The sequence below is a fragment of the Salvelinus namaycush genome, chromosome 15 (assembly GCF_016432855.1).
Source record: "Salvelinus namaycush isolate Seneca chromosome 15, SaNama_1.0, whole genome shotgun sequence".
Classification (NCBI taxonomy): Eukaryota; Metazoa; Chordata; class Actinopteri; order Salmoniformes; family Salmonidae; genus Salvelinus; species Salvelinus namaycush.
Window position 1 is genome coordinate 18,147,881 of NC_052321.1, and position 144,179 is coordinate 18,292,059.

Sequence of the window (144,179 nt, forward strand, 5' to 3'; positions counted from 1 at the left end):
GTGGGTAGTGTATGGGGCTTTGGTGACAAAACGGATGGCACTGTGATAGACTGCATCCAATTTGTTGAGTAGAGTGTTGGAGGGTATTTTATAGATGACATCACCGAAGTCGAGGATCGGTAGGATGGTCAGTTTTATGAAGGTATGTTTGGCAGCATGAGTGAAGGATGCTTTGTTGCGATATAGGAAGCCGATTCTAGATTTAATTTTGGATTGGAGATGCTTAATGTGAGTCTGGAAGGAGAGTTTACAATCTAACCAGATACCTAGGTATTTGTAGTTGTCCACGTATTCTAAGTCAGAGCCGTCCAGAGTAGTGATGCTGGACGGGCGAGCAGGTACGGGCAGTGATCGGTTGAATAGCATGCATTTAGTTTTACTTGCATTTAAGAGCAGTTGGAGGCCACGGAAGGAGAGTTGTATGGCATTGAAGCTCGTCTGAAGATTAGTTAACATAGTGTCCAGAGAGGGGCCAGAAGTATACAGAATGGTGTCGTCTGCGTAGAGGTGTATCAGAGAATCACCGGCAGCAAGAGCAACATCATTGATGTATACAGAGAAGAGAGTCGGCCCAATGATTGAACCCTGTGGCATCCCCAAAGAGACTGCCAGAGGTCCGGACAACAGGCCCTCCGATTTGACACACTGAACTCTATCTGAGAAGTAGTTGGTAAACCAGGCGAGGCGATCATTTGAGAAACCAAGGCTGTCGAGTCTGCCAATAAGAATGTGGTGATTGACAGAGTCGAAAGCCTTGGCCAGGTCGATGAATACGGCAGCCGTAGAAAAATGCTTATTGAAATTCTCAATTATAGTGGATTTATCGGTGGTGACAGTGTTTCCTAGCCTCAGAGCAGTGGGCAGCTGGGAGGAGGTGCTCTTATTCTCCATGGACTTTACAGTGTCCCAGAACTGTTTTGATATCATGAGGAAAGCGCGTGACCAGGAACTGGCAATCTGCCAGACCACTGACTCATTCCCCTCTCATCCGGCCCCACAACACAGCAGAGGTTTCATTCCACGTTCTACAGACTGTTGACATCTAGTGGAAGGCGTAGGAAGTGCAAACAGATCCATATCTTACAGGGAATTGAATAGGCGATGAGTTGAACGTTGACCAGTCTCAGAATTCTCACTTCCTGTTTGGATTCTTTCTCAGGTTTTTGCCTGCCATATGAGTTCTGTTATACTCACAGACATCATTCAAACAGTTTTAGAAACTTCAGAGTGTTTTATATCCAATAGTAATAATAGTATGCATATATTAGCATCTGGGACAGAGTAGGAGGCAGTTCACTATGGGCACGCAATTCATCCAAAAGTGAAAATGCTGCCCCCTATATCAAAGAAGCTAAAGGAATCAAATCAAATTGTATTTGTCAGTTCACATAAACACAACAGGTGTAGACATTACATTGAAATCCTTACTTACAAGCCTTTAACCAACAATGCAGTTTTCAGAAAAACGTGTAAGTAAAAAATAGATAAGTAAAAAAATAATAAATAAAAGTAACAAGTAATTAAAGAGCAGCAGTAAAATAACTGTAGTGAGGCTATATACAGGGGGTACCGGTACAGAGTCAATCAATGTGCGGGGGCACCGTTTAGTCGAGGCTATTAAGTCAAAGCTAGTAATAATGGGATTTTTTGTCTGTGCAAATACTCAAATAATTTCTAATCCATATCATTATTCACTGTCTGCCTATTATCTTCAATATGTTTCACAATATCATTCAGCATGTGCCATTTTACTGGTATTCTAAGCATATAAACTGTAAAAACATTAATTTACATGCATTCTAATATTCATATTTTGCCAGGAAAATGTATAATATATTATTCAAATTTGACATCAGTCCTCATTTAACTAGGCTTGTCTTACATTAAAAGTAAATTAAGCAGAAATAATGTAAATTAATTTATACTGTTTTAGATGATTTATAACGCCTATGGAAATTCAAATCCAAAATTAGTTTACTCTAATTGTGTAACTCCACCAGCTGGTTGAGATGTTTGCAATGCATTTATTATTTTCTAAATTCTTCAAGCTCTGTGAAGTTGGTTGTTGATCATTGCTAGACATTTTCAAGTCTTGACATATATTTTCAAGCAGATTCAAGTCAAAACTGTAACTACGCCACTCAGGAACATTCACTGTCTTCTTGGTCATACCATGGATCATTTAGCTATTTGATTTTGAACTTTAGGATCCCTGTAGGAATAAAGAAATATATTAAAAAAAATATTTGATAAAATATTGAATTTGGCCTCTACTACAATAGCTCATAGAAATTAATTGAATAACACATTCATAAATAGCAAAACATAAGGAATAAGGTTTTGAAGTTTCTGTCCTATATCTAGGAGATATAAGAAAACTCAAGAAATATATATATTTTTTGGGACACGTACTGTACTTCACCCCTTTTTTTTGTTGGCACAAAACTACTTCCATACTTCATCACTTTTAAAACCAGTACCAGGTTACCTTCAGACGAGTCCGGTGACTCCCATAGGGGACGTAGAGCAAAAAGGAGAACACCATCTTTCCATGGAACATTACTCAAGTTTTCTTGTGGTTTTCATGGAAAGTTTTCTTAATGTTTTGAGAACAGGACTTTTTAAATAGAACCATGAGGAAACCTGAAAAACTCAAATTCCCACAGAAGAACGTTTTCTTAACGTTCTCGTAACAATGAGAACATGACCTTAAATAGCACCATGATGAAACCTGTAGAAAACGTTATGCTGAATTTCGACGATTTAGTTACAGTTCACATAAGGAAATCAGTCAATTGAAATAAATGAATTAGGCCCTAATCTATGGATTTCACATGACTAGGCAGGGGCGCAGCCATGGGTTGGCCTGGGAGGGCATAGGCCCACCCACTTGGGAACCAGGCCCACCGACTGAGGAGCCAGGCCCAGGTAATCAGAATTTGTTTTTCCCAACAAAAGGGCTTTATGACAGACAGAAATACTCCTCAGTTTCATCAGCTGTCCGGGTAGCTGGTATCAGACGATCCCGCAGGTGAAGAAGCCAGATGTTGAGGTCCTGGGCTGGCGTGGTTACACGTGCCCTGTGGTTGTGAGGCCGGTTGGACGTACTGCTAAATTCTCTAAAACGACATTGGAGACGGCTTGTGATAGAGAAATGAACATTACTTTCTCTGGCAACAGCTCTGGTGGACATTTCTGCAGTCTGCATGCTAATTGCACGCTCGCTCAAAACTTGAGAAGTCTATATCATTGTATTGTGTGACAAAACTGCACACTTTAGAGTGGCCTTTCATTGTCCCCAGCACAAGGTGCACCTGTGTAATGATCATGCTGTTTAATCATTTTCTTGATATGCCAGACCTGTGAGGTGGATGGATTATCTTGGCAAATGAGAAATGCTCACTAACAGGGATGTAAACAAATTTGTGCACAAGTTTTGAGAGAAATAAGCTTTTTGTGAGAATGTCACATTTCTGGGATCTTTATTTCAGCAAATGGAACATGGGACTAACACTTTACATGTTGCGTTTATATTTTTGTTCAGTATAGAACCATGAGGAAACCTAAAGAGGAACGTTGTTTCTTAATGTTCTCTGAACAATTTCAGAAATTATTTTAACTAGAACCATGAGGAAACTTGTAGGAAACGTTATGCTGAAGTACTGAAATTCCAACCTAAGAAACATGGTTCTCAGAACATTATGTGCTAGCTGGGTATCCTGCACCATTCCCAGAACATTGTGTATGTAAAATAACCATAGGACAACCACGCTCTCACCAAGCTCTAAGAAACATATGGTTCTCAGAACGTTATGTGCTAGCTGGGTCTCTAAAGCTTTGCAAACCTGTATTGTGCAATATTTGCCCATTATCTCTTTCAAAATTATTCAAGCTCTGTCATGTTGGTTGTTGATCATTGCTAGACAGACATTTTCAAGTCTTGACATGTATTTTCAAGCAGATTCAAGTCAAAACTGTATAACTAACCCATTCAGGAACATTCTGTGTTCTTGGTCATACCATAGATCATTTAGCTATTTGATTTTGAACTTTAGGAACGCTGTAGGTATAAAAAGTATATTTTAAATGATTTGATAAAATATTGAATTTGGCCTTTACTACTACAGCCCATAGAAATGCATTGAATAACATATTAATTAATGGCAAAACAGACAGTCAAAAAATTTATCAGAACCAATAAGGTTTTGAAGTGTCTGTCCTATATCTAGGAGATATGACACGCATAGGCCCCGTGTGGCTCAGTTGGTAGAGCATGGCGCTTGCAACGCCAGGGTTGTGGGTTCGATTCCCACGGGGGGCCAGTACAAAAAACAAAACAAAAAAAAGTATGAGTGTATGTACTTGTAAGTCGCTCTGGATAAGAGCGTCTGCTAAATGACTTAAATGTAAATGTAATTTAACCCCTTTTTTTGGGGGGGGGGGGGGGGGGGGGGGGACAAAACCACTTCCATAAAATATTTTTATTTTGTTGTTACATGTACACTACCGTTCAATAGTTTGGGGTCACTTAGAAATCTCCTTGTTTTTTAAGAAAAGCACATTTTTGTCCATTAAAATAACATCAAATTTATCAGAAATACAGTGTAGATAGTCATTGTTAATGTTGTCAATGACTATTGTAGCTGGAAACAGCAGATTTTTTATGGAATATCTACAGTTGAAGTCGGAAGTTGACATACACTTAGATTGGAGTCATTAAAACTCGTTTTTCAACTACTCCACAAACTTCTTGTTAACAAACTATAGTTTTGGCAAGTCGGTTAGGACATCTACTTTGTGCCTGACAAGTAATTTTTCCAACAATTGTTTACAGACATATTATTTCAGTTATAATTTGCTGTATCACAATTCACGTGGGTCAGAAGTTTACATAAATTAAATTGACTGTGCCTTTAAACAGCTTGGAAAATTCCAGAAAATTATGTCATGGCTTTAGAAGCTTCTGATAGGCTAATTGACATCATTTGAGTCAATTGGAGGTGTACCTGTGGATGTATTTCAAGGCCTACCTTCAAACTCAGTGCCTCTTTGCTTGATATCATGAGAAAATCAAAAGAAATCAGCCAAGACCTCAGAAAAGAAATGGTAGACCTCCACAAGTCTGGTTCATCCTTGGGAGCAGTTTCCAAACGCCTGAAGGTACCACGTTAATCCGTACAAACAATAGTACGCAAGTATAAACACCATGGGACCACGCAGCCGTCATACTGCTCAGGAAGGAGACGCGTTCAGTCTCCTAGAGATGAACGTACTTTGGTGCGAAAAGTGCAAATCAATCCCAGAACAACAGCAAAGGACCTTGTGAAGATGCTGGAGGAAACGGGTACAAAAGTATCTATATCCACAGTAAAACGAGTCCTATATCAACATAACCTGAAAGGCCACTCAGCAAGGAAGAAGCCACTGCTCCAAAACCGCCATAAAAAAGCCAGACTACGGTTTGCAACTGCACACAGGGACAAACATCGTACTTTTTGGAGAAATGTCCTCTGGTCTGATGAAACAAAAATAGAACTGTTTGGTCATAATGACCATCGTTATGTTTGGAGGAAAAAGGGGGAGGCTTGCAAGCTGAAGAACATCATCCCAACCGTGAAGCACGAGGGTGGCAGCATCATGTTGTGGGGTGCTTTGCTGCAGGAGGGACTTCACAAAATAGATGGCATCATGAGGCAGGAACATTATGTGGATATATTGAAGCAACATCTCAAGACATCAGTCAGGAAGTTAAAGCTTGGTCACAAATGGGTCTTCCAAATGGACAACGACCCCAAGCATACTTCCAAAGTTGTGGCAAAATGGCCTAAGGACAACAAAGTCAAGGTATTGGAGTGGCCATCACAAAGCCCTGACCTCACTCCCATAGAAAATGTGTGGGCAGAACTGAAAAAGCGTGTGTGAGCAAGGAGGCCTACAAACCTGACTGTTAGATCAGCTCTGTCAGGAGGGATGGGCCAAAATTCACCGAACTTATTGTGGGAAGCTTGTGGAAGGCTACCCGAAACGTTTGACCCAGTTAAACAATTTAAAGGCAATGCTACCAAATACTAATAGAGTGTATGTAAATTTCTGACCCACTGGGAATGTGATGAAAGAAATAAAAGCTGAAATAAATCATTCTCTCTACTATTATTCTGACATTTCCCATTCTTAAAATAAAGTGGTGATCCTAACTGACCTAAGACAGGGAATTTTTACTAGGATTAAATGTCAGGAATTGTGAAAAACGGAGTTTAAATGTATTTGGCGAAGGTGTATGTAAACCTCCGACTTCAACTGTACATAGGCGTACAGAGGCCCATTATCAGCAACCATCACTCCTGCAACCATCACTCCAGTTTGAGAAACAGACACCTCACAAGTTCTCAATTGGCAGCTTCATTAAATAGTACCTGCAAAACACCAGTCTCGACGTCTCAAACTAGACACTCTAATGTACTTGTCTTCTTGCTCAGTTGTGCACCGGGCCTCCCTCTCCTATTTCTATTCTGGTTAGAGACAGTTTGTGCTGTTCTGTGAAGGGAGTAGTATACAGCATTGTATGAGATCTTCAATTTCTTGGCAATTTCTCGCAAGGAATAGCCTTAATTTCTCAGAACAAGAACAGACTGAGGAGTTTCAGAAGAAATGTCTTTGTTTCTGGCCATTTTGAGCCTGTAATCAAACCCACAAATGCTGATGCCACAGATACTCAACTAGTCTAAAGAAGGCCAGTTTTATTGCTTCTTTAATCAGAACAGCAGTTTTAAGGTGTGCTAACATAATTGTAAAATAGTTTTCTAATGATCAATTAGCCTTTTAAAATGATAAACTTGAATTAGCTAACACAATGTGCCATTGGAACACAGGAGTGATGGTTGCTGCTAATGGGCCTCTGACATTCGCTGTCAACTGTGGGACCTTATATAGACAGGTGTGTGCCTTTCCAAATCATGTCCATCAATTGAATTTACCACAAGTGGACTCCAATCAAGTTGTATAAACATCTCAAGGATGATCAATATAAACACGATGCACCTGAGCTCAATTTCAAGCCTTATAGCAAAGGGTCTGAATACTTATGTAAATTAGATATTTATTTTATTTATTTTTAATACATTTGCAAAGAATTCTAAAAACCTTTTTTCTCCTTGTCATTATGGGTTATTGTGTGTAGATTGATTCGGATTTTTATATATTTAATCAATTTTAGAATAAGGCTGTAAAGTAACATGTGAAAAAAGTCAACGGGTCTGAATACTTTCCGAATGCACCGTAAATTCTGAACCTGTTTAATCGCATAGTGTCTACAGATTGTAAATTAAAGAAATATTTTACTTAAAGTATTATTATATTGTTGATTGATTGACAGTGCTGTTTGAAGGGTTAATTTTTGAGAAATGTTGATTCTTAACGTTCTCTGAACAATTTGAGAACATGACCTTAAATAGAACCATGAGGAAGCCTTTAGAAAATGTTATGCTGAAGTACTGAAATTCCAACCTAAGAAACATATGGCTCTCAGAACGTTATGTGCTAGCTGGGTATCCTGCTCCATTCCCAGAATATTGTGGGCAGGTTGTATGCAAAATAACCTTAGGACAACCACTCTCTCACTAAGTTCTAATAAACATATGGTTCTCTGAACGTTATGTGCTAGCTGGGTCTCTAGAGATTTGCAAACCTGTATTGTGCAATATGCTTCAAGCTCTGTCATGTTGGTTGTTGATCATTGCTAGACAGACATTTTCAAGTCTTGACATATATTTTCAAGCAGATTCAAGTCCAAACTGTACCGAGGCCTCTAAGGAACATTCATTGTATTCTTTGTCATACCATAGATCATTTAGCTATTTGATTTTGAGATTTTGGACCTCTTTAGGTACACAAAAAAAGATTTAACAATTATTTGATAAAATATAGAATTTGTCCTTTACTACTATAACCCATAGACATGCATTAAATAACACATTCATAAATGGCAAAACAAAAAGTAAAAAAATGTATCATAAAGAACAAGGTTTTGAAGTGTCTGTCCTATAACTATGATATAAAAAAGCTCAAGAACTATATATGTATTTTTTGGGACAGATATTTAACCCCTTTTTTGGGCGGGCGGCACAATTCTACTTCCTTACTTCCAGAATTTTTTAAAGCCGATACCAGGTTACCTTCAGATAAGTCCCGTGACACTCATGGGGGTCGTAGAGCAAAATGTAGAACACCATTGTGGGAGTGTCCCCTTTCCATAGTGGGGTCATATTAGTTTGTAGCCCAAACGGTTCGCACATCGATGGTACCGGGCTTGTGGGGGTCCTAGAGCAAAACGGAAAACACCATCGTGAGAGTCTCATCTTTCCATAGAACGTTACTAATATTTTTCTTGTGGTTTTTGTGGTTTTTATTTCTTATTGTTCTGAGAACATAACTTTTCATAGAACCATGAGGAAACCTGCAGAAAACGTTATGCTGAAGTACTGAAATTCCCACAGAAGAACGTTTATTTATTTATTCTTTGGGGGCCCATCCACCTCTTCGGAGGACCAAAATAAACTTTGTTTTTACAGCTTTTTCTTTTGTTGTTGCATGTAAATTGTTTTTTTTATTACACAACAAGAATTCATGAATTTGATATCCATTACATCTAGATATATAGTACATTGTTTTCAATCACAACTATTATAGAACATTAGCTTTTAAACCCACCCCTCAGCTACTCTCAGTCCATCCCACCTACAGTATCTCTGTAAACTGCCCTCTTATGATTTTCATGTGCCATCCATTTTTCAGCTGTGCTGTGATGTTTCACATACATACGCTCTCACCACGTTCTAAGACACATATGATTCTCAGAAGGTTATGTGCTAACTGGGTAAACTCTTTACTCTTTGACATGATTGGCAGTTGTCAATTCATACACTAGTTAAATAAAGGTTAAAAAAAAATTATATAAAAATATATAGATTTTTTATGAGGAAGTTGTTGATCATGGATTCACAAAATTGCTGAAACATCAGCTGCTCTTTACATTTCTATTAAATCAACCTACTAGTTTTACACCTCAAGTCATTTCATTTTTTAAAGAGTTTTAAAGCTATTTCTGTATTTCTGTTGGAACAAGGTTTGATGTTTGCTCTCAGGTTGCAAATTGCCTAAGGCCAGGGCGTCTCACCCATAACTCTATCCACCTCACCACTGAGAAATGTAAATAATTTCTCTCTCTCCTTCACTGCTTCTTTGGTGAGTAATCACGCTCTTCTCATCTCAAGAGAACATTGCCTGGCTGATACCAAACTCCAAGTCCTCCTTAAATTGATAGTATAGGCCTATACTCCAAATATTCTGTATATCAAATCAAAATCTGGTATTTATATGGCAGCAGCTACTCTTCCTGGGGTCCGACAAAATTAAGGCAGTTATACAATTTTAAAAACATTACAATACATTCATTACAGAATTCACAACACTCAGTGTGTGCCCTCAGGCCCATACTCCACCACCACATATCTGCAACACAAAATTCATGTGTACATGTTATCATGTGTGTGTATGCATGTGGCTGTGCCTATGTTTGTGTTACTTCACAGTCCCTGCTTTTCCAGAGGTGTATTTAATATATATATATATCTGATTCTACTGCTTGCACCATTTACCTGATGTGGAATAGAGTTCCATGTAGTCATGGCTCTATGTAGTACTGATCACCTCCAATAGTCTGTTCTGGCCTTGGGGACTTTGAAGAGACCTCTGGGGGCATGTCTTGTGGAGTATGCATGGGTGTCTGAGCTGTGTGCTAGTCATTTAAACAGACAGCTCGGCGCTTTCAACATGTCAATACCTCTCACAAATACAAGTAGTGATGAAGTCAACCTCTCCTCTACTTTGAGCCAGGAGAGATTGATGATGCATATTATTAACGTTTGCTCTCTGTGTACATCCAAGGGCCAGCCGTGTTGCCCTGTTCTGAGCCAATTGCAATTTTCTTAAGTCCCTTTTTGTGGCACCTGACCACACGACTGACCAGTAGTCCAGGTGCAACAAAACTAGGGCCTGTAGGACCTGCTTTGTTGATAGTGCTGTTAACAAGGTAGAGAAGCGATTTATTATGGACAGACTTCTCCCCATCTTAGCTACTGTTACAGCAATATGTTTTGAACATGACAGTTTACAATCCATGGTTACTCCAAGCAGTTTAGGCACCTCACCTTTTACAAGATTTAGTGTTTAGTGAATGATTTGTCCCAAATACAATGCTTTTAGTTTTAGAAATATTTAGGACTAACTTATTCCTTGCCACCCATTCTGAAACTAACTGCAACTCTTCGTTAAGTGTTGCAGTCATTTCAGTTGCTGTAGTAGCTGATGTGTATAATGTTGAGTTATCCGCATACATAGACACACTGGCTTTACTCAAAGCCTGTAGCATTGTTACGAATCCCTTTGGCCCGACAGTCTAGGGGGGATGGTAATGGGACCCGTAACACAACTCATGCAAATTATAGTAGTGAAAACGTAACAGTGAGAACAAATAACACAGACAACTTAATTACCGTCAAACACTAAATGTTTATTTATAAACACACGGTAAATGGGGGGGGAGCAGGAAAAGGGGCTGAGCGGGACCCAAGGAATGAAAGAATAATAATTCAAAAACACCCCTAAGCTAGACTAGCCTACTTCACAAACAGCTAACTAACCAAAAATACAGGGGGTGGTCCGCCCAGTTCTAACTAGTGTTTTTAATAATGTTTAACTACGGGTAGTGTAGCCCAAGGGCGACTTGTCTGGTTACCCCCTTTTCCCACCATTAAACAAACACTCAAACACCATAACCAAAACAATACTCACAGGTGGGGACAAAGTGACATGTAGCTGCAAAACACACAAGCGATCTACAGACAGAAGGCATGTTACAAAGAGATTGAGCTGGGGAGACAACAACTGACAGGGGTTTTAAACCAAGGGAAAGGGACTGTGATTGGGTAAGGGAAAAGGAGCAGGTGTCTTCCGATTAGCGACTGATTGATGACTGATTGGGGAATGATTATTGTCACCTGTGAGTAGGGGAGAAGGAGAGAAAAGAAATACACACAGGATACACACAGAACACTTGTATCCGTAACAAGCATGTTGTTAATAAAGATTGAAAAAAGTAAGGAGCTTATCAGGGCAATTCTGTTGAATGTCATCTGTTACGAGCAAGTTATTCATTTCATGGACCTTGTTTCTTAAGCTACATATGTTAACGAGGGCTATTACATATGTTAACGAGGGCTATTTTGAGCACTTTTCTGGGATGCTTGCTTGTTTTCATTGCTTTACATTTACATTTTTTACATTTTAGTCATTTAGCAGACGCTCTTATCCAGAGCGACTTACAGTAGAGTGCATACATTTTATTACATTTTACATACTGAGACAAGGATATCCCTACCGGCCAAACCCTCCCTAACCCGGACGACGCTATGCCAATTGTGCGTCGCCCCACGGACCTCCCGGTTGCGGCCGGCTGCGACAGAGCCTGGGCGCGAACCCAGCCCAGCCTGGGCGCGAACCCAGAGACTCTGGTGGCGCAGCTAGCACTGCGATGCAGTGCCCTAGACCACTGCGCCACCCGGGAGATAACCCGGGCTTTACTGGGAAGCTTAGCAGAAGTATATATTCTAGTATATATATGTTATTTATGTTAGTTGGACTTCCTACTAGGGCACACCGCCTCAGTGCTGACAGCATAAATCTGGTTCATAGACACATGATTGCTGCATACAATAGCTGTAGGATCACCAGAGGCATTTAAGGCAATTAGAGGGACATAAAATAGGTTACTTACATTGTGTCTACCAATGCCCCTGGTATAATGTACATTTGCTAAAGCATTATGATGACTCAGTGACACAATGGTAGGGATTAACTGAGACGGGCTTGGGCTATTGGTACCTTCTTATCCTTGTGAATATCAAAGTTAGTTTCTGCATATACAGTGCATATCATAAGTATTCACCCCCCTTGAACTTTTCACATTTTGTTGAATCAAAGTGAGATTTAAATGGATACAATTTAAAAATGTTGTCACTGATCCACACAAAATACCTCATGTCAAAGTGAAAAGAAAATTCATTTTTTTTAAACAAATGAATACAAAATAAACTACTAAAATGTCTTGGTTACCACCTTTGTTATGGCTAGCCTAAATAGGTTCAGGAGTGAAATAGTGCTTAAGAAATCATATAAGTTGCATGGACTCACCCTTGTTTTTTAATGACTACCCCATATCTGTACCCCACACAATTATCTGCAAGGTCCCTCAGTTCAGTAATGTATTTCAAGCACAGATTCAACCACAAAGACCAGGGGACTTTTCCAATGCTGTGCAAAGAAGGGCACCTATTGGTAGATGGGTAAAAAAAATAGGCAGACACTATCATGCTCAAAGGGATATTCAAAGTTATTAATTAGACTTTAGATTGTGTATCAATACACCCAGTTACTGCAAAGATACAGTCGTCCTTCCTTACTGATTTGCCAGCAGTGGAAGGAAACCACTCAGGGATTTGAGGCAAAAGGTGATTTTAAAACAGTAACAGAGTTTAACGGCTGTGATTGGAGAAAACTGAGGACGGATCAAAAACATTTGAGTTACTCCACAATACTAACCTAAATTAAAAGGATGCCTGTACAGAATAAAAAAATACTCCAAAAACATGCATCCCGTTTGCAACAAGGCACTAAACATGTAATGCTGCAGAAATGTGCCAAAGGAATTAACTTTTTGTACTGAATAGAAAGTGTTATGTTTGGGGCAAATCCAACGCAACATATCACTTAGTACTACTCTCCAGATTTTTAAGCATGGTCGTGGCTGCATCATGTTATGGGTATACTTGGCATCAGCAAAGACTAGGGAGTTTTCAGGATACAAAAAAAACAGAATGGAGTTAACCACAGACAAAATCCTAGAGGAAAACCTGGAGCAGTCTGCTTTCAACCAGACACTGGGAGACAAATTAACCTTTCAGCAGGACAATAACCAAAAACACAAGGCCAAATATACACTGCAGCTGCTTACCAAGGAGACAGTGAATGTTCTTGAGTGGCCTAGTTACTGTTTTGACTTAAAGCTGCTTGAAAATACACATGACCAAAAGTATATGGACACCTGTTCGTCAAACATCTCATTCCAAAATCATGGGCATTAATATGGAGCCGGTCCCCCTTTGCTCCTATAACAGCCCCCACTCTTCTGGGAAGGCTTTCCACGAGATGTTGGAACATTGCTGCGGGGACTTGCTTCCATTCAGCCACAAGAGCATTACTGAAGTTGGGCATGATGTTGGGCGGTTAGGACTGGCTCGCAGCCAGCATTCCTATTCATCCCAAAGGTGTTCGGTGGGGTTGAGGTCAGGGCTCTGTGCAGGCCAGTCAAGTTCTTGCACACCAATCTCAACAAACCATTTCTGTATGGACCTCGCTTTGTGCACAGGGGCATTGTCATGCTGAAACAGGAAAGGGCCTTCCCCAAACTGTTGCCACAAAGTTGGAAGCACAGAATCGTCTAGAAAGTCATTGTACGCTTAGAATTAAGATTTACTTTCACTGGAACTAAGGAGCCTGAACCATGAAAAACAGCCCTAGACCATTATTCCTCCTCCACCAAACTTTACAGTTGGCACTATGCATTGGGGCAGGTAGCGTTCTCCTGGCATCCGCCAAACCCAGATTTGTCCGTCAGACTGCCAGATAGTGAAGTGTGATTCATTACCCCAGAGAACACGTTTCCACTGCTCCAGAGTCCAATGGTGGCGAGTTTCACACCACTCCAGCCGACGCTTGGCATTGCGCACGGTGATCTTAGGCTTGTGTGTGGCTGCTCGGCCATAGAAAACGAATTTCATGAAGCTCCCGACAAACAGTTCTTATGTTGATGTTGCTTCCAAAGGCAGTAGTGAGTGTTGCAATCGAGGACAGACGATTTTTACAGGCTACACGCTTCAGCACTCTGCGGTCCCGTTCTGTAAACTTGTGTGGCCTACCACTTTGTGGCTGAGCGGTTGTTGCTCCAAGACTTTTCCACTTCACAATAACAGCACTTACAGTTGACCTGGGCAGCTCTAGCAGGGCAGATATTTGACAAACTGACTAGTTGGAAAGGTGACAGTGCCATGTTGAAAGTCACTGAGCTCTTCAGTACAGGCCATTCTACAGCCAATGTCAATGGAGATTGCATTGCTGTGTGCTCGATTTTATACACCTGTCAGCAAAGGGTGTGGCTGAAATAGCAGAATCCACTCATTTGAAGGCGTGTCCACATACTTCTGGCCATGTAGCGTATCAAGATTTTTTTTTTTTTGTCAAGTTCCTTAAATGTGCTAAGAATGACATAAAAACAAACAGCTATCCTGCACCATTCCCAGAAGATTGTGGGAAGGTTGTATGGAAAAGAATCATAGGAAAACCACACTCTCACCAAGCTCTATGAAACAAAGCTGGGTAGATTGCTACTTTCATCATCAATCTTCAGGTTTGACATAATTATGATGTCCTTGTTTTGTCTTTGTTTTTAACCGCCTCGTTTTTAACTGTCAGTATCATTATCATGCCAATATTTTGGGTCACCTATCATCTCATTTCTCCGCCCTGCTTTTTCTGTCCGACTACAAACACCTTTCCACCTATAATTAAAAAGACTGGGTGTGGTTTTTACATACTCTACACTCTCTTATAAATACAGACTGAAAATACAGTTTATGTACAGTCCTTCAACCTCCAGTACCAGGTGAGGCTTGCTTTAATGTGTAAATGGATGGGTTCTTATGCAATTCTTGTTTATATGACGAAAGTAACTTTGATATTTACATGGATAAGAAAATACCGGATTTTAATTTGATATACTGATTATTTTGGAAATATACTATTCATTTGTCCAACAGTGTGATTTCAGTGCCAACTCTTGTTTGAGAAAATGAATGATCCAGGTAAGTGTTGAAGTTGTTCACTTCATTTACTGTATTATGTGCACTGAGGTTTTAAATTACTATGTAGTTATGTAGTTTCACAACTCAACCCTGAAGTTGAGAATATATTGCACTGACATTGCATTTACGATTTCAAGGAGTGAGTAGACTAGTATGGCCTATACATGCTTTCTCGATGCTTACTGGGAAATAATGACAATGCATTCCTCTATTATTTGAATAACTTCAAAATATTCTTTACTTTTTATCCACAGCAAAGAAACCGGTAAGTCAGTTAACTTACTTTTCAAATACAGAAAATACCTTCAGACTTGTGTGCTATGTGTTTGACATAATGTGTTGTTGTTCCAGGAGGATCCCACACCTGGGACTGATGATGTAAGATATCTGCATTATTTGTCTATCTCTGCTTCTTTACTTCAGTCAACTCAGTCTTAAAAAACTTTTCAAATCAAGCGAAGTAAAGAACAAAAGTATTTTCTAGCTTGCTATATCTTAGATCCCAGTGTTGTCCTGGTGGATGTAAACAGAATACTGTCTGTTTCACAGGGCTCCGGAGGAGAGGGCAAAGGAGAGTTAGGAGGCTTACAAAATAATAGTTAATACACATTAACGTAATAACATTAATATTGTTTCGGAAACCCCTCAAAAAATGGAATTTAGATTTTCACATGTCAGGGTAATGGGTGTAATCATTGAGACAATTGAAGGGAAAACATTTCCATCAGAAAGGTTTTCCTAAACCAATAGGTGAGTCTAGTAATGTTATTTTTGTCATTTCCAGGGGAAGAAGGGAAAAGGTGGAAAAGGGGGACACGGCCATGGGAAAGCCGGCGAGCATGGAGGAGATCATGGAGGCGACCATAAAGGAAAAGGAGGCGAGCATAAAGGAAAAGGAGGCGAGCATAAAGGAAAAGGAGGCGAGCACGGAGATCATGGAGGCGAGCATAAAGGAAAAGGAGGCGAGCATAAAGGAAAAGGAGGCGAGCATGGAGATCATGGAGGTGACCAAAAAGGAAAAGGAGGCGACCACGGAGGAAAAGGAGGTCGTGGAGGACATTAAAGATTTAATCATGTACCATTTGCATCTGTTTAATCACGGTAATTATTACGGGAAAAACATGAGCGATTTATTAAAGTTTACAAATCTCTAATAAAACCTACTTATAAAACAGAGTCATATGTTTGTATAACTTCTTAATGCATAATAATCATGCAATACAATGAACATTTTACATTGTAGAAACACAAAATTACAGCAAAATAAGTCATTTTTTGCCATCTAAACAAGTCACTATATGTCAGAGGCGTCGAGATACTATCATACTACACCATTCCTGTGTAGCCCATACCAGACCAACATATCAAACATTCAGTGAAGGACAGCTCAACGTCATTTTTATAATTTTACTCACATACAGAACATTAACCAACGGGGTAGTAATAAACCCGGAACAATGACCAGGTATGTCCCTGAGTCTTGGAAATATAATCCTGTTTCTTGTGGATATTTGTCTCCCCTTGCACCACTATTTTTAACCGTTGTTATCAATAATTTCCATGTGAACGTCCACACAACATTCAGGACAAAAATCCCAAATGTTTTATTAACCATTCAACATTTTTTAAGCGCGTAAAGTAGTTGACGGATAAAAACATGTCACAATAGGCCTGATGGAAAGCAAATGTCGGTAAACGTTACAAATGTCGTCAAAACAAAATATGACAAGGTGTGATCTTTTTGTTTCGGTAAAATTACGGTGGAAACGCTTTTATGCGCAAATATTGATATAATAACCATCATATCAAGTAAAGTCACGACATGACATGTTGCGTGATCCTCCCACTACGACTCAAGAAGACAGACATTTTATTAGGCTACAACAAATTAAATATATAAACTTCACAGGGTGGTGAAAGGTGATGAGCTTGATGGTCCTTCCCAATAAATATCGAGGGTATTATTCTGGTGACATGATGATCGATTCTTGGCTGCCGTTTGACAAATTAAAATGATCTCGCTTTTGTTCATAATAATTTCATTACGTATTATGTATCTGCAAACTGTTGGCTAGACAGCAGGTGCCAATACCAGAGTGAGCACATTCGCTATATAATGCACAAAAAAATCTGAGTTGAAAATTCGATGGAAACAATTTACTTGTATTTGACTGCAAAATATACTTTTTGTGCACTACGTCATCACGCACAGACTTTTATCAGCAGCAAATCAATTTGATGGAAACAGATCTGTGGTGGGAAAATGCTTATATTTTATGTAAACGGCTTTAAAAATATTCGCATACAAATCTGTCGCCAATTGGATAGAAACATAACTAGTTTTCAACATAAAGCCCACAAAATAGGCTACTATTCCAGCCTGAATCGATAAATGATGGTCGGCTAATGCCGCGTTCAAAACAACTGGGAACTCGGAAATCTCAGACTTCCAACCTTAGTGACATGACGTCAGTGAGCTTCAGGTCGGAAAGTCAGATCTCTAGAAAAAGGCCAGAGTTCCCGAGTTGGATTACCGTTCAAACCGATTTTTCCCATTCAGCGCTTGTTTTTGTTGTTGTTGATGAGTTCCCAGTTAAAAGCACTGAAATCGAGGATTTCCAAGTTCCCAGTTGTCTCGAAACCACCATAAGGCAAGGCAATAATAATTGCGTGCTCCGTCTTCGACTTTGTCATCGATTGACAAATTGCTATAACGTATGTGGTTAGCCGATATTTAAAATACCTATCCACGCGTTGTAAGATTTGTTAGGCATAAACAACGTCTAAGCGTAGGATCGCAGCCACAGTAAAAGGGCCAATTTCCTCTCATTTAATTGTACTTGCAGTTGACTCTTACCACCAAAGGAATACATCAAAAATGTGTTCAAAATATAATACATTAGAGGTCTGTGCTACAGATATGTAAAATGCAGTTATGTATACAGCAATGGAATGTTTGTACACAGATAACATGTATATATTTTAATTCAGTTGAACAAAACATGACAAACGTGTCTTGCGCATGTCTATGTAAAAGTACAGTATAAAAACCTGACTCACATTTTCAAGTGTCTCATTGCTATGGATACAAGTCTCCACAATCTGGGATGTTGCGTCACACAAACAATATGACAGAAAAAAAGAAAAAAAAGCTGATCAAATATTATCCATCCATGATATCATAATATTTATAAAACATTCACAAAGATCAAAGCTCATCACTAAGCTAAGGACCCTGGGACAAAACACCTCCCTCTGCAACTGGATCCTGGACTTCCTGACGGGCTGCCCCCAGGTGGTAAGGGTAGGTAACAACACATCTGCCACGCTGATCCTCAACACAGGGGCCCCTCCTGTACTCCCTGTTCACTCATGACTGCATTGCCAGGCACGACTCCAACACCATCAGTATGTTTGCAGATGACAACAGTTATAGGCCTGATCACCGACAATGACGAGACAGCCTATAGGGAGGCGGTCAGAGACCTGGCCGTGTAGTGCCAGGACAACAACCTCTCCCTCAACGTGATTAAGACAAAGGAGATGATTGTGGACTACAGGAAAAGGAGGACCGAGCACGCCCCCATTCTCATCAACGGGGCTGTAGTGGAGCAGGTTGAGAGCTTCAAGTTCCTTGGTGTCCACATAACCAACAAACTAACATGGTCCAAGCACACCAAGACAGTTGTGAAGAGGCTATGACAAAACCTATTCCCCCTCAGGAGACTGAAAAGATTTGGCATGGGTCCTCAGATCCTCAAAAGGTTTTACAGCTGCACCATCGAGAGCATCCTGACAGGTTGCGTCACTGCCTGGTATGGCAACTGCTCGCCTCCGACCACATGGCACTACAAAGGGTAGTGTGTATGGCCCCGTACCTCACTCGGGCCAAGCTTCCTGCCATCCAGGACCTTTATACCAGGCAGTGTCAGAGGAAGGCCCTAAAAATTGTCAAAGACTCCAGCAACCCTAGTCAGACTGTTCTCTCTGCTACCGCACGGCAAGCGGTACCGGAGCGCCAATTCTAGGTCCAAGAGGCTTCTAAACAGCTTCTATCCCCAAGCCATAAGACTCCTGAACTTCTAATCTAATGGCTACCCAGACTATTTGCAAAGGTCATGGTACTTCTGAATGAGAGTTGTTGGATCTTGGACTTTGCACCGGAAAATTCAGCACTCTTTCTTGGTTCAGTGTGGTAACTTAGTTCACTCGCAAATTGCATTTGAGTGAATGTGTTTGACAATAACCTTTAATACGATGTCCTGCACTAAAGATCCCCTGGGGGATCCATGGTTGAGGCAACACATTCACCTGAATGTTTCTGCACCTCCTCTTCCTCTGAGAAAGGATTCACCCCACCATTCCTGGGACCACTATAGGTCTCTATGGGATATTGGTTTACCAGCATCTCATCCACCTGCTTCAGTCAATGTTCAGGAGATTTATTCGGTTCCATTTGATCAGTTATAGGGGCAGGGTGTTTCGTAAGCCTTGGTTTCTTTACTTGTTTCTATGGTATCTCCGACCTCACTGTTCTCTGACTTCATGGCTCTCAGTCACATCCACACTCACTGTTAATGACTCAGAGCAATGCCCCTTGACCTCCCTGACAACATAATATAATCTACACACAATACCCCATAATGACAAAGCAAAAACGGAAAGATCACATTTACATAAGTATTCAGACTCTTTACTCAGTACTTTGTTGAAGCACCTTTGGTGCAGTCTCGAGTCTTCTTGGGTATGACGCTACAAGCTTGGCATACCTTTCCGCTAGGTGACCTAAACTGTGACATGCTTAACACCCCGGCCATCCTACAATCTAAGCTTGATGCCCTCAATCTCACACAAATTATCAATGAACCCACCAGGTACAACCCCAAATCTGTAAACACGGGCACCCTCACAGATATCATCCTAACCAACTTGCCCTCCAAAAACACCTCTGCTGTTTTCAACCAAGATCTCAGCGATCACTGCCTGCACCCGTAATGGGTCTGCGGTCAAATGACCACCCCTCATCACTGTCAAACGCTCCCCAAAACACTTTCACTGCCTTTCTAATCGACCTGGCCCGGGTATCCTGGAAGGATCTTGACCTCATCCCGTCAGTAGAGGATGCCTGGTTATTCTTTAAAAGAGCCTTCCTCACCATCTTAAATAAGCATGCCCCATTCAAAAAAAAATTGAACCAGGAACAGATATAGCTCTTGGTTCTCTCCAGACCTGACTGCCCTTGACCAGCACAAAAACATACTGTAGCGTTCTGCATTAGCATCGAACATCCCGGTGATATGCAACTTTTCTGGGAAGTTAGGAAAGCTAAGGCTAGCTTTTTTTTTGCATCCTGTAGCACAAACTGCAAAAAGTTCTGGGACACTGTAAAGTCCATGGAGAATAAGAGCACCTCCTCCCAGCTGCCCACTGCACTGAGGCTAGGAAACACTGTCACCATCGATAAATCCACTATAATTGAGAATTTCAATAAGCATTTTTCTACGGCTGGCCATGCTTTCCACCTGGCTTACCTCCACCCCCCACAGCAACTCACCCAAGCCTCCCCCACTTCTCCTTCACCCAAATCCAGATAGCTGATATTCTGAAAGAGATGCAAAATCTGGACCCCTACAAATCAGCCAGGCTAGACAATCTGGACCCTCTCTTTCTAAAATGATCTGCCGAAATTGTTGCAACCCCTATTACTTGCCTGTTCAACCTATCTTTCGTATCGTCTGAGATTCCCATAGATTGGAAAGCTGCCGCGGTCATCCCCCTCTTCAAAGGGATAGACACTCTAGACCCAAACTGCTACAGACCTATATCTATCCTACCCTGTCTTTCTAAGGTCTTCGAAAGCCAAGTTAACAAACAGATTACCGACCATTTCGAATCCCACCGTACCTTCTCCGCTATGCAATCTGGTTTCAGAGCTGGTCATGGGTGCACCTCAGCCACGCTCAAGGTCCTAAACGATATCATAACCGCCATCGATAAGAGACATTACTGTGCAGCCGTATTCATCGACCTGGCTAAGGCTTTCGACTCTGTCAATCACAACATTCTTATTGGCAGACTCAACAGCCTTGGTTTCTCAAATGATTGCCTCGCCTGGTTCACCAACAACTTCTCAGATAGAGTTCAGTGTGTCAAATTGGAGGGCCTGTTGTCCGGACCTCTGGCAGTCTCTATGGGGGTGCCACAGGGTTCAATTCTCGGGCCGACTCTCTTCTCTGTATACATCAATGATATCGCTCTTGCTGCTGGTGATTCTTTGATCCACCTCTACACAGACGACACCATTCTGTATACCTCTGGCCCTTCTCTGGACACTGTGTTAACTAACCTCCAGACGAGCTTCAATGCCATACAACTCTCCTTCCGTGGCCTCTAACTACTCTTAAATGCAAGTAAAACTAAATGCATGCTCTTCAACCGATTGCTGCCCGCACCTGCCCGCCCGTCCAGCATCACTACTCTGGACGGTTCTGACTTAGAATATGTGGACAACTACAAATACCTAGGTGCCTGGTTAGACTGTAAACTCTCCTTCCAGACTCACATTAAAACATCTCCAATCCAAAATTAAATCTAGAATCGGCTTCCTATTTCACAACAAAGCCTCCTTCACTTATGCTCCCAAACATACCCTCGTAAAACTGACCATCCTACCGAACCTCGACGATGTCATTTACAAAATAGCCTCCAACACTCTACTCAACAAATTGGATGCAGTCTATCACAGTGCCATCCGTTTTGTCACCAAAGCCCCATATACTACCCACCACTGCGACCTGTACGCTCTCGTTGGCTGGCCCTCGCTTCATACTCGTCGCTAAACCCACTGGCTCCAGGTCATCTATAAGTCTCTGCTAGGAAAGCCCCGCCTTATCTCAGCTCACTGGTCACCATAGCAGCACCCACCCGTAGCACACGCTCCAGCAGGTATATCTCACTGGTCACCCCCAAAGCCAATTCTTCCTTTGGCCGCCTCTCCTTCCTTGCCAATGACTGGAAAGAACTGCAAAACTCACTAAAGCTGGAGACTCTTACCTCCCTCACTAGCTTTAAGCACCAGCTGTCAGTGCAGCTCACAGATCACTGCACCTGTACATAGCCCATCTGTAAACAGCCCATCCAATCTACCTCATCCCCATACTGTATTTATTTATTTATCTTACTCCTTTGCACCCCAGTATCTCTACTTGCACATTCATCTTCTGCACATTCTACCATTCCAGTGTTTAATTGCTATATTGTAATTACTTTGCCACCATTGCCTATGTATTGCCTTACCACCCTTATCCAACCTCATTTGCACATGCTGTATATAGACTTTTGTACTGTATTATTGGTTGTATGTTTGTTTATTCCATGTGTCTGTGTTGTTGTATGTGTCGAACTTCTTTGCTTTATCTTGGCCAGGTCACAGTTGCAAATGAGAACTTGTTCTCAACTAGCCTACCTGATTAAATAAAGGTGAAATAAAAAAAATAAACAGCTGGATTTAAGGAGTTTCTCCCATTCTTCTCAGCAGATCATCTCAAACTCTGGCAGGTTGGATGAGGAGCGTCGCTGCACAGCTATTTTCAAGTCTCTCCAGAGATGTTCGATCGGGTTCAAGTCTGGGCTCTGGATGGGCCACTCAAGGACATTGAGACTTGTCCCAAAGCCACTCCTACGTTGTCTTGGCTGTGTGCTTAGGATCGTTGTCCTGTTGGACGGTGAACCTTCACCCCAGTCTTAGGTCCTGAGCGCTCTGGAGCAGGTTTTCATTAAGGATCTCTGTACTTTGCTCTGTTCATCTTTCCCTCGATCCTGACTAGTCTCCCAGTCCCTGCCGCTGAAAAACATCCACACAGCATGATGCTGCCACCACAATGCTTCATCGTAGGGATGGTGCCAGGTTTCCTCCAGATGTGACGCTTGGCATTCAGGCCAAAGAGTTCAATCTTGGTTTCATCAGGCCAGAGAATCTTGTATGTCATGGTCTGAGAGCGGGCTGTGTGCCATTTACTGAGGAGTGGCTTCCGTCTGGCCACTCTACCTTAAAGGCCTGATTGGTGGAGTGCTGCAGAAATGGTTGTCCTTCTGGAAGGTTCTCCCATCATCAGAGGAACTCTGGCTCTGTCAGAGTGACCATTGAGTTCTTGGTCACCTCCCTGACCAAGCCTTTTCTCCCCGATTGCTCAGTTTGGCCGGGCGGCCAGCTCTAAGAGTCTTGGTGGTTCCAAACTTCTTCCATACAAGGCCACTGTGTTCTTGGGGACCTTCAATGATGCAGAAATGTTTTGGTACCCTTCCCCAGAGCTGTGCCTCGACACAATACTGTCTCGGAGTGCTATGGACAATTCCGTCGACCTCACGGCTTGGTTTTTGCTGACATGCACTGTCAACTCTAGAACCTTATATAGACAGGTGTGGGCCTTTCCAAATCATGTATAATCAATTGAATACCACAGGTGGACTCCAATCAAGTTGTAGAAACATCAAGGATGATCAATGGAAACACGATGCACCGGAGCTCAATTTCGAGTCTCATAGTAAAGGGTCTGAATACCTATGAAAATAAGGTTTGTTTTTTATCTTTAATACATTTGCAAAGAAATTCTAAAAACCTGTTTTCGATTTGTCATTATGGACATTTAAAAATACCTTATCCATTGAAATCATTTTCTGATATAAAAGTCAGTCATTGATTAAGTAACATGCTCAAATTACAGAATCAATTGGTGTACAGTACTTTAACAGTATTAGTCATTCTATATTAGAATACCAAACAAAGAATGGCAACAAGAACACGTTTGAAGAGACACTATTAGGACCAATCTTTAAACCACAAGGATAGTCAGTGTCACAGAACTTTTTATAAAGGCAGCAATGTCAGAATTTGCTCTGCCTAATTTTCAACATTGTTTTGAATCCAAAACAAACTGTCCTTTACCAGCCCATGGCAGTAGACAGTCTAATTTACACACAAATCACACTGATAACCACCTGATTCATGATCTGAGGCCTCCCTCTCCCCAGTGTCTCCTTACCATGTACAGTATTATCAGACAACGCTGCACTTCTGAAGGGTCTGATACAGTAGCTCCTGGGAAGGTTTGTTTATGTTCAGAGGTGATTATTAAAAACATGCTCCGGTACTTTGGTAATTAAGAATTTTTATTTTTATTTTTTTAAACCTCCCACTTTGGGCTGTATGTCTCAAGGTGTAGTTCATAGATGAATGATCTAAGAGCAAAATTAATATTTTAACTCAATTAGCCACGAAATCCCTAGTTTGAAAGCAACTTTTCTGGAAGCTGTGCCGTGCCATTTTCCCTACACGTGGGCCAGCACCCTAGCAATTCGAGTTCTAGCCAATTAGCTTCAGCCCCTCACATTTGAGCAACAGCTAGCAAGAGGCCTGCCCAGCGTTATCAGATGAGTTTGCAGGGTGGGCCCAATGGCTCAGTGGACACGAGAGAGCAATGACGTGGTGCACATATGTGACAGTACACATTTTTCAGGAACCACTTTTGTCTCGTGAGTGCTACTTTCAGAGCTACTGGCAAAAAAGTATACAAAAAGGTACCGGAGAATCTTTTTAAATGAATGTAAACAGGCAATTTCCCCCCCATTCTGGAATTTAATACAGAATAATATCAGAGGACAAACTGTTTCTTAATTAAGTTTCTTTATTTTACCCTTCAGTGACCATGGGCAGAGAAAATGTACTATTGACAGATGTCAGCGACAGTGAAAAATACAGGACATTATTGACGAGGGAGGGAAGCGCTTCCAGTTACTACTCCATCACATTTCATTAGGCCTTGTTTTGGGGGCTGCAGACCACAGATCACCTCTGTTAATGGTAAGATAAAGATAGAGCAACAGAGAGAAAAATAACAAGAATCATTACAGACATCAACCATATCTGTATGCTTGTATGGGTTGTTGCATCATTTGTATAGCTGTAATGTAGCGGATTCCTTACCGTTAAACAGGGTGGAGCCCTTCTTAGAAGAGTCCATTGACCTGCTCAGTCTCAGGGTCTAGGTCAATGTCATAGAAACAGGGCCTTGTGGGCAGCCCTGGAATTGTGGGCATCTAGGATGGGGCCAAAAAAGGAATAAACTGTACTAGTACTTTGTGTCCTCTGATCAAGAGATTGATTTGACTCTTCATTGATTCAGTTGATTTTCTGTTGAGATCATGGATATTTTAAATACAGTTATTCTCCAGGCCAGTGCTTTCTTACCGTGCCAACAAGAGGGTAGAGGAACCCAGCACCCACACTGGCACGGATGTCTCTGATGGGCAGGACGAAACCTGTGGGCACGCCCTTCTTATCCGCCTCGTGGGACAGGGACAGGTGGGTCTTTGCCATGCAGATGGGCAGATTCCCAAAGCCCTGACCAAAACAAATATGGCGTTCATTGAAAGGAGAGTAAAACCTCAAATAGAAATGTGAACCCTCCAGACTGTTTTCTTGAACCTTCAAAGTAAAGGTTGAAAATGTGCTCCAGAAATCAATGAGTAGTGTGCTACAAACAAATAGGTTCTATACAAAGCATGTAAACAAAGAACCGTCTCCATTAAACACCTTAGTCTCATAGCTATTGTACCTGTTTGGTGTAGAGCTCCACCTTGTGCTGGGCATCTGGCAGCAGCTCTATATCATCAGCCCCATAGATCTTCTGAGCAATGATCCGGATCTTATCCGCAATGGGCAGCTACAAGCAATTCAGACAGACAAAAATACACATACGTACAACATATGAGTACCATAGAACTGGTTCAGGTCATCAACACTGATTCTCCAACATGTTTAAATGTAATGCAAGCATTTGCAACAGTACCAGCAGTACATGAGGAGAAAGATTAAGTTATACTATTCTGGGAAATCACTTGATGTATAAATATTATAATCAAAACAGTCATCTAAGTCTCAGAAGTAAATCAGTGATTTATTTCATCTACAGACATGACAAGAATGATGAGATGAATGGAAGAAAAATAATAGATTTCCTGAGCAGGATGAAATCAATGCATCCATGTCATATAGTGAAAAACAAGGTCTTTGACTGAGGCCGACGCTCGCTTTACCTCCACATCATAGAGGAACTTGAAGTCACTGGGGGCCTCAGAAGCCCTCTGCACAGCCTGTCCCAGGGCCACGGCACCAGCACCCCCTTCAGCCCAGTGAGAGCAGCGCACCGCATCAAAGGCCCCCACTTCCTTGGCCAGGGTGCAGATCAGGTCCAGCTCTGATTCAGTGTCCGTCCTGCAGTCAGGGAGACACAGGTCAGAGGTCAAAACACTGGACAAGAGGGGTAAAATAGTTTCAGATGCTCACCATGAATAGGACTTACTTGAAAGCGTTGACGGCCACTACCACTGGCACTCCAAAATGCCTGGCATTCTCCACTTGTTTCCTCATGTTACTGCAGCCCTTCTCCAGCAGCTCAAGGTTCTACACAGAAACACACAAAAGTTTTAGAATTTTTTATATACAGCTATTATATAATATACTGCGTACAGTCTGGCTTTGTAGAGACACCCGAGAGGGAGTTGAGTGGAGCTATTTTATACTCACATCAATGATCACATGTAGCCAGTAGGTATTGGGCAATGGTCCATGTAAAATCACGAGAGCATGTGAACTGGACCTAATTGCACTGCATAATGGATGAGCCTGTGTAGTTCAGCTCAACTAATTGCATCAGATGAGAATTGTGTCACAAGACACAAAGCAAATACAACGCACATGCTCTTGATGCCTTCTAATGAAGTCTTACGACTAGGGCGCTTACGGTGACCGTATTACAGCCACATGATAATGGTCCATTCTAAATCAAAACAAATTTCACACAAACTAAATAATATATGTAAAGACAAGATTAAATCAAGAATAGTGTGATGGTTGAAAATATTAGCCTATCACTTGTAAATGATGCCCATCTTAAGGAAGACAGCACATGCTTTTTGTCTCCTACTTTTTCAAATCATAGTCGCACACCTCATATAGCCTAGCCCATAGGCCTATGTTTTGGTAAGGTTATCACAACTAAAGTGACCAAATAACTTCTTAAAATGAAGCACATTAATCCGCTTTACAACGGGTGTAGAGCCTAACTGATATACATACGCAGCGCGTGAGTTTCAAGTTTGGGGAAGTTCATTTTCAATGTAAAAATGCACCTTAATAATAAAAGCATTACATGCATAATCGCATTTGTGGTCACTTTTGAGAATGGTGTTTTCCTGCTAATGGAACATTCCCGCTTATAGCCTACTGCAGTGTGTGCATTGCTGCACTTATGTGAAGAAATAACCAAATAGTTAACATTTTAAGCTAAACCTGCTCATCTATTGAGTCAGGCTCATTGCTTAAAACAGTTTTTTTGATGCTAGTGGTTGTATTAATTCGGGATCTATCACATCCCACAACTGCCCTAAAATATGTTTGGAATATTTATTTATCGCACAGAATAAATAAACTTTTGTACAATGGGGGATAGTAGATTGACATGGGCTATGGCTTTTGCTGTTCGCTAGGCCTACTCATCTTGTTGGCTAACGAAAAGTAAATGTGGACAGTTCTTCCAATATGCACCTCGGAATTGGATGACGTGCGCAGTTGCATCCCGGATGTGTCTGTCTTTACTTGTAGCCTGTGAGAAAGGCCTGATCATGTGAATGAGAGCCATGTGAGTGAGAGGTGCTTCGGCATGCAGCTGGGAGAATGGAATTATTATATTCAGCCCAAGCGCACAACGGCCACAAAAGGCATGGATTTTTTAAGGGGGCATTAGGGCCACACAAAGGGGATGCAGCCGGGAAATTCGAGGCATTATCAAGTGCTTGTCAAATTGTGAATGAGAGACTGATGAAGTGTGAACAGCCTGAACAGCCAAAAAAACAAAGCAGAGCTCATGCCTTGCATGCAAATTTTTTCAAATCATTAGTCACATCATGCAGCCTAAGAATTAATTAAAAATCTAGCCCATAACTAAAGTTACATAAATAACTCTAAATTAAGCATATAGGAGTACCTGTTTCTTTGTTAACCGCGCAACACAAAATTGCCGCGTGTGCGGACTCCCTCAAATTGTTCGGAGAAAATATCCTTCCTATTTTATTCAGCTATGTTCAATTGTATTCTGATTACTATAAATAATGCCATTGAATTCTAAGCAAATCTTGTCTGCTAAATGAACTAGCGTAGCCCTCAGAATTATGGCATAGCCAGATCACGGCCTAACATAAGGACAACTCATGCTATACTGTTCTTCTGGTGTAGGCTATATTACATGGATTTATTATACTTTTTAAAATGTAGATGTTCCAAAAGGTCTGCATCAGTGGCTTGTAGGTTATGTGTGGAAGCAAGCAGATGCTAAATGTGTTTATGTTAATTAACGGTCAATTACTATGACCGGCTGACAATTTCATGACCGCCACAGCTCTACTTAAAACCAACTTGTGCAGAGGATGAGCAATATGCCATTAACAGAACATTATCATAAAAGGTAAGTGGTACATTTAGGATGGCTGCTCTTTCCCTGATGTGATGCGGTGTAAAAGGGGTGGGGCTGAAGTGAGAGTGAGGGTGAGGCGCAGAGAAGTGTCTTACCTCTTCCACATATTCTTTGGGCAGGGCCATCCCAGCAGTAACCTGGATCAAAGGAGAAAGATCAGTCAAAAAGCTATCAAATTACTAACCTAGAACAAACAATAATGGGCTGTATCCCTATTTCCTGTCCAAGGACATGAAACATACTAGTGTTCGTGGGGATAGAGCTAAAGCAGCAGAATGACAGGTCTTCCTGTGTGACCTCCAAGCAGGAAATTGAATTACATTCTTAGCAGTGCACCTGCATTGATTGAAGCGGGATAGGACATTCTATAGGAGAGAATATATACACTACCGTTCAAAAGTTTGGGGTCACTTAGAAATGTCCTTGTTTTTGAAAGAAAAGCAAATAACATCAAATTGATCAGAAATACAGTGTAGACATTGTTAATGTTGCAAATGACTATTGTAGCTAGAAACGGCAGATTTTTTTATGGAATATCTACATAGGCGTACAGAGGCCTATTATCAGCAACCATCACTCCTGTGTTCCAATGGCACGTTGTGTTAGCTAATCCAAGTTTTATAATTTTAGAAGGCTAATTGATCCTTAGAAAACCCTTTTGCAATGATGTTAGCACAGCTGAAAACTGTTGTTCTGATTAAAGAAGCAATAAAACTGGCCTTCTTTAGACTAGTTAAGTATCTGTGAGCATCAGCATTTGTGGGTTCGATTACAGGCTCAAAATGGCCAGAAACAAGGACCTTTCTTCTGAAACTCGTCAATCCATTTTTGTTCTGAGAAATTAAGGCTATTCCATGCGAGAAATTGCCAAGAAACTGAAGATCTTGTACAACGGTGTACTACTCCCTTCACAGAATAGCGCAAACTGGCTCTAACCAGAATAGAAAGAGGAGTGGGAGGCCCGGTGCACAACTGAGCAAGAGGACAAGTACATTAGAGTGTCTAGTTTGAGAAAAGTCCTCAACTGGCAGCTTCATTGAATAGTACCCGCAACACTCCAGTCTCAACGTCAACAGTGAAGAGGCAACTCCGGGATGCTGGCCTTCTTTGCAAAATGGAATATTTCCAGCTACAATAGTAATTTACAACATCTACACTGTATTTCTGATCAATATGATGTTATTTTAAAAATGGACAAAAAAAGTGTGCTTTTCTTTTTAAAAAAACAAGGAACTTTTGAACGGTATATATGACATTAATACGTGAACATTCTCTAGGTTGATCTGATGATTATAATTGACTACACTGAGCAACCGCTACTCTTCTTTTGAGGGGGCAAAACCTGCCCTTTAATTGTTTTTTTCTGAAGCAGTCTTTCTGAAAGCTGCCCATTGGCACCACCATTAGAACAAGAGTAGAAAGATTTCAAAGACCTCCAGTAAACTATGCAGTCACTCACCGTTGGCCCACCTCCATGCATCTTCAGAGCTCGGACGGTGGCCACCAGCACCACCACGTGAGGCCGCAGGCCGGAGTAGCGGCATTTGATGTTGAAGAATTTCTCCATGCCGATGTCAGCGCCGAACCCAGCCTCAGTCACTGTCCCATGAGAGAAACAACCAACACTCACATTACAAGAGGTGTTCATAGTTTTGTTTCTTGTCAAGGGAGAGGCTGTGTGTTTCAGCTCCACTTACCCACAAATCCCTCCGGGCCGACCAGCTTCAGGGCTATCTTATCAGCCAGGACGGAAGAGTTGCCGTGGGCGATGTTGGCGAAAGGTCCGGCGTGGACGAACACGGGGGTTCCCTGTAGAGAAACTCCTCTCAATCATCCAGCAGCAGAACACACACTCAGCCAGTAGCAATGTCACCACTCTGACTCAAAGAAGTCAAGTCTACCACATCAAACACCATAGACTCAGAATCACATATCTGCAGTCAACAAACTTAGTTCTAGGCTTTGGAATATCTGTTGATTTGATGCAAATAGATTAGCTACTTTGTACCCAATCCTGCCTCAGAACTTCTCAAAGAGAAACAGGGGATTAGTAACTAAACTAAAAACAGCCACAAGCACACGCTATCTGTCTTCTCCAGACTGTGTCGTCACTGCTCCGTGAGAACATAGGAAGCTTCACATCCACACTACCCTAACCAATTAAAGAATCTGAAACCCATTTTCCCACATGGCTTTGCTTCCCTCTCCTCTCCTCCAGTTGCCAGGGCTGTACAGTTCCACCCTGAGGAGTTCCCTCCCTCCCTTCCCTGCCCCACCCACCTCCAGAGTCTGCATCAAGTTGGGCTTGATGGCATCCCTCATCAGCACAGTCAGGGCTCCACTCACACCCTGCACACAGAGGGAACAATGAAATGGTGAGAATCTTTTAAGGCCAGAATCAACAAGCACTCATCACAAACCTCAACTGTCTATGTGTTGGTTGACAGTGTGAGAGGGAGACTAGGGCCACCTACCAGGTCCTCTGTGGTGATGGGCTGCCCACTGCGGCTGGTTGCCACCACCATCTTGGCCAGGCGCTGGCGCATGTCCTTCAGGCTGCTGGTGAGAGCCAGCACAGCCATGATCTCACTGGCCACCGTGATGCTGAACTGAGCCTGGGGGAGGAGGACAGAACAAGAGTCAACAGCAGTATCAGTGGGTGACTAACTAATGGAAGAAAAGCATGTGTACTATGAACTTTTACATACCTCCCTAGTGTGTCCCTTCTCAGTCGGCGATTGGCCAATGGTGATCTTCCTCAGGAAACGATCATTGGTGTCTAACACTGAAATGACACAAAGACCCATTAAAACACTGTTCTACTATCTCAACACTGACATGTCATAGTATAGCAGGGCTCTCCAACCCGGTTTCTGGAGAGCTACCCTCCTGTACGTTTTCGCTCCAATCCCAGTTGTAACTAACCAGGTTCAGCTTATCAACCAGCTAACCATTACAATCAGGTGTGCTGGATTAGGGTAGGAGTGAAAACCTACAGGACTGTAGCTCTCCAGGAGCAGGGTTGGAGAGCCCTGTAGTATAGTATACATATACACAACAGTCAGGCCACTCAGGGTACATATCCAGTACAGTCTTCAGTACCTCTGTGCCAGGTGATGGAGTCAGGGTCCATGTCTAGTCGGGCAAAGCGGGTTATCTCCTCCTCGGTCAGAGTGGTGGGGTCAGTCTTCTCAATGCCCAGTCTCTACAGGGATCACATAGAGACAATAGTAGAGAAATTCCCTCCCTAAGACAGTCAAGATAATAATGGCATTGTCATCCACGGATACAATTGAGTTTGTACCTTTAGTCTGTTTATCTGGATGGGGGAGAATGTCCTCTGACCTCCACTAAGAGGGACCAGACGGTTATATAAAGCCTGTGGGAGAGGGAATGAGTGAGAAAGATAAGAAATGGACCGACACACACATTAATCAAACATGGAATACCACCTTGTGCAGTGCAATCTTTCTCAAGAACAGATGTCAGCAACCGAGAGTGTTCACCTTGTCTGTTTGGGTGGCTTCATGGAACAGACGGGCGTCTATGGCGGCCGCCACCAGGTTGTTGGCAGCTGTGATGGCGTGGATATCTCCAGTGAGGTGGAGGTTGAACTGAAATCATAATTAAACCATATGGTCAAATAGAGCTTTATTTTTTTTATTTCACCAGGTAGGCTAGTTGAGAACAAGTTCTCATTTGCAACTGCGACCTGGCCAAGATAAAGCATAGCAATTTGACACATACAACAACACAGAGTTACACATGGAATAAACAAACATACAGTCAATAATACAGTAGAAAAATAAGTCTATATACAATGTGAGCAAATGAGGTGAGATAAGGGAGGTAAAGGCAAAAAAAGGCCATGGTGGCGAGGTAAATACAATATAGCAAGTAAAACACTGGAATGGTAGATTTGCAGTGGAAGAATGTGCAAAGTAGAAATAGAAATAATGGTGTGCAAAGGAGCAAAATAAATAAATAAATACAGTAGGGGAAGAGGTAGTTGTTTGAGCTAAATTATAGACGGGCTATGTACAGGTGCAGTAATCTGTGAGCTGCTCCGACAGCTGGTGCTTAACGCTAGTGAGGGAGATATGAGTCTCCAGCTTCAGAGATTTTTGCAGTTCGTTCCAGTCATTGGCAGCAGAGAACTGGAAGGAAAGACAACCAAAGGAGGAATTGGCTTTGGGGGTGACCAGTGAGATATACCTGCTGGAGCACGTGCTACGAGTGGGTGCTGCTATGGTGACCAGTGAGCTGAGATAAGGCGGGGCTTTACCTAGCAGAGACTTGTAGATAGTGGGTTTGGCAATGAGTATGAAGCGAGGGCCAACCAACGAGAGCGTACAGGTCGCAATGGTGGGTAGTATATGGGGCTTTGGTGACAAAACGGATGGCACTGTGATAGACTGCATCCAGTTTGTTGAGTAGAGTGTTGGAGGCTATTTTATAGATGACATCACCGAAGTCGAGGATCAGTAGGATGGTCAGTTTTACGAGGGTATGTTTGGCAGCATGTGTGAAGGATGCTTTGTTGCGATATAGGAAGACGATTCTAGATCAATGTCTAGATCAATGTCTGGAACAGAATGGAAATCATTCAGTGCTGTACCTCCTCCATGGGAATTACTTGAGAATATCCACCTCCAGCAGCACCTCCTGTAGATAGAACATTCCAGGCATTTAGCATTGATAACAACTGAGCATTGATAAAGCCTTACATTTTCACACAAAAGGCATCCAACCAGTCAGTAAAAGGCAGCATCACTCAGTGCTCACCTTTGATTCCGAAGGTGGGGCCTTGGGAGGGCTGGCGGACACAGGCGAAGACATTGAGCTTCATGTGAGCCCCCAGAGCCTGGACCAGTCCTATGGTGGTGGTGCTCTTTCCCTCTCCCAGTGGGGTGGGGGTGATTCTAGAGGTACAGACAACATTAACACTGGTGTGAAAAATTTCCGAGTGCATAATAGATAATCAATCTTGATAAATTAAGAGTTCTGTACCAGGCCACTGTAGCGAAAAGGAGCACATTTTCCATGTTACATCTACAACACAACAAGAACAAAAGTTTATTGTACAGAGCATACCCAGTGACCACCACGTATTTCCCATCAGGCTGTGCCCGCAGGCGATTGATGATGTCCAGCTGCACCTTGGCCTTGGTCTTCCCATAGAGCTCCACCTCGTCCGACAGCAGCCCCACCTCCGTGGCCAGTCGGTCGATGGGCTTGGGCACGCAGGAACGCGAGATCACAATGTCACTGAGGGCCACAGTCAGGTCACACATTTATTCAGCAGTAACAGCAGACAGGAAAAGTCATGCAAGTCTCTGAGGCCCAAATTTAGGGCTTTCAAACATGAAGTAGACAACCAAAATTAGACTAGAGCCCTTACTTTAGTGGAAGGTTGAATTATTCAGCAACATTACTGAGGAGTATTAAAAGTATGAAAAATCACTAAACGACTAGAAGATAAAGTGATTCCACATCAGAGGGAAAGGTATGCAGAGGATGAGGGGACAAACCTTGGCACAGGCTTCTGCAGGATGAGCTTGGTGTAGGTGATGCTCCACTTGCCTGGCTGGTGAGACTCCAGGAAGCGCTTGGCACTTAGCACTGTGTTCTGGAGATGAAGAGAAACAACAAAGCACACAGCCAATGAAAAGCTCAGTTTACACATTTAGATTGTATTTATTATGGATCCCAATTAGCTGCTGCCTTCTTCCTGGGGTCCAGCAAAAATAAGGCAGTTATATACATTACACAGAAGACTTTACAACACATTAAGTGTGCGCCCTCAGGCCACTACTCTACAACAACAAATCCATGTGTACGTGTGAGTATAGTGCGCATGTGTGTATAGATTGGAATTTGTACCAAACTCAAAAGACAATTCGCTTCTATGGTTATGCCTTATAGACAAAAGCCATTCATTCTCACTGAATGTGCTCTGCGCAACTGTGGATTGCACAGTGCCATAAAAGTGAATAAAACATTGCTTTCCATTCATTTATGTCGTTAGAATTCCATTACCTCAGAGGATTACCAGACAGAAACAAATGAGTGTCTGAAATAACACCTTATCTACTACAAAATTCTCCACATTCAGTTTAACGGAGTCCGTCTTTGCCATGATGTCATGCTGCGTAAACAGTTGAGTGAATGGCATTGATGAGGTCACAGGACAGGGAGCTGCTCCATCACAAATAAATACCACTTTTCCGCTGAAATATGAATTTCTCACAGGATGAATTTTGGAGGTGGTGTGGTTTGTGTGATTACTAGTAGGGATGTCACTGCCTTTGTGCTGGAGGTGGATCGGTAAGCTACACTCACGTGATGAGTAACCTTGCCTAAGATCTGAGGACTCGATTTCCTAAGCCTTAGCTTGGTGGGCTAACTTATAAGGTATACAGACAACCGCCGTGTTCAATTCCCAGTTGTTCCCAACTACCTGCATGAGCATGGCCACAGTCATGGGCCCCACTCCTCCTGGTACTGGAGTGATGAAGCCAGCCTGCTCCTTAACAGAGGAGTAGTGCACATCCCCCACCACACGCTTCCCACTGGGCCGCGTCTCATCTGAGGAGCACAGAGAGGAACCATGCCGTCAACACAAGCACCCCTAAATGTTACCCATAAAGAGAAGTACCAGCTCCATGGAGAACCGATGATTCACTCCATGTTTAGCTCACTTTTATTCTAAAAAAAAAGTACTTGTCAAAATGGAATCCAATGGAGGGGACCATACTAACCTGGGATGTGATTAATGCCGCAGTCGATGACCACCGCTCCCTTCTTCACCCAATCCCCCTTCACCATCTCTGCTTTCCCAATCCCAACCACCAAAATGTCTGCTCTGCCCACCTGGAAAGAGAGGGGACTGGATGGATCTCCTCACTATACTAGTTTGTTTCGTGGCACAAGTCTATCAATCTAATAAACAGTAGTGCTCCGGTATGTGGGATCTGTATGTGACATGTCATCTACCTGTATACATCATCATGACGAGTTGCCTGTAGTACATGTTTATATGGATAGGAACTGCCTGTATATATGGTTGAGAGTGTTTTCATGTTCTGAGTGAGCGTGTGACATGTCCTGGGCTTGGGTTACCTCAGCAGCGAGGTCAGCAGTCTTTGAATGGCAGGTTGTCACGGTAGCGTGATTCCACAGCAGTAGGTCATGCATGGGCGCGCCCACAATCTTACTGCGGCCAATCACCACAGCTCTCTTCCCGGCCACAGAAACACCTGCACAGATGCACTGCAGTGTCAATCATTAAATTGAGCACTTCTACATATTAAGTAATTCAGCTCATTAGCATTGGCTCATAACTAGTTTCTCTGCTGTACCCACCAGTCTGTCTGATGAGCTCCATGCAGCCGTTAGGAGTACAGGGGATGAAACAGTCACCCAAGTCCCCCCGGGACAGCTTCCCAGCATTTATACTGGTCAGACTAGGAACACACACACAGAGTACACTCATGAGCATGAGCATCCAGTTTCTAACCAATAAGAGTTAGTCATACTTTCACGTACTATATACACACACACAACTCCTTCTGATGGTACATTGTATTTCCTAGAATGCCTTCTTTCATTTCCCCTTTCCAACATTGTCTCCCTAACAAGCTACGCATGATTAAAACCCTCAGAAAAAAAATCTGTACTCTTTTGAGATGAGACGACATAAATCAATGTCCTCATTATTAGTACACTGGTTAGAATTCAGGCCCTGTCTTTTTAACAGGCCCAGCTAAGTGCAGTACAGAAGCTCCTTTACTGGTCTCTCAGTAAGTCCAGAGAACAATCTGAATCAATAGAGTCAATTAGAGGAGCAAGAGATTAATGGAGCTTCCTAAACACCAAGACAAAAGGCCTGCATCCTTTAAACACACAGCCTGTATCAGCATCACTGTCCAATAAACACAATATAATCATGGCTCACACTACACAAATGGAACTAGAACACTTCCAGAATGGCAAAATGGTTTCACTAACCACATTTCCATACAGTTTATGCGAGTAAAGTCATACCAGATTTAAAAAATGTACTACAACAGCTGTGTTGGAAACAGGAAGTTTCGTTACAATTTAATAAATGCAGACAGTTAATTTGTTCGTTCGACATGGTGGGATCTTTTTGTGTCTGTAAAATTAATTATGCGAGAAATGGCAGTGGAAATTCCATTATGCGCAAATATTGATATAAAAACCATCATATCGCAGTAAACTTGGAGTCAATGGACGGTATGGTGTGTGGTCCTCCCACTACGACTTGGGAAACCATGCAGTTCATTAGGCTACAGATTAAATAAATTCTGATGAACTTCACAGAGTGGTGAAAGTGCAGTGATCTTGATGCTCCTTTCCAATAAATATTGAGGGTCTGATTGTGGTTAAATGATGATCGATGCTTGACTGTCGTTTGACAAATAAAAATATTCCTGCTGTTATCCATAATAATCTCATTTTGTAGACTAGCCTACCTGCACTGTATCTGCGAATTGTTGGCTAGAGCACATGTTCCAAGACCAGAGTATGTACGTTTGCTATTTAACGCAACAGTTTGAGACAAAACTAGTTCAAAATGCAATGGAAACACAATGAACTTCAGATTTTCATTCAGTACAAATCATAAGCGAAAAAGTACATTTTGGGTGCACTAAGTTGCACTGATTTGTATCTGCAACAAGTCAGTTTGGTGGAAACACCACCGGTAGGAAAACGTGCATATTTTCTTTATGCAGATTTTAGAATATTCACATGAAAATCTGTAAACTGGTCACACAAAACACATCTCAGGGCTCACCCATCCACATCCTTCTCTGGGGCCACAGCGTTGGTCACCTTCTCAGTATCTATTTTGTGGATGGAGTCCAGAGGCAGCTGAACGATGAGGCCATGGATAGCAGAGTTCTCATTCACCTCCATAATGCTGTGCAGCACCTACAGAGTGATGGGGTGTGTAAAAGAGAGTGGGAGGGAAAGAAAGCTATAGAGAGAGAATGACAGACAAACAGAGTGCCAGAAAGAGGCCTGCAGAGACCACCAAGCAGAAACGCTATGCAAGCTGTGAAGTTAACCCCCTCAGGATCCCTCCTCACCTCATCCTCTGTGGCAGTCTTGGGGAGCCTCAGGTGTGTGGCATTAATTCCAATCTACAGTAGGCACAAGAAAAACAGAGTTTAAAGGGATACTTCGGCATTTTATCTACTTCCCCAGCGTCAGATGAATTTGTCGATACCATTTTTATGTCTCTGCATCCAGTACGAAGGAAGTTATAGTTTCGCCAGCCAATGCTAACTATCGTAAGCTCAATGACTCGAAGTCTATGGTATCTGGGAAAGTAGATAAAGGGCCATTGCCAAAATCCTGAAGTATCCCTTTAAGAACTGAACAGAGAACAATTTGGAATATGTATGAAACAGGAACGATCACATCAGGCATTCTGTTATTTACCTCAGCTGCTGCTTTCAGCTTCATGCTGATATAGAGGTTTGAATCATCTCTGTCCCCCACCTGAAAAGTGCACAGCAAAATTGAGAAAATCTGTAGTCTTTGTTTGTTCCAATAATGCTTTTACAAACTAGTCAATAACCAATGTTAGACCATTAATACATTATGTTTCATATTTTAGCTAGCGCCATATAACAGACAAAGTATACGAATGGAATTAGCCCCTCCACTCGGAGCTAGTGGTTCTGAATCTGACTGAGGAAAGATATGACCCAAGGCTATATTCTGTATTCAGAGCACAGAGCACAAATTAGTGAGTCTCAAAATGATACAAAACCCTACCCATTGCCCATTTAAGGAAACAGGCCATTGGGAAAATACTCTACATGGGAAGAATCAGAATCAAGATTTGAACTAGAGCCCTTACAACATATTCTTGCACATACCTGTAACACAACCAGACCTGGTCGAAAATTAGGGTCCTGCGTCTTCATCTGCGCCACATCCTTCTTCAGCCTCTCCCTTACCTGCCTGTGGACACAAAAGGAGCTGCGGTCAATTTCACAGGGAGAAAGCAGGGGGACAGTTATTCACGGTTAGAACCTGGTTTGTCCTACAGGGATGTGGTGTGCCCAGAGACCTCTGAAGCCATGGACCTCCACCCTTCAACCGTCCACATGGCACCTTGGAGCATCCAAGTGTTGAGGTGCAGCATGACTACCAGCTGAGAGACAACTACAGGGGTATGGAAGAGAGCACCCCCAGGAATGCAATGCTGGGAAGGAGCCCTAATGGCACGTAGGGACTCAGGCAATCTTGGGTGTAGTTGGCCATTTTGGCGTGGGAGAGACCGCAATGTACTACGCAACAACTTTAGAACTCCTTGTTAGGGGGCTAGATTGTTACAGCGCAATTCCAAGGTAACAGAACTATGCTGAGACTTATTTTTCACTTTAAAATATATGCCAAACAAAAAAAGATTGATTTCAAAGTTTAACAAACCATACAAATGTGCACAATGACTACTTTGAACAATTTACACAGTAAAGAAATACTGGAAAAACTGTGCAGATGTACAGTATGGTAACAGAATTCAGGTAAAATCTCCCTCAGTTTTATTTTGTTACCAAACTTTGTATCTGCACAGTTCTTCCTGTAAATGTGTTTTGTACAATGTTCTGTGGAAATTGTTCAAAGTAGTCCTTGTGCATAGAGTTCTATGGTTTGTTAAACTTTAAAATCAATGTTTTTTCTTTGGTATACATTTAAAGTGAAAAATCTGAGTCTCAGCGTAATTCCGTAACCATGGAATTGCCCTACACTAAGTGATGTCCATGGAAATCCTTCGGCCCACCCAAATGAGGCCATCTGGAAGGGGCATCTCAAGCATTTTCTTGCAACTAAACAGTTACATGAGTGAGTTGAGGGATTTTAGGGTCATCAGCAACTTCTCATGGTCTGGATGCAGACCGCCACAGTAAGACCTCTTGATTCGGTAAAGATGCAACTGAAAACCACAGTGCACAGAGTTGGATGAACAGATACCAAAGCAAAATGTGTGAGATAAGGGCAAAGCTTTTTCAACCTATCATAGTCGACAACAGATTGGTGTGAGGTAATACATATGTTTTTCTGTGTTTAAAACACCCTCTGGTCTTCAACAAGATCAAATAATGATGTCTTGGAAGGTAATTTAATTGACAGGGACTGAGCAATACAAAATATACAAAAAGACTAACAAGTTCTTACACTCACTCATGATTGCAAGATTAAAGTTGGTTTCTTCAACTACTATTGAGAAATCAATGATTTTGTTTGCACATTCTGCACACAATTGAGAATGCCCAATAATCAAGGTAGGCCCTACAGACACATTTCAACATCAGCTACTGCTCAGAACAGTGTTTTTAAAAATGTGCATTTTTAAAGAAAGTTTCTCTAGACCTTTGACCCTGAAAACAACAGTGTTCAATATAAAATAAGGAGTGTCACATGTCAATGCATCATGTGAATAATATTGCCTTCAGAGAGAAACTGATGTATGTCTGGGATTAACACTTTTTACAAGTATTTTTCCACCATGGAGCCAGTATTGTTAACACCAGTTTGTATCCACCATTTTAATGAGCATTTGTTTATAGCCTAATAGTTAGGTTATTACTGTGAAACATTACTATAAAATAACTTATACTGTGCTAGGCTCAACTTGTTTTATAACCAAACTGTTACAAAGCACAGGCTAACTATATAGGATCCTATGCTTTCTCTCTCACTCATTGATACAAAAGGCTGACTCAATTAAAGCAACTAACAATTTGCTGAACCAGTCAGTCACCAACCCTCAGGTCTCAGACCCTGACAATACTACGGGTTCTCTAGAAATGTTACAGATAACAGTGGTGGCAACACTAGTTTATATTGTATCAGTACAAGGGAGTTATCTAATCCTTTATCGGTCAACACTGGCCATAAAAGGCCATCAAACAAGTGTTGTACTCTGATCAAGGCCACAGTGTAGTAGTTCCTTTGCAGCTACTCTGCAACAGCCTAGTCCACAGATTACAACAGTACTGCTTTAATGTTACCTCTGAAATTATTTAGGTAATGAACAACACAACTGAACTGATTAAAGAAAAGGATGTAAGTTGAAGAATATGTGGTTTTCGGTCACTCAGCTTGAAATAGGCCTAATTAACTAATGGGTAGTATGAGTTACACAGTTAGAAGAGCACTGGCAGTCGAGTCTTGTGACAAGCATGAGTTGCTGAATAAAAGTCCCTTCAGATATCAAAAGCCATGTTGTCACCTAAAATACTCTTGATAAAACGACATAGTCAGTCAGGTGAGTATCAAGTGGAACTGGACTTAGAACTGTTCAAAACTGAACTGGGTCCGGTTTTCCAAAAGCATCTTAAGGCTAAATTTGTTAGAACCATAGGATCTTATGATGAACTTAGCCTTACGATACCTTTGGGAAACCGGGCCCTGTTCAAAACACTGCTGGGAAACAAATATGGCAAAGATGAGAAACTTTGCTGTTACTTGTTCTATTTTTTTGGGACATTACAAATTAATCTACCCGATGAATCAATTGAAATCAAATGTAGGTAAGTCTTGGGAGTACATACAATTCAATAAAGCATATCACTGTTGTTCAATCTGTCCATCCACTGGAGGTCAATATTCACATGAATAAAATAATTGGTCAAAGGCCACATTCCATTACATAATAATGTATCAAGGTTGGGAATAATGTAGCAACCATAAAATGTAGGGCTAGGCGGTAGGTATACCATATTACGATATACCAGTATTGATGCACGGAATGGTTTGGGTTTTTACTTCTATAAAAGTATTTGAATGTTTGGTTTGTTAAATGTGATACGCTGTGCGTAACGTCCATTTTTATAGTTTAATTCGCTACTTTAGTCGTCGCTCTTTGTTCTCATTCTCTCTCCATGCCGCTTTCCACAGACATAGCCCCGCCCCCTGTCACTAAAGGAGCACATTAGTTGTTCCTCGACCACAAGAGACGCTTTCAGTCTGTATGGTTAATGCATCACATACAACTGTGTTGATGACAACAATGCTGTTTTCACTTTGCTTCTCAATATACATGAAGTAGCTAACAGAAAACATTAAATGTAGCCAAAGATTATAGGGTCCCCTAGGAATCACTTATCAACCCTTTGGTTCCTACCCTGTCACAATAACTCCTCCCTGGCATTTTCATTAATTGTAATGTCAAATGCCATATTCAAGGTGCCCAGTATTATATTCTTACTTTAGAAAAATCATTCAATTTCCATGATTCCAACAGTTCACCCAAGTGTTTTGCTCTAAATCACAAGTCAAATTGCAATTGCAACATTTAGTTAAAAATAAATACTAGATTGTTTGCTCATATTGTGCAGCCCTACGTGGCAGTGTGAAAATGATCTCAAATGAGTGCAGGAAATGTAGAAATCAATGAAAATGCTGAAAGTTATTTTTAGTTTGAACTGATCAGTAAAAAACTATCAGAATGGAGAAACACCCATTTAAATCCATCAGAATGTGTGTGTTGCCATCCTAAGGTCACACACTACTCTTAAAGCAAATGTAGAACTTTTATTATTCAAAAACATAAAATACCGTCAAATACCATCCATCTTTTTTATTTTTATACAGTGACATAATATTTTGGCCAAATCACCCACCCCTAATAACAATAGAATGAAACATTCTAGTTCGTGGTACCAACTTTGCCCAGAATGTTTTCACAATATTCCAGTGAAGCTGCAAAACTTACTGCAATATTATTACCATCTGCATTCATAACCAAGTGAGAAGGTGGTATTTACCACATAGAACTGGAAAATTCCACTTGAACACCCCTCCAACTGGTAATTACTTGTGGGAAACGAATCTATCAAAAATGGATAACATCATTTTCAGCAGTTAAAATGGAACAAAACATTATTTTTTTTAAACAATCTAATATAATGGGGTTTACAAGAATGCTGGCTGTACTTCAGTTAGGAAAGCAAAGGCTAGCTTTTTCAAGCAGAAATTCACATCCTGTAGCTCTAACTCCAAAAAGCTTTGGGACACTAAAGTCCATGGAGAACAAGAGCACCTCCTCCCAGCTGCCCACTGCACTGAGGCTAGGTAACATGGTCACCACTGATAAATCCATGATAATCGAAAATTTCAATAAGCATTTCTCAACGGCTGGCCATGCCTTCCTCCTGGCTACTCCAACCCCGGCCAACAGCCCAAACCCCCCCCCCCCCCCCCCCCCCCCCTGCAGCTACTCGCCCAAGCCTCCCCAGCTTCTCCTTCACCCAAATCCATACAGCAGTTGTTCTGAAAGAGCTACAAAACCTGGACCCGTACAAATCAGCTACGCTAGACAATCTGGACCCTCGCTTTCTAAAACTATCCGCCACAATTGTTGCAACCCCTATTACCAGCCTCTCTTTCGTATCGTCCGAGATCCCTAAAGATTGGAAAGCTGCCACAGTCATCTCCCTCTTCAAAGGGGGTGACACCCTAGACCCAAACTGTTACAGACCTATATCAATCCTGCCCTGCCTATCTAAAGTCTTTGAAAGCCAAGTTAATAAACAGATCACTGACCATTTCGAATCCCACCGTACCTTCTCCGCTGTGCAATAGGCTTCCGAGCCGGTCACAGGTGCACCTCAGCCACGCTCAAGGCACTAAACGATATCACAACCTCCATCGATAAAAGACAGTACTGTGCAGCCGTATTCATCGACCTGGCTAAGGCTTTTGACTCTGTCAATCACTGTATTCTTATCGGCAGACTCAATAGCCTTGGTTTTTCTAATGACTGCCTCACCTGGTTCACCAACTACTTTGCAGACAGAGTTCAGTATGTCAAATCGGAGGACATGTTGTCCGGACCTCTGGCAGTCTCTATGGGGGTACCACAGGGTTCAATTCTCAGGCCGACTCTTTTCTCTGTATATATCAATGATGTCGCTCTTGCTGCGGGCGATTCCCTGATCCACCTCTACGCAGACGACACCATTCTGTATACTTCTGGCCCTTCCTTGGACACTGTGCTAACTAACCTCCAAACAAGCTTCAATGCCATACAACACTCCTTCCGTGGCCTCCAACTGCTCTTAAACGCTAGTAAAACCAAAGGCATGCTTTTCAACCGTTCTGCACCCGCCCGCCCGACTAGCATCAGCTTCCTGGACGGTTCCGACCTAGAATATGTGGACAACTATAAATACCTAGGTGTCTGGCTAGACTGTAAACTCTCCTTCAAGACTCAAATTAAACATCTCCAATCCAAAATCAAATCCAGAATCGGCTTTCTATTTCGCAACAAAGCCTCCTTCACTCACGCCGCCAAACTTACCCTAGTAAAACTGACTATCCTACCGATCCTCGACTTCTGCGATGTAATTTACAAAATAGCTTCCAATACTCTACTCAGCAAACTGGATGCAGTCTATCACAGTGCCATCCGTTTTGTTACCAAATCACCTTATACCACCCACCACTGCGACCTGTATGCTCTAAATCGGCTGGCCCTCGCTACATATTCGTCGCCAGACCCACCAGCTCCAGGTCATCTATAAGTCTATGCTAGGTAAAGCCCCGCCTTATCTCAGTTCACTGGTCACGATAACAACTCCCACTCGTAGCACTCGCTCCAGCAGGTATATCTCACTGATCATCCCCAAAGCCAACACCTCATTTGCCGCCTTTCCTTCCAGTTCTCTGCTGCCAGTGACTGGAACGAATTGCAAAAAGCGCTGAAGTTGGAGACTTTTATTTCCCTCACCAACTTTAAACATCAACTATCTGAGCAGCTAACCGATCGCTGCAGCTGTACATAGTCCATCTGTAAATTGCCCACCCAATCTACCTACCTCATCCCCATACTGTTTTTATTTACTATTCTGCTCTTTTGCACACCAGTATCTCTACTTGCACATCATCATCTGCTAAATTGTAATTATTCGCTCCTATGGCCTATTTATTGCCTACCTCCTCATGCATTTTGCACACACTGTATATAGACTTTCTTTTTTCTACTGTGTCATTGACTTGTTTATTGTGTTATTGGCTTGTTTATTGTTTACTCCATGTGTAACTGTGTTGTTGTCTGTGTCACACTGCTTTGCTTTATCTTGGCCAGGTCGCAGTTGCAAATGAGAACTTGTTCTCAACTAGCCTACCTGGTTAAATAAAGGTGAAATCAAATAAAAAATAAAAAACTTCAAGTTTATGGTAGACAGCTTGTTGGCCATTAGCCAATCAACGTTTCTCAACTAGTTCAAAGCACGTGAATGCATCCTACTGGCATTTACAACATCAGAACTGGTCATTCCACTTTTCCACTTGGTTATGAACGCAGCATTATAGGACGACTTTCCAACTAGTAATTACCAGTTGGAGGGGCGTTCACGTCGACCTCACCAAAATGGATACTGTTGCATTTAGAACTTCATGAGAATGAGAGATAGGATTCTTATGTTTTTTTTAGAATCTGTTCCAACTTTGTTTGATGTTTGCAATATATTGGGATGAGATTCTACAGAACATCCTGAGAATAGAATGAGGTTGCCAGACCATGCTTGATGCACGTGGCTGTTAACAATCCGAACAATGACCCAATGTCAAAAACATTCTATTTCTATGGACTGCAACAGAACGTTAGATATGTGACAAACCCTGCCTGCTTCGATGAAGCAATGTTCCTATGGTTAACGTTAGTTTACACAAAATCAACATGGTGCTTTGTTATATCTGTACCATAAATGTGTGCTAGCGAGCAAATTTACAAAAACGTCCAACAGATTAGTTAAAAAATGTACACTTACGCTGAAACTTCTTTTCCACTAATGATTTGGGCTGACATCGTTAGGCTAAACCAGCTCGTCCCCTAAACACAGTTAGCTTGTTATCTTCTTCCCTCTGAGTGTTGATTCTGATTACTTATGGCGGTAGAGCTAGTGTTGTAAATTATATACCGTGCCAGAGTAGCTCAAATCAATAATGCTTGTAAAAAATCCTCAATATGGCCATAAAAACTTCTGAGAATATTAGCACACGTAACTAAAGACGTAGCTAGTACTGGGTGGAGTAATCTGTATGGCTATCAAATGCTGTCAACCCGTCAGAGAACAGTCTGAGTTGAGGGCAGGAATTATTGACCAATCACGAGTCTTAAAATCATGCCAATCCAATACAACCAATAAGAAGACGTAATATGCTTTACACCCCTGTGCGCCCCCTCAAGAGAAGGAGGCAGGAAGGAAAATGTTGAAAGGAAAATGTAATGAAAAGCAAAAATGTCTCAGACAGCAGGTGGCAGCATTGAATTGCTGAAAGAAAGAGATGAAGGGCGTAAACCAACCACTGTTTATAGGCGTGGTCACGCGAAGCAATGGGCGTTACATGACATTGCTCTGGATGTTTTGAAGCTTGCTGAGTGCCAAGCTTTCTCGAGGGTTATAGAGAAGGATTTCTGGCTGTTGGCCTGAATTAAGACATGAAGAAATACAGAGAACGATGGAGAGCAAATTCTGCATTTTGACTGAAACAGAAGACCTCAAAACCCTGATTTCGAGCACCGAAGAGAGTCTGCAAATTGAAAGGTAACGTTACTAACGTTTGCTAGCTAGCTGCTAAGCTAACTTGCATGTGATCTAGCTAGCTAGACTAACCAACCAATACATCTCTTTGAAAACATTGGTAGATAATCCGACATCAACATTCGGAAATATTGCATCCACACTTAAAGGCACTAAAACGGGGGGGGGGAGTGAAGACTGCACTAGTTACAATGGAGATAGTTAGCTAACTAGCTAGTAACGTTAGATGGTCTGCTAAGCTAACGTCTACTAGCAGCTGGTGTATACCAGGGGCGTATTCAATACGCTGGTTATGTGGTAATGGCTAGAAGGGATACTGCTTTTATCAAATTAACGTCAAAAGTTGATTGTTTTTTTTGTATTTTAGCTAGCCCTAAACATGTTCATAATCTTAACATAATTCTCCTAACCTGATGCGTAAATGTCAAATCTGAAAAAAAGCTGCAGGCCAGGAGAATTTATGCAGCAGGCTAGTCAAACCCTGATTCAGTTGCAAAACGTTACTTAAACGGATGCGAACGAAACGGGGAGGGACCTACCTGAATTTGTCCAATAGAAACTCGTTTTATTTGGGTTTAACTGTTTGGATTGATTACACCCCAGTGTGTGTTGTAACCTGAATGTCAAAAGTATCGAAGTTACATGCAGGAGAGCATTAATTATAGCTAGCTGCCATGTTAGTCTTCACTTCGATTTATTAAATTATGCTGACTAAACGTTTATCATATATATTTTAAATATGCATTATGTAACTAGCTACCAGGGTTTGCATTGCAATTATGCATGTCATCCTCAGATCTGACAGTTGGCTTGCTACAAGATGGGATGACCCCTGGCATGAGGGATGTATTGCCATGCACACTCATATGTAACTTAATTATTTAGGAATTTTGTAAATTATGAATACCTTCCTTAACCAATCCCATGCAGGTAAACCCTTATTAATCATAAGGAAGATGAAGGTAAGGTTTTGAGGAGGGTATAAGCTGATCATCGAACTGTGCTAAAAGGATAAGTGTTTTTGGGGAATTTTATTTAACCACATTCTATTTTTTTTATGTAAATGGTATGTTATAGAAGGGTCCAGACAGCTTTTTTGTGATTTCACATGTTTTAACTTACCCCAAACAGCAAATCACTTCCTCATCCTTGTGTAGTATGGGGGCCACGAAAAGTATGAACAAAGGCTCCAAAAACACCTAAATACATCCTTTTAGAAACGGCAAAGCTGTCAGTGTAGTGATGCATTTCTTTAGCTATTGTACACGAAATTATGTAATTCCAAACTTTATCCGTAACGTTATGTTCCATTTTGTTGCGACTCGAGCGCTACCTCTCGGTCTATTTTGCAGGTCACTGCTCAAAAAAAAGAAACACTTGAGTAAATGAGGGATACAAAGTACACTACATGGCCAAAAGTATGAGGACACCCCTTCAAATTTGTGGATTCGGCTATTTCAGCCACACCCGTTGCTGACTGGTGTATAAAACCGAGCATACAACCATGCAGTCGCCATAAACATACTGAAGAGCTCAGTGACTTTCAACATGGCACCGTCATAGGATGCCACCTTTCCAATAAGTCAGTTCATAAAATTTCTGCCCTGCTAGAGCTGCCCCGGTCATCTGTAAGTGCTGTTATTGTGAAGTGGAGGAGGAATGATGGTCTGGGTCTGTTTTTCATGGTTCGGACTAGGCCCCTTAGTTCCAGTGAAGGGAAATCTTAACACTACAGCATACAATGACATTCTAGACGATTCTCTGCTTCCAACTTTGTGGCAACAGTTTGGGGAAGGCCCTTTCCTGTTTCAGCATAACAATGCCCCTGTGCACAAAGCAAGGTCCATACAGAAATGGTTTGTCAAGATCGGTGTGGAAGAACTTGACTGGCCTGCACAGAACCGCCACCTCAACCCCATCAAACACATTTTGGATGAATTGGAACGCCGACTGTGAGCCAGGCCTAATCGCCCAAAGTCAGTGCCCGACCTCAGTAATGCTCTTGTGAATGGAAGCAAGTCCCCGCAGCAATGTTGCAACATCTAGTGGAAAACCTTCCCAGGAGAGTGGAGGCTGTTATAGCAGCAAAGGGGGGACCAACTCCACATTAATGCCCCTGATTTTGGAATGAGATGTTTGACGAGGAGGTGGCCAAAAGTAGGTGGACATGTAGTGTATATTGAAAGCATGGGGTGTTTCAACACAGGAAGTTCCAGACACTTGTAGAATCTGTGCCGAGGCACAGTGAAGCTGTTCTGGCAGCTTGTGGTGGCCCAACGCCCTATTAATGCACTATGTTGGTGTTTCCTTTATTTTCCTAGTTACCTGTAGCAGCAGGATACACGAAAAATGGAACGACATCTAAAGACATGCATCACAATACTGACAGCTTTGCCGTCTCTAAAAGGACATTTTGGGAGATTTTGTTAATATTTTTTCAGGGCCCCCATACGACACAACAAGAATGAGGGAATGCTGTTAGGGGTAAGTTTCTGTAAAATGTGAAAAAATAGTGTCTGGACCCTTCTATAACATTCCATTTAATTTTTTTTGATTTGGTTGTAAAGGATAAGTAATTTTTTTAAGGGCAACTTCAACCCAGAGCGAATGATAACGTACCTTCATGTTGTTTCCCTAGGACCAAGACATTGTTTGAGGAGATCCGTGCATCCATCAACAACAATGATGAAGAGGACCGTTCCTTTTGGAGGCCTGTGCTCCCATGGGGGGGCGTCTACACCATCAGGGCAGGGAGGAAGGCCATCTCATGCACCCCTCTGTATGTTAAGATAAGCCTAAAGAACACCTGCACCATCGATGGGTTCCTCATGATTCTTTATGTAATTTTGAGAGACAACCAGAGCTTTCCCCGGGAGGTGGGCATATTCCTGGGCAGGCAGTTTGTGGAGCATTTCCTCTACCTGATGGACTCGTATGACTACACCACCGTTAAGATGCTGTGGATCTGGGACAGGATGTCCAAGAGGCAGTACCGCTCAGTGATCCACCATGCAGCGTTGGAGATCGACCTGTTTGGTAATGAACATGAGAACTTCACCAAGAACTTGGAGACAATGATGTCTACCATGCAGGAGAGTCTGTGCACCAACTGGAGCTGTCCTGCTCGTTTCCAGGAGTTCATACAGAAAACCATCAACATCAAGTAAGACAGGCAAAAGCTATAAGCCAAAATCTGAATTCTGGTCAGTGTGGGAGGATTTGCTTTACACTATATCTCCCAGAGCTTGTTCAGCTTCTGATCAGAGACCAGTAATCCTTAATTTGTATGAAAACCAATAGCGATTCACTATAAATAAGGTAGCCAAAAAGCTATGAGTTCAAATGGGAGGACCTTCCATGTCTCTATTGCTTGCAATGCTAATTCTTCTGGACAGCTGGTCTACACTTCTGTCTTCAAGAGGCTTTTATTTCGCCCCCTTGACACGCTGCTTGACTAAAATAAGGTTCAGCTTTCTAATGATCATAGTATGAAATGATGAAGTGTGTTTGGTTTCTTAACAGCTCTGGTCCAGTCTCTGCCAGAGCCTTATAAAGTCATGTTTACCCACGGTGGGCTGCATGTCGACAGTGGATTATATTGTGCCCATTATCAAATCCCAACCACTATTTTAAGTTTTTGTTATTGGTACTTTTCTTTCAGGTTGGAATTTACGTGGATTAGGTTAGTGTAAATACAGTACATGTATGTAGCCTGATACTGGTGGTGGATAGAGTTTCACTGGATGTATAAATCTGAAGCATCTGGTTGGAATTTCCACTCGATAGGAAGCCCAGTGTGGCCAGCAGTGGGAGAGTACAGACAGGTTGTTTTTTTTTGCAACAAAACCGACGCTTGCGCAACTATTGGCTTAGATTGTTGACATGTAAACAATATATTTTGTTATCAATGTTTATTGAAAACAAAAACATTTGCACAATGAGCACTTGTTGTCTCTCAAATACATCGTGACAGTTGTTGGTTAGATAGCTAGCAAATTTTTGCCATATTAGCATTGTCATGAAATCAGTAAAATATCTCAAAACAAGACATGGTGTCAAGAACATGATGAAACCAACAAACGAGCAACTTATGATTCCCCACGTGACAGCAACCATAACAAGAAACTAACTATCAGGCCGTCCAGAATCACAACACATGGACTTCTGCCCCATTTGTAGCGTGGGCTTCGTTCTCGTGACGTTGTCAGCTAACCCATCTATGGAATTGGGCCGACATTCTGCCGATTTTTCTCATCGAAGAAAAACCCAATCTCAGTCCAGTTTTCTGTTCACAAAACTCAAATCTGTTAAGAACATAGGCACGTCTACATAACTTAGTGCACTCTGCCAAAGTTACAAAACATTGCGTTGTTTATTTATTTATTTATTTTTCACCTTTTATTTTATTTAACCAGGTAGGCCAGTTGAGAACAAGTTCTCATTTACAACTGCGACCTGGCCAAGATAAAGCAAAGCAGTGCGACAAAAACAACAACACAGAGTTACACATAAACAAACGTACAGTCAGTAACACAATAGAAAATAGAAAAATCTATGTGCAAATCTAGGGAGGTAGGCAATAAATAGGCTATAGAGGTGAAATAATTACGATTTAGCATTAATACTGGAGTGATAGATGTGCAGATGATGATGTGCAAGTAGAGATACTGGGGTACAGAAGAGCAAGAGGGTAAGTAATAATATGGGGATGAGGTAGATTTACAAGGAGTGCAAGGGCTAATTTAGTTATTGCACACGCGCACTTCACAGAGAAGACATTTTTCAAACAGAAATATTGAAATGCATGCTAGAACACGACAATAGGATCTCACTAGCGCGTGCTTGCTCTGCCCACCTCCTTGCTTGTTCTACCCACTATGCTTTATTTGCTCCCATTGAAAACGACACAGATGAACTATCTTGAGAGAGTTATAAATACGCAGTGTACAAAACATTAAGAACACCGTCCTAATATTGAGTTGCATGAACCTCCCCTGCCTTTGCCCTCAGAACAGCCTCAATTTGTTGAGGCATGGACTCTACAAGGTGTCGAAAGCATCCACAGAAATGCTGACCCATGTTGACTCCAATGCTTCCCACAGTTGTCAAATTATCTGGATGTCCTTTGGGTGGTGGATTATTCTTGATACATATGGGAAACTGTTGACCTTGAAAAACCCAGAAACGTTGCAGTTCTTGACAAACTGGTGCTTACGCCTACTAGTTAAATATATATATCCCGTTCAAAGGCACTTACATATTTTGTCTTGCCCATTCACCCTCTGAATGGCTCACATACACAATTGGTCTCAATTGTCTCGAGGCTTAAAAATAATTATTTAACATGTCTCATTCCCTTCATCTACACTGATTTGAAGTGGATTTAACAAGTGACATCAATAAAGGACCATAGCTTTTACCTGGTTTCACTACATGGTGTTCAGAGTTAGCCTTCTTACCCTTTTTCTTCCATCCCAGTCCTCCTCATGAGCTGCCCCCTAGAGATCCCATTCAATCAGCTGTGGATGAGTTCTTCTGTCCCAAGATCATTCTCTGCAAAGAACTGGGGTGAGAGACATAATGTTTAAAAAAATATATATATATATATATATATATATATATATATATATATATATATATATATATTGGCCTATCCACCACACCTCCTCTCTGGAGAACAAAAGTAAATTAGTTTTACATTTGAGGTTTTAATCGCTATTTTGTTACATATACATTATTCATACATTTTTACATACATGGTACTTTTATACACAGTATTACATGACAAAAATATAGTTTGATAAATACATTAAAAGATACTCTGACATATACGGTATACATTAGTGTAGTGCATTCGTAAATATTCAGACCCCTTCACTTTTTCCACATTTTGTTACGTAAACAGCCTTATTCAAATGTATTAAATCATTTTTTCCACTCATTTACACACAATACCCCATAATGACAAAGCAAAATCAGGTTTTTAGAAATGTTTCATAATTTATAAAAAATTTAAACTGAAATATTACATTTACATAAGTATTCAGACCGTTTACTTTGTTGAAGCACCTTTGGCAGCAATTACAGCCTTGCGTCTTCTGGGTATAATGCTACAAGTTTGGCATACCTGTATTTGGGGAGTTTCTCCCATTCTTCTCTGTAGATCCTCTCAAGCTCTGTCAGGTTGGATGGGGAGCGTTTCTGCACAGCTATTTTCAGGTCTCTCCAGAGATGTTCGATCGGGTTCATGTCCAGGCTCTGGCTGGGCCACTCAAGGACATTCAGAGACTTGTCCCGAACTCACGCCTGCGTTGTCTTGGTTGTGTGCTTAGGATCGTTGTCCTGTTGGAAGGTGAACCTTCACCCCAGTCTGAGGTCCTGAGCGCTCTGGAGCAGGTTTTCATTAAGGATCTCTGTACTTTGCTCTGTTCATTTTTTCCCTCGATCCTGACTAGTCTCCCAGTCCCTGCCTCTGAAAAACATCCCCACAGCATGATGCTGCCACCACCATGCTTCACCGTAGGGATGATGCCAAGTTTCCTCCAGACGTGACGCTTGGCATTCAGGCCAAAGAGTTCAATCTCGGTTTCATCTGAGAGTCCTTTAGGTGCATTTTTGGCAAACTCCAAGCGGGCTGTCATGTGCCTTTTACTGAGGAGTGGCTTCCGTCTGGCCACTCTACCATAAAGGCCTGATTGGTGGAGTGCTACAGAGATGGTTGTCCTTCTGGAAGGTTCTCCCATCATCACAGAGGAACCCTGGAGTTCTGTCAGAGTGACCATCGGTCTTGGTTCTCTACGGACAGTTCCTTCGGCTTGGTTTTACTCTGACATGCACTGTCAGCTGTGTGGGACCTTATATAGATAGGTGTGCTTTTCCAAATCCTGTCCAATCAATTGAATTTACCACAGGTGGACTCCAATCAAGTTGTAGAAGCATCTCAAGGATGATCAATGGAAACAGGATGAAACCTGAGCTCAATTTTTAGTCTCATAGCAAAGGGTCTGAATACTTGTGTAAATAAGGTATTTCTGTTTTGTTTTTTTGCAAACATTTCTAAAAACCTGTTTTCGCTTTGTCATTATGGGGTATTGTGTTTAGATTGAGGGGGGAAAAAATAATTTATCAATTTTAGAATAAGTCTGTAATGTAACAATGTGGAAAAAGGGAAGGGGTCTGAATACTTTCCGAATGCACTGTATATATGGTGTTTTTGTTCCTATTACAGATCATTCGCTTTTAATCCAATAGTATTATTATATTGTTGATTGTCTGTGGCTTTCCAAATCACCTGAGACATAATGTTGAATCACCGTCTTTTCTTATGTTCTTTCTATGATTCTGACTGATTTGCTGTCTGTTCTTTAGGTGCAATGGGTTGAGGGAGTTCTCTCAGAGGGTCTTCTGCCATGGACCACCTCCTTTTGTCATTCTCAACATGCAGCTTTGGAAGTCTGAGGAGCTGTCCTATGTTCCCTACCATCTAGCCCTATCCCAACACAGGTAAAGAAATCTTGTAGAGCAGGACTCGTATCCCAGCCTCATTGTCTTAGGTGCTGTTTATTTTTCTCCCTGGATGTTAAATGTAATTGATTGGCTATCTGTTTTTATTTTGTTTAAACAGCACCTACTTGCATGTACTTTGCTATTTGCACCGATTTCTTTAAGCTTTTTCTGGTAACCGAGAATGGTCTTCAACATGCAGAAAAATCCAATTGCAACTCTCTGCTTTTCCACAGGTACTCACTGGAGGGCGCTACACTCTTCAACAAGGAGGAGCATCACTACTCTGCAGCCTTCCAGATAGACGGCTACTGGATGCACTATGACGGGCTGAGGAGCGACAACCTGATCCTGTTAAACAAGCCCCCTGAACTCCTCCTTCTCTCTTCCCTTGTCTACATCCGCGCCTCAGACAAATGAGATGCACTAATGTAACCAAGCAGGGATGGGGTCAGTTCCATTTTTCATTCCATCATTTCAGGATGAAAATAAATTATCCTGAATTTACTTGAATTGAAAAGGAATTGACCCCAATTGTGTCACCATGGTCCAGAAGGGACACAGAAGGAAGGAGGTAGATACTAGACAACACTGATAGGAAGGCATCTTTTGAAAAATGCACACTAACACCTTCCTATTTATTGCCCTTCATTCACAGAAATAGTATCCAAGTTACTTTACATTTGGCTCATGATGGTTTTGTCTTCCATTCCACAGTGAGCTCTTACCAGATACTTTTATCACCTAATCATATTTAATGACATTTTTATCTCGTTTGAAAAGGCTTATACCACATTTCTAACTTTTTAGGATATCATGTCAACAACTTCCTTGTTTTGTTTTTATACTTTGAGATTACTTTTTGGAATTATGTGCTCCCTTTTGCCTGACTGTTGCCTCAAACACTCACTGTGCAAAATAAGTGCATCTTCTCTTTGGGCATGCTTGGAATCCAAGAATATATGCATGGACTATAATAGTTCTGGGGAGGTATGCATATTGAAGAATCAACTCAACCTTAAATAGCTTTACTGCTAAAAAAAAAAAAAAAAAATGTTTGCAGCGTGTTTAGTTGTCTTGGGTGAAATGGTTGCACTTTCTGAGAAGCAAATTTAGCTAATTAAACTCTGATGTAGAATTCTCAACAGGGTATATACAGTGGGGCAAAAAAGTATTTAGTCAGCCACCAATTGTGTAAGTTCTCCCACTTAAAAAGATGAGAGAGGCCTGTAATTTTCATCATAGGTACACTTCAACTATGACAGACAAAATGAGAAAAAAAATCCCGAAAATCACATTGTAGGATTTTTAATGAATTTATTTGCAAATTATGGTGGAAAATAAGTATTTGGTCAATAACAAAAGTTTATCTCAATACTTTGTTATATACCCTTTGTTGGCAATGACAGAGGTCAAATGTTTTCTGTAAGTCTTCACAAGGTTTTCACACACTGTTGCTGGTATTTTGGCCCATTCCTCCATGCAGACCTCTTCTAGAGCAGTGATGTTTTGGGGCTGTTGCTGGGCAACACGGACTTTCAACTCCCTCCAAAGATTTTCTATGGGGTTGAGATCTGGGGACTGGCTAGGCCACTCCAGGACCTTGAAATGCTTCTTACGAAGCCACTCCTTCATTGCCCGGGCGGTGTGTTTGGGATCATTGTCATGCTGAAAGACCCAGCCACGTTTCATCTTCAATGCCCTTGCTGATGGAAGGAGGTTTTCACTCAAAATCTCACGATACATGGCCCCATTCATTCTTTCCTTTACACGGATCAGTCGTCCTGGTCCCTTTGCAGAAAAACAGCCTCAAAGCATGATGTTTCCACCCCCATGCTTCACAGTAGGTATGGTGTTCTTTGGATGCAACTCAGCATTCTTTGTCCTCCAAACACGACGTGTTGAGTTTTTACCAAAAAGTTCTATTTTGGTTTCATCTGACCATATGACATTCTCCCAATCTTCTTCTGGATCATCCAAATGCTCTCTAGCAAACTTCAGACGGGCCTGGACATGTACTGGCTTAAGCAGGGGGACACGTCTGGCACTGTAGGATTTGAGTCCCTGGCGGCGTAGTGTGTTACTGATGGTAGGCTTTGTTACTTTGGTCCCAGCTCTCTGCAGGTCATTCACTAGGTCCCCGTGTGGTTCTGGGATTTTTGCTCACCGTTCTTGTGATCATTTTGACCCCACGGGGTGAGATCTTGCGTGGAGCCCCAGATCGAGGGAGATTATCAGTGGTCTTGTATGTCTTCCATTTCCTAATAATTGCTCCCACAGTTGATTTCTTCAAACCAAGCTCCTTACCTATTGCAGATTCAGTCTTCCCAGCCTGGTGCAGGTCTACAATTTTGTTTCTGGTGTCCTTTGACAGCTCTTTGGTCTTGGCCATAGTGGAGTTTGGAGTGTGACTGTTTGAGGTTGTGGACAGGTGTCTTTTATACTGATAACAAGTTCAAACAGGTGCCATTAATACAGGTAACGAGTGGAGGACAGAGGAGCGTCTTAAAGAAGAAGTTACAGGTCTGTGAGAGCCAGAAATCTTGCTTGTTTGTACGTGACCAAATACTTATTTTCCACCATAATTTGCAAATTAATTAAAAATCCTACAATGTGATTTTCTGGAGGAAAAAAAATCTCATTTTGTCTGTCATAGTTGAAGTGTACCTATGATGAAAATTACAGGCCTCATCTTTTTAAGTGGGAGAACTTGCACAATTGGTGGCTGACTAAATACTTTTTTACCCCACTGTATAGGCTAGACTAGTGAAGCATCTGAGATTGTACAGGACTCATCTACTACAATCCATTTGTGCATACTAGCACTGACCTCAGATCAAACTGGTGCTTTTTTGTACTATTTCCCCTGTTTTTAAAAACATTTGAAACAGTATTTGCATTTTGTGGAAATTCAATCATTATCCTTGAATTACTTGTTTTAAGCTGTCCATTGGACTTCAACTTGGAAGTGAGTCACACAGCATTAACTTGTATTAAAATGAATACCTGCTGAAATATTTGTATAAATTGTGAAAATGTATCATTGGATAAAATCAGTTCTGTCTTAAATGTAAGTAATTACTTGTACTTACAAGTACCCCAGCATAGTGATGTTACATAAGTGCTTCTTGAGTGCTTGCCTTTCACAGTAGCATATAATACCCTGAATTAAAATTATTCTGCACAATTCAATAAGGTAAATTGTTACATCCCAATCTAAACAAGATGTCAAAACATTAGTAATGTGTCAAAACATAAATGTGATTTTGTAATGCTTTTGATCATTTGGAAATAACATTACTGCTTATCACAGGCTTCATATGCACAATGTAATGTTAAGCATTGACCTCTGCCAATTTTATCTGTCAGAACTAAATAATGAAACTGTCTTTGAGCAACAATCCTTGTTCATGTTTTGAATTGCGTTTTTTTTCTTTCTATGCAGTCATTGAAGTCTTAAGCAATACATATTTTTATATTCTAGCATTTGTATGTTGGTTTGTTGTACAAGAAACTAGAGACAAGAACAAAGCGTACCTTTAAGGCAGGCATTTATTAATTTTAACAGTACAACTGCACCAAATAAATAAACTGGCTAAAATGTATGTTCAAAGCATGATAAAATGTGGGGGAAATACAGCTTCTACAGCAAGGTTCTTGTAGTTCCAGTAATAATCCACAGGATATACCATTCAAAAATATCACCTTCAGACACACTCATGGGAAATGTAAATGAAGCAGTGTTCGTTTGGCTAACATTGACATCGGTTTCAATTATTTTTATTTTTTTAGACACGAGATAGCAGTGCGTCTTTTCCAGACTTGATATTAGTACTCCCTCTGCATTCTTTAAAACAAGCACTTTGGTGAAAGGTGTCAAAGACGTGGTTAGGCTATGATAAATAAGTAAATGAATATCACACACATTTATACATCCCTTCATTTTGCAGTTTGATGTTTTCAGATTCCACGTATGACCAAGAGTTTTCCCTCCAACGCAGTAAATAAGTCAGTAAAAATACATCCCTAACATTGTGGTTTTCAATATCCACACAAGGATAACCTCTCTATACATGCTAGTGTAACAAATGCTTGACGCAGACAATCACGCCTGTGTGATTTTCACTGTTCTGATGTTCAGGCTCATCCTACCAGCCTGTTGTGGATAGACAAATGCCTCATTTACCTAACATCAAGAGTTAAAAAGTACACACAATCTAAATGGAAAAAATATTCAATAAATGGCAAATGTTTAAAAGAAAGTATTAGATCCTTTTGAACTATATGAAATGGCCGTTTATTCACCCCCCAAAAATGCACTGTTTGTCTTAGGATTTCCCAAGAATATACAATTTCACCTAATTGCTTGTTTGCAATGTTAGATTTGCATTCACATTATTCCAAATGAATAAAATCCAAAGAAATTAGAATCATTTCATAGTTATGCAGATAAATAGTATGCATTTAGAATAGGAGCTGTACAGTCATGCAGGTTAAAATGGCTCACCATTTACTTGCATCCCGTGACAACTTAACAATGGCGTCTTTAAAAAAACATGGAGAAAGAAAATGACTGGATTTCTGGAGATGTTTCCAGTGTGAAATGATAAAGCCCACTATTCCAGGATGAGAAAAAAACAGCAGCAGCCATCTAACCACGACACCTTGAAATTTAACTACCCCTAAGACTCAACCAAAAATAAATGAAGTATTTTGAAAAAGAGTCCTCAAGTGAAAAACTCACATGCTTGTTTGGACAAGCTCGTACTCGGCCTCTTATTGCTAGAGCAAGACTAAATAGTCCAAGGTAAAGTTACAGGGTAAGAGCTAAAGTGTACTGTCATTTGTAACCACAACTGACAAGTGTGTAAAATGGAAGAACACACAAAACTGCAGTACTGTAACTGCACGGCTGCTCTCTGGTGAGACCGATAAAATGGCTTAGAGCAAGACCCATACACAGTCAAAGTCTTGTGCCAATCTTACATTACTTGTGAAAAATGCTAAACAATAACTGGTATTTTTACTGGAGTACACAATGCATTTGTCTGCAAACTTTTCCTAGTACATGTGAACTGACAGGCACAACATTGGAAATGTTCCCAAAGACAAGAGCACACCATGCAAAGTGGGATGAGGAAAACAGAGGTTTGAATAACAGTGGTCTTTCATCAGACAAGATAAACATGTGAACAGACAGACATGCCACATGTGATAACATCACAGCAATATGAGACACCTTGACTTTGAGGAAGCCAAATTCAAAGCAAAAATTGTATCCACTGAAAACAATATTGCATTGTCTAAATGCCATTAACCTAAATCGATCAAATAATTTGGTAAGTGCAATGCAGAGCTCCATTTAAGTTTTCCACATGTGCAAACATCTATAATGTACAATACAAGTAAACAACTCTATCATTCTGAACCAACAGGGATTCTTGAGGTTTACACATCACATTAGTTCTCTCTATTGCCTCATGTTACCTGCCCTTTAGAGTGACCCAAAGCTACAACACTCAGACTCAGCCTGCAGCTTTCTGGGGGGGGGGGCACTTTGAGCTCTGTCCCCATGCCCTTGGTCTGTCAAAGACTTTGTGACTGACAATTTCCCTTGACAGAGACAACACCGCATCCACCCCTCCATATGACAGCAGGGCGGTATGTCACACGTACCATACATTAACAGTGAAAATAACCCTTTGATTCTGGCACACAGAGGAAAGCTATTTGTAGCTCTGTATGTAAGGTGGGAAAGTTACACCAGACTTGTGAAAGCATATTTTGGCACGTCTCATGAGGCTGTGTATATGCACTCTTCCCTGAGCTCGTCAGGAAGGCCATGGCCACATGCAGCTCCTCACACATGCTTCAGCAGAGAGGTGGCAAGCAAGCAGAGAGGGTGTAGGGATCATTCACATGCTAAACAAGAGGCTTGTTCCTAACCCATTAGAGCACAACAATCACAGACTTTCTTTGTAAGGAAACTGGCAGTGATAGCGGGCAGCCAGATGTACTACTTTTTAAATGCAGGGACAATGTTTCAGGCAAACCATAGCTTAACGGATGGCATCCCTGGGGCTAAAGAATGAAAGCATCAGATCAGTAATGTATTGATAGACTGCCTAAAGAGTTCAATTTAACATGGGGCTCAAAGTAAAGACACTGCTTTATTGCATGGGAGCTTGTCAAGTTGGGGCATATACATTAGTATACAACCAACATCTACAACAGTAACAGAGGAACAAATAAAATAAGAGAATCCTGAATATAGCACCAGTTAGCAGCATACAAACCCAGCAGTGAAGAGGGACAGGGTCACTTTTGAAAGCTTATGAAGAGGGATGAAGTGTGACCCTACCACAGGATGATGTAATAGAAGCTGTAACATGAGGGATCTCAGAATTGCTCCAAGGATGAAACAGACAGGTGGCAAGTACTCTCAGGAGAATTCATTGGGGTTTGCGTATCCTTCAACCCTTGACTCAAATACACACACACACACACACACTAGTAACCCAGTGCAAAAAACATTTACAGGCAATGCACTAGAGGATATATTCATATCTATTTCTTTTAATTTACAGAGAAAAAAAGGCAGCCCTTGTAAGTGAATATATAAAGATTCCAATTTCTCTTTGTGAAGCACTGATTTAGGTGCAGACATTTCAAACTCAGTGTGTGAGCCAATCACCTTGCCTGAGCTTTAGTCCAGCACACAGAGACAAAATAACAATCATTTAATCTGACATGCATCTACTCACAAGCATACAGACATTCTGCGCCACACGCACACAAACTTTAAGGATCCAGAAAATTGGAACACATGTTCTGCTCATAGCAGGAAGAAGAAAAAAGTCTGGAGTGTTTAACAGAAATAATGGCATAAACACAGGTCTACGCTTTTTTTTTTTTTTAAACTTAGTTTTCTTCCACAGTCCTCTGTAAAATGTCAGAGTCCTCGTTGTGGTCCAGCAGCAGTAGTGGTCATCTCTGTGACAAGATCCATGGTGATCTGCCCCGCGCCTTCCTCCACCCAAACCAGACCCTTCTCACTCTGGCCATCTCGGTGGTCCCCTGTCGCCAGCCGGGCACATTCATCCAGCAGCAAGCTCGCTCGCCGGGATTCACGGCAGTGTGGCACCGCCCTCAGCCTGCTGGAGATGAACGGGGGGGGGGGGGGGGGGGGGGGGGGAAGAAAAGCCTTTCGTCCAACTCTTCTCTTAAGGAGTCCTACCCAGGGGTATCATGGGTCAAAGTGCAGTCAGCCCAAAGTTACAGCGGCAGTACATCATGCCACTAGAGTCCAGCCAGCTGTCTGTGATGGGGTTGTACCGCTGGACAGTGTTCAGGTAGGATGACCCCGAGTGACCCCCCACCACATAGAGGTAGTTGTCCACGATCGCTGAGCCAACTCCTGGGAAAATATGGATATTATAAAATGGTTATTTCTGGCCATGCAATCTGAATGGTCAACTTCTCTGCATCAAAATAATAAACCTTGTTTGAGTCATTTCCCAACTCACCTGTACGTGGCTCATTCATGGGCCGACAGGCTGTCCACTGGTTCTGGTGTGGGTCATACCTCTCAATGCTGGACAGGTGTGATACCCCGTTGTGTCCCCCAACCACAAATATGAACCCTAGCATGACCCCAACACCAAAGTTGATCCGTTTGTCTGCCATGGGGGCTACCATTTCCCAGGCATCCTTGCTGGGGTCATACCGCTCCACACTGCACAGTAAAAAGAGTTCAAGAAATAAAACTCAGTCAATAAAAGGGTACAGTTACACTGTGCATTTTGACTGTCACTGCAGCCGTTTCTTTTTAACAGGTTAGTACAGTAGCAAGCCTAATACTCCATCATATAAAAGAAAATGACTAACTAACATTTTCTGAATCTAAGCCAATACAATTCACCATTGGTCCTTTTTGCTTTTAGATACCGTACCGTTGTCACAGCTCAATTTAATGAGGCCATCTATTCCAGTTCTATATTTTGCAGGATATATCAAGTAATGAAACCCTCAACAGCTTCCCTGTCCAAACATTTTCCTGAGGGGTTTGGGGAGTCAAGGAGACTGGTAACTACAACATCTCTCTCTCTCTCTCTAGTGAGCAAAGACAACAGGGGTCTAACCAGCAAGAGAGCTCTTGTTCTACAAAAGCAACTATGTCTGTCTGAATAGAAGACAACAAATCTTGATCCTACAGAATATGGGTTGCATTGCAGGCTAGTAACAGAGCATGATTGAAAGGGTGGCTGAAACCCTTTCCTTGGATGGATCAAAGACCTCAAAAGGTCTTGTGGGGTCTACCATAAAAAACCTTCCTGATGTGAGCATTACCATGTGTAGGAACAAATGGAGGTTCACGGCAAGTTGAAGTAGGCATAGTATTTCAAAAGCCTACTAGAACCACATGAGCAAAACTACCTGTTAATTTAATAATTCCACCGCAGATTGACTATATTAAAACGTACCTGTTCATGTGGGCTGGACCATAGCCTCCGATGGCGTAGACCATGCCATCCAGCACAGCGGTGGCAAAACAGCTGCGTGACTTGGTCATGGGTGCCACAGGCTGCCACTCCTTCACCTTGGGGACATATTTTTCCACAGACTGTAGATAGTACTGGCCGTCGTAGCCCCCCAGGGCATAGAGCTCCCCAGCCAAGACCACTACCCCCAGGGTGCTGCGACACTCTGCCATGCGCTCCACTGTAGACCAGGTGTTGCTGTCAGGGTCCCATCTCTCCACTGTACTCTCATGTCTCCGGTAGCTAATGCCCTGTCGCATGTGTGTGGCGATGCCACCCACCACATACACCTTCTGGTCCAACAATGCCACTCCAAACTCATAGCGGGGCACACTGAGAGGGGCAAGCCCAATCCACGAGTCCGTCTGAGGGAAATACATCTCCATGCTACAAGAGAAAGAAATGAGAACATTAGTTACATTTGTTAAATGCATTTCCAATTCATATGAAACATTTGCTAAAATAAAACATTTGGGGGGCCTCCCGGGTGGCGCAGTGGTCTAGGGCACTGCATCGCAGTGCTAACTGCGCCACCAGAGTCTCTGGGTTTGCGCCCAGGCTCTGTCGCAGCCGGCCGCGACCGGGAGGTCCGTGGGGCGACGCACAATTGGCATAGCGTCGTCCGGGTTAGGGAGGGTTTGGCCGGTAGGGATATCCTTGTCTCATCGCGCGCCAGCGACTCCTGTGGCGGGCCGGGCGCAGTGCGCGCTAACCAAGAGGGCCAGGTACACGGTGTTTCCTCCGACACATTGGTGCGGCTGGCTTCCGGGTTGGAGGCGCGCTGTGTTAAGAAGCAGTGCGGCTTGGTTGGGTTGTGCTTCGGAGGACGCATGGCTTTCGACCTTCGTCTCTCCCGAGCCCGTACGGGAGTTGTAGCGATGAGACAAGATAGTAATTACTAGCGATTGGATACCACGAAAATTGGGGAGAAAATGGGATAAAATTTTAAAAAATAATAATAATAATAATAAAACATTTGCTACTGTTTGGGGTTCAGCATTACCTCTCGAGGGTGGCGAAGAGTCCAGCCTTGCCTCCAACAGCAAGGAGCACCTTGGGAGCACAGCGTGGCCGTGTAGACAACACCATCTGGTAGGAGAGCCGGTGCTCAGGCATGAAATGGTATTTGAGAGCCTCGTTGAGCAGGTGCTTGCAGGCGTGGTCATCCCGGATAAGGTGGTTTGCCTCATAGAGGCGGGTAAGGAACTTAACACTGAGGAGAGGCAGGCGGATGCAGTGCAGTAGCTGAGCCAGGTGCTGCTGCCGCTCAGTGACATCATACTTGATCCACGACTCCAGGGCATAGAACACAGTCTCTTCGGTTACTACCTTCAGACAATCATTTGACACTATTTCATCCAGCTCCGCCCGTGTCAGCTCAAAAAACTCCTCTGTCTGGCACACCTCTTCAAAATTCTGGCAGATGAATTTAGTGGCAGCCAGGCAGAGATCATGGCAGCCATAGGTCTCAGCGAAGCGAGAGATGCCTATACAGTTCCCAGCATCTAGTTGGCTCTCTAGGAAAGAGCAACACTCCTTCAGCACCAGCTTGACCTGGAGCAGGTTAGCAGCTGGCAGTAAGGACTCCACCGTTTCCTGTGAGATGAATACTGTGCCAGTGTAGGCATACTCAACGATGGCCTACAGGAGGGAAAATAAAACAATGATATGAAAAAGCCAGAAAAGGCTTGTTTTAGTAAACACAGTGAAATATTCAAAATACTAACGCAGGTAGTACCAGTGACTCGCTCAATACGGAAGTGGTCAGATGACACGGATGCTACGCTACATGACTTTTGCTAGCACAGTTCCAGGATGCATCCAATGGCATTGAGGAGTATACCACCTCAGTCACCAGCTTCATTAATAAGTGTATCAACAACGTCGTCCCCACAGTGACCGTAACCAGAAGCCATGGATTACAGACAACATCCGCACCAAGCTAAAGGCTAGAGCTGCCGCTTTCAAGGAACGGGACACTAAGAAATCCCGCTATGCCCTCAGACGAACCATCAAACAGGCAAAGCGTCAAAACAGAGTAAGATAGAATCCTACTACACCGGCTCTGACGCTGGTCAGATGTGGCAGGGCTTGCAAACTATTACAGACTACAAAGGGAAACCCAGTTGTGAACTGCCCAGTGACGCGAGCCTACCAGACAAGCTAAATGCCTTTTATGCACACTTCAAGGCAAGCAACACTGACGCATGCATGAGAGCACCAGCTGTTCCGGACGACTGTGTGAACACGCTCTCCGTAGCCGATGTGAGCAAGCCCTTTAAACAGGTCAACATTCACAAAGCCGCAGGGCCAGACGGATTACCAGGACGTGTACTCAAACCATGCGCAGACCAACTGGCAAGTGTCTTCACTGACATTTCAACCTCTCCCTGACCATGTCTGAAATACCTGCATGTTTCAAGCAGACCACCATAGCGCCACACCGTACCCAAGAAAGCGAAGGTAACCTGCCTAAATGATTACTGCCCCATAGCACTCACGTTGGTAGCCATGAAGTGCTTTGAAAGGCTAGTCATGGCTCACAGCAACACCATCAGACCGGAAACCCTAGACCCACTCCAATTCGCATAGCTCCCCAACCGATCCACAGATGACACAATCTCAATCGCACTCCACACTGTCCTTTCCCACATGGACAAAAGGAACACCCATGTGAGAATGCTGTTCATGGACTACAGCTCAGCATTCAACAACCATAGTGGCCACAAAGCTCATCACTAAGCTAAGGACCCTGGGACTAAAAGCCTTTCTCTGCAACTGGATCCTGGACTTCCTGACGGGCTGCTCCATGGTGGTAAGGGTAGACAACACATTTGCCACGCTGCTCCTCAACGCTGGGGCCCTTCAGGGGTGCGTGCCTAGTCCCCCCCCATACTCCTTGTTCACCCATGACTGCGTGGCCAAGCATGACGCCAACACCATCTGCCTGCGGCTATGGAACCCTGGCCTGTCCACCGGACGTGCTACCTGTCCCAGACCTGCTGTTTTCAACTCTCTAGAGAGTAGAGATACTCTTAATGATCGGCTATGAAAAGCCAACTGACATTTACTCCTGAGGTGCTGACTTAATACACCCTCGATAACTACTGTGATTATTATTTGACCATGCTGGTCATTTATGAACATTTGAACATCTTGGCCATGTTCTGTTATAATCTCCACCCGGCACAGCCAGAAGAGGACTGACCACCCCTCATAGCCTGGTTCCTCTCTAGGTTTCTTCCTAGGTTTTGGCCTTTCTAGGGAGTTTTTCCTAGCCACCGTGCTTCTACACCTGCATTGCTTGCCGTTTGGGGTTTTAGGCTGGGTTTCTGTACAGCACTTTGAGATATCAGCTGATGTAAGAAGGGCTATATAAAATAAACTTGATTTGATTTAAGTTTGCAGACGACACAACAGTGGTAGGCCTGATCACCGACAACGATGAGACAGCATATAGGGAGGTCAGAGACCTGGCAGTGTGGTGCCAGGACAACAACTTCTCCCTCAACGTGAGCAAGAAAAAGGAGCCAATCGTAGACTTCGACAGGTCGGAAGTGACGCGGGGCGAGAGTTTCAAGTTCCTTGGTGTCCACAACGAACTCATGGTCCAAGCACACCAAGACAGTTGTGAAGAGACCACGACAACACCTTTTCCCCCTAGGGAGACTGAAAAGATTTGGCATGGGTCACCAGACCCTCAAAAATAATTCTACAGCTGCACCATCGAGAGCATCCTGACCGGTTGCATCACCGCCAGGTTTGGCAACTGCATCACCGCCTGGTTTGGCAACTGCATCTGACCAAAAGGCGCTACAGAGGGTAGTGCGTACGGCCCAGTACATCAAAGGGGCCAGGCTTCCTGCCATCCAGGACCTATAAACTAGGCAGTGTCAAAGGAAGGACCAATTTTTTTCAAAGACTCCAATCACCAAAGTCATTGACTTCTCTCTGCTACCGGAGTGCCAAGTCTAGGACCAAAAGGCTCCTTAACAGCTTCTACCCCCAAGCCATAAGACTGCTGAACAATTCATCAAATGGCCACCCAGACTATTTACACTGCTGCTCACTGTTTATTATTTATGCATAGTCACTTCACCCCTACCCACATGTACAAATTACCTCTAACCTGTACCCCCGCACATTGACTCTGCAAGGGTACCCGCTGTATATAGCCTAGTTATTGTTAATAGTTGAGTTAGTAAATATTTTCTTAACTCTTTCTTGAACTGCATTGTTGGTTAAGGGCTTGTAAGTAAGAATTTCACAGTAAGGTCTACACCCATTGTATTCTGTGCTTGTGACAAATAACATTTGATTTGTTTAATTGAGCCTTACTTGTAGCGCAGCCTCATCAACACACTGGAACTCCACCTCAGAGGTCTCCTTCTCTGACAGATTTCCTGTGAACATGGCCTTGAAGTAAGGGCTGATGCTCGCCAGCACCACTTTGTGGGCATGGATCTTAGCATCCCCCACTCGCAGCACAATGTCGCACAGCTCATGGTCCTGCCGCAACAGCTGGAGGCCTTGCAGCAGCTGCTCAGAGTGGGGCCGCGTCAGACTGGCAAGCATGTAGGACTGGGCCTGCTGGTCCATCTTATGGGGGGGAAAAATGCACATCATTAACATCCTGTCAAAGACAAGGGAGAAAAGCACAGAACTATGGACAAGTTGAAGAAGACACTCAAGACCACATTTTCCTCTCCAGGTGAAATCTAAGGGAATGACTTAGAAGCAATTTGCAAGGAAATTATCTGGCAATGTGAGCCACCTAAGTCATGCCAATAAGTTAACTGAATCAAGTACAACATATTATATGCAGTGGCAGTGCACTGCATACCAGATATTATCAGAATGTGTGTTGACATGTGTAACCCTGAACATGGCCAAGTTTCATCACATAGGCTAATTATATAGATCTGATTAATAGCGAATGGCATTGCAAAACTGTCCTGACGGAAGATGAAAAAAACGATTTTATTTTTTTTCACGGTGAAAATATTATAAGAAATCAGTTTAAATTTATAATAATCCTCACGATTAAAATACTTATTTCACTCTACAGTTTGGCTCATCTAGTGAGCTAATAACCCCGGTTTCTAAATAATAGTAACATGTAACTAGCTATGCCATTAGTATTTAGCATCTTCGCAGCAATAGACAAAGCTTGAGTGACGCCTCAAAATCGCTAAAATCAACTAGCTGTCAAATGTTGTTAGCAAGCTAGTCTACATTTGCTTAGCTAGATACTGTAGCTATAGCTCAGCTGAGCGAGCAAACACGCTAACCTTGCTAGTAGCCAGCTAGCGCAACAACCTATTTGCCAAATCTCGGTGATCAAATTTTTTCAAAACTCCTCGACGGCTTGTAGAATAGAAACGGAAAAAATAAACATGAAATTTCTCAAGCAAAGGGTAACATCCGTTTACTAGTTTAGCCAGCTATCTTGACATATAATCTGCCAAGTAACGTTCGTTAGCGAGCTAACGTTTGCTGCCTAAGCGTCGTCGGTCCACTTTCTTAGCATCAGCCGTGTAAGCCACAAGTATTGTTCAGATGTTTCAGATCCGCTAATGAATATTATATTTTACAACATTGTAATATTGGCGTAGGCTGGAATAGCCAGGCTATCGGATGTACGGGGGTTCTGCGGCCTCTTGTGAGAAATTACAATAACAAGGGCATGTTATGTCCAATGCATTGGCACTGCAGAGCACGCCAGTGCAAATTTGATGCTAAAAATAAACACAGTACTAAGCAAGCTATACATTGATCTCCATCTAGTTGAGCGGTAATCAGTTGTGAACTTTGATAGCTACTACATATGTCCAAACATTTACAAGAATGTGCAACGGAGACAAACCTGTGGTGAGCGTCAGATGTCCCGACAATAGCTGTTTTTATCGCAGTAGCGGCAGGAACCCCAGCGTCTGTCAGGAAACAAACGCCAAACACTTTATGCGGCGTAACTTCCGGGAGCGCGCGGGCGACTTCAGAGGGAATGGTAATTTTGTAGCTATTTTGCACACATTTTAAATGTATCGTCTTTTTTTGTGCACAACCATAATACAATATACAAGTTAGGGGAGAGATAGACGGGAAAGAAGGCAATACCCAACAAGGTGTCATGAAAATAAAATGATCAGCATAAAAAAAATCCTATCATTGATATTACGTGTTTGATGTATATAATTGACATGCATTTGCAGATACAGGGAGGCGACATCGTCATCAGCTTCTCAAGAAGTTGCACTCGTCCTCTGGTGCCATGCAGAGGTGCCCACCATATCAATCTATGAATCTGTTTTTACTAGTATACCGTGTACGGATGGGCAATACAGTATCAGTCAAAAGTTTGGACACACCTACTCATTCCAGGGTGTTTCTTTATTTGAACTATTTTCTACATTGTAGAATAATAGTGAAGACATCAAAACTATGAAATAACACATATTAAATCATGTAGTAACCAAAAAAGTGTTAAACAAATCAAAATATATTTTATACTTGAGATTCTTCAAAGTAGCCACCCTTTGCCTTCATGACATATTTGCACACGCTTGGCATTCTCTCAACCAGTAGTCACCTGGAATTAATTTCAATTAACAGGTGTGCCTTCTTAAAAGTTCATTTGTGGAATTTCTTTCCTTCTTAATGCGTTTGAGCCAATCCGTGTTGTGACGAGGTAGGGGTGGTGTATTTTTATTTTATTTTTATTTAACCTTTATTTAACTAGGCAAGTCAGTTAAGAACAAATTCATATTTACAATGACGGCCTACAATGATGGTATACAGAAGATAGCCCTATTTGGTAAAATACCAAGTCCATATTATGGCAAGAACAGCTCAAATAAGCAAAGAGAAACGACAATCCATCATTACTTTAAGACATGAAGGTCAGTCAATGCAGAACATTTCAAGAACTTTGAAAGTTTCTTCAAGTGCAGTCGCAAAAACCATCAAGCACTACAATGAAACTGGCTCTCGTGAGGAGTGCCACAGGAAAAGAAGACCCAGAGTTACCTCTGCTACAGAGAATAAGTTAATTAGAGTTACCAGCCTCAGAAATTGCCGCCCAAATAAATGCTTCACAAAGTTCAAGTAACAGACACAACTCAACATCAACTATTCAGAGGAGATTGCGTGAATCAGGCCGTCATGGTCGAATTGCTGCAAATAAACCACTACTAAAGTACACCAATAATAAGAAGAGACTTGCTTGGGCCAAGAAACAAGAGCAATGGACATTAGACCAGTAGAAATTTGTCCTTTGGTCTGATGAGTCCAAATGTAAGATTTTTGGTTCCAACCGCCGTGCCTTTGTGAGACGCAGAGTAGGTGAACGAATGATCTCTACATGTGTGGTTCCCACCATGAAGCATGGAGGAGGAGGTGTGATGGTGCTCTGCTGGTGACACTGTCAGTGATTTATTTAGAATTCAAGGCATACATAACCAGCATGGCTACCACAGCATTCTGCAGTGATACACCATCCCATCTGGTTTGCGCTTATTTGGACTATCATTTGTTTTTCAACAGGACAATGACCCAACACACCTCCAGGCTGTGTAAGGGCTATTTGACCAAGAAGGAGAGTGATGGAGTGCTGCATCAGATGACCTAGCCTCCACAATCACCCGACCTCAACCCAATTCAGATGGTTTGGGATGAGTTGGACCGCAGAGTGAAGGAAAAGCAGCCAACAAGTTCTCAGCATATGTGGGAATTCCTGCAAGACTGTTGGAAAAGCATTCCAGCTGAAGCTGGTTGAGAGAATGCCAAGAGTGTGCAAAGCTGTCATCAAGGCAAAGGGTGGCTACTTCGAAGGATCTCAAATATAAAATATATGATTTGTTTAACACTTTTTTTGGTTATTACATGATTCCATATGTGTTATTTCATAGTTTTGATGTCTTCACTATTATTCTACAATGTAAAAATAGTACAAATAAAGAAAAACCCTTGAATGAGTAGGTGTGTCCAAACTTTTGACTGGTACTGTATATCGTGATTCGCCCATAAGCAAAATAAATAATAATTGAGATGATTTTTACGTTATATCGCCCAGCTCTAGTATACCAGAAGGTACTAAAAGTAGTGGAGGTACTAGTTTCGATGTCTTCACTATTATTCTACAATGTAGAAAATAGTAAAAATAAAGAAACCCTGGAATGGAATACATCAAATTCCATCTGATTCTCAACCTACCACTCGCGTCACCATGGAAGCGGTCCGTTTGTGTCATGTCGTATTCGCCATTTTGATGCTTCTTGGCGTGGGCTACGGCGATGAATGTCGCTACTACAGCGCAGCTAGCTAGATTAGCTACAAACATTCAACATAGACTCTCATACAGTTACAAGGGGATTTCTATGAGTATTATTAATCGGACATTTAACCGAGGAGGTCATGAAGATTTGGGAAACGTTTTCGTACCCCGGACGTCAAATTTGAACGAATAATCGGAATGCGAAGTCATAATTTGTCTGTTTTCTAACTTCGCCAGTTAACGTTAAGTAGTTAGCCAAGCTAGCCACCACCAGGTTGCTACTCAGCCGCAAACATTGAAGACGTAGCTAAACGCTATCTATGATATTGAATTATATGGAAAACATCAATCAGAAGAGGTACTGGCAGCGACGTCGCCCTGACACTCCATTTCTGAACAATGAATGATGTTAGAAGCAATGGAAACATCTAGTGGGCTACCTAGTTACCAATGCAGTTAGCTGAAATACAACAGGGGCTTTCAAATATAACATTCCACTGTGCTTTTTTTTCGTCGTGGCTATGTAGGGAAAGCACACCAACCTACAAGTGGTTTTATTTTCACTCAACGTTGCTTTCACTGTTCACGTTCCAGTTGTCTCGTAGAACAAAACAAAGAACATTTATTCATAAGAAGCTGCAAATATGAAGTATTTTAATGTAATGCATTGATTATGCTTGGACATGTTCAAATGTCTTTCCCAATACCAGCTGCCTACAGGTGTAAAACGTATTGTTGAACTGACTATTACCATATAAAGACATATCTGAGTGCAATTTTACTGGACGGCAACCACAGTATTGCCACTCTGAAATACAGCATCGAAGAGGCTAAATCTACCCACCAAGATGACGATTCAAAGTAAAGGACAATATTGCTGTCCTCACAGAAATGTGAATGCTTCTTTAGATTTTCCCCTTTGACCACATCCAAAGGACCATCAATGATGATTTTTGGATTGATACCCCAAGAGTTACACGAAAAGCTCCTAGACCTCAAAAACTACCAAAATCGAACAAATGGTGTGGAACAGCTGAAAAATATCCTCTTTGGATTGGACTTGAAGCCAGTCCCCTCAGACAGTATTGTGGAGTTTATCAATTTTCTCCGCAGACTTCTAGATGACAGCAACTTCAAAGTCTTGTACGGCACTTTACAGGTGATAAACCTACTCATTCAGAAATTGGATTACAATGTAGACAAATATTTTAAACAATTAGCGTGTGTGGCTCTGAAAACCCTTGGGGACACCCGCGCTGTCACCAGGAATGAGTATATGAATGTGTTCAGGCAGTTGACTAGAATTGTAGGGCCACAGAAAGTGTTGGACCTTGTCATTGGACACCTGAGACACAAGAACTCCCGGGTCAGAGAGGATGTCATCAACATCATCACAGCAGCTATGCTCACCCACCCCAGGAAGGACTTCAACATCCCCAGCCTCTGCTTTGAAGTTGCCCCATACCTGGCAGACAGCAAGAAGAAGGTTCGCCATGCAGCCCTAGAACTATTTGCTGTTTTTGACCATTGCCTTGACACAGGGAAAAAACAGCCCCTAATGAAGGCTGTAGACAGAGTTGAGCTCAATGGGGATGAGGAGGGTCTTATGGCAGCTGTGCAAGCAAGAAGAGCCAGGCACATACTTCCCAGACTGTCCTCAGATGGAATGGTGGAGTATGCCCTTGTAATCCCTAAACCAGGACAACGATGCTCACCTCAGTTTGGGTCGGGAGCTGACCTGGAGTGGGTGCTCAATGGTGGGCGGATCAGCAGTGCCAGGAACATCAGGACAGAACCAGACTCTGACAGGCTGTATCATGGTTATGGAAGCTTGGGCTCCCTCGTTGATGACCTTCCACTGCAGAGGAGAATTGTCAGTGCAGGCAAAGGGAAGAACAAACTGCCCTGGGAGAGGTCAAGCCTCCCTTCCACAGTGAACACCCAGCCACGCAGTGCTCCTAAGGGGAAATCCTCTGATCAGGTTGGTCATCGATGACGACAAGGTTACATCAAGCAAAAGTATGATGACGACACTGGTCTATCTAGCTGTTTTGATTTAGCAAAGTCCCATTAGAGAAGGAAATATCAAGACATCCTCTCTAGGCTATATAGGTATAATAATCTTATTTCCATAGAGACACCATAATTCCATTGAATACGGTGCAAATAGAATGAGGTTTGCGACCACTCAAAGTACAAATCTATCAAATATTAGTTTTCAGGAACCTGATGAAAACAACCCCAAGCATGTCTACACTGAATCAATAATACGCTGTATACTACATCAGTATACAACACGCAGTATACTAGATACTGACAAATGCTTGTGTTAGGACTATATGGAGTTGTACGTGCAAAAATCCAGGACACAATTTATATTAATTGGCTCACTGCATACTGTGAAAATGGTAGGCCTAATGTATACTGAACAAAAATATAAACGCAACATGCAATAATTTCAAAGATTTTACTGAGTTACAATTAATTTGAGAATCAGTCAATTTAAATAAATTCATTAGGCCCTAATCTATGGATTTCACATTATTGGAAATACAGACATGCATCTGTTAGTCACAGATACCTTAAAAAAAATAATAATAATTGTCATCACAATGGGCCTCAGGATCTCGTCACGGTAGTTCTGTGCATTCAAATTGCCATTGAAAATGTAATTATTTTCTTTGTCTGTAGCTTAAGCCCATACCATAACCGCACCGCCACCATGGGGCACTCTGTTCACAATGTTGACATCAGCAAACCGCTCGCCCACATGATGCCATACACGTGGTCTGCAGTTGTGAGGCTGGTTGAACATACTGCCAAATTCTCTAAAATGACATTGGAGGTGGCTTATGGTAGAGCAATGAATGTTCAATTCCCTGGCAACAGCTCTGGTGGACATTCCTGCAGTCAGCATGCCAATTGCACCCTCCCCCAAAACATGAGACATCTGTAGCATTGTGTTGTGTGACAAAACTGCACATTTTAGTGGCCTTTTATTGTCCCCAGCACAAGGTGCACCTGTGTAATGATCATGCTATTTAAACAGCTTCTTGATATGCCACACCTGTCAGGTGGATGGATTATCTTGACAAAGGATACAATTCTCACGAACAGGGATATAAACAAATTTGTCCCCAAAATTTGAGAGAAATAATATTTGTGTGCATAACGAACATTTCTGGGATCTTTTATTTCAGCTCATGAAACATGGGACCAGCACTTAACTGTTGTGTTTTATGTTTTTGTTCAGTGTAGTTATGTATGCAGAGATGATGCAAATGATTCCCTTTAGGTGACATTGATTGGCATTTAATGGAGGAATTATTGACTCAGCAATCAAAGTTCACATGTTTAATGGTATAAAGGGCTTCTAAAAATATTAATACAGATCCAATGGAATAAGTTGCCTTTCAATCAGTCACTGATTGACTGTGCTCTTGGAGTAGCATCTTTCCTATTGACTTCACCGTCCACCTCAGGTGCTGTGTTTTAGTTGATTTGTTTGTCTCCACAATCAAAGTCCTAGTGCACTGATTGCAAAGGGCCTGAAAAGGACTGTCACCTGTCTGCAAGGGCTGCTAGTTTGTTTGTTTTGTTGCCATGACAATAATTTGGTGCGCAGTCAGTTGCCTTGTGGCCAATTAGGAGGAGAGAGATGACAGCTACCATGTCAGTGTTTATCAATCAACTTAGTCTAAATTTGAGATAAGAAAAGGGGGGGTTCTACCATATTCTGAAGGCAAGCAAACTATTTGTTTGATGCCTGATGTGACATTGAACATAAGGCTATTCATGTGTTTGTCATTTCAGAGATGCATTCTCAGGCATTTCAAGTTGTGGTCAGTCATGGAAAATCAAATAATTTTATTGATCGCATACACATATTTAGCAGATGTTATTGCGAACAATGTTCCCTCAAAAAAAAATCAGGCACTGAGGAAATTTCAGGTTTGCTGAGCACAAACTAGAACATTGTGAAAATTCTGTGCATCTACCGGGGCGCGTTCACTGTGAATACTGAGGCTGTACCCACTTTAAGTTAAAGTTTTAACAGTGGCCAGGTAGGCTTCTGTGGCTATTTGATCATAATGTAGGCCTACCAGGGTGGCCTACCATCAAAAACAATGGAGAAAAATGCATCCCATAACATTTTTAAATTGAAATAGCTGTTCTGTCAGTAGCAGCAAATGTGTGGTGTTCAATGTAGGCCTACATTCCATGAGACCTTTGAAAAAACATACAGGGCTTGACATTAACCTGTTTATCCACTTGTCCTTCATACAAGTACGTGACTAAAAATGTTGTTTGATGTAAGAAACCACTTTACAAAATAAAATGTATTATTCCCATACCATTATTAGAGAAACAGACAAATTATGCTATCCTCTGCCTATTGGCTACTTAGCTTATTCAAAACCGTCTCAAAATACAACACTGCTCCTTTAAGATATAAAAAAAACTCTTTACCTGACTCTCTTTTCAAAGATGGCTAGAAATGCACACATTTTGTGCTCTTATAGGAAGCAACCACTCACCCAATGTTGACTAGAAATGAGCGATAACTGGGCTAATAACTTATTAACTAGCAAAGAATATGAACAAATGTGCACAGGTGTCTACATGCAGCACTTGCTTTGATATCAAAACAAGTGCATCAACTCGCGACCGCTCATGCTATGAACACAGTCCAGTTCAAAGTGAATAGCACAGATCCGTATATGGCAATTACTATTTGTATATGGGCCTACTGCAGCTCTGATTGGTTAATGGCGCACAGGTCTGTGTAGAGTACGAGCCTGAGTATTGACTGTCAATGCAATAGAATCCTACTCCAATGCGCTTTGCCTACAGGAAAATCTCTTGCACAGTTTTGCATACTAAGTCTTGCATAGTTTGTTTTGTTTCGGTATGTTACATTGAAAGTGGCTAATATTGCGTTGATTCAAGCACATTTCCTGCAGTAGAGCGAAACATTGATAGTGTTGACTGAAGTGGAAATCTCTGGAAAGTTGAGTGAAGTTCAACCTTGTGCTTCTCTGCGCGGGCTGAAATTTCTTTTGCATGGCAGTTTGAGGGGAGCTGCACACCAGCGCAGCTTACAGGGAACATTGATTGTGGGTGAAACGAAATGCTTGTGTTGCTAGCTCCAACAGTGCAGTAATATCTAACAATACACACATCTAAAAAAGTTGAATGGAATTAAGAAATATATACAGTGGGGAGAACAAGTATTTGATACACTGCCGATTTTGCAGGTTTTCCTACTTACAAAGCATGTAGAGGTCTGTCATTTTATCATAGGTACACTTCAACTGTGAGACGGAATCTAAAACAGAAATCCAGAAAATCACATTGTATGATTTGTAAGTAAATAATTTGCATTTTATTGCATGACATAAGTATTTGATCACCTACCAACCAGTAAGAATTCCGGCTCTCACAGACCTGTTAGTTTTTCTTTAAGAAGCCCTCCTGTTCTCCACTCATTACCTGTATTAACTGCACCTGTTTGAACTTGTTACCTGTATAAAAGACACCTGTCCACACACTCAATCAAACAGACTCCAACCTCTCCACAATGGCCAAGACCAGAGAGCTGTGTAAGGACATCAGGGATAAAATTGTAGACCTGCACAAGGCTGGGATGGGCTACAGGACAATAGGCAAGCAGCTTGGTGAGAAGGCAACAACTGTTGGCGCAATTATTAGAAAATGGAAGAAGTTCAAGATGACGGTCAATCACCCTCGGTCTGGGGCTCCATGCAAGATCTCACCTCGTGGGGCATCAATGATCATGAGGAAGGTGAGGGATCAGCCCAGAACTACACGGCAGGACCTGGTCAATGACCTGAAGAGAGCTGGGACCACAGTCTCAAAGAAAACCATTAGTAACACACTACGCTGTCATGGATTAAAATCCTGCAGCGCACGCAAGGTCCCCCTGCTCAAGCCAGCGCATGTCCAGGCCCGTTTGCCAATGACCATCTGGATGATCCAGAGGAGGAATGGGAGAAGGTCATGTGGTCTGATGAGACAAAAATAGAGCTTTTTGGTCTAAACTCCACTTGCCGTGTTTGGAGGAAGAAGAAGGATGAGTACAACCCCAAGAACACCATCCCAACCGTGAAGCATGGAGGTGGAAACATCATTCTTTGGGGATGCTTTTCTGCAAAGGGGACAGGACGACTGCACCGTATTGAGGGGAGGATGGATGGGGCCATGTATCGCGAGATCTTGGCCAACAACCTCCTTCCCTCAGTAAGAGCATTGAAGATGGGTCGTGGCTGGATCTTCCAGCATGACAACGACCCGAAACACACAGCCAGGGCAACTAAGGAGTGGCTCCGTAAGAAGCATCTCAAGGTCCTGGAGTGGCCTAGCCAGTCTCCAGACTTGAACCCAATAGAAAATCTTTGGAGGGAGCTGAAAGTCCGTATTGCCCAGCGACAGCCCCGAAACCTGAAGGATCTGGAGAAGGTCTGTATGGAGGAGTGGTCCAAAATCCCTGCTGCAGTGTGTGCAAACCTGGTCAAGAACTACCTTGAAACGTATGATCTCTGTAATTGCAAACAAAGGTTTCTGTACCAAATATTAAGTTCTGCTTTTCTGATGTATCAAATACTTATGTCATGCAATAAAATGCAAATGAATTACTTAAAAATCATACAATGTGATTTTCTGGACCGCTGTGCCACTTTTGTTTTAGATTCCGTCTCTCACAGTTGAAGTGTACCTATGATAAAAAATTACAGACCTCTACATGCATTGTAAGTAGGAAAACCTGCAAATTCGGCAGTGTATCAAATACTTGTTCTCCCCACTGTATATATTTTTTTTAACTAGGTAAGTCAGTCAATAACAAATTCTCATTTACAATGACGGCCTACACCGGCCAAACCTGTACGACGCTGGGCCAAATGTGCACCGCCCTATGGGACTCCCAATCACGACCGATTGTGATACAACCTGGATTCGAACCAGGGAGTCTGTAGTGATGCCTCTAGCACTGAGATGCAGTGCCTTAGACCGCTGTGCCACTCATGAGCCCGAAATATTAGGATGAGTAATGTCGGAGTCCGTTGTATAAAATATATGTGTGTGTGAGTGATGGGATGTATAGACATGGATAGAATGTGTAGTATATCTGAAGAATACGTAGGATAATAATATAGGCCTACTGTATGTCGATAGAGGGTGTGGATACATATCTATTGCATGATCCACATTAGACAGAAAAGGTGAGACTACAGATTTGACTGCTTGGGGGAGACAAGTACCTAATATTACAGGGCACCTGTTCCTCGATGAGTGATAATCCAAAGAGCTTTATCTATGTAGCTGGGGGGGAACCCCAGGCTACAATGGGTTTACTCCAAGATCCTCTCATCAGGGAAGTCAATTTGCTAATCTGCTCGTTTCACTGTGTCAGTGTCAGACAGTGGCATAGGTTCGTAGTGGGGAAACACTGGCCATCTTCCCTGTTTCGCATAATAGAGAGTAGCCTACTTAGACTACTGAACTGTAGTTGCAAAGATGCAACAAAAGTATAGGCAATGCGCTCGGATGAAGATCTGCGGGGGAGAAATCCCAGCACTGTCACAGAGACTGGTGGGGATAACAGATTAAAGGTCTGGTTTCACCCCCCACACGACGCTGACTGTAGACTAGGTGGGAGGGGCTGGCTGGCATATTTTATTAATCTCTTCATTCACGTGACTATGTCATGTGGATTGCAGAAACAATCGCTGATGTCTGTCTCAGCGGTCTTGATGTTGTAATGAAACGTGAACTTGAAGTTAAAAAACAACTCGATTGAATGATGTTTTTAAACGTATTAATTTCTATGATTTTGAAAGTGAAACCCCTCTCACAGATGATCTCCTTCCCTTGGAGCAGTTTGCCACCAAAATGTCTTGGAAAGAATACACTGCAACAAGTTTCAGTGAGCATTCAGGTACTATCAAAGGCAAAGCATTGTAATTTGCAAGAATGACCTTCATTGATCACAATAGTTGAAAACTAGAGCTACTTGTTCAGAGGCATTTTGTTTGCTCTGTGCCCCAAAGTAATTTTGGAGCCTTCCAGTGAAACCTTATGTTTACAGTAGTCCCCATCTCCCAGCAACATCTTTGCCACACAACACACTTGTATTCAGAGAGGGTTTGAAACTTAATTCGCAATGCATGTGAAGATCATAGGGCCCGATGCAACTGTGGAACATCAACCACTTACGTCCCTAATGTTGATTAAGATCCCAGTGGGTTTGTCTGAAGGCAACGTGAGTTGCTTTTAATCAGATAGCCGTGAGATGGATCTCAACACCCTGTCTGAGGGAAGCTTTGGTGTTTGAGGTGAAAACTGCTCCACTCTCCTTACCTCAGAGATCTATTTTACTGTGAGGCTTACAAATGTGCCATGGCAACACCTTTAAAAGTTAAATAAGAGTGGTACATGTCATTGCCGTAGACAGACGCCAATTTGAGCTTGTTTCTATACACTGACAGTCCCAGAGCACACAGTTACTTTGAGCTAAACATTGCTTTGTTGAGACCAATGGATGAAATTACAGTTGATCCATGGTAGGCTCTCTATGTTTTCAAATAATCGTTTATGTTTGACATGTGAACTTGACCCAGTATTGTAGCTCTCAGTGATGGATAATTGTCACCATTGTTACCCCTTGATTTTATCTCCTCAGGTCATCAGTGAAGACTGCCTGTCCCATTCCCGGAAGCTGAGTCCGGAGACATATGTCCCCAGTTTCGGTAAGTGCCCACTTCTGTCTCTTGCATGCATCAAGAGCTACCGCACAAGCTGACGAGATGCAGTTCAGTTGCTGTCAGTGCCGAAGTTAGCCAGGCTATAGATTAAACCAGTTTTGAATAGGATTATCACACAGAGTCAATGGATCCACACCATTGCACGCCATTCAGAGCACTGACATGACTGAGTAGAAAGAAGAGTGCCATGCAGGTCTCGCGCAACAAGGATTAAACAAATTCATAGCCGTTGGTTATTGCTGTACATTATAGAGAAATAATGCCCACTAGAACTCCTTTTAAGCCAATCAGAAACTAGTATTTAACAATGCCATGGTGTAATTGCCTATATTTTGCTGCCATTGTTGGGAAGACATTGAGTACACAAGACAAGTACCAAGCAAGGCCAGTATTGTCACGATCGTCTTGATAAGAGAGAGAGGACCAAGGCGCAGCGCGTGAAAAATACATCTTCTTTTAATGAAGGAAAAAACAAACACTTACAAAATGAACAAAACAAACGTGAAGCTAAACCGAACTAAGTACACACATGCAACATAGACAATTACCCACAAACACATGATGCCCATGGCTGCCTTAAATATGGCTCCCAATCAGAGACAAATGAAAGACATCTGTCTCTGATTGAGAACCACTCAGGCAACCATAGACATACCTAGAAACATTCACTGAACACAAACCCATACACTAAACCCAACACCCCTTTTACCATATAACCACCCAAGACGAGACAAAACACAAACATTCCCCATGTCACACCCTGACCTAACTAAAATAAATAATGAAAACAAAGATAACTAAGGCCAGGGTGTGACAAGTATGGACATTAGCATGCTTCACCCTTGAAATCCTTACCACTGTTGTGCTCTCCATCTTGAACCGGTGTAAAAATGTCTCTACAAGAATGCATCGGTAGATGGAGAGTTGTGTAATGTATTGTGACAATATATGGAGGTGTCCTTGAAGTGAGGGGGTGGTGCTTTCTCTAAACATGGTTGATGTGGGAGTCAGTCAGTCACTCCTCTTCATGTTCCTGCTGTTTAGCGCCAATGCCGTTCGTAGGCATTCAATAAATAGACACTTAATATGAGGCATGGAGGCTGGCATTGAGAATGAGTTGTTGAGAATGCAATAAGTTAGTACTAAACCTTGATCTGGTTCTCACTATGAAAACAGTGTGATCAAATACATTAATTTTGTGTTCTCTGTTGACAAAGGAGATTATATGAGGTATTGATTTTTAGGTAGGAAGGCCAGTAATGACTAAAGTTGATGAAAGCAATAGTTAGCTTCAGTGATTTATCAGAGTTCCTCCACTTTGCAGTCACAGTTGGTTTGTGATCACGGCTACCACCCTGTCAGAGGCTTCCTTCCCATTGCAGTCAACTAGCCCATGGTTGAATTGGCTCACTCTGAAAAGACCCAGTCAGACAGCCAGAGTGGTCAGGAGAAAAGCTCTCAAAGGAAGGAAAGGACCAGACTAGGTGGGGAAGCCAATAGAGATTATACAGCAGATACTGTGTCATAAACATGGTATCATCTCAAGCGGGAATGCTAGCGATAGTACTTAGGTATTCAATTGCCAGGGTATTTTTGTGCAACTTGACCTCCCGTCAAGATACCTTACAGCAGGGGTGTCAAACTCATTCCACGGAGGGCCTAGTGTCTGCAGGTTTTTGGTTTTTCCTTTCAATAAAGCCCTAGACAACCAGGTGTGGGGAGTTCCTAACTAATTAGTGATGTTAATTCATCAATCAAGTACAAGGGAGGAGCGAAAACCCGCAGACACTCGGCCCCCCGTGGAATGAGTTTGACACCTGTGCCTTACAGTGAAGCAGCCTAGTAGTGACAGGAGAATATGATGCATGCCACACTCCTGATGTGGTTTGTATGGTTGGTTGGTTGATTTGGACATAATAAGTATTGTTCTGTTATAGGACTTAGAAACTAGTACCTCCACTACTTTTAGTACCTTCTGGTATACTAGAGCTGGGCGATATGCCCTAAAAATCATCTCAATTATTATTTTTTTTGCTTATGGGCGAATCACGATATACAGTACCAGCCAAAAGTTTAGACACCTACTCATTCAAGGGTTTTTCTTTATTTGTACTATTTTCTACATTGTAGAATAATAGTGAATACATCAAAACTATGAAATAACACATGGAATCAAGTAGTAACCAAAAAAAAGTGTTAAATCAAAATATATTTATATTTGAGATTCTTTAAAGTAGCCACCCTTTGCCTTGATGACAGCTTTGCACACTCCATTTGAACAGCATGCTAGTCTGTCCACTTTGTTCAGATGTTGAAATCAAGTAAACTTACTTATTTCTCAGAATGAGAACGAATTGCCAAGTCCTTATACACTGAGTGTACAAAACATTATGAACTCCTGCTTTTTCAGTGACAGACTGACCAGGTGAATCCAGGTGAAAGCTAGGATCCCTTATTGTTGTCACTTGTTAAATCCATTCCAATTAGTGTAGATGAAGGGGAGGGGACAGGTTAAAGAAGAATTTTTAAGCTTTGAGACATTTGAGACATGGATTGTGTATGTTAACCCTAACCCTTAGCAAGACTGCTGTGTTTTTCATGGTCAACAGTTTCCCGTATGTATCAAGAATGGTCCACCACTCAAAGGACATCCAGCCAACTTGGCACAAATGTGGGAAGCATTGGAGTCAACATGGGCCAGCATCCCTGCGCAACTCAATATTAGGAAGGTGTTCTTAATGTTTTGTACACTCAGTGTATAATTGTTTTATGCTTATTGCACATTTATAAACAGACTAGACAGCTAGTATAACAGTCTGGCTAAAATGCTGGCTTAATTCTGCACGTGACAAACTGAGCATTCATTTTCCAGAATCAATGTTCACTGATACTCCTGTTTTAGTAGCGTCTACTCTGCACACACTTTGAGGAGTTGATACATAAAAAGGGTATCGTTGGAAAGGTTAACTACTCTTCTATTACAGTAAAATAATGTCTCAATGTCTGTTGGTGTCCAAATTACCGATTCTGTTGGAACAAACCTCAAATGCAATTAGTGTGCAAATCTGTCATCAAGGCAAAGGGTTGCTACTTTGAAGAATCTCAAATATAAAATATATTTTGATTTGTTTACACATGTTTGGTTACTACATGATTTCATATGTGTTATTTCATAAACTCAGCGAAAAAAGAAACATCCCTTTTTCAGGACCCTGTCTTTCAAAGATCATTCGTAAAAATCGTAATAACTTCACAGATCTTCATTGTAAAGGGAAACACTGTTTCCCATGCTTGTTCAATGAACCATAAACAATTAATGAACATGCACCTGTGGAACGGTCGTTAAGACACTAACAGCTTACAGACAGTAGGCAATTAAGGTCACAGTTATGAAAACTTAGGACACTAAAGAGGCCTTTCTACTGACTGAAAAACACCAAGAGAAAGATGCCCAGGGTCCCTGCTCGTCTGCGTGAATGTGCCTTAGGCATGCTGCAAGGGGGCATGAGGACTGCAGATGTGGCCAGGGCAATAAATTGCAATGTTTGTACTGTGAGACGCCTAAGACAGCGCTACAGGGAGACAGGACGGACAGCTGATCGTCCTTGCAATGGCAGACCACGTGTAACAACACCTGCACAGGATCGGTACATCCGAACATCACACCTGCAGGACAGGTACAGGATGGCAACAACAACTGCCCGAGTTACACCAGGAACGCACAATCCCTCCATCAGTGCTCAGACTGTCTGCAATAGGCTGAGAGAGGCTGGACTGAGGGCTTGTAGGCCTGTTGTAAGGCAGGTCCTCACCAGACATCACCGGCAACAACATCGCCTATGGGAACAAACCTACCGTTGCTGGACCAGACAGGACTGGCAAAAAGTGCTCTTCACTGACGAGACGCGGTTTTGTCTCACCAGGGGTGATGGTCGGATTCGCGTTTATCGTTGAAGGAATGAGCGTTACACCGAGGCCTGTACTCTAGAGCGGGATCGATTTGGAGGTGAAGGGTCCGTCATGGTCTGGGGCGGTGTGTCACAGCATCATCGGACTGAGCTTGTTGTCATTGCAAGCAATCTCAACGCTGTGCGTTACAGGGAAGACATCCTCCTCCCTCATGTGGTACCCTTCCTGCAGGCTCATCCTGACATGACCCTCCAGCATGACAATGCCACCAGCCATACTGCTCGTTCTGTGCGTGATTTCCTGCAAGACATGAATGTCAATGTTCTGCCATGGCTAGCGAAGAGCCCGGATCTCAATCCCATTGTGCACATCTGGGACCTGTTGGATCGGAGGGTAGGGCCATTCCCCCCAGAAATGTCCGGGAACTTGTAGGTGCCTTGGTGGAAGAGTGGGGTAACATCTCACAGCAAGAACTAGCAAATATGGTGCAGTCCATGAGGAGATGCACTGCAGTACTTAATGCAGCTGGTGGCCACACCAGATACTGACTGTTACTTTTGATTTGGACCCCCCCTTTGTTCAGGGACACATTATTCCATTTCTGTTAGTCACATGTCTGTGGAACTTGTTCAGTTTATGTCTCAGTTGTTGAATCTTGTTATGTTCATACAAATATTTACACATGTTAAGTTTGCTGAAAAAACGCAGTTGACAGTGAGAGGACGTTTCTTTTTTTGCTGAGTTTAGTGTTGATGTCTTCACTATTGTTCTACAATGTAGAAAATAGTAAAAAAAATAAAGAAAAACCCTGGAATGAGTAGGTGTGTCCAAACTTTTGACTGGTACTGTATTGCCCATCCGTACTGTATACCTATGTAATCTAACACAATGCTGAATGTAGTAATCTAAGTGAACACTATTGAATCAGGTGCATTGGGAATTTGAAATTAGTCCAAAATATTGTACAAGACTTTGCTAAAGTAGCCTACAAATAATGTAAAATGATAATACAATATTTCTGCTGTATGTTTTTTTGCTAGTAAAGCATGCAGTGGAATACAAAAGTAAAACTTGTGTGAGTTAGTTATAATTGTTTCGGGGTCAGGAGTGTTTGTGACCCTCTTTGTAGCCACTGTTTACAAGATTAGCCTGTGCTTGCAGGCTTGACTGGACTTGGATATTTTTAAAGCAGGCTACAGAACATGCCAACAACTTTTACTGCACAGTATAAACAAACAGTGTCCGAACAAATGTCCCCCATCGCTGCTCTTTCATAAAATCTGTTTTCAAACATTACTGAACGAATGGGTTTGTCAATGGATGTTTTAACTAAGCTTTGGCTTAGCCAAAGGTATTCAACCTAGACAGAATAATTTATCAAGTGAAACAAACTAGGATCAGATTACATTCCCCATGCCAGGAACTGGGCTCACAAGCCAGCCTGACCCCAGCTTTAGCTTGGCCTCAATGAAGAGGACTCTATTGACCATATCACTTTGAAACTTAACATGAGTTGCTGAAGCAACCAGCAACCAGTCATCATATTGTATTGATAGACAATATATGATAGTTATGAGGTACAATACAGTAATAGCTTATTTGTTTTCCTCTAGGTTCTGCAGAGCCCCATAAAACCCTGTCCTCTAGGAGGGAATCCCTGGGACGCTTGAGAAGGAGTGGGAGCCTTGACTTAGACCCTGACATCTTTAAATCTACCAACTTCTCTGACGCAGAGGGAGGTGAGGAAGTCTTTACTCTCCTCAGTCTGTGCCTTCTACAGAACAGTTTCATTGAAAGGTAACTGAAGGATCTTTGTGTTGCAGTGGTACACAAGGCCCGTCTCCTCTCTGGGACCTCCGGCTTTGAGCACACCTTATCCAACCCCTCGGCCCAGGGCACCTTCCTACTGCCCTCCTACCCTCTGGCTACACTCCCCGGGGGCCTGCTGACCCCAACACTGTCCCACCGCTGCGCTGACTCCTCACTGTCAATGTCCAACACTTGGCCCAACAAGAGAGAGAGCAGCCCCCAAAGACGAGACCCCAGCCCCTGGAAAGACATATCAAGTATGGGTCTGGTGTCTACTGCATGTTGGGTAGATCTTGATAGTCATGTAATTTATTTGAGGCATGTTTTTGAGTGCTTTCTTTGTCCCCACAGGTGACTTCTCATCCAGCAGGTGTTCTCCACGGCCTCACCGTGCTTCTCTGGTGAGCTCCTCATCTGCCTCGTCTTTCCGACAGGCTCTGAGCAGGACGCGGACCGGGCTGCCTATCTCCCCATCCCCAGGCCTTCTCCTGCCAGAGCGGGGCTTGTCTCAGAATGGCCAGTGGTCTAGTCCTCTAGCTCCATCTCCATCCAGCCTGCAGGACCACCTGTCTGAGAGGGACCTTCACCTAGACCTAGATCACCTCAGCCTGCAGGACCAAGACCAGGAAGAGGACCCCTTGGACCGGCAGGAGGTCAGGATCAATGTTTTACACACAAGGCTCTGCTTAGTGAAGTCTCCAGATGGATTTAGCTAGGACACTGTCTTAAAGCTACCATCTTGCCATCGGGGTTTTATTCATATCTGTACTCAGAATAACTCAGTGCAGGAATATGGAATGTGGATAATGTTTCCCCTTCATTACTGCAGTGGTGGTGAAATGGGTCATATTTGGGACTAAGTATTCTTGATGTAATGTTAGTGCTGGGGGAATTGTACTTGACATCTAAATTGTCATGGATATAACACCCATGCATAAAATATTATCTGTATGCACAACACCCTCTTGCCTTGCTCTCAGGTTACTGATGAGCTAATGTGTTGTTGTTTTTAGATGTTGAACTCCCTGCGCTCTCTGCGCTGCAGCGCAGCTAAGAAGAAGGCCAAGGTGAGTCTGAGTGGCTCAGACCCTGACCCAGATAGCCCAGACTCAGCCATGAAACTGGAGCTGGCTCTGGACTCCCCCTCTCACAACTCCCCCACCGTCACCAGCCCAGCTAGCGAGAGCGGCCTCTCCAGCCTCTACTCACCCCCAAACACCCCCCTCAATGGCACCAAAACCAGGTACATTCCACAAGAGTCTTAGACCTAAGTAGACAACCAGTAGACAAAGTTGAACCATTTGGTTCAACTAAGTTGAACCAAATGAGATCCTGTTTCAAGAATTATCGTGGGCAAAGGGGCCATGCTATGATGGTCACACTTTCAAGTACACACACCCGAGGTATGATGGATCTGATATCCCTCCTGATGACTCACCTCTGACCTCTTTCAAAAGCCCTGGGAATTCTGCCTCCTCTTCAACAAAGCCTCACATTGCTAGAGTGTCTTCTGCTAAACTGAGATCTTCCGTCTCCATGGACTTCAGTGCCCTTCAAGGTACAGTGAGGATTCAACATGTAAAAGGATCTCTCTTGTTACTGGCTGAGTCGTTGTTTCTATTTAGCTCTAATGGTGTTTCTGTGTTTTCTCCACCAGGCTTTCCAGTCAGAGATAAAATCATACCTGAAGTGAGTGTGGTTGGTCAAAGAGTCACCTACTTGAACGGACCAATGGAAACTGAGGAAGAGGACAGGACTACAGAATACTCTCCACCCCCAAGTAGACTAGCCTGCCGCGAGCCAATCAGAGCCCTGAGGCCTGCCAAAGGTCAGTCACTGCAAGGAGGTCTGCTCCATTGAGGCATATCGCTGTCTAAAAACAGTGTATTTTCATTATGTTTGCAATATGTTGTTTGTCCAGTACTACACTGAACAAAAATATAAACAGAACATGTAAAGTGTTGATCCCATGTTTCATGAGCTGAAATAAAAGATCCCAGAAAGTTTCCATACGCACAAAAAGCTTATTTTGCTAACATTTTGTGCATACATTTGTTTACATCCCTGTTAGTGAGTATTTCTCCTTTGCCAAGATAATCCATCAACCTGACAGGTGTGGCATATCAAGAAGCTGATTAAACAGCATGATCATTACACAGGTGCACCTTGTGCTGGGGGAAATAAAAGGCCACTCTAAACTACATGTTTTCTCGTAAGTTTTGATTACAATACTGGGTGGGGTGAATATATTATATGACATAAATGATTTGTTGTTAACTAGTAAATAGTAGCCTACAGCAAAGTGTGTTTAAATCATTTCTAACTTGTTAACAATTTCTGCTAGTTAGTTTTTGCTACCATGTGGGTTTTAGCTTGCTTGAGCCTGCTAACTGAGGAGTGTTAATTCACTGTTTCCGTACATGTTTCATTTTAAAACATTTATCTTACAAAGGAGTTGTTTAATCTAACTGGTTAACTATTTATCTGTACATAGAATTGTTTTTGTTTTTTTTGTACTAATTTTTTTTCTAATCTTTAGAGGAAAATGCCACGGGCACTATCTGATGTGTGGAGACATTTCACTGCAGCTAATGTAGAAGAAAAATCTGTGTACATTTGCAGATACTGTGCCAAATCATATGTGAAGAATGCAACAAAGATGCAGAATCATCTGGCCAAGTGCATAAAGTTCCCTCAGTGCTCACAACAAGCAACCTCTGACAAAAGTCCCTCTACTTCTATTCGAGGTGAAAATTATGAATTAGACAACTTATCGATAGCAACAGCTCATGGTCCTCCTGGAATCAGAAGTTTTTTTGACTCAATGGAGTAACGTAATCAGAGAAATGCTGATAAATGTCTTGCTCGAGCTGTGTATGCAACTGCTTCACCTCTGATGCTCACAGGCAATATGTATTGGAAGAGATTTCTGAATGTTCTTCCCCCAGCATACACACCTCCAACCAGACATGATTTATCTACTCATTTGCTGGATGCAGAGTTCAAGTGAAGGTCAAGAAAATCATAGAGAAAGCAGACTGTATTACAATCATCTCTGATGGGTGGTCGAATGTTCGTGGGAAAGGAATAATTAACTACATCATCTCCACCCCTCAACCAGTATTCTACAAGAGCACAGACACAAGGGACAACAGACACACCGGTCTCTACATTGCAGATGAGCTGAAGGCAGTCATCAATGACCTTGGACCACAGAAGATATTTGCACTGGTGACAGACAATGCTGCGAACATGAAGGCTGCTTGGTCTAAAGTGGAGGAGTCCTACCCTCACATCACACCCATTGGCTGTGCTGCTCATGCACTGAATCTGTTCCTCAAGGACATCATGGCACTGAAAACAATGGATACACTCTACAAGAGAGGCAAGGAAATGGTTAGGTATGTGAAGGGTCATCAAGTTATAGCAGCAATCTACCTCACCAAGCAAAGTGAGAAGAATAAGAGCACCGCATTGAAGCTTCACCCGTTTGGGTGGTGTTGTCATCATGTTTGACAGTCTCCTGGAGGGGAAGGAGTCTCTCCAAGAAATGGCCATATCACAGTCTGCCGATATGGCCAGCCCCATCAAGAGGATCCTCTTGGATTATGTATTTTGGGCGAGAGTGGTAAGCAGCCTGAAACTCCTGAAACCTATAGCAGTAGCCATTGCACGGATTGAGGGAGACAATGCCATCCTGTCTGGTGTTCAGACTCTGCTTGCAGATACAAGAGAAGAAATCCATACTGCCCTGCCCACTTCACTGTTGCTTCAAGAAGAGGAAACTGCAGTTCTGAAATACATCAAAAAGCGTGAAGACTTCTGCCTGAAGCCCATGCACGCCGCAGCGTACATGTTGGACCCCAAGTATGCTGGAAAGAGCATCCTGTCTGGTGCAGAGATCAACAAGGCCTATGTTGTCATCAGTACCATGTCTCGCCACCTTGGCCTGGATGAGAGAAGGGTTCTTGGCAGTTTGGCGAAGTACACTTCCAAGCAAGGGCTTTGGGATGGAGATGCAATATGGCAGTCGTGCCAACATATCTCATCAGCCACCTGTTGGAAATGGACTTTGTGGATCTGAGGCTCTTTCCCTTGTTGCCTCCATCATCCTCTAAATCCCACCAACTTCAGCCGCCTCAGAGCGCAACTGATCCTTGTTTGGGAACACACACCAAAGCATGCAACAGGCTGACCAATACAAGGGTTGAAAAATTGGTGGCCATCCGGGCAAATTTGAGGCTTTTTGAGCCTGACAACGAGCCATCCTCAACAAGGTTGGAAAGTGACAGTGAAGATGAGGCCTCAGAGTCTGATGTTCAAGAGGTGGACATTGAGGAGGTCCTGGGAGAAGACATGGAAGCCTGAGAGGAAGACAACCAAAGCTTTAGTTTCTAGACTATGTATGTTGAAAATGTTTTTGGGAGATGTGATGGATCATTGTGGATCATTCAATATTCCCTTTATTTTGTTGTTCAGTGAAATCATCCAATGTGAAGTGTCAACTCATTTAATTAAAGTAAAAAAAAAAAAAAATTCTACTGGAAGGATTTAGTCATTTGCAATTATGTCTACTTATGATAAGGTAAAATGTTTGTTTCTGTTTCCATATGATATGGTACATCTATCCAATGCAAAAAACATCTACATTTAAATGGTATTAATATTAATTTGCACATATTTCCGTTAATTCCCATATATTCCCGTTAATTCCCACGGAAGGTTTCCACCTCTGAATATTCCCCAAAATGTGCAACCCTAAACATTCCACAGGCCACAATCAACAGCCTGATCAACTCTATGCGAAGGAGATGTGTCGTGCTGCATAAGGCAAATGGTGGTCACATCAGATACTGACTTGTTTTCTGATCCACGCCCCTACATTCTTTTTAATGATCTGTGACCAACCAATGCACATCTGTATTCCCAATCATGTGAAATCCATAAATTAGGGGCTACTGAATGTATCTCAACTGACTAATTTCCTTATATGAACTGTAACTCAGTAAAACATTTGAAATTGTTGCATGTTGAGTTTATATTTTTGTTCAGTATATGTGTTTCTCCATTCTCTGTTCCTCAGGTTCCCAGAGCTACAGCAACAGGAACTCACCAGCCACTGACATGCCTGAAGGTGTGGTTGGCAGAGGTCAGGCCACATCCGTCTTATTTACGACTCTGTGCCATTGTTCAGATATCCAATATTGTGTTCTGAGGTTGTGATGTTCTGGCTCAGGGCTGTGTTTAACAACAGATCGCCAAGTCTCACAGTACACAAGGCCCTGCCTGGGGCCACACAGTATCAGGGCCAAGTTTAAAGAATTGTTTGGAATAACTCTTGTAGTTGGCAATATACTTATTGTTGGCAGATAAACAGATGCTAAGACATGCAGAGGACAGAGCATGCCATATTTTGGAAGTCATCACTGCTTACAGTATTTTCTAGCTATGTGAATACACTGTGCTGCTTAAAGTTTCAGCTTTGCTGAATAATGGTGTCAATGAAAATTGACTCTTTTGTCAATGAAAATTGACTCTTGAAAAAGTACTCTTGAATTTTCCTCACCTCCCCCTCTGCAGGAGTGTTTGGCTCGGTGGTTTTGTCCAGCCGTCCAGGCGTTGCCATGTTGATGGACCAGGGCGACTGTATGACCAGGCTGCCCAGTGACCCCCCAGCTGGCATCTATGGCCATGCAGTCCCCGGCAACCATCTGGACCCCGAAGACATCCCAGCCTCAGAGGTGGCCAGGGTGAGCAGGTCCACCATACTGTACATACACCACCAACAACCTCTTTGATACTACATTTCCCATCAGGCTTTGCAGCTTGAAAAAAATGGCCCTCTACCACTGCTATCAGTCTGTGGAATGTGCGTAACTGGGAGTTGTGTGTTTGTGTGCAGGATAAGGAGAAAGTGAGAATGACACGGTTTGCTCGGGACAAGATGCGGCTGCACCGATTGGAGCAGCAGGAGGGCCAGCCTGCCCTGGGGGATCGCCAGAGAGCTGACAGGATGCGTCTGCGCCTCAGACAGGTGCAAAATGACGTGGCTACAGAGGATACAGCAGCCATTTCCAACGGTGCAATATTTCTTCCTTTACCCTAGCACAAGATTTCACTTCATGCACTAGAATCTAAATAAACTGTTTTTGTTATGTTGCAATAATTTGGGTAATTTTACTCTGACAGTAGTACGTCTTCCTGCGTGGGCTTGTGGCTCATCTCTAAAATGTTTTTTCTTCCCCTAACAGACTTTCATTTGAATGGTAACATGGTGACGTCCACCAAGGCTGACTCTCTCCAAGACGAGTCTCCCACCAGCCCCCGGGGATCCCAGAGCCCTATTAAATGTTTCAGTCCCCCCCACCAGCCCAGCCCCCCCACGGTCCCTGCCAACCCCAGGAGCACCCTGCCCCGCCTGAGGAGGGCTCCCAGTCTCAGCAGGACACGGCTGTCTCTCTCACACAGCTCAGGTCAGTGTAACAGTCTGGCAGTCATCATGTAATATCTTTGCATCTTTGCAGTTATAGGGTTATAGCAGCTAAAGCGCTACACTGTTTTTCATTATGGCGTTCAATACAGAACTGTTTGTTCTGTGATTTCTCTCATTAATTTGAGCAAAATTTGATGTTTTTTTTAACATGGTGAATAGATTAATAAGTCAACACATCATATCTCACTCAGGCATTTAGGTATAGCCTGACTCTAAAGTGTTTTAGTGCACTACTAATTATCCCCTCAGAGCCCCCAACAGTAGCAGAGCTTAGCAACGGTAAATGAGATGTAGATAATGGAGTGCAATGCTTTGTTTTCACACATTCTATTAATACATCTCCTCCCACGCACGCTGCTTCATTTAGCCAATGACTGATACAACTGTAATGTAACAATAGAGGTGTAATGTAACACTCTGCTGTGTGTTGTTGTGGCCATAGAGATACATTATTATAGTGTTGTATTTAATGATATGGTTGTCCTCCAGATGAGATGTCCCCAGGCATTCCCAGCCAGAAGAGAGACCTGACAGAGCAGCCTGAACTACGGCCCTTCTCCAAACCTGAGCTAGCACTGACACAGAGCTTCAAACTCCTCAACTCAGACGACTGGTGAGCTTTATTCTTCATTTGGATCCCTATTAGCTGACGCTTTATCAACTGCTAATCTTCCTGGAGTCCAACTGAACCCCACCTCCCGCATTTAAAGTAACTGTCCAGTGTTTCCGGATGTCTATGAAATATGTCAAATAATTTTTCTTCACAAAAATTGTAATTAAGGGTGTTTAAAAAACAGCTTTTCTGTGTTGGAATGGTGTAGGCATATACTAAATACTAAATACACTACGTGACCAAAAGTATATGGACACCTGCTCATTGAACATCTCATTCCAAAATCATGGGCATTAATATGGAGTTGGTCCCCCCTTTGCTGCTATAACAGCCTCCACTATTCTGGAAGGCTTTCCACTAGATGTTGGAACATTGCTGCGGGGACTTGCTTCCATTCAGCCACAAGAGCATTACTGAGGTCGGGCAATGATGTTGGGCGATTAGACCTGGCTCGTAGTCGGCGGTCCAATTCATCCCAAAGGTGTTCGATGGGGTTGAGGTCAGGGCTCTGTGCAGACCAGTCAAGTACTTTCACACTGATCTCAACAAACCATTTCTATATGGACCTCGCTTTGTGCATGGGGCATTGTCATGCTGAAACAGGAAAGGGACTTCCCCAAACTGTTGCCACAAAGTTGGAAGCACAGAATCGTCTAGTATGTCATTGTATGCTGTAGCGTTAAGATTTCCCTTCACTGGGATTAAAGGGCCTAGCCCAAACCATGAAAAACAGGCCCATGCCGTTATTCATCCTCCAACAAACTTTACAGTTGGCACTATGCATTAAGGCATCCGCCAAACCCAGAATCGTCCGTTAGACTGCCAGATGGTGAAGCGTGATTCATCACTCCAGAGAATGTGTTTCCTCTACTCCAGTCCAATGGCGGCGAGCTTTACACTAGAGGTCTACCGATTTAATCGGAATGGCCGATTTAATTAGGGCTGATTTCAAGATTTCATAACAATCGGAAATCGTTAATTTTGGATGCCGATTTTTTTTTTTTTTTTTACACCTTTATTTAACTAGGCAAGTCAGTTAAGAACACATTCTTATTTTCAATGACGGCCTAGGAACGGTGGGTTAACTGCCTTGTTCAGGGGCAGAACGACAGATTTTTACCTTGTCAGCTCAGGGATTCAATCTTGTAACCTTACGGTTAACTAGGCAAACGCTCTAACCACCTGCCTCACGAGGAGCCCGCCTGTTACGCAAAAGCAGTAAGAAGCCAAGGTAAGTTGCTAGCTAGCATTAAACTTATCTTATAAAAACAATCAATCAATCAATCATAATCACTAGTTATAACTACACATGGTTGATGATATTACTAGTTTATCTAGCGTGTCCTGCGTTGCATATAATCGATGCAGTGCGCATTCGCGAAAAAGGACTGTCGTTGCTCCAACGTGTACCTAACCATAAACATCAATGCCTTTCTTAAAATCAATACACAGAAGTATATATTTTTAAACCTGCATATTTATCTAAAAGAAATCCAGGTTAGCAGGCAATATTAACCAGGTGAAATTGTGTCACTTCTCTTGCGTTCATTGGACGCAGAGTCAGGGTATATGCAACAGTTTGGGCCGCCTGGCTCATTACGAACTAATTTGCCAGAATTTTACGTAATTATGACATAACATTGAAGGTTGTGCAATGTAACAGGAATATTTAGACTGATGGATTCCACCCGTTAGATAAAATACGTAACGGTCCCATATTTCACTGAAAGAATAAATGTTTTGTTTTCGAGATGATAGTTTCCGGATTCGACCATATTAATGACCTAAGGCTCGTATTTCTGTGTGTTATTATGTTATAATTAAGTCTATGATTTGATAGAGCAGTCTGACTGAGCGATGGTGGGCACCAGCAGGCTCGTAAGCATTCATTCAAACAGCACTTTTGTGCGTTTTGCCAGCAGCTCTGCTGTTAATGAATTCAAGCCTATCAACTCCCGAGATTAGGCTGGTGTAACTGATGTGAACTGGCTAGCTAGTTAGCGGGGTGCGCGCTAATAGCGTTTCAAACGTCACTCGCTCTGAGACTTGGAGTAGTTGTTCCCCTTGCTCTGCATGGGTAACGCTGCTTCGAGGGTGGCTGTTGTCGATGTGTTCCTGGTTCGAGCCCAGGTAGCGGCGAGGAGAGGGATGGAAGCTGTACTGTTACACTGGCAATACTAAAGTGCCTATAAGAACATCCAATAGTCAAAGGTATATGAAATACAAATCGTATAGAGATAAATAGTCCTATAATTCCTATAATAACTACAACCTAAAACTTCTTACCTGGGAATATTTAAGACTCATGTTAAAAGGAACCACCAGCTTTCATATGTTCTCATGTTCTGAGCAAGGAACTTAAACGTTAGCTTTCTTACATGGCACATATTGCACTTTTACTTTCTTCTCCAACACTTTGTTTTTGCATTATTTAAACCAAATTGAACATGTTTCATTATTTATTTGAGGCTACATTGATTTTTATGATGTATTATATTAAGTTAAAATAAGTGTTCATTCAGTATTGTTGTAATTTTCATTATTACAAATACATTTTAAAAATCGGCCGATTAATCGGTATTGGCTTTTTTGGTCCTCCGATGATCGGTATCGGCGTTGAAAAATCATAATCGGTCGACCTCTACTTTACACCCCTTTTGCCAACGCTTGGCAATTGCGCGTTGGTGATCTTAGTCTTGTTTGTGGCTGCTCGGCCATGGAAACCCATTTCATGAAGCTCCCGACGAACAATTATTGTGCTGACGTTGCTTCTAGAGGCGTTTGAAACTCGTTAATAACTGTTGTAACCGAGGTCATACAATTTTTACTCGCCACGCGCTTCAGCACTCGGTGGTCCCATTCTGTAAACTTGTGTGGCCTACCACTTCGCTGCTGAGCCGTTGTTGCTCCTAGACGTTTCCTCTTCACAATAACAGCACTTACAGTTGACCGGGGCAGCTCTAGCAGGGCAGAAATTTGACGAACTGACTTGTTGGAAAGGTGGCATCCTATGACGGTGCCATGTTGAAAGTCACTGTGCTCTTCAGTAAGGCCATTATACTGTAAATGTTTGTTTATGGAGATTGCATGGCTGTGTGCTCGATTTTATACACCTGTCAGCAACGGGTGTGGCTGAAATAGCCGGATCCAGTAATTTGAAGGGGTGTCCACATACTTTTCTATATAGTGTATATAGGGATTTCTGCGCATTTTTTTAATTTACATTTTTTATGTAACCTTTATTTAACTAGGCAAGTCAGTTAAGAACAAATTCTTATTTACAATGCCGGACAAAACCGGACGACGCTGGGCCAATTGTGCGCCGCCCTATGGGACTCCCAATCAAGGCCGGATGTGATACAGCCTGGATTTGAACCAGGGAATGTAGTGACGCCTCTTGTAAGAGATACAGTGCCTTAGACCTCTGCGCCACTCAGGAGGATCCCAAGGACCCTGCAGGATCCGCTACCGCTTCCTCATCCTTTCAGCTGCTGCTCAGTGCTCCGCTGCTGCTTATGCACGAAAGACAGTTTGAACACACATAGTTCTTTGTTGTAACAGTAATCTATTGCAAACATAAGCACAACATAACATGCAGTGTAGCGATTTCATGTTCTTTTTTCAGGTGAGTTAGCCTATATGCACTATTTAGGCAAGCTATATGTATGCAGCATATCAAACAGGCAAGACACAGACAGGCAGTCAACATCGATTTAATGTGCAAACATTGGCTATTGGGAGGCAGACAGGCAGTCAATGTCGTAGTGTTCTTTATTCAGCAACTCTGGCCATATGGCAGCATAACTATAAAGATTGCGTCATCACACAAAACGCTGATAGATTTGCCCCAATGCAATGTGTAGACTGCGTCTTGCTTGTGCTACAGTAATATCTGTTACAGCAGACAGAAGGTTGTAGCCTTCATAATATATTTTTTTAATGTTTGTTCAAATCGCTGCAGTTTGAGTTTGAGTTTTTAAGTGTTTTCTCTCCAATTTTGCATTATGCTTTTGCCAGAAATACGAGTGTAGGACGAGTCAACATTATTTGGGTATGAGTTAACATAATATTAACTTTTCACTGGACTTTTCATTTTTTCACTGGACAGTTACTTTAACCAGATGCTATACTTCAACATTGTCTAGTCAGACCCTATGTCAAAAGTCAATGTATGACTGTTCTATGCATATAAGCAATGGATTGGATTTACAAAATTTATATTTCTCTATTTTTGATTGAAGGGAGAAGAAGATTGAGGGCCTGACCTTTCTCCGTGGGCTGACGCAGTACCATTCAGACATACTGCTTAACAGGCTGCATGACGTCTGTCTCGCACTCATCCAAGAGGTACGACCACGACTCCTCATTCTTTTAGTCTTCTATAAATGTTCATGTGAAACGGCAGTCCATTGTCCTGGGGACCTTCATCCAATCCCCTTCTAATCATAATCTCAGCCTCAATCAATTCAATACAGGGTGGTCCTTGTAGACTTTAGCCCTCAATGATTGATTTTCTTATGTCCCGATGAGGACATTTGACCATTCATTTGACCATCCTTACTCAGATGTCTGATTATAATTTTTTTATCTAACTGATTTAATGATATCATCATCTGAGTGTATTGCTCCTCAGGTGAGGAACCTTCGTTCGGGTGTGTCCCGTGTTGCGGTTGGGGCAATGGGTGAGCTGTACACTGCGCTGCATAAGGGCATGGACCAGGAGCTGGAGGGCACTTCCAAGGCTCTGCTGCAGAAAGCTGGGGAGTCCAACGCCTTCATCAGACAGGATGTGGATGCAGCGTTGGACAGCATGGTGCAACACTGCACCCCGACACGCAGCCTGAACGCTCTGCTCACCAGCGGCCTCAGGTCAGACACACTCATTGTCACAAGATAGCACTTTTAGCAGTTCTTTACCTGAATTAGGGCTACATGCTTTGCGTGTAGATATTACATTTTTATCATGCTTGTATCTTATCATTAAAATAGGCCATTAGGCACTGACCACATCCCTGATATTGTCTCTTGTGAACAGTCACCTGAACTCTGTGGTGAGGAAGTGCGCGGGTCATCACATGGCCAACCTGATGGAGAACATTGGTGCTGCCCGCCTGCTGTCTGGAGGGAAAGACCTCACCGACCGAATACTACCTGCCGTCACCAAGCTAGCACAAGACTCCTCCCAGGAAGCTAGGTAGGGAGGGAATTCTGTTCAATACCAATGAGTGTCTGTTTTAATAGTAGCAGGTGTGTCTGTTATCAATAGAGTGAGTGACATTGTTTGACTCTGAGGCTGTTCTGCTCCTCAGGTACCAGGGGCGCCGCATGCTGTTATTTCTGTCACTGCACAGTGATTTCGATAAGATGTTGGAGAAATATATCCCTGCCAAAGACCTGGCTCCCATCAGAGACACTGTCGCCACACTGAACACTAAGGTACAGAACACTGTCTAACTGAGAAGGTGTGTGGGACTGTTATGAGTCATTCCTGTCTATTTTAGTCTCCCCTTGCTGGGGACTTGCGTTTTGAGACAAGACACTGTTACTGTAAGAAAGCAGCAGTTTAGACAGGAAAGGCCACGTTCATTTAACCATTTATTAGAAAAGACGACAATAAATGCAGTACATTAGTCTTTGCGTTAGGCCCTGCTCCTTCATGGTAGCTATACCAATGCCAAGGTATACTATACCAATGCCTCTGACTGTACAAAAGCAGAGCCCAAACAAGTGGAGGCTGGGGAGAGTGGTGGGAAAGCAGAAAACAGAAATGAATGGCGAGTAACGTGTTACAGCAATGGCATGTCACCAAGAACACCAGCACATGGCATTGGGCGGTAGCCATCACAATGTGTGTGCAGAACTCGGTCGACTAAATAAACCGCCATATTAAGGTAGCGTGATGAATCTATTTGCTGCAATATCAGCTGATGCTATCAATCAGGTTTCCTGTATGAACCTGCTGCACTTAATTTACAGTACCGGTCAAAAGTTTGGACACAACTACTCATTCCAGGGTTTTCCTTTATTTGTACTATTTTCTACATTGTAGAATAATAGAGAAGACATCAAAACTATGAAATGACACATATGGAATCATGTTGTAACCAAAAAAGTGTTAAACAAATCAAAATATATTTAATATTTGAGATTCTTCAAAGAAGCCACCTTATGCCTTTTTATTTATACATTTTTTTTCACCTTTATTTAACTTCATATGGATCAACTTCCGGTGAAATTGCAGAGCGCCAAATTCAAATTAAATGACTATAAATATTTAACTTTCATGAAATCACAAGTGCAATACATCAAAATAAAGCTTAACTTTTTGTTAATCTAGCCCCCGTGTCAGATTTCAAAAAGGCTTTACGGCGAAAGCAAACCATGCGATTATCTGAGGACAGCACTCAGCACACAAAACATTACAAACAGTTAGCAGCCAAGTAGATTAGTCAGAAATAGCAATAAAATGAATAATTTACCTTTGATGATCTTCGTATGGTTGCACTCACAAGACTCCCAGTTACACAATAAATGTTTGTTTTGTTCGATAAAGTCCCTCTTTATATCCAAAAACCTCAATTTTGTTGGCGCGCTTAGTTCAGTAATCCAATGGCTCAAATGCGGTCACAACGGGCAGACGAAAATTCCAAATAGTATCCGTATAGTTTATAGAAACATGTCAAACAATGTTTATAATCAATCCTCAGGTTGTTTTTAGCCTAAATAATTGATCATATTTCAACCGGACAATATCGTCGTCAATATAAAAGAAAAACAAGAAAGGCGCACTCTCGATCGTGCGCAGTAACCAGCTCTGGGGACATCCCAGGGTCCACTCACTCAATGTGGTCATTCTCCCTCATTTTTGGAATAAAAGCCTGAAACAATGACTAAAGACTGTTCACAACTAGTGGAAGCCATAGGGAACGGAATATGGGTCCTATCCCTTTAAATGGTGGATAAGCTTTCATTGGCACTTCCTGGATGGATTTTCCTCAGGTTTTCGCCTGCCATATCAGTTCTGTTAAACTCACTGACATTATTTTAACAGTTTTGGAAACTTTAGAGTGTTTTCTATCCAAATCTACCTATATGCATATCCTAGCTTCTGGGCCTGAGTAGCAGGCAGTTTACTTTGGGGACGCTTTTCATCCAAAATTCCGAATGCTGCCCACTATCCTAAAGAAGTTAACCAGGTAGGCCAGTTAAGAACAAGTTCTCATTTACAACTGCGACCTAGCCAAGATAAAGCAAAGCAGTGCGACAAAAACAACACCACAGAGTTACACATAAACAAACGTACAGTCAATAACACAATCGAAAAATCTATGTACAGTGTGTGCAAATGTAGAAGAGTAGGGAGGTAAGGCAATAAATAGCCGTAGAAAAATGCTTATTGAAATGATCGATTATCATAGATTTATCGGTGGTGACAATGTTTCCTATCCTCAGTGCAGTGGGCATCTGGGAGGAGGTGCTCTTATTCTCCATGGACTTTACAGTGTCCCAAAACTTTTTGGAATTAGTGCTACAGGATGCAAATTTCTGTTTGAAAAGTATATTGGTTCCTGACTTCCCTGAAAAGTTGCATATCACGGGGGCTATTCATTGCTAATGCAGAACGCCACAGGATGTTTTTGTGCTGGTCAAGGCCAGTCAAGTCTGTGGTGAACCAAGGGCTATATCTGTTCTTAGTTCTACACTTTTTTGAATGGAGCATGCTTATTTAAGATGGTGAGGAAATCACTTTTAAATAGCAACCAGGCATCCTCTACTGACAGGATGAGGTCAATATCCTTCCAGGATACCCGGACCAGGTCGATTAGAAAGTCCTGCTTGCTGAAGAGTTTTAGGGAGCCTTTGACAGTGATGAGGGGTGTTCGTTTGACCGCGGACCCATTACGCACACACGCAGGCAATGAGGCAATGATCGGTGAGATCCTGGTTGAAGACAGCAGAGGTGTATTTAGAGGGCAAGTTGGTCAGGATGATATCTAAGAGGGTGCTCATGGTTACGGATTTAGGGTTGTACCTAGTAGGTTCCTTGATAATTTGTGTGAGTTTGAGGGCATCTAGCTTAGATTGTAGGACAGCCGGGATGTTAAGCATGTCCCAGTTTAGGTCACCTAACAGTACGAACTCTGAAGATAGATGGGGGGCAATCAATCACCATATGGTGTCCACGGCACAGCTGGGGGCTGAATGGGGGTCTATAACAAGCGGCAATGGTGAGAGACTTGTTTCTGGGAAAGGTGGATTTTTAAAAGTAGAAGCTTGAATTGTTTTGGCACAGACCTGGATAGTATGACAGAACTCTGCAGTAGATTGCAACTCCGCCCCCTTTGGCAGCTCTATCTTGTCGGAAAATGTTATAATTAGGGATGGAAATTTCAGGATTTTTGGTGGACTTCCTAAGCAAGGATTCAGACACGGCTAGGACAACCGGGTTGGTGGAGTGTGCTAAAGCAACGAATAAAACAAACTTAGGGAGGAGGCTTCTAATGTTAAAGCTGCCTTAATTACAGCTTTGCACACTCTTGGCATTTTGTCGACCTGCTTCAAGAGCTGGAATGCATTTCAATTAACAGGTGTGCCTTGTTAAAAGTTAATTTGTGGAATTTATTTTTAATGCATTTGAACCAATCAGTTGTGTTGTGACAAGGTAGGGGTGGTATACAGAAGATAGCCCTATTTGGTAAAATACCAAGTCCATATTATGGCAAGAACAGCTCAAATAAGCAAAGAGAATCGACAATCCATTATTACCTTAAGACATGAAGGTCAGTCAATGCGGAACATTTCAAGTGCAGTCGCAAAAAACCATCAAGCGCTATAATGAAACTGTCTCTCATGAGGACTGCCACAGGAAAGGAAGACCCAGAGTTACCTCTGTGGCAGAGAATAAGTTCATTAGAGTTACCAGCTTCAGATTACAGCCCAAATAAATGCTTCACAGAGTTCAAGTAACAGACACATCTCAACATCAACTGTTCAGAGGAGACTGCGTGAATCAGGCCTTCATGGACAAATTGCTGCAAAGAAACCACTACTAAAGGACACCAATAGAAGAAGAGACTTGCTTGGGCCAAGAAACACTAGCAATGGACATTAGACCAGTGGAAATCTGTCTTTGTCTTTGTGAGACGCAGAGTAAATGAATGGATGATCTCCACATGTGTGGTTCCCACCGTGAAGCATGGAGGAGGAGGTGTGATGGTGTGGGGGTGCTTTGCTGGTGACACTGTCTGTGATTTATTTCGAATTCAAGGCACACTTAACCAGCATGGCTACCACAGCATTTTGCAGCGATACGCCATCCCATCTGGTTTGCGCTTAGTGGGACGATAATTTGTTTTTCAACAGGACAATGACCCAACACACCTCCAGGCTGTGTAAAGGCTATTTGAACAAGAAGAAGAGTGATGGAGTGCTGCATCAGATGACCTGGCCTCCACAATCCCGCGACCTCAACCCAAATGAGATGGTTTGGGATGATTTGGACCGCAGAGTGAAGGAAAAGAAGCCAACAAGTTCTCAGCATATGTGGGAACTCCTTCAAGACTGTTGGAAGGCATTCCAGGTGAAGCTGGTTGAGAGAATGCCAATAGTGCAAAGCTGTCATCAAAGCAAAGGGTGGCTACTTTGAAGAATCTAAAATCTAAAATATATTTTGATTTGTTTAACACTTTTTGGTTACTACATGATTCCATATGTGTTATTTCATAGTTTTGATGTCTTCACTATTATTCTAGAAAATAGTAATAAAAAAATACATTAAATGAGTAGGTGTCCAAACTTTTGACTGGTACTGTACATTTGTGTCATCTATGAGTTACATGTGTTAATGTGTTCTGCAGGGCCTGGGAGAGATGCCCCAGGACACCCCGTCAGCCAGGGGCCGGCGTTCCCACCCTGGCAGTGGGACAGTGAGGGCCTCATCTCTCAACAGGGAACCACTCAAAGTGGTCAACAGGTGGGAAAACGCAACACCAACTGAAACATGTAGCACTATCCATACTATCCCTGAATTTAGTCTCTCTTCAGGTCAACATCCCTTATATACTGAACTGTTATGATTGAAGCCATGGCTAGCCAGCCTTGCTGTTTGTCTATGCATTAGCACAGTTTGTGTCAATGAATGTAGAGTTTGTTCATGTGTGTATCCATCAGTATGAACTCCGTCTCCATGTCTTACCTACTGTTTGTGTATCTGCAGGGAGTCTGGGCAGTACAACGGAAGACCTCAAGCTCACAGCATTGCAGACAAGATCGAGTACATCAAGCAGCTCACAGCCCTGCTGGGTTCAAAGGACTTTAGAGAGCGCATCAAGGGCATCGACCAGCTAATGGTGGACTGCGAGCACAACCCCAACATGGTCATCAGCAGTATCTTTCCGGTAACTGATGTCAGCTGAACAAAACTGGATATTCTTTTGCCTCATATACCCTAAGCTGCTAAAGGCCGAAATCCTCTGACTATCACAAAAAATACTAGCTATACATTTTATTGACGAAATCAACCATGCAAAGTTCCATAGATAAAATGACCTGTGTAAGCAGGTCATAGTTGAATCTGTAGTAATGCTTCTCTCATTCCTCTGTCCTTCTCTCGCAGGTGTTTGATGCCTTTAAGGCCAGACTGCAGGAGTCCAACAGTAAGGTCAACCTGTACGCTCTAGAGTCTCTGCAGAAGATTGTCACTGTGATGAAGGATAACCTTGCCCAGGTAATCTACATCCTGGTCCCAGCCATCGTGGACAATCACCTCAACTCCAAGAACAACGCTATCTACACTGCTGCTATTGGAGCCATCCACACACTCATCCAAAACCTGGGTGGGTGTCTGATGATGTTTCCCATCACATCATCTGGTTTGAGGCTTGAACGTAGCTTGACTTTGTGCTTGACTTTGTTCACAGATAACGCTCTCCTCCTCCAGCCCTTCTGCACCAAGGCCCAGTTCCTGAGTGGTAAGGCTAAGGTGGATCTCATAGAGAAGGTTGCAGGTATGTTCACTGAAACAGTTTGCTTGAGATATTCCCTTCAGTACCTAAGTTACATAGATGACACTTTGTAAACTTCATTTGGCTTTTAACATTTTGATTAGGATCTGAGTTGACAAAAGCTGCTAAGCAACAGTGCACTGGCAACTGTCTTTCTGCCTGTCACCCAAAGAGTCTTTAGCCTCTTAAAAGGAGGGAGAAATAGATGTCAGGCCCATGTGCTCTCAGCATTTCATAAGTTCCTTGTTACAACGTGTTTGACTCCTCATCCTCCCACCTCCCTCCCTCCTCTCCTCCTCTGGTCTGTCTTTCAGATCTGGTGACAGAATTATATCCCCGTAAGCCCCAGGTGGTGGAACAGAAGGTGTTACCCCTGCTGTGGCACCTCCTGGGCACATCCAGCCACAGCGGCACTGTCCACAGCCGGGGTGGCAGCGTGCGGGGGGCCACCTCCAACCTGTGCCAAGCCCTCTACACCCACATGGGGCCTGGGCTGGCAGAGTTCGCCGCTTCCCAGCCTGCCAACGTCCACAAGAGCCTCAACGAGCTCATGAGGACCCTCTCCTACCCCTGAGGGCCCCTCAGAAAACACAGCCTTCAAAACACAATCAACCCCCCCCCAGACAGAAGAACAGAAACACTGACCTTCCTTAAAGACAGAGATGTTCTACATTTCTGATAGTGCCTGCACTTTTTTAACGTTACAGAGTATAGAAAGTCCTTAAGATGAGAGCCCTTAAATCAACCCTCTTCTCAGCGAGCTATGGTGTCCTTTAATAAAGGAGCACAGGCAGACAGAGACTTCAGCTGTTGGCATCAGGTCTTACACTCTCAACAACCTGCCCTCTTTGCACTTTGAAGAAGTCGCTCACTATCATGATAGTTGTCGTCATGAATATGGCTTGGTATGTATCGTCATATGTTTGTTGCTGTTGTTGTTTTTTATGAATCTTATGGGTACGCAAATCAGAGACAACATTATGAAGAATGTACATTTGAAATGCACATAAAGGAAACGGGACCTGAAAGATGTATATTTTAGCTGTTTCATTTGATGTGAAATTTCTAAGATGTCTTATACGGTTGTTTAAAAGATTTGTCAGAGTGAAGATTAATGATTACAAATATTTTGTATAGCTCAAATGTGTGATTGCACAGTATTAGCCTAATCTGTATGCTGTACGATGTTGCTGTTGCATATTGTATATGGTTTGTAAATCTTATTGTAACAATTAGTTGATGAAGTGGTGTTCTGGCATGTCTTAGCATTTTACTTTTTGCATGACCAAAATGTACTGACGTGATCAAAAAATATATTTATATTTTTGTTAAGGATATATATATATATATATATATATATATATATATATATATGTGTGTGTGTGTACACCGATGCCTAACTCAACTTTGGGTGTAAACCAATTATACTGGCTGAGTGTAACATTGAAACCATTTATGTTTAAACTAACGACTGATACAGAGACGGTGAAGCCCAGGTCTGTGATTCTGTTTCAGTATAGTGCCAGTCTTAACGTAGCCTTTCACTATTCTATGTTTAAATTATATTGAACTTGTTTGTTAACGAGATGAAAGACTGACTGATATTTAAAGTGTTTATTTCTATAAACTATATGCTTTGGGTTTTTTTTTATTTACTTTATTGCTTCACATCTTTGTTGAACTTTCCTATGCTATCATTGTAATGCCTCAGCTCAGTGTGGTTGGCCTTGTTGCCTTGTGTCGCCTAAAGGGGGAAAAGAGGATATGTTTGTTCCTGGTCTTTAACTGTCTTGAGGAAGAGAGGGCTGTAAAGTAAGGATATATTTCCAATTAGTGGGATTAGACATGCAAGATTGAGCATCTGAGTCATTAAAACAAGACCACTGTCACTGATTTACATGATTTGCTTTTATTTACATGTAAATAAATAAATAAAATTGTTTTGCTACATGGCAAATAATAGCAAAGCAAAAGATTGTAGAAAATGTCAAGTTCCTTGAGAAGCTAGTTCTCATTGACATACAGTACCAGTCAAATGTTTGGACACCTACTCATTCGAGGGTTTTTCATAAATGTTACTATTTGTGAAGACAAACTGAAATAACACATATGGAATCATTTGGAAACCAAAAAAGTGTTAAACAAATCTAAATATATTTGAGATTCTTTAAAGTAGCCACCCTTTGCCTTGATGACAGCGCTGCACACTTGCATTCTCTCAACCAGCTTCATGAGGTTGTCACCTCGAATGCATTTCAATTAACAGGTGTGCCTTGTTACAAGTTAATTTGTGGAATTTCTTTCCGTCTTAATGCGTTTGAGCCAATCAGTTTAGGGGTGAGGGTGGTATACAGAAGATAGCCCTATTTAGTAAAAGACCAAGTCCGTATTATGACAAGAACAGCTCAAATAAGCAAAGAGAAACAACAGCCCATCATTACTTTAAGACATGAAGGTCAGTCAATACGGAACATTTCAAGAACTTTGAAAGTTTCTTCAAGTGCAGTCGCAAAAACCATCAAGCGCTATGATGTAACGGGCTCTCATGAGGACCGCCATAAGAAAGGAAGACCCAGAGTTACCTCTGCTGCAGAGGATAAGTTCATTAGAGTTACCAGCCTCAGAAATTGCAGCCCAAATAATTGTTTCACAGAGTTAAAGTAACAGACACATCTCAACACCAACTGTTCAGAGGAGACTGCGTGAATCAGGCCTTCATGGTCGAATTGCTGCAAAGAAACCAGTACTAAAGGACACCAACAAGAAGAAGAGACTTGCTTGTGCCAAGAAACACTAGCAATGGACATTTGAACGGTGGAAATCTACCCTTTGGTCTGATGAGTCCAAATTTTAGATTTTTGGTTCCAACCTCTGTGTCTTTGTGAGACGCAGAGTAGGTGAACAGATGATCTCTGCATGTGTAGTTCCCACCGTGAAGTATGGAGGAGGAGATGTGATGGTGTGGGCGTGCTTTGCTGGTGACTGATTTATTTAGAGTTCAAGGCACACTTAACCAGCATGGCTACCACAGCATTCTGCAGCGATACGCCATCCCATCTGGTTTGCGCTTAGTGGGACTGTCATTTGTTTTTCAACAGGACAATGACCCAACACCTCCAGGCTGTGTAAAGGCTATTTGACCAGGAAGAAGAGTGATGGAGTGCTGCATCAGATGAGCTGGCCTCCACAATTACCTGACATCAACCCAATTTGTTTAACACTTTTTTGGTTACTATATGATTCCATATGTGTTTTTTTCATAGGTTTGATGTCTCACTTTTATTCTACAATGTAGAAAATAGTCAAATAAAGAAAAACCCTTGAATGAGGTGTTCTTAAACCTTTTACCGGTAGTGTATTTTGATTTGTTTAACACATTTTTGTTTACTACATGATTCCATATGTGTTATTTTATAGTTTTGATGTCTTCACAAAAGAAAAACCCTTGAATGAGTAGGTGTGTCCAAACTTTTGACTGGTACTGTATACACCCAGTGGCCAGTTTATTAGGAACACTATCCAATTCACAAAAATGGTTCGCTCCTACAGACAGTGAGTCAGATGCGCAGATTCCAGTATGCGCAAGTAATAGCCAGCCTCCTGGGCTTTTCACGCTTGACAGTGTCTAGGGAGGTGATCACCAAGGCATTTGTAGTTGATAACCAAACATTTCTGTAAAAAACAACGATAAAGCCTTGCGTTTTGTGCTGTTGGCGTTAGGTGCACTTGATTCAGCAGCCCTAGCACCGGGAAGGCAAAGTGTCAGAATTTTGAACTATTTAATGTGTCTGAAGGTAAAACTTTGCGTACCCGGCAGGCCCAGACAGCAAATCAAGTACACCTATAGGCCTACCGCTGGCCAATCATATTGCTTAGATCATTGTGTCTGCACAGTTTCCTCAAGAGCTGCTATTTTAATAAGTACGTTCATGTTAAATTGTTATTCAGCACTGTCAACATTTTGTTTAGCACTTAGGCCTATAAGCCATAAAATGCGTGTTCCCGATTTTGTGTCCCAAAGCTAGCATTCCCACTACTTCCACTCACACTACAACCAGCACTGCAGCTGTAATGAATGAGTACAGCAAAGTGTTTCCAAAGCTTGCATTGTTATTATTAGCGGCTTCTCCTTTTTAATATCGAGGAATATTTCACTGTCTCTGATCGGTCATCGGAGTGATAACATGAATCGCCATCAGCTGGAAGACTGTGTCCTCTTTTCTCAGCGGAGGGAGAGAGGAGGGAAGGTGAGTCAGGTGAGAGGCAGCCTCACCAGTGCTATCACCCTCCCGCCATCCCCTGTCTGACCAGCGGATGCAGGCCATCAGTTCAGTAAAAGAAAAAGGTAATGATTATGCTTGCTCAGCTGTGCCTCACAAGTAATACAACAAAATATATACACTGCTCAAAAAAATAAAGGGAACACTTAAACAACACAATGTAACTCCAAGTCAATCACACTTCTGTGAAATCAAACTGTCCACTTAGGAAGCAACACTGATTGACAATAAATTTCACATGCTGTTGTGCAAATGGAATAGACAAAAGGTGGAAATTATAGGCAATTAGCAAGACACCCCCAATAAAGGAGTGGTTCTGCAGGTGGTGACCACAGACCACTTCTCAGTTCCTATGCTTCCTGGCTGATGTTTTGGTCACTTTTGAATGCTGGCGGTGCTTTCACTCTAGTGGTAGCATGAGACGGAGTCTACAACCCACACAAGTGGCTCAGGTAGTGCAGCTCATCCAGGATGGCACATCAATGCGAGCTGTGGCAAGAAGGTTTGCTGTGTCTGTCAGCGTAGTGTCCAGAGCATGGAGGCGCTACCAGGAGACAGGCCAGTACATCAGGAGATGTGGAGGAGGCCGTAGGAGGGCAACAACCCAGCAGCAGGACCGCTACCTCCACCTTTGTGCAAGGAGGAGCAGGTGGAGCACTGACAGAGCCCTGCAAAATGACCTCCAGCAGGCCACAAATGTGCATGTGTCTGCTCAAACGGTCAGAAACAGACTCCATGAGGGCCCGACGTCCACAGGTGGGGGTTGTGCTTACAGCCCAACACCGTGCAGGACGTTTGGCATTTGCCAGAGAACACCAAGATTGGTAAATTCACCACTGGCGCCCTGTGCTCTTCACAGATGAAAGCAGGTTCACACTGAGCACATGACAGACGTGACAGAGTCTGGAGACGCCGTGGAGAACGTTCTGCTGCCTGCAACATCCTCCAGAATGACCGATTTGGCGGTGGGTCAGTCATGGTGTGGGGTGGCATTTCTTTGGGGGCCGCACAGCCCTCCATGTGCTCGCCAGAGGTAGCCTGACTGCCATTAGGTACCGAGATGAGATCCTCAGACCCCTTGTGAGACCATATGCTGGTGCGGTTGGCCCTGGGTTCCTCCTAATGCAAGACAATGCTAGACCTCATGTGGCTGGAGTGTGTCAGCAGTTCCTGCAAGAGGAAGGCATTGATGCTATGGACTGGCCCGCCCGTTCCCCAGACCTGAATCCAATTGAGCACATCTGGGACATCATGTCTCGCTCCATCCACCAACGCCACGTTGCACCACAGACTGTCCAGGAGTTGGCGGATGCTTTAGTCCAGGTCTGGGAGGAGATCCCTCAGGAGACCATCCGCCACCTCATCAGGAGTATGCCCAGGCGTTGTAGGGAGGTCATACAGGCACGTGGAGGCCACAGACACTACTGAGCCTCATTTTGACTTGTTTTAAGCCTGTAGTGTGGTTTTCCACTTTAATTTTGAGTGTGACTCCAAATCCAGACCTCCATGGGTTGATAAATTTGATTTCCATTGATAATTTTTGTGTGATTTTGTTGTCAGCACATTCAACTATGTAAAGAAAAAAGTATTTAATAAGAATATTTCATTCATTCAGATCTAGGATGTGTTATTTTAGTGTTCCCTTTATTTTTTTGAGCAGTGTATTACCAGTGTAATGGTCTGAGAAGAACAACATTGTCAGGGCAATTCAAGCATTGCCAATATGCAGTGATAAGGTATTGGGCCTATAGCCTACTGCACAAACCTAATTGCTACAGAACTGTTTTTAACAGGTTAATTCTGCATAGGCTTATTTTGCATAGGTTTTTTAAATAATTTGAAAACAAATCTGTGCGGTAGATCTCGGCTTGCTTTTGGACTCAGAAGGTGATCTTGACTCAGAAAAGGTTGGTAACCACTGGTCTAGGGTTTACCGTCAATGGTGCGACAAACAAAAAACATCCAATCAGCAGCAGTCCTGTGGATGAAAACAGCTAGTTGATGAGAGAGGTCAAAGGAGAATGGCAAGAATCGTGCAAAATAACAGGCAGACCACAAACAGGCAAATAACTGTGCAGTACAACAGTGGTGTGCAGAACCTTATCTCTGAATGCACAACTCGTCGGTCCTTGTCACTGATGGGCTATTGCAGCGGACGACAACACCGGTTTCTACTCCTGTCAGCTAAAAACAAGAAGAGCCGACTCCATTGGGCAGACGATCACAGGAGTGGAAAAACATTGCTTGGTCCGACAAATCCTGGTTCCAGTTGCGTCATGCTGATGGCAGAATCAGGATTTGGCGTAAGCAGCATGAGTCCATGGCCCCATCCTGCCTTGTGTCAACGGCACAGGCTGGTGGCGGTGGTGTAAGGGTGTGGGGAATGTTTCCCTGGCACACATTAGGTCCTTGATACTAATTAAGCAACATTTAAACAGTGTATCTGAACATTGTTACTGACCAGGCGCAGCCCTTCATGGCTACAGGGGGTCCGTCCAGGTACGAGATGGGTGTACCTAATAGAATGTATTTAACAGGTCTTCTTATGGGACTCAGGTCCAGGCCATATTGGAAAAAGAGCTAGGCTTGGCAAGTTGAAGTAAAACAAAGGTGTCTTATCTTACACTTTTTGATTAACCAAAGAAAATGTCTCTCTGGTCTCACACATCACATGCAGAACTTTTCAAAACTAATAACACATTAATTATCTTATAAATTAGTATATTTTTTTATTTCACCTTTATTTAACCAGGTAGGCCAGTTGAGAACAAGTTCTCATTTACAACTGCGACCTGGCCAAGATAAAGCAACGCAGTGCGACAAAAAACAACACACACTGTTAGGATAAACACACACATAGGATAAACAAAAGTACAGTCAATAACACAATAGAAAAATCTATAAACAGTGTGTGCAAATGGAGCAAGGAAGTAATGCAATAAATAGGCCATAGTAGCGAAGTAATTACAATTTAGCAAATTAACACTGAAGTAATAGATGTGCAGATGATGATGTGCAAGTAGAAATACTGGTGTGCAAAAGAGCAAAAAAGTAAATAAAAACAATATGGGGATGAGGTAGGTAGTTGGATGGGCTATGTACAGCTGCAGCGATCGGTAAGCTGCTCAGATAGCTGATGCTTAAAGTTAGTGAGGGAGATATAAGTCTCCAACTTCAGCGATTTTTGCAATTCGTTCCATTCATTCGTTCCGGTTCCATATGATATACTAATGAATGTGTCATTAGTTTTGAAAAGTTCTGCCTGTGGTGGACTCAATATTCCTTCACAAAAGATATGGGCTACCATATAATATCTAAAATTGCAGAACTTGTGCTATGAATGTGGAGTATTTGTCTCGAGATCACAAATTATGTGCTTGACACCTGTTTGAATCAATCAATCAATCATATACAAATCCTTATCTAACCAGGGGCTCTATGTGGCCCAGTTGGATCAATATCATGGGAACCTTTCCTCGTCGTTGTGGGATGATGAGCGATCTGCCATCCTAATCTTCCTCGTCAACGTCCAGACGTCTTGGGCAGGTCCTGGTTTTTAGCCAGGTGTAGTTTTTGTCTGGACACAAATACATTAAGGATCCAACACAGGCACATTAAGGATTCAAGCTAAACATAGATGTCAGTGTCAAAGTCAGTGTTTTCCCTGGTAAATCAGGTGAATCCCAGAGATTGCGAGAGAACATTTAGAAAAGAATACATTGAGCTGCTGAGTTGTTCCATCTGAGGGGGAAATTAAGATTATGTAGTCCCAGGGCTTTGTTATGTGTCCAATACTTTTTTTTGCCTTTATATAGGTGTTATTAGGAACTTGTTGCAACATTTACATTTTTATAGTCCCATGTTGGGGTAATCAGAGTAAAACATAATTAGATGGAAGTATAGGCTTACAGAACAACAGAACAACAGAATGCTAGCTCAATACATGACATCTCACCACATCAATCATTGTATCACTGTTTTTTTTTTTTTTTTTTTTTTTTGGGGGGGTGGATCAGCTTAATATTGCGGAAAGAATGTTGCTTCCAATGTAATTGTCTGCATCATTTCCAATCCCCCATATTTTTTGGGGTAAATATATATATCCATTCACGTATGCATACATATACACATATATACATACACATACCTACATAGACATACATACTTTTTTTAAAGAGTATACCTTTATTATTATTCCCCGCAAACCCTACCACCGATCCCCCAATTGGAGTAAACTGATAAACATTTCTGTTTTTACCTTCAATTTATACATCTTATACACATTTTACAGACACAGTCTACTTTATAATAGTTCTCTCTTGTTTGTTCTTAGTCCTTCCTCTATTTCTGTTGTCCATCCAGTTTGATTTCCACTTGTAACTGTGCTATTTCACAATAGCTCCGCACCTATACACATTTCACAGATCCCGTATGCCCTACATTGTTTATCTTGTTATTAGTCCCACCCTTCAGCTCCACTCAACCTTTCCCATCTATCTTCCAACATCATCCATTTCGGATTTTTATTTGCCATATATTTTTCAACTGTGCTGTGATGCTTCACAAAAGATTTGAATCTTCCTATTCTCATAGCTTCCACGGATTGTAAATTAAAAATAAACATTTTTGCTAAAATAATTATTATATTATTGATTGATTGACTATGGCTTTTCAAATCCCCCAGTATTGCTATCTGTAGCGTTAGTTCTACGCAAATGTTGCAATTCTTCAACCATTCCTGGACCTGTGACCAAAAACGAGCTACATGCGGACAATACCAAAATAAATGGTCTAATGACTCTGCCTCCTCACAGCAGAATCTACAGAGCTGGGAAGATTGTATCCCCCATATATATAACATTCTATTAGTTGCAAGAATTTTGTACAATAATTTAAATTGAAAAATTCGAAGTTTTGAATCCGGCGTTGTTTTGCGTATCAATTCATAAACCATGTGCCATGGAATGGGTACATCGAAAATCTCTTCCCAACTATTTTGCAATTTATATGGCACAGCTGTAAGTTTTTCGGTCCTTAAATGAAATTGGTATATGTTTTTATTTATCACACTTTTCTTTAACCATTTATGTTCTTTAATATAAGGCCGACATACAAGTTCCTTACTTTTATCCCCTTCCACCTGCCTCTTCCATTTTTGTGGTAATGCTGCAATTAATTGGTTGTAATTTTGGGTAGAGCAGACATTTCCATATGTCTGTGTTAGCTGCATGTGTGACATTACTCCACCAGTCCTATTTATGATATCATTCACAAAAATTATACCTTTTTTAAACATTTCTTCGATAAATACAGTTTTTTTATCAATTACTATATTTGAATTTAACCACAAGATTTGTTGTACTATTTGTTCCGTCCTTTCAGGTGGATTAAACTGAAATTGCAACCAACTTTCTAAGGCTTGTTTAAAAAATAAAGATATTTTGGAGATTATTTCCTTTTCAAGCAACCGAAAGTGAGCAGGTGTAATCTGAATAAAGGGAAAAAGGCCCTTCTTGAACATAGGATGAGACATTCGTACCAATCTACTAGAGAACCAGTTTGGATTTAAGTATAACTTTTGTATGACTGATGCCTTTAGTGAGAGGTCTAATGCTTTAATATTTAATAATTTCTGCCCTCCGAATTCATATTCGTTATATAAATAGGCCCTTTTAATTTTATCTGGCTTGCCGTTCCAAATAAAATTGAATATTTTTTGTTCATATAATTTAAAAAGCAGGTCACTAGGTGTAGGCAAAACCATAAGCAAATAGGTAAACTGTGATATGATTAAAGAGTTAATCAGGGTGATTTTCCCACAAATAGACAGGTATTTTCCTTTCCATGGTAGCAAGATCTTATCTATTTTTGCTAACTTTCTATAAAAATTTATTGGAGTGAGATCATTTCTTTCTTTTGGGATTTGTATACCGAGTATGTCCACATCACCGTCAGACCATTTAATTGGTAAACTACATGGCAATGTAAAATGTGTATTTTTTAGTGATCCAATACGTAATATGGTACATTTATCATAATTTGGTTTTAATCCAGAGAGGATAGCAAATGTATCTAGATCCTCTAAGAGGCCGTGGAGAGATTCTAGTTGTGGTTTTAAAAGAAAACATGAATCATCAGCGTACAATGACACCTTAGTTTTTAGGCCCTGGATTTCTAATCCCTTAATATTAATGTTTGATCTAATTTTAACAGCTAACATTTCGATGGCAATAATAAATAGATATGCCGATAGTGGACAACCTTGTTTTACTCCTCTAGATAGTTTAAAACTTTCTGAGATGTAGCCATTATTTACTATTTTACACCTAGGGTTACTATACATAATTTTTACCCATTTTATAAGAGATTCCCCAAAATTGAAATATTCTAGGCATTTATATATAAACTCCAGTCGTACTTTATCAAAAGCCTTTTCAAAATCAGCTATGAAAACCAGGCCTGGTGTCCCCGATATTTCATAGTGTTCTATTGTTTCCAGTACTTGCCTTATATTATCTCCAATGTATCGTCCATGTAAAAAACCTGTCTGATTAGGATGAATAATATCTGACAAAACTTTTTTTATTCTATGCGCCAAGCATTTTGCTAGGATTTTTGCATCACAACACTGAAGTGTAAGAGGTCTCCAATTTTTTAAATGGACTGGATCTTTATATATACCACTTGGGTCCTGTTTCAGTAATAATGATATCACACCTTCTTGTTGCGTGTCTGATAATCTATCATTTATATAGGAGTGGTTAAAACAAGCTAATAATGGTCCTTTGAGTATATCAAAAAAATGTTTGTATACTTCCACTGGTATGCCATCCAGTCCTGGAGTTTTCCCATCCTTAAAGGCCCCAATTGCATCAAGTAGTTCCTCCTCTGTAATTAGGCCTTCACATGAGTCTTTCTGTACAGATGTTAATTTTACATTATTATTAGGGAAAAAATCCATACAATTAGTTTCAGTTAGTGGAGATGGAGGAGCCTGAAACGAAAATATATTCTTAAAGTACTTTACTTCCTCTTTCAAAATATCATTTGGTGAATCATGCGTGACTCCATCATTTGTAACAAGTTTTAATACGTTTTTTTCGGTAGCATTTCTATATTGAAGATTGAAAAAGAATTTGGTGCATTTTTCCCCATATTCCATCCAGTTCGCTTTATTTTTATAATATATTACACTGGATCTTTCTTGAATAAGTTCCTCCATTTCTTTTTGTTTTTCCTCTAACTTATTCTGTGCCTCTATGGTACCGTTTTTATTGTTATCTAACTGTACTGTTAGTCCTTCAATTTCCTTTGTTAATATGGACTCTTTTGATCGAAATTGCTTTTGTTTTATAGATGAGTACTGAATTGCATGGCCTCTAAAGGCACACTTAAAAGTGTCCCATACAATATGGGGATCTGCTGTACCTATGTTATGTCTAAAAAAGTCAGTTATAAATTCTTCTGTCCTAGTTCTAAACAATTTATCATCTAGTAGGCTTTGATTAAATTTCCAATATCCTCGCCCACGTGGAAATTCTGTAAGAGTAATATATATGCCAATTATGTGATGGTCCGACCGCATTCTGTCCCCTATCAAACACTTTTTAACTTTTGGTGCCAGAGAGAATGATATAAGAAAGTAGTCAAGGCGACTAGCTTGATTAAGCCTCCGCCATGTATATCTCACTAGGTCAGGGTATTTAAGTCTCCATATATCCACTAATTCCAATATATCCATGACATTCCTGATTTCCTTAAGTGCCTGAGGGTGATAGTTTGTAGTGTGATTTCCTTTCCGGTCCATAGAGGTATTTAAGACCGTATTAAAATCTCCCACTATAATAATAGAGTCTAGTGTTGCTTGTAGAGTCGATACATTCTTATATATATTGTCAAAGAAGCTTGGATCATCATTATTCGGACCGTATAGGTTAATAAGCCATATATGTTTATTGTCCAATAACATATTTAAAATAATCCATCTACCTTGAGGATCTGTTTGGACAAGTTGCACATTTGGATCAAAGTTATTATTAATTAAAACCATCACCCCTTTTGAATTTCTTTGCCCATGGGAGAAATATATTTCGCCCCCCCAGTTCTTTTTCCACAAAACTTCATCTAAAACTGTCGAATGGGTTTCCTGTAAACAGTAGATATTATAATCCTTCTCTTTTAGCCAGGTAAATACTGATCGTCTTTTCTTATTATCTGCTAAGCCATTACAATTGTAACTGGCTATACTTATTTCACCACTTACCATAATGAGACACACCTTTCAATTATTTTTATCAAAATATATGTTTGTAAACGTCCTATTAAAAAGTAACATAATGATTGAGTTTCTATATAGTTGTACCATGACATTTGCATCTCCACTAAGCAAACCTCCAATTGGTCCCCACTATTCCACCCGCCAAAAGCCCCCATCTCGAGTTGGGTTGTCATCCCAATGCCCGGCAGACCACCCCCGACCCCCCGCATCGCACAGCCCCGGACCGACTGGGATCCATCCTTCGAAAAGTGCACACAGCGCCATCCACCGAACCGAAGCAGATCCATTGCCAAATGCATTTCCATCGCCCTCACCTCGATTTTTATTACATATTGCTGTGAATCATCCTCTATAGTCCCTAACATCTTTTACTTCTTCCTTCGCAACAGTTGTGGGATACACACATACACCCACACACATTCAGCCCTTACCCCCACACAACCATAAGCTCACCCTCTCAACAATTGCACCATCCCAGAGCCCAACTCAAGATGGGTCATGATTTACAAATGTACTTGCAGTTGCAGCTGCATGAGAAGGCCTGCAAGACCGCGCAAAAAATGAGCATAAATGTAGAGATTTATTTACCATTGTCACATCCTAGATGATGGAGGTCAAATGTACACCTTCTTCCTGAAACACCCACAATACGGTCATCCATTTTGACCATGTTCCCAAGCATATCACTGTTAGTAAGCCCTAGATCAGCCCAAATTAGTAAATTCTACTAGCTAATATACACAGTAGAAAATTCATTTCACAGCCCATCTGTTTTGCTGCTACATTATTGCTTGCTGCTATGGCTACAGAGTATTCTTGGCACCCATATCTCTAATGAGCTGAAGGGCTTTCGCACCACACTCACACTCACTCATACTGTACACTCACACATACCACACCACAGCAGTGGATGCTAGAAATCAAACTAACAATGGACACATTTCACATTTTGGGCCTGAGGTCAAACTGTCTGGTCTGTCAGTGTATGCTGCCTCTCCACAGCCAACTAGTGCGTGCGTGAATAGGATGTGAAAAGCATGCATTATCACAATTTTTGGACTGGATGTTGTCCAAAAGAAGTCAGTGTGATAGATATTTGTTTTATTCAAGAGCATCTGCTAAGGATGTAAACATGAATGTGTGGGAAGAACCACACTCTGCTTATTTACAGACAGCATGTAAAATAACCATTGCCCTTTTTAAAATATTTTTTTATTTAACCTTTATTTAACTAGGCAAGTCAGTTAAGAACAAATTCTTAATTACAATGATGACCTACCAGAAGGCAAAATGCACGAAGCAGCCAAAACTGTCAGTAAGAGTGTCCATGATTGAATATTTGAATGAAAAGATGGAGATACAACTGTCTAGTTTGAGTGTTTTTGCAGCTCATTCCAGTCGCTAGCTGCAGTGAACTGAAAAGAGGAGCGACCCAGGGATGTGTGTGCTTTGGGAACCTTTAACAGAATGTGACTGGCAGAACGGGTGTTGTATGTGGAAGATGAGGGCTGCAGTAGGTATCTCAGATAGGGGGGAGTGAGGCCTAAGAGGGTTTTATAAATAAGCATCAACCAGTGGGATTACAGGTATACAGAGATGACCAGTTTACAGAGGAGTATAGCGTACAGTGATGTGTCCTATAAGGAGCATAGGTGGCAAATCTGATGGCCGAATGGTAAAGAACATCTAGCCGCTCGAGAGCACCCTTACCTGCCGATCTATAAATGACGTCTTTGTAATCTAGCATGGGTAAGATGGTCAACTGAATCAGGGTTAGTTTGGCAGCTGGGGTGAAAGAGGAGCGATTACGATAGAGCTGGTATTCCCAAACGGGGGTACGGAGGTACGACAAATAAAAATGTGATTCACATTTCTTTTTTATATACTGTATATACAGTGGGGAGAACAAGTATTTGATACACTGCCGATTTTGCAGGTTTTCCTACTTACAAAGCATGTAGAGGTCTGTCATTTTTTATCATAGGTACTCTTCAACTGTGAGAGACGGAATCTAAAACAAAAATCCAGAAAATCACATTGTATGATTTTTAAGTAATTAATTTACATTGTATTGCATGACATAAGTATTTGAACACCTACCAACCAGTAAGAAGCCCTCCTGTTCTCCACTCATTACCTGTATTAACTGCACCTGTTTGAACTCGTTACCTGTATAAAAGACACCTGTCCACACACTCAATCAAACAGACTCCAACCTCTCCACAATGGCCAAGACCAGAGAGCTGTGTAAGGACATGAGGGATAAAATTGTAGACCTGCACAAGGCTGGGATGGGCTACAAGACAATAGGCAAGCAGCTTGGTGAGAAGGCAACAACTGTTGGCGCAATTATTAGAAAATGGAAGAAGTTCAAGATGACGGTCAATCACCCTCGGTCTGGGGCTCCATGCAAGATCTCACCTCGTGGGGCATCAATGATCATGAGGAAGGTGAGGGATCAGCCCAGAACTACACGGCAGGACCTGGTCAATGACCTGAAGAGAGCTGGGACCACAGTCTCAAAGAAAACCATTATTAACACACTACGCCGTCATGGATTAAAATCCTGCAGCGCACGCAAGGTCCCCCTGCTCAAGCCAGTGCATGTCCAGGCCCGTCTAAAGTTTGCCAATGACCATCTGGATGATCCAGAGGAGGAATGGGAGAAGGTCATGTGGTCTGATGAGACAAAAATAGAGCTTTTTGGTCTAAACTCCAGGAGGAAGAAGAAGGATGAGTACAACCCCAAGAACACCATCCCAACCGTGAAGCATGGAGGTGGAAACATCATTCTTTGGGGATGCTTTTCTGCAAAGGGGACAGGACGACTGCACCGTATTGAGGGGAGGATGGATGGGGACATGTATCGCGAGATCTTGGCCAACAACCTCCTTCCCTCAGTAAGAGCATTGAAGATGGGTTGTGGCTGGGTCTTCCAGCATGACAACGACCCGAAACACACAGCCAGGGCAACTAAGGAGTGGCTCCGTAAGAAGCATCTCAAGGTCCTGGAGTGGCCTAGCCAGTCTCCAGACTTGAACCCAATAGAAAATCTTTGGAGGGAGCTGAAAGTCCGTATTGCCCAGCGACAGCCCCGAAACCTGAAGGGAAGGATCTGGAGAAGGTCTGTATGGAGGAGTGAGCCAAAATCCCTGCTGCAGTGTGTGCAAACCTGGTCAAGAACTACAGGAAACGTATGATCTCTGTAATTGCAAACAAAGGTTTCTGTACCAACTATTAAGTTCTGCTTTTCTGATGTATCAAATACTTATGTCATGTAATAAAATGCAAATTAATTACTTAAAAATCATACAATGTGATTTTCTGGATTTTTGTTTTAGATTCCGTCTCTCACAGTTGAAGTGTACCTATGATAAAAATTACAGACCTCTACATGCTTTGTAAGTAGGAAAACCTGCAAAATCGGCAGTGTATCAAATACTTGTTCTCCCCACTGTATATACTGTAAATATATTTAATTTTTTCACATTTTCAAACAGTCCATTTATATTTTCCAACTGGGCTATACATTTGGGTGAGATTTTTTTCTTGCCTGAGTAGGCTCGTTTCACAGCCAAAAATAAAATGAAACAATCTAGTGTTCAGTGAAATAATGTCAAATACAGTTAATGTCAAATGTCAAATACAGTTAGCCTAGTCAAATAATTAACATAATCACATTAACCGTTACTTTCTTGAGGGAATTCCACTAACGGTCCATATGTTGCCAAACGTAGCTGCTGCTCATGTTAGTATCTGTACTGATGGCCAAAAGCCATGACAGGGAGACATAGTGGAGTGGTAACGCGCGTGCAAGCAGTTGCTCCCGACGCCACTTGGGTACACTGCAGTATCCACCGAGAGGCTCTTGCTGCCAAGGGAATGCCGGACAGCTTGAAAGACGTTTTGGACACTACAGTGAAAATGTTTAACTTTGTTAAAGCAAGGCCTCTGAACTCTCGTGTATTTTCTGTACTATTCAATGATATGAGCAGCAACCATGTAACGCTTTTACTACATACAGAAGTGCGCTGGTTATCAAGGGGCAAAGTATTGACATGTTTTAATGAATTGAGGGACAAGCTTAAAGTTTTCTTTACTGAACATAATTTTCACTTGTCTGACCGCTTGCATGATGACGAGTTTCTCACACGACTGACCGATCTGGGTGATGTTTTTTCTCACCTGAATGTTCTGAATTTAGGATTAAAGGGACTCTCCGCAACTACATTCAATGTGCGGGACAAAATTGAGGCTATGATTAAAAAGTTTGGTGCTCTTCTCTGTCTGCATTAACAAGGACAACACACAGGTCTTTCCATCAGTGTATGATTTTTTGTGTGCAAATGAACTCAAGCTTACGGACAATGTCAAATGTGATATAGTGAAGCACCTGAGTGAGTTGGGTGCGCAATTACGCAGGTACTTTCCCGAAATGGACGACACAAACAACTGGATTCGTTATCCCTTTCATGCCCTGCCTCCAGTCTACTTACCGATATCTGAACAAGAGATTCTCATCGAAATTGCAACAAACGGTTCTGTGAAAATTTAATTTAATCAGAACCCACTGCCAGATTTCTGGATTGGGCTGCGGTCAGAGTATCCTGCCTTGGCAAATCGTGCTGTTAGGACACTGATGCCCTTTGCAACCACGTACCTATGTGAGAGTGGATTCTCGGCCCTCACTAGCATGAAAATTAAATACAGGCACAGACTGTGTGTGGAAAATGATTTATGACATTGCAGAGTTATGTGCATCCCTTCAAGCACACCCTTCTCATTAACCTGTGGTGAGTTATTCACAATTTTCGATGAACAAATAAGGTTTTATATGTAAGATGGTTAAATAAAGAGCAAAATGATTGATTATTATTATATTATTATTTGTGCCCTGGTCCTATCAGAGCTCTTTGTCACTTCCCATGACCCGGGTTGTGACAAAAACTCCCACTCATTCTTATGTTTAATAAATGTATCGTATAGTGTCTATGTGGCAGGCTTACAATGACGACAAAAAACAACATTTGAGAGTGCGCTGACCCTGGTGCTAGAGGGGGTATGCAGCTGGAGGTTGAATGTTTGAAGGGGTACGGGACTATAAAAAGTTTGTGAACCACTGTGATAGAGGAAACCAAGTCTAGATTTAACCTTAGCCTGTAGCTTTGATGTGTGCTGAGAGAAGGACAGTGTACCATCTAGCCATACTCCCAAGTACTTGTATGAGGTGACTACCTCAATCTCTAAACCCTCAGAGGTAGTAATCACACCGGTGGGGAGAGGGGCATTCTTCTTACCAAACCACATGACCTTTGTTTTGAAGCTGTTCAGAACAAGGTTAAGGGCAGAGAAAGCTTGTTGGACACTAAGAAAGCTTTGTTGTAGAGCGTTTAACACAACATCTGGAGAGGGGCCAGCTGAGTATAAGACTGTATCATCTGCATACAAATGGATGAGAGAGCTTCCTACTGCTTTCAGCTATGATGTTGATGTAAATTGAGAAGAGCGTGGGGCTTAGGATCGAACCTCGAGGTACTCCCTTGATGACAAGCAGTAGCTGAGACAGCAGATGTTCTGACTTTATACACTGAGAGAGGTAGTTAGCAAACAAGGCCAAAGACCCCTCAGAGACACCAATACTCCTTAGCTGGCCCACAAGAATGGAATGGTCTACCGTATCAAAAGCTTTGTCCAAGTCAATAAAAATAGCAGCACAATATTGGGGCAATGGTGACATCATTTAGGACCTTTAAGGTTGCAGTGACACATCCATAACCTGAGCGGAAACCAGATTGCATACCCGAGAGAATACTATAGACATCAAGAAAGCCAGTCAGTTGATTATTGACAAGTTTTTTCAACACTTTTGATAAACAGGGCAAAATAGAAATTGGCCTATAACAGTTAGGATCAGCTTGATCTCTCCCTTTAAATAAAGGACACACCGTGGATGCCTTCTAAGCAATGGAAACCTCCCAAGAGAGGAGAGACAGGTTAAAAGGTTAGAGATAGGCTTGGCGATGATAGAGGCAGCAATCTTAAAGAAGAAAGGGTCTAAACCATCTGAACCAGATAATATTTGGGAGTCAAGTTTAAGGAGCTCCTTTAGCACCTTGGACTCAGTGACTGCCTGCAGGGAGAAACTTTGTAGCGGGGCAGGGGAAAAAGAGGGAGGAGCATCGGGGACAGTCGCATTAGAAGGGGTGGGAGATGAGGAAATGTTGGACGGACAAGGAGGCATGTCAGAGTCAAATAGGAATCCTGACTTAATGAAGTGGTGATTACAGAGCTCAGCCATGTGCTCCTTGTCAGTAACAATCACATCATCAACATTAAGGGACATAAGCAGCTGTGAGGAGGAGGGTTTATTCTCCAGGTCGCTAACCGTTTTCCAGAACTTCTTGGGCTTAGACCCACAGAGAGAGAACTGCTCCTTAAAGTAACTTTGGCCTTCCGGATAGCCTGAGTGCACTTATTTCTAATTTGCCTGAACGAGAGCCAGTCAGCCTGAGTATACGTGTGCCGAGCGATTTGCCAAATGGAATTCTTGAGGTGGAGTAACTCTGCCAGATCACGGTCGAACCAGGGGCCGAACCTGTTTTTAATTCTCATTTTCTTTATGGGCGCGTATTTGTTAACAATACCACTGAAAATATAAAAAAAGAAGGTCCAAGCAACAGAGGGGATCAAGCTGATTCTATACCAATTTACAGAGGCCAGATTATGAAGGAAGGCTTGCTCATTAAAGTTTTTTAGCAAGCGTCTATGACAAGTCAGGACAGGTCGCAGCCATTACGAACACAGGCTGTAAAACAGTGATCACTAAGGTCATTACAGAAAACACCAGACTGATACCTATCAGGATTATTTGTGAGGATAACATCAAGGAGAGTAGCTTTTCTGGGTGTTTGGAGTCATACCTTGCGGGATTGGTAATAATCTGAGAAATATTTAGGGAGTCCCATTGCTTTAGGACTTGGTCAGGTGGTTTAAGCATGTCCCAGTTTAGGTCACCTAGCAGGACAAATTCAGACTTAGTGTAAGAGGCCAGGAGAGAGCTTAGGGCATTTAGGGTACAGGCCGGTGCTGATGGTGGCCGATAACACCCAGCAACAGTCAACAAAGTGTTATTTGAAAGTTTAATGCGTAAAACCAGATAATCAAATTGTTTGGGGACAGACTTGGTGGAGATAACCGAGCACTGAAGGTGTTCCTTGGTAAAGATTGCCACTCCACCACCTTTGGAAGATCTGTCTTGCCCGAAAAAGGTTATAACCAGAAAGGTTAACATCAGTGTTCAAAACACTCTTTCTTAACCACATCTCAGTAATGACCAACACATCTGGATTGAAGCTGTGAACCCACACTTTCCATTGATCCATTTTAGGTAATAAGCTTCTAGTGTTAACGTGGAGAAAACCAAGGCTTTTTACGAGAGCAGAAGTCAGTGAAGCAGATATCAGAGCACAAATCAGAATTGGGGCTAGCAACAGTAGATGGGCCAGGGTGTATATGCACATTTCCAGCTATAATCAGCAGTAATACAATTAGGGCACGACAGAGGACAGGGAGAGCTCTGCAGTGTTGATTTATAACATTTGAATGTGCATTAGATGGCATCAAGATCATATTGTACAGCAATTTCATCAGGTAACATGAATACAAAGCCGGCGAGAGGTGGTTAGAATAGGATGGGAGGCCAAGAGTATGTGTAACCAATAGAGAGTCAGAGTCCCGAGTGTGGGAACAAACATAGACTGTCCCACGGTTGGGTAAACAAGCAAGTTCATAGTCAACAAAGCACTCAGTAGTCATGAGGCAAATAGCATAAAGCACAAGCGAAAAATATAACAACTTGGAGCTAGCCGTTGTAAGTTCAGAGTCACTCGCCTCAACAGTGCGTGTGTGCTGTAGTTGAGCGAAAGCTTGGAAGAGATGAGGGAGAGTGACGGGGGTACCTATACCAGACAGGGGAGACAGGCCAGGGCAGATGGTGAACAGATCGCCAGGTGGAATCCAAGCAGCAGTGCAGCAGGCAACGGGTGTAGGTGTCACACCCACTTGGGAGAAGCTTTTTTCAGGAGGCAGATTCCTTGTAGAAAATCCCAGTTAGCTAGCTAACGTAGCTAGCAAGTCTCTGTCTGTCTTTTCCACATGGAAAGGGAGGTTGTTAGCTAGCTATATCTTTTCAGTATCCAAACAAAGTTGTCCTGTGGCTGTTGTATTTTGGGGATTCTGTGGAGGATATATTCTCTGCACAGATGGAGGAGGCTGTGAAACTCTCCTGCCATTGTTAGGCTCAAGAGTTTTCACACCTCTCATTTCACACTTCAGTGCTAATTTCAGTCAGATTGTTTCCTAGCAGTTTGGTAGTTTAGTAGCATTATTTATTAAGCTTTATATAACAAAATTATAGAGATTATTGTCTTTTTCTTTTTGGCTTCAGTAAGTAGGTTCAGACTGAACATTACTCACTCAATTTTGTGTTGGATGGTATTTCCAGGTTCCGCTGTGTTTCTGCAAATTTTGGCTTGTTAGAAGTTTTTTTTCTTGATTGTTCTTGGTAGTAATAATCCATTCAGGTAATTTTGTCCAAAATCAAGGTTTTAGATACGGAATTGTGAATTGAAATGAAGGTTTTGATATTGAGGTTAGTTTCCTGTATAAGTCATTGCAAAAAAATCTAGTTTATCTACATTTATTCAACTCTAATTCTATATTTTTGAAGAAGAACTCCGGAGTCCATTCTCTCAGTGTCTATTCACTCTCTCTCTCTTTTAGCAGTCCCCTTGACTACAGTGTGATTCAACATGACTATGATCTGGATAAGGACAGAAATGTGGTGAGCTGTGTACTACAGTGGTGCTTATGTTGCAGAGCAGGTGCTCCAGGTTGTGGTCGGAGGCACACTTCCGCTGGTCCTCTAACATCTCCTGCACATGGCTGTCCAGACTGAAATGTAGCCGTGCAAGCTTCTCTTGCATTTCACGCATGTGCTCCAGTTGCTCAAAGGAGCACACCTTCCCTGAGAGGACACAGCAAAGGTTATTCACACCTTTACATACCTGTATAAAATACAGAACGTCCTATGTAACCATTGCACTATGGTATAATTTAAAACAAATGGCCACATTTCCACTGAATAACTGGGTCTCAGTATTCACAGGGTTGTCCATGGTCATCTTACAAAAGCCTGCAATTTTATGGAGTGGAAGTCATTGAGCAGGTTGAGGAGGCCTCCCTCCATCTCTCTCACATCAGAGACGTCCGTAAGGAAGGAGTGCTGCAGTGTAGAGTACTGGGCCAACTTACTGGGCCCTGCTGGCTGGGGAGCCATGGCCTTCTCCTTATTGGGCCCGGTGAAAAGAAGCCAGACAACTAGAATCAACAGAAAACAGGAGTATAGCAAACATTAAGCTGGTCAAACCTGTACCCTAATACATTTATACAACCTCCATTTGACTGACCTGTAAAATTAGACATTTTGACTGTTCCAAACCTTGTTGTCTTTGGTGTAGCTGCTATGACCACATATTTGACAGTCCTGCTACTCCGAAGGACCTCTTGAGCTTGCCTCTGTTTTTTGGGGAGAGGGGGTTGGGGGAGGCTAATGGAAAATGTGGCTGGAGGGGAGGACAGAGCTTGCGGGGGTTTACCGGGGGAGGAGGGGGCTGGGGGAGAAACACTTTGGGGCTCCACTTGTTGCGATTGTCCTCCATGGCTTGTCAGTGTGAAGCCCTCAGGGTAAGATGAGTGGCCCCTGCCTAAGCTTCAGGATGTCCTGTAACAACAACAAAGGTAGGAAGTCAGGATCTAGCGTTTCCCATCCCTGACAGGACTGGAGAGAGATTCTAGGATGAACATGGTGTGAGCTAAGGAAATGCATGTAAAGTACAATCATAACAGTTTCTCTATGGATTGTAAGCTAGGAAAATGGAAAATCAGGCTTAAGAGGCCAAAAGTAATGAGTGAACCACGAGCAAACAGACATTTTACTTGGTAGACCTGCTGAATGTCAAATCGATGTAATTATCTAATTTTAAAAGGTAATACTTGCTGTATCTTGAATTCTGCCAGTCAATGTAGGCTTCAACATTAAAGTAGCCTCTTGTATCACTGACACACAATCCTCTGGAAAACAACAAAGGGGTTAACTGCAGGAGGTTCATGGCTGGATGGCTGCCAGGGTGAAAGTACATGACCTAATACCCCCACCTGAGCTTTAGCTATATTCTCAAATATTCCGAATTTTGACTAGCTTTGTACATTTTCAAGGTGAACAAGCTCACGCATCCAGGCAATAATATAGGCTTGTGTGGAAAACGTCCAATGGGGAGGATTCATTTTAGAATGCCTGTCCCTGTACAACAGGCTTGTGCAAACAGTTCCACTAAGAGGTATTTTTAGAATGCATAATTTCCTTGTAATTGGGGTGACAACACATTGCAAACAAGTCTTTCAACTTCTGTAGCTGAAAACCTGTGGACAATCATGCAGGTGTAATGATTTTACATACAGTGCATTCAGAAAGTATTCAGACCCCTTGACTTTTCCCACATTTTGTTACTTTACAGCCTTATTCTAAATTTGACTGAACAGTTTTTTCCCTCATCAATCTACACACAATACCCCATTATGACAACGCAAAAACAGGTTTCATGAATTTTAGCTCAATTATTTAAAAAAATAAAAAAATGAAATATCACATTTAAATAAGTATTCAACCTCTTTACTCAGTCTTTGTTGAAGCAGTGATTACAATATTCTTGGGTATGACACTACAAGCTTGGCACACCTGTATTTGGGGAGTTTATCCCATTCTTCTTTATAGATCCTCTCAAGCTCTGTCAGGTTGGATGGGGAGCATCGTTGCACAGCTATTTTCAGGTCTCTCCAGAGATTTTGTTCAAGTCCGGGCTCTGACTGGGCCACTCAAGGACATTCAGAGACCTGTCCCGAAGCCACTCCTGCGTTATCTTGGCTGTGTGCTTAGGGTCGTTGTCCTGTTGGAAAGTGAACCTTCAACCCCAGTCTGAAGTCCTGAGCGCTCTGGAGCAGGTTTTCATCAAGGATATCTCTGTACTTTTCTCTGTTCATCTTTCCCTCGATCCTGACTAGTCTCCCAGTCCCTGCCACTGAAAAACATCCCCACAGCATGATGCTGCCACCAGCATGCTTCACTGTAGGGATGGTGCCAGATTTCAGCCAGACGTGATACTTGGCATTCAGGCCAAAGAGTTCAATCTATGTTTCATCAGACCAGATAATATTGTTTATCATGGTCTGAGAGTCCTTTAGGTGCCTTTGGCAAACTCCAAGCGGGCTGTCTTGTGCCTTTCACTGAGAAGTGGCTTCCGTCTGGCCACTCTACCATAGAGACCTGATTGGTGGAGTGCTGGAGAAATCGTCAGTGACCATCAGGTTCTTGGTGACCTCCCTGACCAATTCCCTTCTACCCTGATTGCTCAGTTTGGCCGGGCAGCCAACTCTAGGAAGAGTCTTGGTGGCTCCAAACTTCTTACATTTTAAAATGAATGAGGCCACTGTGTTCTTGGGGACCTTCAATGCTGAATACTTATGTAAACAAGCTATTTTTTGAAATATTTTTTTCTAAAAACCTGTTTTCACTTTATCATTATGGGGTATTGTGTGTTAATTGAATTTAATACATTTTTTAATATGGCCGTAACAACATAAGGTGGGAAAATCAAGGGGTCTGAATAGTTTATATTAGCTGTAAGTGATGTGTGACATCTTGTAGGCCTACATTTCACTGGTACCAAGGTTCTTTATAATTTCAAGAAATCAAATAGATATAGATCTGTGCATCGATCCCACATTTTCCCCATTGGAATAGGATCCAATGAGCGGGAACATACATTATAATTGAGGGATTCTGTTCATTTTGATCCGGGTGCCCAGGTAGGCATGTTTTGCAACGGTTGAAAGTTTATTGCATTTGGAACCAGGCTGCCTCCCGGCATGAGCCAGATGCCCCTTTCAAAGCCCATGGTGAAGTTGTCTCAAAACAAAAGTGACGTAATTAAGCACATGGACTAATGAGTAGGATTCTAAATTTTCACATGCAAAACTGATTGCTTTTGATAAAAACGCTTTATCTGGCTTCCTCATTAAAACTAATTTGAAAATGTAAAAACATATATTTTATGGAAAAGAGATATTGAATGTTTCTGGACAATGTAACATGATGCCTTGTTGACATGTCCGGCAACGTATATTACTGTTCAGTTTGAGAAGGGTGCTTCTCCCTCACCACTTTTGCTCGTTCATGTCGTGGGCCATAGACTGGTGCCCTGCGGCTCAGCATAATCAAATCCACCCATTGTCATAGTATTCTAAGGGTCTCACAAATCTGAGTGGTCAAGCCATGGATGGAGTGCATGCCAGGTAATTGAGGTCCCATGGGATGGTTGTTGGAGGATGCTCAAGTGCATTCAATGTGGCTCAGTCAGGTAGACCTGCTTGCCAAGAAAAAGGGGTGAATTTAAGATTATTTTGCAAGATACCCTTGGAAAAATACCACAACTCTCTTGAGATAAATGTCACCAGCCTGTAGTAGAGTTGAGGCCCCTGAAGAAATTGTAAAATGTTTAAATTGTTCGCTTAAGTTATTAGCAGTTTCAGGGAGCCATGTCTTCTGCGAATAGGCAAAAAAAATGTTTTTATTAAGAAACACAGCCTAACTATATATAGACACTTTCTTTGTTAATTGTTCACTCTTTGAATATATTGAAATGCTGCATTGCTAATATCTATATTGAGAAAATAATTATATTGACATCTGTTGGTGAAAAGAAGTATAGAGTTGTAGGGAGTGGTACTGTAAAGAGCCCTCTAGTGGGAAACATAATGGAGACACCAGAGAGCACGGTTAACTCAAGAGTTCAACTATAAAATAATCACAGGCACAACCTTGAAAGGAATACAAAAATATGTTTATTTTTATTATGGCAGATCAGAACAAAAACAACAGTGACACAAAATGCAGTTGTAGAAAAAATACAAAGCTTTCATGCGTGTTTTTCTTGTTCCATAATAAATGACCAACAATAGCTTATCTTTAACTTATCTTCTGGTCAGATGAGCTGTTTGAGTATGAGTATGCCTTGCCTAAGACTATTCGGTCTCTGAGAAGCTTGAAGAAGGCGTAGTAGTTGCTGAAGAGAATTAAAGCCAAGGATATCGTCTGATGCCACTTTTCTGAGCATATCAACGAGTAGAGCTGGTAGAATATCATAGCACCTTCCAAGATGATGAGGATGTTCAATATTCGTAAGGGCTTGTTGAAGAAAAACTAAAGGATAAAAATAGAAGAAAAAAAAGGAGGCATGTTGTTATTGAACAAACAATGTCTGGAAGTACAACCAGTCCTTTAGCTGTGGCTGCCTGAGGCTCAAACAAGAACCGTCTTGCAGTTGGTGTTACTTACATAGAAGCGATAGTGGGAGACGTCTGAGGGGACAGCCACATTGTAGTGCCCCATGGCCTTGTAAACATTCTTATTGTGTTTGACCAGGACACCCTGGGGCCACATGTACTCTTCCGTCCATCTGTAGGAGAGAAAGGGTTCAAATACCAGATTAATGATTTATATTCAGTTGTTATACCGGTGTCATAGCACTGTCATAACTGTAGTAATATACAACAATTATTAACATGTTATAACTAGAGTAATTAGTGTTATAATCGCTCCCAAAACACTGATGAACGCCTATCATCAGTGCTCCTCAGGCCGTGATGCCACCTCACTAGTGGTACTTACATGTGCTGCAGGACGTTGGAGCAGAGAGAAGGGTCTACTTTGTGCCAGCAGCCCAAGTGTGCTGCGGCCTTGTGGAGCAGGTCACAATAGCGCGGGGGCAGCAGGTGTCTCATGAGGATGACTGAGGTACTGACAGACACCAGGATGAAGAGCTCACAGGACCAGCGCTTGTCCACATACTGTGTGCTCTTCAGAGGACCAGCACACAACCAGAATCCCAAGACAGAAAAACACAGCACCTCAGACATACATTACATTATTATTTATTTAACCTTTAATAAACTAGGAAAGTCAGTTAAGAACAAATTCTTAATTACAATGACGGCCCACCCCGGCCAAACCCTCCCCTAACCCGGACGACGCTGAGCCAATTGTGCGCCGCCCATTACAACTGCAGGCATTAAGAAATGCAACAATTCCATCTAATGATGTTGACAGATCTCGTTGGCGATATATAACAACGCTGCCCTATGGTGCAAAACAAACAGCTCTGACGACAGACCATAATTTCTCAAATCTCTGTCAGCACAGCACACTACTTCATAGGGAATTGGACTAGCGCATCCTGCAACATACATAACATAAGGCTCCTCAGTTATAACAGTGGAAGTCAGTTATAGTTACTCACCTTAACAAACCATACAGGTACGAAGGCCACGTAGTAGGCACTGAGCATGGAGCTGACCAGCACCTCCTTCATCCTCCAGTTGAAGTCCATCTTCAGGTACTCCACCTCCTTGCGGATGAGGTCTGGGGAGAGGCAGCAGGCGTGTGTGGGCATGGCCTGGACCCCGTACAGCTGGCTGGTGTGCTGCTTCCACGTCTCCTTCAGCACCGTCAGGTAGTCCCGTCCGCGCCCCACGCTGCCCACCTCCTTCGACCCGATGCTGGTGATGGGTGAGAGCGGACCCACCCGGCGGAAGTCGCAGTTCAACCGGAAAAAGGGAATGTACATACCGAACCTATGGAAACAGGGGATTTCAGAAGTTTCAGGTCCCAATCTATTCCAAACTGACAGGGGTATATAATAGTTTATTCAGATCATAGGAATCTAATCTGGAATCAGTCGGTACTGTGATGACTAACTTTGAGCTGTATAGGGAACATCACATACTGTGGCTCTGAGACATTGGAGACAGCATTAAAAAATTGTAGAGCTTGACAAATGCTGAAGGTTGATACTAGTGACGTGGTTGTTTGGCAAGTAGTACGCTATGTATGACTGTCTCTGTGTCATTGTGAAGTCTGGCTTGAATGGTTGTGATACTGAGGTCTGACGGCTGACCATACTCACGGGTAACAGAGGAAAAGCAGGCTGAGGACAGAGTAGGTCCTGAATAGGTATATGAGGGAGCGACACAGACTCCAGCCCGTCAGTGTGAGCACAGCAAACCGTGCCATCACTAGGAAGATGGAGTGAGGGAACGAGAGCTTCCCACTCTGTGATGCCTGGAGAGGCCGAGAGAGAGAGGCAGTCAGACAGACATGATGTTTGTTATGCCAATAAGGTACTATTCACCTGAGGGACAGAAACAGACCTGAGCGGTTTGAGAAAAACAGATAGAGATAGAGGTGCCGGAAAAAAACCTACATTGACAAATATCACACAATAACACTTGCATTATTAAAGAGATGCTCATTGGTGGAATTGTTTACAACAAATCTATAATATCAAACTTGCCAAGCGGTGTGAATTCCTACCTCTTTTACAATCGCTGCAATCAGCCTGCGAGCCAGTATGATGACTGTGAACACCAGCATGTTATAGTCGATGAGGTGGAAGTTCTGCATTAGACAAAACAAAATATTTTATTATGATGTTGTATTACTTACTGGAAATTAAGTTAGCATGCCATGAGAAGTGAAATCATTTATAACAGTATAGTGATAACATTTGGAAAGGAATCCCTTTTCAGATGTAATTTGTCAGATGTCGAAGTACAAAGAATGGACACGGCAAATATGCACACCTGGACCTTCTCCTAAACGGGACATTGTCAATCATTTATAAAATCTGCAGGAACATTATCAAACCTGATACTATCTCCATTATGTTTTTATTTAACTAGGCAAGTCAGTTAAGAACAAATTCTTATTTACAATGACTGTCTAACTCGGCCAAACCCTAACCCGGAAGACGCTGAGCCAATTGTGCGCCACCCTATGGGACTCCCAATCACGGCCGGTTGTGATACAGTCTGGAATCGAACCAGGGTCTGTAGTGACGCCTCTAGCACTGAGATGCAGTGCCTTAGACCACTGCGCCACTCGGGAGCCCAATGTGGTCAAATACAATCAAACCCTGACACAATGGTAATGAAGTCACCACATAACCAAACAAACAAACTCACACAAAATCCAATCACCTCCCAAAGTGAGCCACAAACAAACCCTAACAGACAGATTACAGACAGACAGCAAACAGCAACACAGTCAGATAACATTATCAGTCAGTGACAGTCAGAGTGGGGGGACTCACCAGCGAGGTGTGTGAGGGGGGGTGTGAGGGGGGGTACCACCAGACAGTCTTGTAGATGTTGACATAGTGGACAAAGAGGGCGATGAGGTGGCAGAAGAACAAGTGCAGCTCAAACAGCACATTCCTGTCCATGGATAACTCTGGGATCTTACAGTGCTTCAGAGGAACCACCGTATGGGCTGCCAAGGGGGGACTAGAGATGCCTGTTCCTGAGCCATTCCTAGAACATACACATGATCAGGGGCTTTCAGAAATACTTTGTGTTACTACATGTTCATATCTAAATACTTAATAGCCTTTAACTATTATCACCCTCCATAACAACATGACTGTGATATAGGCCTACACACTGGGGCAGCAGGTAGCCTGGCGGGTAGGAGCATTGGGCCAGTAACCGAAAGGTTGCTGGATCGAATTCCTGAGCTGACAAGGTAAAAATCAGTCATTCTGCCCCAGAGCAAGGCAGTTAACCCACGGTTCCACGGGTGCCGAAGACATTGATGCCGATTAAGGCCACCCTCCGCATCAATCTGATTCAGTGGGATTGGGTTAAATGCGGAAAACACATTTTAGTTAAATGCAATCAGTTGTAGAACTGACTAGGTATCCCCCTTATCCTTTCCCTATGCAACATAAACAAATCACTCTTACAACAACATATCATTACAACCACATATCACAGTGCTCTACACAGAACCCAGACACTCCATACTATGCCCTTGTCCTCTCACCTTGTCCGAGACCGCACCCCTGTGACTGGGGAGCTGGTAGAGTGGTTGCCATTGCCGACCGAGCCTGGCTCACTGCTCAGTGGAGACCTGCAGTAAGCAGTGCGGTTCGCCCCTCTTCGTCCGCCTGCCATCGCAGAGACTCCAATGTTTCTTTGTCTTGTGTGTTTAAGTTTGTCTGAGCGCTCCTCTTTCTCTGATCACAGTGAAGGAAACCACCCTGATGATTTGAAAAGTTGGTTAATTTTCTTAGTTCTATAGGCGCCACTGCTCAAAAGTTATGTGGTCAGCTAAATGTATGATATACTGCAAACTGGTGATGACATGGACAGTAGTCAATCCAGATTGGGGCTTTACATTTCAATCATAAAAGGTTATTAGTCATTTATAATGCTTAAATAACAGATCATGTTTATATATGACACTATTAAGCAAAACATGTACAGTGACAGATCATGAATGAATGGCACAGTGACAGAAACAATATCTCCATTTGAAATCTAGATTAGCAATTTATTTACTCCAACCTGACCTGATAATAACGTGGCCTGAGTACAATGTGACCAAAATAGTACACAAATCTTGAAATATCTGCTAACCCATGCATCTCCTAGAAGACAAGCTAAACTACAGCTAGTTAAACAAATATTTTTGTAGTTGGTAGCTATTGCGATGCATGTTTTGGGTTTTGTATGTAAACAGCTAGTTGATTCCATGTGCTCCTCCCCAATGCAGCTAACTAACTAGTTAAACAAGTTTACTGAATTGTATTGGCATCAACTAACTAAACACATTTACTGAGGAAAGACCAACACCTTTTGCGGAAGCTGACATACAAAACAGATAGTTGCATCATTATGAAGTGACAGGTCATAAATATATTTAAAAATGTAATGCATCTTATCGTAGCGTGTACCCGATAAAACGTGTATTTTCCGCCAAGACGGCAAATGCATGCTCGACGAAATACAAAAGACTGCGGCCTAACGTAACCACATAAACAGGCTAGCTTGTAGCTAGCTAGCAACCCAAATCATACACCATTTAGGCTTACCGGAGTTTGGACAGCGATTTTATCTTAGATGCGGTTGCAGTATATGAAGTAGCAAGTTACACAACACAGATTTTCTGAGCCTTTGTTGAAAAAAATGCGCGTTTTCCATTATAATAAACGAGGTTGATCATTGTGTTGACGTGATACTACCGCTGTGTGATAGAGATGGGACGCGGACGTGATTGAGGACATCACGAGGGAGGGGAGTGTTTCTTTACTTTAAAGAGATCATGTAATACCAAAGATTTGTATAGCTCATTGTTCTATCGGTGATAATACTGTATTTACGTAATACATCCTGATAATTTACATCTGGAGATGCAGGAGTTAACAATTTTGCCACAATGCTATGATATAAAAGCTTTTATATTTTAATCTAAATATGTTTTATAGAACTTATTGTGTTTTTGCAAGTGGTACCAGAGTATATTAATTTAGTCCATACATTTTACAGTGTAGTATGAACACTGCTTTGCTTTTATGATTAGATCAACATAATATGTAGTCTATATTGTTCAATGCATGAATTCGTACTTTTGCATAGACCTTACTGTGCATCCCATTCTCATCAACCTAAAGATGCTTCATTGCGTTCCTGCATCCCCTTTCATTTATTTCTGGTAGGACAGGACAGGTGAATGCAATGGGGTGGATGGCTCCTGGAAATGTGTTTTCGCCTGTCAAGTTCTTTGACGTCTATCAATATGATTGGACAAGAACCCACTATGTGAAAAGCTATGTTATTGTAATTATTTTCTTACCACTAGGTGTCAGCATTTAGTTGGTCTGTGTTCTGGGGAAAAGTTATATATAGGAACATGTCTGAAAAACAGGAATTTCTTTGCTAATGGGAAAGGCATCATTTTTTTTTATTTGAATGATGTATTTTATGAATCTCCAGATGCATATGCTTTTGATCCGAAGCATAATAAACGACTCCTCAAATGTAATCTTGAAAGATCTAACCTAATCAGCAGCATGTCCCTAGAGCCATTTGTACTTTTACTGAACCCTTTCACTTCTACCTCACATTTTAGGTTGTCAAATTGATTAACTTAAATAATAAGCATTTCACCATGCACGTGCAATTCTTTGCAGGTAATAAGTATGGTAATGAGTTAACTGCCTGCAGTTGTCTAATAGGGCACATATTGATGAGAAAAAAAGGTGTGTCATCACTGTGGAAAAAGCAGCATATTGTTTCTGACAATGAGCCTCAGAAGATCAAATGGCTGATAATGCCTTCATCCATTCTGAGACAGATATCGTGCATGCTTGCAGTTTCTTTGATGGCTGATTATGTCACAGGGGGAAAGGGTACAAGGTGTAATAATGTGTGAGAAATTATAAGAACCATTGAGAGATATAGCATTATTGTTGATATGCATTTGGAGGCAGGTTGGGCTCAGAGGAACATATATGTACATATTTGTATTCCTTTCAAAGGTCACAGATGATTCCCCACTATATGTATTCAAAAATTATCTATTATATTTACAAGATAGTCGCATGAGTCATTTTTCTGAAAGTTTCCAGAATACCACATGCATCCACTTATGTCAGTACATTTGTAACAGACTACACATTACGAAACTTGTATTAGATAAGATAAACCTCACGTAATTCGGGACTCTCACAAATCATACAAAAAAGGCTTATCTCACGCGGACAGAATTTGGGCGGAGTAAATCCTCTCACTTCCTCTCTGATTTATTTCCATCCAGCTGAAGTGCCCTCCAGTTGAGGAAGGTTTCCATTAGTTACCACAGCCACAAAATCAGAATGGCAAACCATAAACATTGATGAAAACAAATATATGCTTTTTGGTCTTAATTTAAGGTGAGGGTTAGCAGTGTGGTTAAGGTCAGGTTCAAAATCACCTTTTAAGAAGATGCATTGTAGAAATAGACGGGGTTTATGACTTCGTGGCTGTGGTAACTAGTGACGACTGTTCAGGCATCTGAGGAACTGCTTAGCCCCAGACAACAGGAGCTTTATAAAACGTTTTTTTTATTAAACCTTTATTTAACAAGGAAAGTCAGTTAAAAACAAAGTCTTATTTACAATGACGGCCTACCAAAAGGCTTCCTGCGGGGATGGGGACTGGGATTAGTGGTTCTGCGACGAGAATATAGAGATGACCAGTTTACAGAGGAGTAAAGAGTGCAGTGATGTGTCCTACAAGGAGCATTGGTGACAAATCTGAAGGCTGAATGGTAATGAACATTTAGCCGCTCGAGAGCACCGTTACTTGCCGATCTATAAATTATGTCTCCATAATCTAGCATGGCTAGGATGGTGATCTGAATCAGGGTTAGTTTGGCAGCTGGGGGGAAAGAGGAGCGATTACTATTGAGGAAACCAAGCCTAGATTTAACCTTAGGCTGCAGCTTTGATACGTGCTGAGAGAAGGACAGTGTACCATCTAGCCATACTCCCAAGTACTTGTATGAGGTAACTAACATATTTCCTCCAACATTATAATGAAAAGGTGCCTCTCGGTTCCAAAACACATGTTTTCTGGAGACTTCTGGGAGGAGTGCTGATGAGGTCGCTCACTGTATGCGCTTTCAGTAGAGTGACTCCGTCCAGACTGAGGAGAAATCTGCACACAAATTATACATCCCTGACCACCTCCTGAAGTGGTCAGCCAGATCTGAACACAATCAAACCACAAAGCGATCTTTGTATTCTGATAGGGAGTCTCACTTACATGCGACTTCTACTATGTACAAAAGGTTGTGAAGTATTTGTAGGTAATCATATCAGTAATGTTAGTTCATCATTTCAGAGCTGTAGCTCCACCCACCGGTCAAGTGGAGCAGAACATGCTGGGCGATCTCAAACTCAGAGAAGAAGATCAAGAGGAGTCAAGTGAGAGAAAGTTCCAGCCATCCTTGTTTTCATACCAGTTAGCGTTCATTGTGTTAGCCAAGGCCAGTGTGTGTCCTTGTTGATATGTAAATACATATTTCATATCTTTCAAGTGTTTATGTCTGAAGATGCACTCTGCGACAATAATTACATATTTATGGTCATGCTAATTAGTAGTTTCTACTGCGAGCTAGCTATTGTAAGCTGGCCAGCTCTGTTTTGGTTGTCATATAATTTCGTACATTTAACCCTGTAATTGTATAGGTATATGGTACATCATTATATGTGTCACGTTCCTGACCTGTTTTCCTTTGTCATGTATTTGTTTTAGTTGGTCAGGGCGTGAGTTGGGTGGGTTGGTCTAGGTTTGATTTTCTATGTTGGGATTTTGTGTTCGGCCTGGTATGATTCTCAATCAGAGACAGCTGTGAATCGTTGTCCCTGATTGAGAATCATACAAAGGCAGCCAGGGTTTCACTTGTGTTTTGTGGGTGTTTGTTCCTGTGTCAGTGTTTGGGCCACACAGGACTGTTTCAGGTTAGTCTTGGTTGTTGGTTGTTGTATTTTGTAGTGTTTGTTGTTTTCCCATTAAAACATGAATACTTACCAATCCGCATCTTGGTCCGATCCATGCTCCTCCTCGTCTGAGGAGGAGAACGACTACGACAGCCGTTACAGAAACACCCACCATAACAGGACCAAGCGGATTGGAGAAGGAAGGCAAGAACAACAGCAATGGGGAAAAGAGGAATGGACTTGGGAGGAAATCCTAGACGGTAAAGGACCCTGGGCAGAGCCAGTGGAGTGTCGCCGCCCCAAAGCGGAGCTGGAGGCAGCGAAAGCGGAGAGGAGGTATTATGAGGCGAAAGCAAGGCAGAGCGGCTGGAAGCCCGAGAGGCTCACCCAAAAATTTCTTGGGGGGGCTAAGAGGTAGTGGGCCGAGGGCAGGTAGGAGACCTGCGCCCACTTCCCAGGCTAACCGTGGAGAGCGGGAGTACGGGCAGACACCGTGTTACGCAGTAGAGCGCATGGTGTCTCCTGTACGTGTTCATAGCCCGGTGCGGGTTATTCCACCTCCCCGCACTGGTAGGGCTAGATTGGGCATTGAGCCAAGTGCCATGAAGCCGGCTCTTCATATATGGCCTCCAGTACGTCTCCTTGGGCCGGCTTACATGGCACCAGCTTTACGCATGGTGTCCCCGGTTCGCCTACATAGCCCGGTGCGGGTTATTCCACCTCCCCGCACTGGTCGGGCGACGGGGAGCATTCAGCCAGGTAAGGTTGGGCAGGCTCAATGCTCAAGGGAGCCAGTACGCCTGCACGGTCCGGTATTTCCGGCGCCACCTCCCCGCCCCAGCCCAGTACCACCAGTGCCTACTCCACGCACCAGGCTTCCAGTGCGTTTCCAGAGCCCTGTTCCTCCTCCACGCACTCTCCCTGTGGTGCGTGTCTCCAGCCCAGTGCCTCCAGTTCCGGCACCACGCACCAAGCCTCCTGTGCGTCCTGAGAGTCCAGTGTGCCCTGTTCCTGCTCCCCGCACTAGCCTTGAGGTGCGTGTCTCCAGTCCGGTACCACCAGTTCCGGCACCACGCACCAGGCCTACTGTGCGCCTCAGCGGGTCAGAGTCGTCCGTCTGCCCAACGCCGCCTGCACTGCTCGTCTGCCCAGCGCCGTCTGAGCCATCCGTCTGCCCAGCGCCGTCTGAGCCATCCGTCTGCCCAGCGCCGTCTGAGCCATCCGTCTGCCCAGCGCCGTCTGAGCCATCCGTCTGCCCAGCGCCGTCTGAGCCATCCGTCTGCCCAGCGCCGTCTGAGCCATCCGTCTGCCACGAGCCATTAGAGCCGTCCGTCAGTCAGGAGCCGCTAGAGCCGTCCGTCAGTCAGGAGCTGCCAGAGCCGCCAGCCAGTCAGGAGCCGCCAGAGACGCCAGCCAGTCAGGAGCCGCCAGAGACGCCAGCCAGTCAGGAGCCGCCAGAGACGCCAGCCAGTCAGGAGCTGCCAGAGACGCCAGCCAGTCAGGAGCTGCCAGAGACGCCAGCCAGTCAGGAGCTGCCAGAGCCGCCAGCCAGTCAGGAGCTGCCAGAGCCGCCAGCCAGTCAGGAGCTGCCAGAGCCGCCAGCCAGTCAGGAGCTGCCAGAGCCGCCAGCCAGTCAGGAGCTGCCAGAGCTGCCCTACAGTCAGGAGCTGCCAGAGCTGCCCTACAGTCATGAGCTGCCCTACAGTCATGAGCTGCCCTACAGTCATGAGCTGCCCTACAGTCATGAGCTGCCCTCCAGTCATGAGCTGCCCTCCAGTCATGAGCTGCCACCCAGTCCGGAGCTGCCACCCAGTCCGGAGCTGCCCCTTATCCTGGTGCTGCCCCTTATCCTGGTGCTGCCCCTTATCCTGGTGCTGCCCCTTATCCTGGTGCTGCCCCTTATCCTGGTGCTGCCCCTTAGTCCGGTGCTGCCCCTTAGTCCGGTGCTGCCCCTCGGTCAGGTGCTACCCCTCGGTCAGGTGCTACCCCTCGGTAAGGTGCTACCCCTCGGTAAGGTGCTACCCCTCGGTAAGGTGCTACCCCTCAGTCAGGTGCTACCCCTCAGTCTGTTACTGCCCTTTGGAATAGTGGGATTGACATGGAGGGTGAATATTGGGAGGAGGCCACGGAAGCGGGGGTTGACTATGGTGGGGTGGGGACCACGACCAGCGCCAGAGCCGCCACCGTGGACAGACGCCCACCCAGACCCTCCCCTAGACTTTGTGCTGGTGCGCCCGGAGTTCGCACCTTAAGGGGGGGGTTCTGTCACGTTCCTGACCTGTTTTCCTTTGTCATGTATTTGTTTTAGTTGGTCAGGGCGTGAGTTGGGTGGGTTGGTCTAGGTTTGATTTTCTATGTTGGGATTTTGTGTTCGGCCTGGTATGATTCTCAATCAGAGACAGCTGTGAATCGTTGTCCCTGATTGAGAATCATACAAAGGCAGCCAGGGTTTCACTTGTGTTTTGTGGGTGTTTGTTCCTGTGTCAGTGTTTGGGCCACACAGGACTGTTTCAGGTTAGTCACGGTTGTTGGTTGTTGTATTTTGTAGTGTTTGTTGTTTTCCCATTAAAACATGAATACTTACCAATCCGCATCTTGGTCCGATCCATGCTCCTCCTCGTCTGAGGAGGAGAACGACTACGACAGCCGTTACAATATGGGTATTACATCAGTGGCAACCTGTCCTTCAGGGCAGGTGGGGCCGAGCCACACCTGTTTTGAGACCCACATTTTTAGGTAAAAAAAACAAAACAGGGTTTACCTGTTTCGCATGTTATTTTGGCATTAATACGTTGGCATTTATCATTGAAACAAACTGCAAAAATCACTGAAGCTGGAGTCTCATATCTCCCTCACTAACTTTAAGCACCAGCTGTCAGAGCAGCTCACAGATCACTGCTCCTGTACATAGCCCATCTGTAAATAGCCCATCCAACTACCTCATCCCAAATACTGTTATTTATTTGATTTATTTTGCTCCTTTGCACCCCAGTATCTCTACTTGCACACTCATCTTCTGCACATCTATCACTCCAGTGTTTAATTGCTATATTGTAATTATTTTGGCACTAATGGCCTATTTATTGCCTTACCTCCCGCATCCTACCTCATTTGCACACACTGTATATAGACATTTCTATTGTATTATTGACTGTATGTTTGTTTATTCCATGTGTAACTCTGTGTTGTTGTTTGTGTCGCACTGCTTTGCTTTATCTTGGCCAGGTCGCAGTTGTAAATGAGAACTTGTTCTCAACTAGCTTACCTGGTTAAATAAAGGTGAAGAAAAAAAAAAGGGAAAAAATGTAGGTAATAAAGCCGCATACAAACATGGTCTATTTTTTGCTTTCTTGAGTAAGGCAGCTCCAAAATGCAGGTGTTTCAGCCTAGCTCAGAGCTTTCTGTGGTGGTGGGGCAGCCAACGGAAAATACCAAGCGTAGGTGTTGGTAATGTTCTCTAGTTGAGCCATGATTAGCTCAGTGGTCTGTCACTCCTGGAGACAGTGCGTCACTGCCAAGTCTAAGGGTAGACCTCGAAAATTCAAGCCCCTTGGGTGCTGCCATAGAGTTACATTAGAAGTGCCCATCCAATAAGGCTCAAGGTCATTGGTCACAGATCAAATTATGTCATATCACGTTTTATCATACTCTCAAAATTCAAAAGGCACTCGCACATCTGAGCTATCTTTTTTGCAGGTGCATGGTAACAGTTGAATAACATGAGAAAAAGAAGAAAACCGCACACCACTCTTAATAGTAAAGATAATTAAAGAACAATGATACTATAGGCCACACGCCTTCGTCAGAGCTTTGAGAGTTTTTTTTAAAATTAGCACCCTTATGTAGACATAGCCCCACCCACATCCGTTCCATCGAATGGGGTTGGAGTCGAGGGAAAACAAATAAGTGCTACCAAATATAACAATGTGCATTTCATAAATATTCGAATAAAGTGTGTACATAAAACGTATTAAACACGTATGTAAAACCACAATGAGGACATCGACCTACCAAATACGTTTTCATAAAACATTGGGTACAGCGCAAGAAAAACGTCCCGGGTAATCTGAAATGGGGGAATAATTCATGTTCACATTTACAACATAACATACATAAGCATTTCATCATTAAGACCTCTAGGAAATAATGTCTGGAGTGTGAAAATCCCAAAACATTCTCTTTTGCTCAGAGTATTTTTTATATCACCTCCCCTGTCTGATATGTTAACTTTCTCTATGCCACAAAATCTAAAGGTAAAAATGTCATGTTTTACTCATTAAAATGTACTGCGACGATAATCCATGTTGTTTCTCCTAATTTAACTTTTATGTTAACACATTCTCTGTTTGAGAGAACGAGAGGTTTTATCTACATAACACAGCCCACATGGACATTTAATAATGTAGATAACATGGGTGGTGGAGCACGTAATAATGCCATTTATTTGGAACCGTTTTCCTGTATGTGGGTGGCAGAAATATTCACACTTCATCACATTGCACTGTGCGCAACCTCTGCATTTATATCTACCAGTCAGAAGAGGGCGTAAAAGAGCCTGGCTGATTTTCTTTTGTGCCTGGCAGTTCGCTTCGACCAATTTATCGCGTAAATTGCGACCTCTCCTATATACAAGTGGTGGATTCTTAAATTCTGCTGGCAAAGCTGGGTCCGATGTTAAGACATGCCAGTGTTTCTTGACAGCATCTCCCACTTTTCGCGAGTTCGAAGTATATGTGGTGGCGAACATTACAGTGTTCTTTAGCTCTAATGGGTATTTTTGTAGCAGTTCATCTCGTGTTTTCCACAGTGCCAAATGAAGAGCTTCATCCACACGTTGTGGAGAGTAGCCTCTATTGCGTATCTCCGCTGCTTTTCTAGATAGTCCTCTGTCGAGTGGCATATACGGCGCACTGAAAAACTGGCTCCTTCAAAGTCCTCTTTTTAATGGGTCAGGGTGGAAGCTGTCCCCCTGTAATATAGTATTTCTGTCCGTTTTTTTTCTATACAGAGTTGTAAACAGGGTTCCATTTGATTTCTCAATCCACATATCGAGGTAATGAACACGTTTAGTGTCATATTCAATAGTGAATTTGAGATTGGGGTCAATGTCATTGAGTAATGCCATAAAGATTGACAGCTCTTCTCCCGTTCCTCCCCATATGCAAAACAAATGTCGTCAATGTATCGATACTGCTTCAGGATTTTATTCAAAAATAGATTTTCGTTTTCATTGTTAACAAAACGTTCTTTAAAAATACCCACATAAAGGTCAGCATAGCTCAGAGCGAATGTTTCATTCGCTTGGAGGTAGTATTCATCATCAAACCTGAAATAGTTATATGTCAAAACATATTCAGCCAGCTCTAGTATAACAGTTGTTGGGGGGTATTCGTTAGTATCTCTGTCTCTCAAATAGTGAGCTAGGGCTGCCAGCCCCCGTATGGGGAATGCTAGTATATAGACTCTCGACATCTAATGTGACCAAATTGCAGTCTTCTGTTAATCCAGTTATATTTGAGATCTTGTTTATGAAGTCTATAGAATCTTTCACATATGATGGTAATGCTTGCCCATGAGATTTAATAAAGGAGTCTACGAAGGTCGACAATGGCTCTAGTACTGAGCCTATTCCTGCAACCACTGGTCTGCCTGGATAATTTCCTTGTGTTTTAGGTTTGTGTAATTTCGGCAAAATGTACAGGCATGGATTTATGGGACATTTGCAGCAAAGGTATTCATATTCAGGTTTTGAGATAAGGTTATTTAATAGGGTTTGCTCCAGATTAGAGCATATATACCTTTGGAACACCTGTGTTGGATCAACACTAAATTTTTCTATAGAAACGTTCATTACTGAGTTGTCTCTGAATCTCTTCTTTGTATTTTTCATAGTCTAAAACGACCACAGCACCCCCCTTATCTGCAGGTTTGATAACCAAAGCTGAATCTTTCATTAGTTCATTAAGTGCCTGTTCTTCTGTCCTAGTGAGGTTCTTCTGAATGTGGTTTGTTTTTCTCCTACATGGCTTCTTGTTCGACTAACCTAATCGAAGAGTTGTTAACTATAGGACAGAATTTGCTTTTGGGCTTAAAATGGGTACCAGTTCTTTGTTGGGTTTCTAGGCCTGAAACAGTGTTTTGAGAACACGTGCTTAAGTTTAATCTTGTGAAAGAATTTAAACAGATCTACTTTCATATCAAATGGTTTGGGCGTCAGTGATCTTTTTTGGAAAGTTTCATTACCGCGTCCTGCTGTAGCTTTCAAAGTCTTACGCTTCGAACACACCGACTGCGTCATTGCATCACTGCTGCTTAACATTTTGCGCAGCTAGGCAACTATACTGATGCAGGTACCTTTTGCAAATGGTCGCATGCGGTTGGACACATGGAGGAGAGAATCATTTTCGCAGTATCCTCAAAACCGTGTCTTTTTGACACAACTGCTGACAGCTACAGGGACATAAACACAAAAAATGCTGCTTGGAGACAAGTGTCCACGATAGTAGGATTGCCAGGTCAGTTTAGTAGTGAGCTTGTGCTAGATGTGGCTAGTTAGCGTTAGCTAGCTAACCTAGCTTGCTAACCTAGCCAATGAGGTGTGTGTGAAAGAAATAGTCATACCACCTTCCTTAACGTTGGTCTCATTGTTGAAAGAGCCTACTCTGCCTATCTTGACTATTTATTATTGCATTTCGCTCCAAAACTGCATTTTGGAGGGAAATTATATTATAGGCTCTCACAATTAATTTGAGGATGTCATCGAATAAATAATATACTTGGCAAATAAATAAATAAAAAATGTAAAGAAATTATGCAATCAAACAGTTTTTATGTAATCCCAAATTTTTACTGAATGTGTGCAAAAAAAAAATCTACATTCATATTTTGCTACTTTCTGTCAAGTCCACTCATACAATTTGATGCATATGTTCGGTATGCACCACACAGAACGCACTGCAACTGCCTCTGCAACGCAATGCTGCAAGGCAAATGCAGCGTTCCATTGGAAATGAATGTACTTCTGGTGTATCGAAACGCAAGGACACAGTCGGTGTGTTCGAAGCTGTGTCCTTGCGTTTTGAAACACCAGGACATTAATTTCAAATGGAACGCTGCGTTTGCCTAGAGCATTGCGTTGCAGAGGCAGTTGCAGGACATTCTGTGTGGTGC

At 42.4% G+C, this 144,179-nt stretch overlaps 6 protein-coding genes across 6 annotated transcripts; 3 read left to right on the forward strand and 3 right to left on the reverse strand.

The window, feature by feature from the left end:
• Nucleotides 1-14,876: 14,876 nt before the first annotated feature.
• On the forward strand, nucleotides 14,877-16,126 carry si:dkey-248g15.3 (holotricin-3). The gene is made up of 4 exons (XM_039008911.1): nucleotides 14,877-14,972; nucleotides 15,227-15,237; nucleotides 15,324-15,350; nucleotides 15,757-16,126. The coding sequence occupies exons 1-4, from the start codon at nucleotides 14,960-14,962 to the stop codon at nucleotides 16,033-16,035; spliced, it is 330 nt and encodes a 109-aa protein (XP_038864839.1). The 5' UTR covers nucleotides 14,877-14,959; the 3' UTR covers nucleotides 16,036-16,126.
• An 8,511-nt stretch (nucleotides 16,127-24,637) lies between these two features.
• On the reverse strand, nucleotides 24,638-45,583 carry LOC120060253 (C-1-tetrahydrofolate synthase, cytoplasmic-like). The gene is made up of 28 exons (XM_039009427.1): nucleotides 45,319-45,583; nucleotides 38,416-38,500; nucleotides 37,973-38,032; nucleotides 37,618-37,671; nucleotides 37,323-37,459; nucleotides 35,867-35,967; nucleotides 35,624-35,760; nucleotides 35,263-35,374; nucleotides 34,962-35,089; nucleotides 34,033-34,130; nucleotides 33,596-33,769; nucleotides 33,287-33,423; nucleotides 33,120-33,166; nucleotides 32,008-32,115; nucleotides 31,806-31,880; nucleotides 31,604-31,706; nucleotides 31,210-31,286; nucleotides 30,976-31,116; nucleotides 30,782-30,850; nucleotides 30,199-30,310; nucleotides 29,961-30,100; nucleotides 28,597-28,638; nucleotides 26,333-26,433; nucleotides 26,067-26,244; nucleotides 25,586-25,693; nucleotides 25,219-25,371; nucleotides 24,955-25,067; nucleotides 24,638-24,822 (listed from the first exon to the last, which is right to left on the reverse strand). The coding sequence occupies exons 1-27, from the start codon at nucleotides 45,354-45,356 to the stop codon at nucleotides 24,978-24,980; spliced, it is 2,805 nt and encodes a 934-aa protein (XP_038865355.1). The 5' UTR covers nucleotides 45,357-45,583; the 3' UTR covers nucleotides 24,638-24,822; nucleotides 24,955-24,977.
• A 322-nt stretch (nucleotides 45,584-45,905) lies between these two features.
• Nucleotides 45,906-54,658, forward strand: LOC120059859 (uncharacterized protein C14orf28 homolog). The gene is made up of 5 exons (XM_039008912.1): nucleotides 45,906-46,095; nucleotides 48,731-49,255; nucleotides 51,571-51,660; nucleotides 53,461-53,595; nucleotides 53,832-54,658. The coding sequence occupies exons 1-5, from the start codon at nucleotides 46,010-46,012 to the stop codon at nucleotides 54,013-54,015; spliced, it is 1,020 nt and encodes a 339-aa protein (XP_038864840.1). The 5' UTR covers nucleotides 45,906-46,009; the 3' UTR covers nucleotides 54,016-54,658.
• A 2,471-nt stretch (nucleotides 54,659-57,129) lies between these two features.
• LOC120060254 (kelch-like protein 28) lies at nucleotides 57,130-68,084 on the reverse strand. Its single transcript, XM_039009428.1, has 6 exons — nucleotides 68,002-68,084; nucleotides 66,474-66,734; nucleotides 63,139-63,776; nucleotides 62,079-62,522; nucleotides 61,122-61,330; nucleotides 57,130-61,012 (listed from the first exon to the last, which is right to left on the reverse strand). Exons 2-6 carry the CDS (start codon nucleotides 66,732-66,734, stop codon nucleotides 60,849-60,851), a joined length of 1,716 nt encoding a protein of 571 aa, XP_038865356.1. The 5' UTR covers nucleotides 68,002-68,084; the 3' UTR covers nucleotides 57,130-60,848.
• A 2,371-nt stretch (nucleotides 68,085-70,455) lies between these two features.
• Nucleotides 70,456-105,021, forward strand: LOC120060255 (TOG array regulator of axonemal microtubules protein 1-like). Its single transcript, XM_039009429.1, has 22 exons — nucleotides 70,456-72,388; nucleotides 79,109-79,175; nucleotides 84,713-84,838; nucleotides 84,923-85,165; nucleotides 85,260-85,561; nucleotides 85,922-86,151; nucleotides 86,366-86,466; nucleotides 86,566-86,736; nucleotides 89,992-90,057; nucleotides 90,489-90,658; nucleotides 90,811-90,988; nucleotides 91,160-91,381; nucleotides 91,891-92,014; nucleotides 96,256-96,361; nucleotides 96,648-96,883; nucleotides 97,050-97,208; nucleotides 97,324-97,450; nucleotides 101,872-101,987; nucleotides 102,231-102,411; nucleotides 102,630-102,849; nucleotides 102,934-103,020; nucleotides 103,332-105,021. The coding sequence occupies exons 1-22, from the start codon at nucleotides 71,351-71,353 to the stop codon at nucleotides 103,589-103,591; spliced, it is 4,530 nt and encodes a 1,509-aa protein (XP_038865357.1). The 5' UTR covers nucleotides 70,456-71,350; the 3' UTR covers nucleotides 103,592-105,021.
• Nucleotides 105,022-128,509: 23,488 nt separating this feature from the next.
• On the reverse strand, nucleotides 128,510-133,791 carry LOC120059860 (transmembrane protein 39B). Its single transcript, XM_039008913.1, has 9 exons — nucleotides 133,620-133,791; nucleotides 132,569-132,785; nucleotides 131,838-132,057; nucleotides 131,060-131,143; nucleotides 130,653-130,807; nucleotides 129,987-130,320; nucleotides 129,359-129,546; nucleotides 129,026-129,146; nucleotides 128,510-128,890 (listed from the first exon to the last, which is right to left on the reverse strand). Exons 2-9 carry the CDS (start codon nucleotides 132,697-132,699, stop codon nucleotides 128,657-128,659), a joined length of 1,467 nt encoding a protein of 488 aa, XP_038864841.1. The 5' UTR covers nucleotides 132,700-132,785; nucleotides 133,620-133,791; the 3' UTR covers nucleotides 128,510-128,656.
• Between the last annotated feature and the right edge of the window lie 10,388 nt (nucleotides 133,792-144,179).

What these genes read in the sequence shown, in the direction of transcription:
- LOC120060253 (XM_039009427.1), bottom strand. Translation starts at nt 45,356, where the DNA reads ATGTCAGCCCAAATCATTAGTGGAAAAGAAGTTTCAGC. An exon ending in AAGTAATTCCCATGGAGGAG is followed by an intron (nt 32,116 to 33,119) that starts GTACAGCACTGA and finishes TTATGATTTCAG; the next exon opens with TTCAACCTCCACCTCACTGG. An exon ending in AGAAGGGACACACTAGGGAG is followed by an intron (nt 31,117 to 31,209) that starts GTATGTAAAAGT and finishes CTCCTCCCCCAG; the next exon opens with GCTCAGTTCAGCATCACGGT.
- LOC120060255 (XM_039009429.1), top strand. Translation starts at nt 71,351, where the DNA reads ATGATGATTTTTGGATTGATACCCCAAGAGTTACACGAAAAGCTCCTA. An exon ending in CTTCTCTGACGCAGAGGGAG is followed by an intron (nt 84,839 to 84,922) that starts GTGAGGAAGTCT and finishes TTTGTGTTGCAG; the next exon opens with TGGTACACAAGGCCCGTCTC. An exon ending in CTGCTCACCAGCGGCCTCAG is followed by an intron (nt 96,884 to 97,049) that starts GTCAGACACACT and finishes TCTTGTGAACAG; the next exon opens with TCACCTGAACTCTGTGGTGA.
- LOC120059860 (XM_039008913.1), bottom strand. Translation starts at nt 132,699, where the DNA reads ATGGCAGGCGGACGAAGAGGGGCGAACCGCACTGCTTACTGCAGGTCT. An exon ending in TTGCAGCGATTGTAAAAGAG is followed by an intron (nt 130,808 to 131,059) that starts GTAGGAATTCAC and finishes CGGCCTCTCCAG; the next exon opens with GCATCACAGAGTGGGAAGCT. An exon ending in CTGCTTTTCCTCTGTTACCC is followed by an intron (nt 130,321 to 130,652) that starts GTGAGTATGGTC and finishes CTGTTTCCATAG; the next exon opens with GTTCGGTATGTACATTCCCT.
- LOC120060254 (XM_039009428.1), bottom strand. Translation starts at nt 66,734, where the DNA reads ATGGACCAGCAGGCCCAGTCCTACATGCTTGCCAGTCTGACGCGGCCC. An exon ending in TTGATGAGGCTGCGCTACAA is followed by an intron (nt 63,777 to 66,473) that starts GTAAGGCTCAAT and finishes TCCCTCCTGTAG; the next exon opens with GCCATCGTTGAGTATGCCTA. An exon ending in CTCTTCGCCACCCTCGAGAG is followed by an intron (nt 62,523 to 63,138) that starts GTAATGCTGAAC and finishes TTTCTCTTGTAG; the next exon opens with CATGGAGATGTATTTCCCTC.
- si:dkey-248g15.3 (XM_039008911.1), top strand. An exon ending in CCACACCTGGGACTGATGAT is followed by an intron (nt 15,351 to 15,756) that starts GTAAGATATCTG and finishes TGTCATTTCCAG; the next exon opens with GGGAAGAAGGGAAAAGGTGG.
- LOC120059859 (XM_039008912.1), top strand. Translation starts at nt 46,010, where the DNA reads ATGGAGAGCAAATTCTGCATTTTGACTGAAACAGAAGACCTCAAAACC. An exon ending in GAGAGTCTGCAAATTGAAAG is followed by an intron (nt 46,096 to 48,730) that starts GTAACGTTACTA and finishes TTGTTTCCCTAG; the next exon opens with GACCAAGACATTGTTTGAGG. An exon ending in CTAGCCCTATCCCAACACAG is followed by an intron (nt 53,596 to 53,831) that starts GTAAAGAAATCT and finishes GCTTTTCCACAG; the next exon opens with GTACTCACTGGAGGGCGCTA.